This window comes from Triplophysa dalaica, chromosome 13 (genome assembly GCF_015846415.1).
Source record: "Triplophysa dalaica isolate WHDGS20190420 chromosome 13, ASM1584641v1, whole genome shotgun sequence".
Taxonomy (NCBI): domain Eukaryota; kingdom Metazoa; phylum Chordata; class Actinopteri; order Cypriniformes; family Nemacheilidae; genus Triplophysa; species Triplophysa dalaica.
The window spans coordinates 4,030,519-4,174,697 of record NC_079554.1 but is presented as its reverse complement, the minus strand read 5'-3'; the positions used below and the strand labels follow the sequence as shown (position 1 = coordinate 4,174,697).

Below are 144,179 nucleotides of genomic sequence, written 5' to 3'. Positions count from 1 at the left end.
TTTCAAGGATAGTTGTTCAACATATCCTGCAGTGAACGCGACAAGATGATTGAAGCAATCTTCGGTGAAATGACGCGTGCACAGTAAAACCCTGAGGTTATACTCCTCTGGTTTCGTTTGAAAAATTAATTGTAACCATTGTTTCCTTAGATGTTCTTCCTTTGGTAGTTTAAGAAAGACAGACTTAGTTTCACAACGTAGAACACTGTTTCTAGACATGATGCTGACACGACAGTGTTTGGGGGAGGAGAGTGAAGTTTTCGCGGCAGTCTAAGCAAAACGTAGGCGGGGACTATTTCTAGTGATGTAGATATGCAGCGGTTAGAGACTCAGACTAGTTCAAGTTTCAAGTTTATTTATATAGCGCTTTTCACAATGTGTATTGTTTCAAAGCAGCTTTACAGGAGCAAACAGGAAAAACAGAAAAGTTAAAACACAGCACAGTGCATGGTATTTATACAACGAGTAAGTTCATTCTAATAAATAACATCTAATTTCTAAATAAATAAATAAATAAATGAATGAATGCAGTCTCCCGGTGAGCAGGCCAACACTGCCCTGCTGTGGCGAGGAACCCAAACTCCAATGATTGATTAATGGAGAAAAAAACCTCGGGAGAAACCAGGCTCAACCGGGAGGGCCAGATCCCCTCTGACGTGTCATAGCTGCACTCAGACTGCTGACGTGTGGTTTAGGTTTAGCATTTAATACCAAATATTGTAACTTCAGCATTAATAAGACAAATAGTCCATCTTTGCTCTTGGTTGGGGATGTAGTGGTCTGAGCTGGGATGGTGCGATGGTCATATTTCTCTTGGCAGCTGGTGGAATTGCCTTAGATGGAGCTGGGATGGTCAGTCAGTCTGCAGCTGTATCTGGTGTAATCTCAAATTGGGGATGGGCATCTGTCGGTCGTCTGGACATGGTGGAACTTCTTCCTACCTCGGGATGGGCATCCCGAGGCAGAGGCGGAAAGAGAATAAAGAGAATAATTAGCGTAGCTGCTGTTCATTAACTATGCATTAAGTGAAAGCTTGGCTGAAAAGCTGTGTCTTTAATCTAGATTTAAATTGGGAGAGTGTGTCTGACCCTCGAATAGTATCAGGAAGGCTATTCCAGAGTTTAGGTGCTACGTATGAGAAAGCTCGTCCACCTTTGGTGGATTTTGTTATTCTAGGTGTTGTCAAAAGTCCTAAGTTTTGAGATCTCAGCGAGCGTGATGGGTTGTAACGTGATAAAAGCTCGGTTAAGTAAGTAGGTGCTAAACCGTTCAGGGCTTTGTAAGTAATTAAAATAATTTTAAAATCAATGCGATACTTAATGGGTAGCCAGTGAAGCGATGATAAAACTGGGGTTATGTGATCGTATTTTCTTGACCTAGTAAGAACTCTGGCAGCTGCATTCTGAACTAACTGTAGTTTGTTTATCGATGATACAGGACAACCACTAAGTAGAGCATTACAGTAGTCAAGCCGTGAGGTCACAAATGCATGAATAAGCTTTTCTGCATCTGCAACACAAACTATTTCGTAATTTGGCAACATTTCTAAGGTGGAAGAAGGCTGTTTTTGTGATATTTGAGATGTGATTTTTAAATGACAGGTTGCCGTCTAATATAACGCCTAGGTCTTTAACTGTATTTGTTGGAGTAACAGTGCAGCTTTCAATTTGCAGGCTGTAATCGGAGATATTCTGTTTACTTAATTTTGGTGCTATAAGTAATATTTCTGTTTTGCTAGAGTTTAAAAGGAGGAAATTACTAGTCATCCAATGTTTTATGTCCTTGATGCACTCTGCCAGTTTGGATAGCTTAAAGGAATCATCTGGTCTTGATGAGATATATAGCTGAGTATCATCTGCATAACAGTGGAAGCTAATTCCATGTTTTCTAATAATGTTGCCGAGGGGCAGCATGTATATGGAGAAAAGCAAGGGTCCTAAAACCGATCCCTGAGGTAATCCATAATTGACTTGCGTAAGATTTGACGATTTCCCATTTAAATGGACGTATTGATATCGGTCTGTTAAGTAAGATCTGAACCATTGCAGTGCCTGTCCCTGAATACCGATATAATGGTGTAAACGATCTAGTAGTATTTTATGGTCTACAGTATCGAAAGCAGCACTAAGGTCAAGCAGGACTAATAGTGAGATGTTACCTTTATCTGAAGCAATAAGAAGGTCATTTGTAATTCTAACGAGCGCAGTTTCAGTGCTGTGATGCGGTCTAAAGCCAGACTGAAACTTTTCGTGCATGTCATTATTTTGTAGGAAGGTACACAGTTGAGTTGACACTACTTTTTCTAGTATTTTAGACAAGTACGGGAGATTTGAAATCGGTCTATAGCTTCCAAGTTCATTTGGGTCTAAATTTGGTTTTTTGATAAGAGGCTTAATTACAGCCAGCTTAAAGGGTCCTGGGACATGTCCTAGATTAATAGACGAGTTGATTATGTTACAAATGGGCTCAATTACAGCAGGTAGTAACTCTTAATAAAGTAGTCGGAATGGGGTCTAATAAGCATGTCGTCGGATGTTGCAATAATTTTAATTAAATCTTCCTGATTTATAGGAGAAAAACACTCTAGCTTTTCTTTTTGGGTGACGGTTGAAACTAATTCTTCCGACAAACTTGGAGGTTTGGTTTTAGCTATGTTGTCTCGTATTATTTCGATTTTCTCGGTAAAAAAATTCATGAATTCATTGCTACCAAGGTGCGGCGGAATACCCAGGTCAGGTGGAGTCTGTTTGTTTGTTAATTTAGCAATTGTACTAAATAAAAACCTTGGATTGTTTTTGTTATTTTCTATGAGGTTACGGAAGTGCTCGGCTTTTGCTGCTTTTAGTGCCTTTTTGTAACAGCTTGTACTCTCTTTCCATGCAATTTTAAAGACCTCTAATTGGGTTTGTTTCCATTTTCGCTCCAGTTTACGCGTTTCTCTTTTTAGGGCGCTAAAAAGTGTTATTATACCATGGTGCTATGTTCTTTTCATTTATCCTTTTTGACTTCATAGGTGCGACCGCTTCTAATGTATTAGAGAAAATAGTGCCCATGTTGCTGGTCATGTCATCGAGCAATTTTATATTCGTTGGAAAGGTTATTAGAGAAGTCAGATCTGGCAAGTTCTTTACGAAACTATCTTTAGTAGTTGAGGTGATTGTTCTACCTTGTCGATAACGAGATATACAACTGATTTCTGCAGTGCGCAGTGTACATGTTATAAGATGGTGATCGGAAACATCGTCGCTTTGAGGTATAATATCGATATTGGTTAGATCGGCTCCGTGAGATATAATCAAGTCTAGGGTATGATTAAGGCGATGAGTAGGTCTATTGATGTATTGTGTTACACCACAAGAGTCTAGTAGTTCTTTAAACGCCACAGCTAATGGATCGTTAGCACTGTCTACGTGGATATTAAAATCTCCAACAATCAGTACTTTATCGACGTTAACCAATAGATCCGATATGAAGTCTGCGAACTCTATCAGAAAATTAGTGTAAGGCCCAGGGGGTCTATTCACAGTAACCAATGTAAGAGAGACCAATGATTTTTTACTTTTGTTTGGAACTGTTATGTTCAACGCAAGCATTTCAAATGATTTAAATGTATGCATTGTTCTCCGAGTAACGGTAAGAAAGTCTCTAAAGATTGTTGCGACACCACCACCTCGACCAACTGGACGTGGCTCATGAATATAACCGTAGCTTGGAGGAGTAGACTCATTTAGACCAAAATAATCATTTGGCTTAAGCCAGGTTTCAGTGAGGCAAAGTATATCAAAACTGTTGTCTGTGATCATTTCATTTACAATAACTGCTTTTGGATTTAGTGATCTAATATTAAGTAGCCCAAACTTTAGGCGTTGGTTTTGCTCATTAAATATATTGTCTTTTGGTTAAATCATGATAAGATTTTTTCTCTGACTTTTAAATAAATTATTATTTGGTTGTATTATTCGGGGGACAGACACAGTCTCTATGCATTTGAAAGCAGTAACATTCTTAACAGTTGGGTGAGAAGAACACAGACTGTAGTTAAAATTTGTACTTACTAGTCAAATGGTGCGTAGCGTCTTTGAGATGTTGTCAGACAGAATTTCCGCTCCAATGCTGCTGGGGTGCAGCCCGTCGGGGCGGAAAAGCCTAGGTCGCTCCCAGAACAGATCAAAATTATTTACAAAGAGCAGCTTCTGTTCAATACACCATGACATTAACCAATTATTAAGCGTAAATAGTCTACTGAACTTTTCGTTCCCTCGTCGGTAAGTTGGAAGCGGCCCTGATACGATGATCCTCGCCGTGGGCGATGCGTTGCAAACAGTATCGACCAGACTCCTGAAGTCCCTCTTCAGGATCTCCGACTGCCGCATTCTCACATCATTCACCCCCGCGTGCAGAACTACTGCTCCTACTCTTGCATCCTCCTTCAGAATCGCAGTTCCCGTCTCATTTGCGTGATTCAAGTCAACTCCCTTTTTTACAAGCCAATAAGTTTGATATTCATTCACCTTCGGACTTAAAACTTGGCAGACTGCTTACTTTCAAACACGGCAACATAACAGACTGCATGCAATGTAATTTTCATGACCTAATGTTACTTACTCTTTAAAGCCCTTTTACAGACTCAAATCTCGTTGGGTATGATGTGACGAACGGCATTCTGCAATTTTCTACCAATCTTCTCCTCAGATCCTCTCAGGTATGATGGAGATCATCAGTAGACAGACATTTTCAAGATTCTACAGAGATGTTTAGTTGGGTTCAAGCCCAAGCACTAGCTGGGCCACTCAAGCAAATAGACAGAGTTGGCACCCTTGCATTGATTTAGCTGTGTGCTCAATTTCATGTTGGATAATTAACCTGCTGCCCTGTCCAAGGTTCTGAATGTTCTGGGCTTGGTTTTCATGATCATTATCTCTGTATTTTGTGCCGCTGAGCTTTTCTTCTTCTCTGACAAATGCCCTAGTCCCCGCAGCTGAAAAACAACCCCACATCATAATGCTGTTTCCACCACACTTTACTGTTGAGATGGTATTCTACAGGTGTTGAGCAGTGCCTGATTTTTTCTGGACATGGTGCAGACCAGAGAATCTTGTTTCTGACAGTTTGAAAGATTTGTTGAAGTACGTTTATTAATATTTTTTAACATTAATTCATGTGTCTTCACTGATCAAATGCTTGAGTCTGGCCACTCTGCAAAAAAGCCCAGATTGGTGGAGTGTTGCAGTGATGTTTGTCCTTCTGTAAGTTTCTCTTATCTCCTTATTTGATCATTAAGCTCAACCAGAGTGAGCTCTACCACGAGATGTAATACAGCTCTACGCTGTTACCAAGACCCTTCTCCATCGATGGCTCAGTTTGGACTGGAGGTCAGCTCAAGTAAGATATCTGGTGGTTCCAAACTCTTTCATTAAGGATTAACGGAGGCTACATGCTTCTGTGGACCTTCAAAACAGTGGATTTTTTCCAGGCGTGTTTCCCAGATCTGTGTCTTGAAAGAATCCTCTCTCTGAGGCGCTAATGGCAGTTCTTTTAAGCTCATGTATTGGTTTTTACTTTGGTATGCATTTTCAGCTGTTGCACCTTTTATTGATAGGTATGTACCGCTCAAAATCATGCTTTTTCAATTAAATTTACCACATGAGAACTCCACTCGATGTGTAGAAACATCAACAAGCAACAAATGCTTCTGAGCTAAATTTGAAGTGTCCCAGAGTCTGGTAAAATACTTATGCAATGTACTTAAATCAGTTTTTAATTTTTAATAAATATGCAAATATGTCTTAAACCATTTTTTTGTTTTGTCATTATTGTGCATGGAGTGTAGATGAATGTATTTTTTTTAAAAATTTTAAGATAATGCAGTATCATATCAAAATGTGAATGAATTAAAGGGGGATGAATACATTTCTAAGGCACTGCATATTTTCTCTTAAGAACAGTTTTGTGAATCCGCCCCCAGATTTTTTTGTCAAATCGACCTATAGACAGCCTGGCTCCAAAAATTTTAATCCAGGCCTGACAAGGAAGGTGATCGGTAGGGCAGGATCAAGCTAATAAAAAATATAAATGGCGGCCAAAACACCAGTCCGAGTATAGTTTTAATTTTCACTTCCAATCACTTTTGATTGCAATGCCTATTTTTTCATGAAATATTGCAGCACTTATTGTAAATAGTTTATCAATGTGGGTCATTCTCTTTTAAAAATCGTGTGCCCTCAAAATCTTTAGCGTAAATCTGAATATGCACTTCCGTCCTGTTATGACTATCCATCTTCGATGATATTCGAGACGGCTTGGGTGTAGCATACATTAACTGCTCCCCTTCATCTGTCAGTCTACTGCCAGTTACATTTCATTTGCAAGGGTTGTTTTTATATATCCAATAAAGGGAAGAGAAAGATAAAGGCACGCCCACTATTTTTCTCTTCAAAATTCCATTTCAACAGCCAATAGCAAATCCTGTCTTCTTTCATTTGATTGGACAGTAATCCTTGCCTTCATTCACTTGTTTGGCCACCTTAATCAGATTGAGATTGACAAGCGCTGTTAGACAGCTGGACGTCCCAACTACTTATTAAGACCAATGATATTGGACCCACTCACTTTTACGTCTCTAATTTAGCACATATGTCAGTCACTTTACATTCACCGTCAGTCAAATCTATTTCACATGACGAATACATAATAAATCAAACTCCATTCAGCATTTTGGTTACATTTTTGACTTCCACACTACAGCTTCCTCAAATTCATTCCACCTGGCTCATTCAGAATCCATAAAAATAAACTTAATTCTGTTTCGATAAAGCAAGGTTAACAAATTTATATATTACATTATAGCCTAGAGTGTAAATTATTATATTTATTAAAATGATTAAATGGATGCCAACTAATAGGGACAATAAAGACCCCCATACTAACCCTAATTTCTTCCTTTTGTTAAAAAGAAATGGCTGTACAATCTGATATGTAATATGAAATATAGAAGCAGGAGCTAGGCAAAAGGTGGATTCGAACTTCCGACTCCCATGTGTAGACCACATAGGAGATCAGTTATCTTATCATTTTCGATAGTATTTTACGGCCATGAATAAAACTTTGACGGGGGCCCCAATCCCCCACCTGCATACCCAGACGTTACGCCGCTGGTTTTACATGACAAATAAACAGCTCAGCAAATTCTGTGTTTATTGTTAGATGGCTCATGCTTATTCAAGTCTACCTCACTCTGACAATAAAAAACTAAATGGAAATGATAAGAAAATATAATATGTCCTAAAACTGTGCAATTTGATAGGAAATATATTCAGAATTATAATTTTATAATCACATAATCATAGCCAGTGGAAGTTTTTATCCATTTTTAAAAAAAAGATTTTGGACAAATGTAGGGACAATATGAACAAACCTAATTGCTAATTTCCACTGAGTGGTACGGCTCTGGGCGGTTCAGTATGCTATGGTTGGGGACTGCAAACCTTGATCCGTCTTGCGCTTCAACTGCCCACAGTACCCTTACTTAATGGGATGGTGTATGCCGGAAAGTATTGCTTGTATCATGCAAGTGATGATTCTCTGTCAACCAATCAACATTCCACAGTGAGTCTAGATCCACTCTTTCAGTACTGGACTACTTTACAAGGTACCCTAATGAAAGGGTCACAAAAAAGTGGAAGAAGAAATCCAAAATAAGCTTGTGGAAGGTGTGTACTATGGGCCATTACCGAGAGCTGTTTTTGCTTTCCAAGTGTAGGACTGGTCTGTTCAGTGAATGGCAGGAACAAGCAGCACATTCAGTTCAGACCACACTGATGGGTGGATACGTTAAAAGGGTTCAGTCCAGTTCCACCCCTGCTTCATTCTACAAAATGTTGTTCTGCGATAAATGTACTATTTGTACAATGTTTTTATCTATTTTACATATATTTGAACAGTAATGATACTTAAAGAATTACACTTTGAAATGTTCATGCTGTCCTGTTTTGATTGCAATGTGCACGGCCGGTAAGACAAAAAGCCAGGGAAAATAAGAAAACCTCAGATCATCCATTGGCATTATTCCTATAATAAGTGAACTGTAAAGTACTGGACTATATTTGTCGAATATTTACTTAAAATTTGTAAATCTGCTCGTGTTGTTTTTGCTAGGCTTTATGGTCACTGAAGTCTTTTTCCACAGCACTAACTATCTGAAGCACATAGACAGAATACGTCCGTTTACACTGTGAGAACTTCCTGTCCGTCTTTACATAGGAAATATTCTAGTCTATTCTATTAACAGATCTGTGAGTTTATTCATCTGTATCCGAACACCTGGAACATCAGGAAATAACAAATCCATAGCTGAATGTGATACGTAAAGCTTAATATATTGCCAGTAGGTACAGTTTTTAGGACCAAACACACAGACAAGCATAGACCCTGCATGTACATTCGACACTGTTAGTGCTCATAACACAACTGTTGTCTTTATTTGTAATTTCAGATTATATTTATGTGGTCAGAAGGGAAATCTGTAAATGTATTGTGGTGGGTATCTGATTAAAGAGCGTTCTTGGCTCACTTTACACATGTTGAATTTCAACAGACTCAATGAGAATTTTACCAGGCCCAGCAGGGATAGCAGATCACATTTGAGGGGTCAATAAATGTCTTCTAAAACAAAGCAATACGTTTTTGACAACAATCAAACATGTATAGATGAAAACAAAAGCCTGTAGAAAATGGTGCACAGCTTTCCAGATCCTCTTGCTTACATAAAACCAGTGGTTCCCAGTGAACTTGCCGAATGGCATTTGCATGCCAATCTCCGCCCCATGCATAGGGGTACCTTGGTGGGCGTTCTATACCCCCGTGCTAAGGGGTACCTTGGTAGGCCTTCTATACCGAGGGATTTCCGACTCTGTTTGAGATATATCATTGGAAATACGACGTGATCAGCGGATTCTTACCCTACATCAAGTAACATTCCTCTGGGCATTTAGGCAACGAGTCAAATAGCTTTTTCTTACAGCCAAAAAGACGAAGATGTGTTTTCTGTGGCAGCATTCGAGGGCACAGAAGAACTCTTGGAGCTCCTGGCTTATGTCGGTCGAATCCAGGAAGTTGCGGACAGGGAGATCTCAGCAAAGCTTTCCCGGGCCACCGCGAGCATTGGGCTGCAGTGCATGTGACCACCGTCCCCTCAAGGCTCAAGCCTGGACTGGATGTAGCAAGGTGCCAAGCCGTGCACCGCATTGGTGCTGTTTTTCCCGGAGGTGCCCAAGGAGCTCACAAAGACTTGGAATACCCCGTTCTTGTCAGACAAGCTTGAATATGTTGATGGCCCCCAGGTCGGGCATGCGGTCGCACAGGTTAAGGGCCTGACAAGGAAAAGACTGACCCAGCGTGGATGCAGGAACTCAGGACTGCCACCGACCTTGCAGGGTAGTACAATGTCCACGCTTGTCATCCAAGAAAGACATCTGTGGCTCAACCTTGTGCAGATGAGAGATGCTGAGAAACAAGCTGGGCTGTTTGATTGCAGTCCATTTGCCAGACGCTCGCCCAAGTTTCAGGGCTTCCTGCACATCAGGGCTTCCTGCATATCCCAGTTCATCGGGGTTCTACAGCCCGTGCTTTATCATCCCAAAGAAAGGTGGGGGTTTGGTCTCATTCTGGATCTGCGCACCCTGAACAAGGCCGTTCGTAGGTTGCTGTTTAGAATGTTGATGCATAAGCCCATCCTGAGATCGATTCGACTTCAAGATTGGTTCATAGCAATCTACCTGAAGAAGGGTTGGGGATAAGGGGCATTTAGCAATTCTAACGAAGACTCCGCGACCTCACTTCAAAATTTTCCAACATGAGAGTAGAATGTAAGCCTTTATTTTTGGCTTCAATAAGGATTTAAACAACAAATAACCATCTTGTTTATGTTAAATTTAATGCTGTGTTCCGTTTCTTGTCTTGAATACTTAATACATTTAAAAAGTCGCTATATTTTGCTAATGTAATGCAAAACTGATTACACGATAGAATCGCAACATATTCAACTTAAATTAAGATTTGATAAGGGTCCAGGAGCTTTTAATTTTACTGAGAATTGTAATCTAAATCTGAAATGTGCTGAAAATAGAAATGACTCCATGTTAACTTGCTGGCTGTATTAAATCGTTTTTCCTTTTATGTTTTCCATTTGAAATGACAAGAATGTACATATTGTCGACTTAAATTAAAAGAATGTGCGGAATAAAAGACAGAAAGAATCCATAATGCAAAGTAGTTGGTCATTTACATGTCCAACAAGTGAAATAGAATACAGGACAGTGTATTCTGGGCTTGATGTTATGGTCAATGTGCTCATTCTTCTGGAACAGCCAATAGTATTCAAGGTCATAGGTCAGAATAGGCATGAGAATGCAGCTGCTGTCACATACAGTATGTCTACTGTATGTCATAAAATGTCTCACGGAGACTGTGACTCTACAGCAGACCTCCTGAATTGTAGAACTGACGCCAGTCTGCCCCTCTGTGACCTCTCACCTTTAACCCCATATCCGGCTTTAGCAGCAGATATTTTAAACTGTGGTTTAGAATTCACACTTATGAGGACCATACGCTCAAGTAAACATTATAATCATTTTAATCTAGGTTATTTTTGTCATTTATAAAAAGTTGTTTTACTTTTTATAAAAGTAAAACACTGCGAGAATCTTTCACTGCGAGATTCTGAAATAAAATTACTTACTTAAATTAATGATATGAATAAACAGTGCTTATAAACGGTTTTAATAGTCTCCTCCATTGAAATGAGTGAAGGCCTGACCTGTCACATTTTCTGTGGAATAAAGCAGGTTACCTAGAATGAACGAGAACTAGACAAAATATTTAGCTCAGCCTTTTATGCTTAACTTGAACAAGCAAAAATGATTTGTTCAAATATATGAAATCAATGTCACAGGAAGCCTTCAATGTAATTTTTTTTATACATGTTAACACATTATTAAAACAAATTTGAAATCAAATTATAAGTAAACTGTTTGTATTGCTTGAAAAGTATTACTTCAATTACTGCGGTGTTAAATAAAACCTTATAATTACAAACCGAAAGTGATTTTTTTTACTAGAAGGTTCTATCTCTATACATTTGACCTGTTCCTAAAACCCCCATTTACAAATTTTAGAGGATTTTGATAGTGTACATTAAATACATTTGTTACCTATAACATTTTAGCTATCCTGCCAAAACTTTGAATCTCAAAACTGCTCAGAATCCAGATAGAACCTTATAATTCCAAGGTGCAGTGTTATTTTGTTATTGTAAATTCATGGATTTTCCCCTTGAATATATAAGAGCATTGATCGTTTTAAATGAAAAATAAACATTGTATGCGTAATTTGTTAAGGCAGCTAAATTAAATAACAAATTACAGTTGTATTACCTGCAAAAAAAAAATTTCCCCTAGCTGCCACATCTATTACGCTGGCAATTGAAAAATCCCCACTAGGGGGAGTTATTGTTTGACATAAAAAGTCATGAGAAAACAAGAGTGCTTTTGCCCTGTGATGTTTCGTATGGATAGTTCACCCAGAAAGTAAAAGTTCTCTCATCATTTACTTACCTTCAGATTGTTCCAATCCTGTATACATTTCTTCTGCTCTTCTAAACACAAAGGAAGCTATTTGGAAGAATGTTAGTAACCAAACTCATCCCCTATTGTATTTAATTTCAACAACTGGAGGGTGATTAAATGATGACAGAATTATTTCATTATTTTCGGGTGAACTATATCTTTAAGAGACATGCGTCGTGATCTTTCGTTGATGTAACTACACAACACGTGGTAAAAAAAATGCTATATTCACACTCGGGGTCTTCATGCTCCCCAGAACATTTGGACCAAATAAAGGAAATACACAATGGAAGTATGCGGTCAAATGCAATCTGTGGCAGGGCTCTACACAGGAAATACGCATTGGAAATACCGAGGTCCAAAAACTGAATTTGACCCAAACAAAAATAATGACTTTCTTGATCTACATATGTGCATTTTAAAACGTTTGGAGTGCAAATTACATAACAATTGCTAAATACCTGTCTGTCTTTTTATGTTCATCAGTATTGACAGTATACACATGGTCAATTGATATTTTGATACAAATACTACCATATTGAAATACAACCTGCTTTCATAAAGGAAAATAATGCATTTGGGTTTGAAATAACATAAAGGCAAGAGAGTGATAACAGAATTTCCATTTTTGAGTGAACTGTCCCTTTAACGTTTTTGTGCAGCTACAGAAGTTACAGACACTTAGGTTTTTATTAAACAGAGGTCAATTTAAATTATATAGAAACAGAATTAAAGAACGAGAAGTTGTTTAAAAGTGATGCATTTGAATTCTTTGCAAATCATATAGTTGTTTCAATAGACTATCCACAACCTATAAACAAACCTGAATCAAAGCCACGCAGTTTAGCATGAATTAGTGAAGGTCTTGTAATGTTTTTGCCACGTCAAACTGACGTAAACACGTAAAGATATGTTTTCGGCGTTCTGTATTTTGGATTACAGGATTACAATCGGTCGTTTTCTCATGTTCGTTATTTAAATGTTGACGCGCGTCAAGGACGCTCAAAACGAGAATGGAAAGTCCCTGGCGCTTTGAAAAAAGGGATAAAGCGATCCAGTCAGCGTTTTAAATGCATTTTTAGATGCGACATGTGAATGCCCGATAACATTTCTATGATAAACATTAAACAGTTAGCTACTTACATCGAGCTCTATCACAGTAGAACTGAATTCGAGCTTTACTTAGTGACAATAGCAACTCACGCCTTCATTTATTTTATTGGACAGTAATCCTCGCCTTTCTTCATTTGATTGGCCAACTCAATCAGATTGACACTTAAGAGCGCTGTTAACTAGCTGTGGTACATAAAATCTGAGATCAGCTATAGGCGTTTTCTGCCAAATTGGCAATACTAAAAACACCTTTTTCAAAATTCACGAAAAACCTACCGAGGTCTGGACCTCAATGGTGGGTACGGCCATGAGTGTGTGGTTATTTGGATAAAGCTTCTCTCTCTCTTTTGTGTTCAGGTTTTCAGCATTATTTGTTCTGCGGTTAGTTTCAGTCACGTGGTAATGTTAGCTCACCTGCAATCCACGGGCTGATTGGTTTCACCCCAGGGAGCCGTTTTAAAACCAGAACTTGAGGGATTAAAAGCAGGTAGGCTAGGCAAGGCTGTTGTATAGTTTAATTTCAACGTTAATCGTTTAATATTAGTGCTACTGCTAATCCATTGCCTATATAATGCTTTAATGACTTGTATTGGGGTGAAATAAAACCTGAATAAAATCCATCTGCTTGATATAATAGTAAGCAATGTGTATGTCGTTAATATCAGTCTGAAACGATTCATGTTTTATAACTCTTGTTTATTAAAGGCCATTTAAAATTAAACAGTGCAATGTTTATGATGTTTTTAATATCCAGTCACTTTAATGTGCAAATAACCTTGTGTAATTGTTAAAGTTTAGTTATATTCTAATATTGCATATTTGTAGGTTTAGTCACCTAAGTTATGATTCAGTGTGTGTTCCCCTGTGGTTTGTAGACTTTTGTTATTTCCTTCTTCCTGTCACATGTTGTAGTCCTTTGTAGTTCTTTTGTTCTTTGGCCCTCTGTTAATTATCTCGCCTGGTGTTTCGTATTGCTTCATTTCCCTTAAGTATTTAAATCCCAGTGTTTGAGTTTTCTTTTGTCAGATGTTGTACATGTTAGATGGTCATCTATGTAGGGCTGTCCCAAGCATGGGGCGGGGCCCAACCTGGCCGGCTCTTTTTCTGTTTTAATATCAAATCTTGCATATGATATTAAGTGGAGTATTTCATTGGTCAAATACGCAAATAGAATTTCAATGCGAAAAGTCAATAAGACTTGAAAATGTAAATAAGACTAAATCACAGCCATCAGACACAGATTTTCACGTACGTCTCTCGTCCATTTGTTACCAAGATATCACACCGGACAACTCTGGATGCTTCCCTAAACCCTGCAGCACCATTCACACAGTTTAACATTAAATCAATCTCCGATCATGCATCCGGAGTAGACTTTGAATTTGAGCTAGTGTGCATCCAGAATGTACGGGTCTCAGGGTTGCCAAGTTTGCAGTTTTCCGGTGTAATTGGGCTGCTTTCAAAGGGGTCATATGGCACGTTTACTTGTTTTTCTGTGTTTTTGGTGTTTTACAAGTTGCCCATGCATATTTTATTAAAGTGCAAAAATTTAAGTGTCGGAAGAAAAGATGCATTCTATCTAAAAGCGAATGCTCGCGCAGACCTGCCTGAAACATCTCATGTAACCGCACCCTGGGATGAATTACTGACCGGGCCAGGGGCCCTTGACAACCATGAGCCCGAAGGGGCCCTGGGCTTCAAGGCTGTGCCATCCAGTTTCTTATAGAGAACCCAACAACAATGAAAATAAATGTTTATCTATGTACTTTAACTTATTAAATTAAATTTAACTTATTATAAATTGACTTTATAATTAAATTACAGCACATTTAAATTGAACTTCTGAATGTTTTGCTTAATGTGTCAAAGGGTGATTTTATGGTGAGAAATATTTTTTTAATTATGTGATGCATTAAATACGTGTATGTTTTAGAGTTAATTAAAGAAATGTGTTTCACGCTACTTCATTTGATACAGTGCTGATTTTTTGCTGTGTTGATAATATTGGACTTCTATAAACCCTGTACAGATTATTTTTAGCGTAGCGCAGGCATTCGACGCAGAGCGAGAACCGTTTTAATATTCCTTATCATCTTAACTTCACCTTTCATAACTGTGTATGCCCAGCTAAGGGAAAGCACAGAAAAAATGTAGTAGGGGACACTTGGAGGTAACGGGCCCCGGGGCCCTTTGAAGTCATAATCTGTCCCTGACCACACCCCCACAAATCTACATCAGTTAGAGGTATGATTGATTTAGACCGCCCAAATGTATACGCTAGTGAGGTGGGCGTACCTATCAGTACAATTGCTTTGGAACCTGATAATCCAAATATGGTAAGTGGCGTTATATTTCCGATACAAACATGCACAGTGTCTGGAAATACAGCATTTTTTTAACCTTAAATCAAGTATACACATTGCATTACATCTAAAAAAACGATACTATTCGATTGAGCCATGTCATTGACCCCTTTAAGCAGTTGCCGCGTGGTCTTTTTAATCTACAGATTACAGGTATAATGATTTTGTTTATCAGTGGTAATATTTGTATATTTAATAAACTGTTTATGATATCTACTAGGCATATACAGTGATTTTCAAGTGTCGTTTCAAGTTTACACTGTCTGGATCATCCCCTATCTCCCATCTACTGCACAATGCGTCATTCACCATGTAGAACATAATAAATCTCCGAAACAAGAGGCTGATGTGCTTCAGCGGCTTCATAGTGAAGGGGGCGGGACTCTTCTGATTTTAAAGCGTATTTGAATTGAAAAGAACTTTGACAACAGGCTGAAGTGTAGCATGATGTCATAGAATTTCTAGATTTTTTTGAGCGCCTGTGCGAGACTGTCAGGTTTGAATGCATATATCTTTTAAATGCACATTTTATAAGCACTTTGAAACATATCAATTTATTGATGATAACATAATTTTAGTAAAATTATTTCAGTTTGTCTTTAATCCATCACTGTGAAACTGGGCAGTAGTATTGTAAAAAGCACAAGGACAACATTACAGTAATTGACCACTTTGAACTGTTTTGAACCACTTTTGAACTGTTACATTAAATTTTGACCTGTTACGGATTAAGGTGACTAACGTCCTTTTTTTTTGTATAAATGTATAGCCTCGTTAATATCAAATCAATTAATTTTTATTAAAAAAGATTACATGACATATTTTGGGTTTATGGGCTTTCAATCACTTGTCTCATTGTGCGCCTATAAAAATATACTGTGTAAAAACAAACATTTACATAATCAGCAATTTTCCTGAAGAAAGTAAAATAAATAACGAACTATTTCTTATTTTAAGAATATTATGTCATTTTATTAGAAAATAAAACAAACGGTGTTTAGTGCAGAAATTACATGCTTCCTTTTTAAACCCTTGTTTGAAAACTTTTTTGCCCAATAAATATAATATATAAATAGTTTTACACATAATAAGTACACAAACGTTCTGTGTTACCACATAGACAGTCCCAAACCAGGAGATATTCCCAGACACAGAGAAAAGTAAGATATCTGGGCCAGAAACATAGAGGAGATTCACACAATCTAAACGTTTCTGCTCAAACACACACAAACACACACAAAGATTTATAGAATAGGGCAGGATTAGGTTTCTATGTCTGTTGTTGTATGATGAGTATTGAGTTGCTGTTTTATGTTGCTCAATGAACAGGAACTACTTCCATACAATTTAGCTCAAAGAACTCGCCCACCACACCTAAACCTGCATGTTTTTATGTGAGAAAAAAAGCAGAGGAAACATAAAAACAAAACGTCTTAGCCAAGACATCTATTCATAGAGCAAACCAGACCATAGTTTATTAAAACTAGTTTGTACAGTAATGGCACAAGCAAATTATACTGTGAATAAAATTTGAAAGAAAAAAAAAAGTGTAAAAAAATAGTAAGTATAATATCGCAATGCTTTAAAAATAGGCATAATTCTTTGGAGTGCTTTTTAGCAACCCTGATAGCATTTGGTGGAAAATATCTCCTTTGTAAAGACAAAGCACAAAACTTAGCTGTTTCTTTAAACAAAAGTAATCATGCATATCATAAATATACCTGTTTGACATTACTCTGTTCATTTGAATGTTCTTAGCTGAAGGATAAACAAGCACTTTACAAATGAACCAGAGGCATAGCAAGTTAGGCCCATATAAAATAACTTTTAACAGAACTGATTCGTCGATAAGTGACAGCGTAGTGCATTACTGGACATCCTTTGTGTATTTAAGTTTGTTTTTTAAACACTCAAATAGTAACAGCAGACCCAAAGGGAGCACTCAAACTCCCAAGCGCCAAAAACAGGGTGAAAGAGATGCAGTCACACGTGTTCTTACACACGGATTATAACATTTCTTTAATAAAACAGTTGTCAAACATTAAACATTTGGTAACTTACATCATGCTCTTTCACATATAAGGTGGACATCAAGCTTTGCCTCTGTCAATAGCTAATCCTACATTCGTTCATTGGATTGGATAGTAATCCTCGCCCTCCTTCATTTGTTTGGCCCCCTCATTCAGATTATTGACAAGCACAGTTGAGGTAGACGTCTGGGCGTCGGAACCATTGTATGTGTTTGGGAGAGGACCCACCCACTTTTTAAGACAAATTATATTGGACCCACTCACTTTTACATCTCTGATGAAGCGCATATGTCGCTCAATTTTCAGAGCGCCGGCAATTAAAGGAGTGATGATTACAATTACTTTAGTATTATTTAAAAAATGCACAAGCTTTTGTTGTATAAGATTGAATCGTATTGACATCATGTAAGTGTTAGAACTGAAAACACCCTTGTTACTGAGATTACATCTGTTATTAACGCCAGGTTCTGGAATGCACCTATCAATGACGACATTGATAGGTTGAACACCGGCTCCATAGAAAAATAATAACGACTACTTCACTAGCCCCGTCCACTGGTCCGCGCATGACAATTCTGAAGTGACACGGAAGTAGATAGAGCGAGCAATCTTTTGTTAGTAACACATTTTTGTACTATGCGTCACTATTGCTTTGTTAGAGATTGCTTGATGTGCCCTGAGCACTCTCGAAACGAGATTAAATAAATGTTTCAACAAGTTGGTATGATTTATTAGGGTCTTCATGAAATGTCTGGAACTTATTTTGCTTAAAAACTATCAATTCTGTGTCAACAAAACCCTTCTTGCCTCGTCAAAAACAGCTATACTCACAGCAACCCGTTTTGGTGCATGTCTCTTTAAATGATAATGAGTTACATCGCACCCCACACCCCTTCCGCCCGGCTTGTCAACACACGCGTAGTACAGCATGGCAATGGTTTAGCTAAATTTTATTTCCTGGATTCCTCTGCGGTTAGTTTCGTCTTAATGTCTCTGTAGACTAAAAATTCCGTCCCAGCAAACAACGCTTACATTGTGCGTGTATGTTTGCCTAAAATCCACGGATTGCGCACATGCAGAACTTTCATATACAGCGATGTCGCTTGTGAAAACAACAATGGCGAAGCGGGGTGGGTGGAACTGTGTAGAATAAGGGGCGGTAACATTATAATAAAATCTCCTTTGGACATCACAACCGGAGCGAAATTTGAACGGCTCGATTTCTCACATGCTTGCAGGGAAAGGCACACCAAAACAAACTTTCTTTTCTTATTGTTCACATTTTCTGGGTTGCTAGATGCACCGGGGACCGGCTTATAGCACTTAAACACAGAAAGTGGGGTTTTCATATGATGTCACCTTTATCATGTTTCTTCACGCATTTCAGCATGCCTGAGTGACATTTCGCTCTGGATGAAGGACCTGAACTGCTGAACAGCTGAACCTTGAAAAAAAAGAACTGCTTGTAATTCCGTCTGACCCTAAATTCCATCACAACTTCTCCATTCAACTTGGCTCATCAACCATCACATCTTCCAGAACGGCCAGAAACCTGGGAGTGGTGATCGATGATCAGCTAAACTTGAAGATCAGGTTGCCAGCACCACTCGGTCCTGTAGATTCATCCTCTACATACAATATCAGGGGAATTAGACCTTTCACATCAGAGCATGCTAATAAGGTCCTATTCCAGGCTCTTGTTCTGTCCAGACTGGACTATTGCAATGTGCTACTAGCTGGAATTCCAGCTTGCACGACCAAACCTCGACAGCATTGCAAAGGGGAAGCCAATTTCTGGAAAACTGTCCACTGAAAGTTAAGCTGTGAAAATATGTAAATATTCAAATTGGAAACTTAAAAAGTTTACCAAACAATGAATATTCTGTCACTGACTTATCCTTATGTTGGACCTGCATGACTTGCATGACATTTTGATTAGGAGTTAAAGGATATATATTTAAATTCCCTATAACTGTCTGGACCACTTTTAAAACTCTTGTTGTGTTCTTGTTTGCCCTGTGACTAGTTGTCTCAACAATATTTTGTTATAAAACACTCGATGTTGACAACTGGTGGCATTTTTTTATATAAAAATCTAACTCTCTTTAGATGAAGATAGTCAACCATATTTCAGATGGCATGAAAGTGAGTAAATTATGAAAAACTATTCTTTCAAATAGATAATAGTAATAACTTATTGAATATACTTCTTACATCATTTTATAATATTTTCTACAGATGCTATCAATTCACACCATGTGTATCTAGAGATCCCTTTTCTCCACCTCCTATAATCTTTATTTAACTCTATTATTTCCTCAGGCATCACCATGGAACCCCACCTCTTCTGGTCCATCGCTGTTAAAAGGGAAAGGAGAGCTTTATACATTGAGGGAAATAATTATTTGATCCCCTACTGATTTAGTTTGCCTGCTTACAAAAAAATGAAGAGTCTATCATTTTTATGGTAGGTTTATTTTAACTGATAGAAATTGAATATCATCCAAAAAAATCACATATAATTTGATTTGCATTTCAAGTCAGTGAAATAAGTATTTGATCCCCTACCAACAAGCAAGAATTCTGGCTCCACAGATTGGTAATGTGCCTATATGGACCACAGATTACTCCTGTCACTTTAAGAAAGTACTCCTGAATCAGCTTGTTATGTATATAAAAGATGCCTGCCAACAGAATCTGCATCTTCCATTTCCAAATCTCCAACACCATGGTCAAGACCAAATAGATTTCAAATGATGTCAGGGACAAGATTGTAGACCTGCACAAACCTCAAATAGGCTACAGACAGAAGCTTGGTGAGAAGGAGACAACTGTTGGTGCAATTATTTGGAAATAGAAGAAATACTAAATAAGTATGAATTGCACTCGTTCTGGAGTTCCCTTCTAGATTTCCCCAATGGGGTGAAAATGATCATGAGAAAGGTTAAAGATCAGCCCAGAACTTACAATGAAGAAGCTTGTTAATGATTTCAATACAGTTGGGACCACAGTAAGCAAGCAAACCATTGGTAACACGCTATGCCACAATAGATTTAAATCCTGAAGCACCAGAAAGGTCCTCCTTCCCAAGAAGACCCGTCTGGCTCATCTGAAGTTTGACATTTTACATCAAAATGATTCGGAAACGGTTTGGAGAAAGTGATGTGAAACCAAAATTGACTCCTGTTTTTGGAGGGAGAGAAATCCTGAATATGACCCCAAGGACACCATCCCGACAGAGCAGCAGAGTGTTGGAAACATTTTGCTTTAGGGCTTTTTTTCTGCTACGGGCATAGGATGACTTCATCGCATTGAGGGGCTGAGGGACGCTGAATATTCAATGCTGAATAACCCTGTTGCTTTCATTCAAGTTGGTCTGTTTAATGTTATAAGAGAAGCAATACTACACTCCCACCCATCCTAAAGATCTCTTCTAAGACTACTCACACACTATATAAACAGACATAGTAATATTTATCCAAGTTAATTTGTAAGCATCAGCTCTCTGAATATTCTGGATGTTATTTTACAGTTGTTTGGTAATACAATTCTCCAAAGTAAGAGAAAAATATACTAATTCAATCAAATAAACCAAAAAGTATGTATATTTAAAATGTAATGTAACTAAATATGCTATAATAATACGTTTCAAACATTGACTTAAAAATGCAAAAAAAAAGTTTGCGTTAAAGACTATGAAATCCCGGGATTTAATCTATTTACCCAAATGTATCTTTTAACATGACGCTACAGTTTTTTAGATTTACAAACTGCCTGTCTTCATTGTTCATTTCAGATTATTAGGACGCGCCTATTTTCAGAACGCGAGCTTTGATTGGCAGATTTAGATTTGAAGGCGCGCCTTCTCTTGAGGTTCTATTCTGATTGGCCAACTACGTGTATAGGTGACGTCATCGCGCGGAATGTCCATTCATCTTTGCAGTTGGGCGTTGCACACGGCATCTTATTGGCAACAAGGGAAATTTCTTCATTTTCTGCCCTGTCCGTAGCGGCACAGCCATAAATCTGGGCTATTTAATAGCTACATCTACGTTCAAGTGTTTTTATAGCGCTCAGCAAATTTCTTCACTGAGACTGGACTTCGATTGCTTTCTGCGTTAACTTTTGAGAGCGCGTTCAGTCTAGATAGTCTTTCATTTCCAGAAAGAGATTTGTTGGTCTTTGTTCTGAATTGGGATCTGTTGAGTTCTTTGTTGGAGTGAAACATGGGAGCGCAATTCTCTAAGACAGCTGCAAATGGAGAGACTGTGGCAGAAAAACCCGGAGAGGCTGCAGCTTCACCATCTAAAACCAACGGGCAGGTAAAAAACCATGTTTTGTTATAGCGTTGATAACATTTCATTTGTATATTTAGCGCATGCTTTGCGCTAAGTTCTGTTGGACAAATATCCAGCCAATAAAAACGTAAAAAATCCGTTGAACAAACAATCTTATGCATTTCAGTGCAGTAACTTTAGTATTCGAATGAGCTCGAGCAATATTTTAGCGTTCAAGTGTTAAAATGCGTTTACGTCGGCTTTGATAATATGTTTTTCCGTGCTTTAGATTATACTCTCTGTTACCATACAAAATGTTTTTTTGACGTATTGCTTTACGTTGTTTAGTATTCTGTTTTTGGCGGTTTTGCAAAGGAAATATGTTATTGTTAGACTAACAATGACTCGCCACGCCTTTGGTCTCAATTGCGCGGAAGATGCTGCACTATCAATGCAGGTTCTGCGACGACGAAAAATATATAAATGAATAATGAGTGGAAAGTAGACCTTTAACGCTTTTTAGGTTTGTTCGATTAAATATTAAAATGAGTTGATGCACTGTAATAAACACGAGCATCAGCTGGCACAAGATTCTTGTTGGCGCTTCAGATTTTCAGAAGCGGTTTTGATCGGAGACACAGCGCCCTCTGGCGGTTTCGACGTGTCTTAACTGGTATCAGCGGGAAGCTTTGCGTGTTAAGAAAAAACAGCATCGCAGCGTGATGTAGTGGAATAAAGCATATTACAGAAAGGCATAACAAACCCTTGAGCGCAATAATTGTTTGGATCTGTGTTTTTTGCTGCCGTGCAGGATTGGAAATGTGGGGAACGTGGGAGGAACCAGCCCAGGGAAGGGAAAAAAATCGAGGGGGGTGGAGTTCCACCTAAAAATGTAGAAACGCTAGGCACATTTAAATTTTTTGTCATGTTATGCATAGTTGCTTCAAAAATATAAAATTTGTTTGCGGCTTCAGTCCCCTAAATATGAATCATCCGTTTGCACCACTGTAAAGGTATATCAGTTTTTAATATCACAGTGATTGCTGGAAGTTTTCTCACAGTTTACTCCCTTATTGCTATTTATTTGTTAAAACAGCTTCAGTGTTGTCTTTTTAATATAACCTCTGTAGAAATAATATAAAATGTAAAAGTAACCATCTTTTTCAAACTTTCCAAATGCCACAGAACACAGCTAGCCTAAAACTCTAAAGAACCATTATAAATCAATGTATTTTCTACCAAAGTTTTCTGCGCTGGCATATTGTAGTCGAGATACTTTTACATGTAATGTCTGTTTTATTATACTCATATATTCAGCCTCTAATATACAGACAAGTGGTTGTATCTGCACATACAGTGTTGTAAATTTTAACAGGCTGAAGCTAATGTTCATTGTCCATATATTGTATAATGTCTAAATAGTACTCATGTTTAGTGCATGTCAAGCTTCATGTTGGCTATGTAATAATCTCAGTGTTTTGCTTTAGGAAAATGGCCATGTGAAGGTGAATGGGGATGCATCTCCATCAGCTGCTGAGGGCAAAGAGGAGGTTCAAGCCAATGGCAGCACTGAAACCGAAGAGGCACCGAAAGAAGAGAAAGAAAAAGCTGAGGATTCTTCTGCTGAAAAGAGCCCAGATGGAGAAAAAGAAAAAAACGGACCAGTTGCTTCCACTGAAGAGGAGGCTGCAAAAGCTGAGGATGGTGCCACTCCCTCTACAAGCAATGATACACCCAAGAAAAAGAAGAAGCATTTCTCCTTCAAGAAATCCTTCAAGTTAAGTGGTTTTTCTTTCAAAAAAGCCAAAAAGGAAACAGGAGAAGGACAGGGCGGTGAGGAGGGCGCCGTCAGTGACGAGGCAAAAACAGAGGGAGCTGAAGCTGCAGAATGCGATATGTCTAAAGAGACCAAACCAGTAGAGGAGTCGGCGCCTGCCACGGACAGTCCAGTGAACCCAAACCTGAGGTGACGCCAGTGGAGAAGCCAGAAGAGGAGCCCAAGGCTTCTAGTCCTGGCACAGAGGAGCCCAAAGATGAAGTGAACCCATCAGAGCCAGCGATCGCTGAACCCACTCTTTCTCCAACTGAAGCACCTGCACCAGAGGAAACCGCTCCTGCTGCACAGGAAGTGGAATCCAGTCCAGCTCCCCCTGTGGAATCCACTGCCGAGTAACTAACACAATGCACACCAATAGAAAATGGGGAAATTGTTTAGTCAAAAAACATTCCCTGTTGCCCGTTAAAGTGGTACCTGGACAGGAGCCTTTGGAGAACTTTGTTCGCAACCAGGGATATTACATTTTTTGGTAACAATGTTACAATAAGGTTCTATTTGTTTCAGTAAGTGCATTAATTAACATAAACTAATAATGAGCAATATAGCATAACGATTAATTTCAGATCTAAAGATTAATTTCAGCATTTATTCATCTTTTTAATGTTGAACATTGGCAATTGTTCATGTTAGTTCTGGAGCATTTACTAATGTTTAAAGTTAAACATTTGATTTTTAAAATGTATTAGTAAATGCTGAAATCAACATGAACTCACACCGTGTCGACACGGGACGCCACCGATGCGACATGACAACCTGCTTGTTCTTAATGGGTTTCTCGTGCCGCATCCAGTGTGGACAATTTTTTTAATTATGATGGGTTCTAATGCGTTTCTAATGTCTTTTGGTGAAGCGCGTCATGTCCGTTGTAGACAAGTGTAAGATGAATAAATGCTGTAGAAGAATTAGTAGTTAGTTCATGTTAGCTAATAAATTAACTAGCTGTTAACAAATATAAACTTATTGTTACCATTTTGTACTCACCTTCCCTTCTCAATCTCACTTCACCCTTTTCTCAAGTCATTTCTCAAGCTGTGAGTGCGGTGTTTTTTGCATCAGTATTACCTGTTTTTATTTTTGCATTTTTAAATAAATAAAGTTTGGGTATAGACATGCCCATGGATTAAGGGGGCTAGGGAACAGGAGTTTTTATACTTTGGTGCCTCGGAATTATACAACTGGGAACAAACTACCACATAAAGAGTAGTCCAAAAACAAACAACCATCCAACAACCAATTTACATACCACGATTTCTTGAACTCTGAATACATGCTAATATAATTCCCAGTGCTAGGTTTTGAACAACATTTTAGAAAGATCTTAGAAATGTTCCACTTCTCTTTAGCTTAAACTGTCAGTGATTTCCATAGAAAACAGTTGTATAGGTTTCATGGTGTACTGCCATTTCTGAGTTTAATACAGTGTAAGTATGTATAGGAGGGATGTTTTAACTGTGATTATTGTACAAATTAAATCGTGATCTTCAGAAGCACATGCAGCGCTTGTATCACCAAGCTTGTGTTTGTAAGATAAAATCATCCGAAAGACCTTTTTGAAGCGATTTTTGAACTGAAACTGTCACAGTTTCTGTGTCCTGGTTCCTGTTTACACAATGTGGTTTGATTACAATTGATGATGCTTTTTGAGCGGTCCTTGACCAAATTAAGGAATCTATCACATGCAATATTTGTGTAGCTTCTTGATTTTTTTCTTTGTAAATACTGGAAAAGCTTTGACCTTTTTGGTTTAGAGATGGATCGTAACTTGACTTAAAAAATTGCTTTGCTGAAGGTGTTCTAATTTTCTGTGAGCACACTAAACGCAAAAATAAATGTGAATTATCTTTGAAAACTGTTTGTCTTATTTATCAGGAAACTGTCTCATATCCATTTACATTCTGCTACATTCTGCTTTCTCCCAAAGTCTCAAAGAGTAAGAAACTTATAAGCTAAAAGCTACTTTAATAAGAGCCAATTTAAAATTATTTTCAGTTTTTCTGAATATACTATTTTGTGTTTTGGAGTTTTCATTTAATTCTGTCCAACAAAACTGCAAAGTTATAAGTTCTAATGAGTTTTTTTCTTATATAGTGGTGACAATCTGTCTAATTTTCTTCATTATTTCTCTGTGACATGAGAGCATATTATGAACTTGAAAAACATTGTCTCCTCCAGTATCTTTCTGTGAGATATTTATAGACAAAACTTACTGAGACAGGGCAAAATGTTACAGGCCAGAAAAGTTACAGGTCGGTCCACTCTTTCTTTTCCATAAACTGCGTCAATTACAACATGACCTCACTATCTTACATTTTTTTTTAGATTATTATTACTATTATTAATATTAAGACACAAATTAACAAGACAACATTATGACAATTTATGGCTCTTACAAATTACACTCTTTTATCATAATCAGAGGAACAGATAAAACTACATATGCACAAAACTACATAAGTTACATATTGTAACTTAAGGTAACCGAGATGGGTTAAACTCCAATATACAGTAGCCAACCTTACCCGTTCTTGTCTAAGGACAACTTTAATTAACTTTTTTGATCCACTTCAAATGTTGACTACTGTATAATCCAAAAATGAAACGAATGTAAATTCACAATTATTCAGCAAAGTACAATGCAATGTACGTAGAATGCATGTACTGTATCCTCAAGTAAAATACTCAAGAGAATAAATCCAACTTGCTTAGCGAATACCTAACAGTAACAGGATTGATAGTGTAAGACATGTTTTTTGCTTTTGTGTTAAAATTGAGCCCTACACTCAGTTAAACTTGGATAACTTAAAAAATTAAAACTGAAGTACTAACCATAACATTGATGAAAATATGACTAGTTTAATATTTTGACAAAAAAAAGAAAGCATCGATGCCCTCCATCTTCCCTTACTGAAAATCACATGAAATTTTTTTGCTGTTTAACTGAAATCAACGAGCCAACTCAATAAATATCATTAAACGTGATAAACTTTTGAAAATACAACGTTACATTCATTTATTTGCAGACACACATTGCTAGACAATTCAGTTCTGTTTCAGTTCTATTTATTTTTATAACGCTTTTTGCAATGTTGCACTGTTTCAAAGCAGTTTACAGGAAACAAAGAAAAATAGAAAGAGGTAGAACAGAAAACAGTACATAGTATTATAGAAAGAGTAAGACCATTAAAATACAACAATGTTTAAGGAATTTACAGAACCCATAGCTGATCTAATTTTAGCACTCTCTCGGTAAGCATGATGACACGGCACAGTGTCGAGGAACCAAAACTCAATGATGAATACATTAAAAAAAACCTAGCAAGAAACCAGACAGACATGTCTCTTCTGACATGTTACAGTGGCACTCAGAAACTTTGATGAAAAGTTAAAGAGTTAATGTTTAGTCTGATTATGTGACCAAAAACAGACAGCAGAGGACTATGTAGGTATGGATAATAATAAAGATATATTGTTATTGTTGGATATAAGGCTGGGGTTAAGTTGACATGCAGCTGTAAAGTTACTTTTAGTCAGTAGAATGTCTTTGCACATGCCTGATGAAAGGAAAGAATAAGCTTCAGTCACCAGCAAGAGTGCCCTTATGCTCCACAAGAGGGCACTCTCCCTTTATAACCTGGACTTTTACTATACTGTACACTGAACGTCCCATAATCCATTGCTGGACTCATTATGTTGATCACCATCACATGTCTTATTAACCTGCTCCTCTGCTCCAAGAAATAATAGATGTGGAAATCCAGTTAAGCAAGTCAGAAATAACGGTGTTAGTATAGAAAAAAGCGATGGAAGAAGGGCAAGTGATATGGAATAATGATAAAAAGAATGAACAAGAAAGGTTTGATATGATAGAAGAAATGAAGAAGGATGGAGTCCAACAAATAGATTTTGAGAGTCTGATACGATGGGCAAGTGAGAAAAATAGTAGAATTTTCTTTGATTTTTATAAGGTAGACTGTGTTAAAAGATAGGATATAGATTAGAACTCTGCTCCACACCCCAGAGCAGGAGGTAGTTTTAATGTACCTATTACGTTGGATGCCAGCCGCCGTTAAAAACCAAGAAGAAGATAGTCATTGCGAAGTCTTGTTGGTTGTGGTATTTCGGATCTGAGAGCTATTTCATGAAACAAGATAAGAGAATAAGCCTGTTTTATTTTGGTTAGTTAGGCCTATTGTCGGTGGATTTCAGTTTCATAAAGCAAACTTAAAATAGTTTAAACTCCGTTATTATAGCAACTTATGCTGGGAAACTAGCCTGGTCCGGAGCAGGCTAACTGTCAGGGGCGAGTATAGTCCAGCCGGGTGCGTTTACGTGCTGCCCGCATGATGTAATTTTCATCATCAGGAGGGTCTGCAGTCGTCTGCAACAGGGCATGTATGAACAAACAGCCGAGTCCACTCGGTGACGTACTGCGTAGAGTTTGTGAAGTTGACGTCACACCTTATGTTTCATGTTGTAGTGGCTCCACCATCTTGGCAGAATCAAACCCCACTGCTATTATTGTTTTGATATGTACCGATACTTGTCTTGTTTGATATATGGAGAAATCGGAAGTGCGAGAACAAAGGGCTTTTCCTGAACGACCTTGCGTTATGCTATTGTAGTTTTTAACACAACAAGAACATCCTACCATATTTATAATTCCTAACCAAACAGCACTGCATTGAACGCCCTAATAGCGATCCCCCAAGATGGCACAATATTCAACACGCCGTGACGTAGCTTCACATTCTCTATAAAGGGGCCATTCACATTTTGTGTCTTTTGCGCCCGTATATTCGTTATTTCAAATGTAGACGTGCGCATATAGGGAGCAACGTGGTTGCAATGCACAATGCAGTATGACCCTACCATTTTTCATGGCATGCCGGCGCTGCATTGAGGTAAAGATAGTTCAACTTTTCAGATTACTGCATGCACACCGCAGGTCATGTGACAAGAAGCAACCAATATAGTCAAGCTCTGTGACAATGGAGACACCGATGATCAGAGCCTAAATAAATCTTGTTGCAGAATTATTGCAAGTGTTTTTCAGTGCATATAACCCATATATCATTTGTTTACCTCCTCGTCTCATGCAATGACAGATGAAAGGAGAGCGCAAACTCAAAGGCGCTTTGGAGTACTTCAGAACGGTTTAAGATGTGATATGTTAATCATCCCTAAAGCGTCAATCTAGTCTGCATGAAGCACACTTTGTTATCAAGAAATCAGCAAACGATATAAAGTTGTTTTGAGTTATGTTCTTTTCGATATAAATTACACTGATCTCAACACATTTTCTTCAAGTATTGTCTCTGATTCAGCAGTCTTCTCCACAGTTTAAATAAAGTTACCCACATCCCTCTTTACCCTATAAGGCCCAAAGTTGTTATATTAAATATTTACATGTTTCCCGCCAAGGGCACATTTTCAGTATTAGGTCCTATTGTTCACCCTTGCAATGCTATTAGATGATAGATTTTGTTTTATAGGTGTCCTTACCTGGCCATGAACTCACACAACTCGTGAACTTGCCTTGAAGCAAATCATCTTCTTTTACTGGACCACATAATTCAACATTCAAGTAAGTTAAGTGCCCATAGTATTGTTCTCTGTGCTTTGCAACATGTACAGAACATGCAAATATTATTGTACAGCTGAAAGTTTTGATTATATTAGATTTTGAGCTTGTAATTTTACAACATTGGGTCAGAGGGGTAGCAACATTTGCCGGTGCACCTTGCACATTACATGGATGAATTGTACTGCTCTCCTATTCCACAAGAAGCAAATACAAGTATGAACATACTGTTTTTGATTAATCACAATTTAAAATATATGTTTTTGATAGTTTCAATTAAAATGTAATGATTATTAATTAGATTCAAATTGAATTAGAGATTAAATAGTTTGGAAGTATTTGTGTACCAATTTAAAAAAAACTACCAGTGTCTAGTTTTATTTATTTTCATTATTTTTCTGGTCTTTGCTTGTTTGAACAAAATATCCGCTTGCTGCATGAAAGTCAGGTGATAATGTTCAGGAATGTGGGGCTATTAGCAGGGCAATTAGGGCACAATAAAATACCCAGACAGCATTGTGAGAATAATGTGGAATGTGTAAATTTTATGAAATGTGTCAATTGCATTTACAGTGATTGGACTAGAAACTAATTGTTTTTATTTATTTCAGAATGCCACCAGCCAGGAAAGACCATCTTGTTGTCACGGTTGTTCTCTGTTTTGGTTTGTTTTTGCCTTTTGTGACTGAGGTCTTTATTAGTTAATTAGTCTCTATTCTGTTTCCCTTGATTGTGTTTCCCCATGTATTTAAGACCTGCGTGTTCCTCAGTTCCTTGTTTGGAATTGTTTATGTGAACATGTTTCCTGTTCTCCTGCTTCCGTGTTTGTTTTATAGTCATCAATTAACCATCTGGATTTACGTGTTTGTGGTGCATCTTCATTCCTCCTCCGTGTCAACCCGTCACACATGTATACAATGTTTATGGTGTCAATAATGCTTTAGGAATGGCAAGAGAACTGTTTTTGGGACTATCACAACTGAAGATGCCTGCAAAAAGAGCTATATACTCTACATGAAAAAGATGTACAACTAAGTTCACCGGGTTTTGTAAATACAGTGTAAGTATATTCTTTTAATACATTTTTTTTAATAAAATTATGACTTATGATGATCATTCTTTAATGAATATTAATGTGTGGACATATACAGCCCAGTCCCAGCTTCCAATCCTACAAAATGTCCATTAAAACATATAAACTAAAATGTTGAAAATGCAAAAACTGTTTTATTTCTGCATTATAGGACTCCAACAGCAACATTTAAAGGGTGAAACATATTTTCACTCTATAAATATATCTGGGTCATACAAGGTTAATAGACTTGTTTGCTTGGGCCTGTATTTTCTTCACCCAGATGATTTGGATGCAGACTGTATCATCACTAATGTAGAGGCAAAATGGCTTGGCTCAACCCATGACTGCAGAATATTTTGGGCCTCTTCTCTTTCCCAGCAACTGGCACAAGATAGGTAATTCATGCCTAAATTACGTCTTTAAAAACACATTATCAGATTTCTCATTATAGTTTTTAGGGTAACACTTTCTTTTAAGCATGTATGTATAATGCATTATAAAAGTAGTTTTAAAATAATAATTATCACAGTAACTACATTATAATAATTTACACAGGTATGAAATGACTTGAGGGGGAGCAAATGATGACAGAATTATCAATTTTAGTGTACTGTCACTATGAAGGTTCAAGGTGTAAGGATTTACTGACAGAAATTCAATATAATATACATGTCTTCAGAGGTGTAAATCCGTTTAACTGAAATACAACTCAATTCCAACTCAATAAACTTCATGAAATGCAATAGAACTTTTGTTAGGGTGGTTTTTCCGTCCAGGGATTAGACTAGTCCAAGACTAAAATAAATGTAAGAGCTGTCCAAACTGAAAAACACCTTGCACTGACATTTCTTAAAATACATACTTTGTGCCGTCTCAAAATGCACTAATGTTTGGCATGTTTGTTAAAATTTATAATACATATTTATAATATATTTAACAAAATAAACTAAGGCCTAGTCCTGTTTAAAACTAAAACATGTATCCCTAATGTTTAGTTTCTGGCAAATAGTTAACTGCTAGTTGTATAACTAACAAATTTAGCTACAGCATACCCTATGCGTTCAAAAGTTAACATTGTGTGGAAAATAACCTTGTTCCCCAGTCTCTGATTTGGGCATACGTGAGATATTTTTATACACAATCCCAAATCATAATCCACACTAACAAAAGACAGTAGTTTTTTAATCTTATGTGTTATGCAGTGAAATGCAAGCATTTCTGATGGTTGTTTCTGTTCAGTCCGCTGGTTTAATTGTGTTAACAGCTGTCGTCAGTGTTTTTGTTTGGCAATGGCTGCAGGTATGTGTTAAAATATAAAAACGGAGACTGTATTCTGTCGATTGTGGCACTAAACAACACTTCGAGATGATATTTAAAACTCCTTATGTAGCCGAATCCGTGCTGGTTTGTATTGGCCGCCTCCAGTTCTTCCTTTGTTTTGCCTCCAGATAATACCGTGACGTCGGCTGTAAAGGAGTCAATACTGATTCTCGACCTCAGGAGCTAGGGAGCTGATTGAGACAAAGGAAATGTCACGTTTACGTTGCTGATGGTGTAGAAATACACAGAATCATAGCTGAAATGGTTATAGCTGTTTTATCGTGAATAAAGCACAGCTAGTTATCAATCAGAATCTAGGACTGGAACTTACTGTTCCACACTGTTTCATTTAGATTTGAAAGAATGATTTCCAGTACATAGGCGAAAAAATGCCTGTATCAGTATCAGCATATCAGATATTAGCACAAATCCAATCTTAGGAATTTTAATCAAAGTACAAAGCATGTGTACAAAGAATCCTTAGATGCCTTTAGCTCCTCTTGTTTATAATTTGGTCCACTGTCTCCATTTGTCTAACCATTAGTGAAGAACATGGGTGTTGTATTTGATGGCTCTCTTAAATTTGACTAACAGGTTACTTCTGTGGTCAAAACCAGTTTTTTCCATCTTGAGTCCTAGCTAAGGTAAAAACATTCCTTTCTTTTATGGACTTTGAAAAAGTGATTCATGCCTTTGTTTCAACAAGATTGCACAACTGTAACTCCCTTTATATGGGCATCAATCAGTCGCCTTTGGCCCGTCTTCAGATGGTACAAAATGCTGCTGCCAGGCTTCTTACAGGTGTTCGAAGAAGAGAACACATTACTTCACGTTTAATTTCTCTGCACTGGCTTTCAGTCCGTTTCAGAATTGATTTGAAAGTTTTGCTATTGGTTTTTAAATGTTTGAATGGTGTAGCACCTGATTTTTTTGTGATCTACTTTCCATTCACAATCCAGTAAGGTCTCTGAGGTCATCCAACCAGAGACAGCTAAATGTTCCACGGGCTATAGGTTGAAACTGAGAGGTGACCGTGCTTTTTCCATTGCTGCACCGAAGCTCTGGAACAGTTACCTGTTTACATTAGAACTGCTTCTATGGTATATGATTTTAAGGGAAAGCTCAAAACATATCTACTTTCCTCAGAATTTAGCTAATATGTGTATTTAATGATTCCAAGCGTGTGAAATTTGTCATTTTGTCATTGTTTTTATTGAAGGTTTTAGATATTTTTTTCAGCATCTTGGTCAACAATTGTTGTTCTTAATGGTGCTATACAAATAAAGTTGAACTTCCGGTCGGTGTTTGTTTATCAGTCTGGCTTTATATCAATATTCTTTTTTATAATTATTATTTAATTTTATTGTATGCTATTTTATTAAATAAACAGTATGTTAAATGGGTTGTGTAACTTTGTCGCATTTCATTTAAGTCAAGTAATTGCTGTTCTAATGGCAACCCAAAAAAGATTAGCTATACATGCTATACGCCGAAGTTAAGTTTGGGCCACAGAAGTGTGCATTGTTGCTTTGAAACCATCTGTAAAAGGTTTCCATAGTGACAGATATTAAACTATATATTTATATTTTATGTAGTATGGAGACACGCCACAAACATTTAAGAAAAAAATATATATTTTTTTCACCATAAAGAGTGCAAGTTGCAGTAAATAACACTTAATAATCAGTAAAAAATGAACTGGTGTAGTTTGTCATTCAATTGACTTCAATCTCAGCAGAGTTGTATTCTGTGTTTGATGCATGTAAATAATTTGCCCCTGAAAAAGTCCACAATCATGGCATATACAAATGTCAACCAACTTATTAGTTTTAACAGAATAGTTGCAAGCTAAAACATATTGATCCTCACATCCGTATGCATTTCATCAACAAGTGTTAATATTATTGCCTGGTACAACACATTAGCATTAATTCGATACTATTTCTTTAACATATTAAAGTCTAAAAAGAAACTGAATTACAAAGTTTTATAAATGAAGGGGAAACTTGTACAATTCATTTTGCCTAGGGGAGGAATATAAACCCTTACACCGTGTCTACACCGGATGTGGCGCGATTGCGACTCTACAAGAGAACGAATTAGAACCCATTATAATTTAAAATTTTGTCCACACCGGAGGTGGTGCAGTGCGACAATCCCATTAGAACAAGCCATTTGTTGAGTCCATTGTAAACACGGTGTTAACCTAATAGTTCATCCAAAAATGAAAATTCTGTCATCATTTCACACCTGCATGACTTTCTTCTGCAGAACAACATATTTAGAAAAATGTTGGTAACTGAAAAACGGCAGTGCCTATTGGTTTTGTTTCTATACAATAGAAGTGAATGGGTTCCGTCATTGTTCTGTTACCAATATCTTCAGAAAATCTTTTGTGTTTGTAAATAACTACAGATTTTTAGATTTTTGGACAGCCGTCACTTTAAACAGTACATTTTACATACAGGCCCGGTTTCAAAGACAAGGCTAAGGGCTGAATGTTTGTGAATGTTTGACCTGTCTTAATTAATTATAACTTGCCCAGAAATGTCTTAAAATATATCTGTGCCATTGTTTTGTTTCGAGATGCACACAGTACTGTGCATATAAAAGTGACATAAATATCTACATTCAAAGAAGGCATAGTCCTCGCTTAAGCTAAACTGTGTCTGTGAAACCGGGCCACAAGGTTTTAAAATACATTTTTACATTCATCAGAATCGGCACAGTTAGCACAGCAAAAAAAAATATATTCACTTGTTTATGCTTAAAATTCACATGCTTTTTCTTTTTATAGAAAAAACATTCTAAATTTTGAAGTCTGTAATTAGTAAAATGAGTAAAATAGTAAATAAAGCTCTATCAGAATGATCTGATAATCATAGTTTTCATAGCAAATTTCAGTTCAGTCTTTAGGTCTACTGTCATTCTGAGGTGAAGTGTGACTCATTATTTATCTGCTTAAAGCAGGTTAATCAGGCTGCGCTTCTACTAGTTTCCATACGTGACTCTTCAATAGTATCTGCCCAATACATTCCTTACATTCATCTGTAATGATATGATCACAGCTGAGTTTCACAGCATTAAAAACAGTTAAGCATGCTAAATCAAAAATTAAAAGGAATAGTTCAGAATACATATTCGATTTAACTTATGTAGTTTAACGATGTAGTTTACATGCTAGAACGGAATTATTGTTCCATTAAACATCTTTATAGTTTAGTTTAAATTTTAATCTAAACATTTCAAGTGTGATTCCCTTAGTAGCGGTTAGCGTCATCGTAAGAGCTGACATCTACTTCAAAAAAGTCCTCCAGTTTCCATTGCAGTGTTTCAAAGGTGGGTCTTTCCGCTGGGACCTCCTTCCAGCATTCGGTCATGATCTCATACAAATAATTTGGGCAGTTAACGGGGCATGGCATCCTGTAGCCAGTGGACAATTTTTTTATCACCTGATTGTTTGTCATAGCTGTTGATAAAAAAGTAAAAATCAATGTTAGTGTGCGAAAGTAGCTATAGTCTTTTCAAATTGTTCTCATGGTGATATTTTTCTAAATATCTAACAATCTAAAGCTATTATTGGACAAATCTTCCTGAAATTAAATTAAAGGGATAGATTACCTAAAGTATTTAAATTCTGTCATCATTTACCCTTGTTATTTTTAAACCAGTATGACTTTCCAACTTTTGCACAACACAAGAACATATTGAAGAGTGTTGGTGACCAAACAACAGCAGTACCTATTCACTTCTATTGTATGGGCACAAAACCAATGAAAGGTCAAATGGTACTGTCGTTGTTCGGTTACAAACATTCTTCAAAATATCTCTTGTTATGTTCTGCAGAAGATAGAAAGTCATACAAGTCAAACTTACCCTTTAACATTACATGACATGTTTCATGACATATGCAGGTTGATTCACAGACTTATTTTACATCCTGATAAAAGCATATATGCTATGTTAGTACATTTTAATTATACTATAGTTAGTGTTTCAATCCTCAATTAGAAATAAAAAGTATCATTCCTAAAACATCAATGACATACCTGGGTAAGGCATTTGTCCAAAAGTGAAAATTTCATACAGCAAAATACCAAAAGACCAGACATCAGATTTAATGGTAAATTTGCTATCCTGAATGGCCTCAGGTGCAGTCCATTTCACTGGAAACTTGGTTCCAGCTTTGGCCTCATAAATGTTTTCATCACTGTTCTCACTTTCCATCTAAAAAAGCATATGCATTCAAGAATTATTTTTTTGTATTTATTTACACAACATCTTTGCAAACAGAAAATATGAAGCTGTGTCACGCCAGGGGGTTCTGCGATAGAAGGATCACAATCTACTGTGGAATTGTTTTGGTAGCCACCTCTAGAATATGTTTTGTTTGCTTAAAGGAGCCAGTCTTTTACTTTTTTGAGGCTTTGATTATGTTTAACAATGGATGTTCATGTTTCTAATAAAAAAAACGCTTTATATTTTACATATTTCAAGTCTATTGTTCACCGCTGTCCCTCTTCTCATTAAAGAACTGGATTTCTTCCGGTCGTTATAAAGTCCCTCCTTCTGAAATGCTCTGATTGGTAAAGCTGACCCAGTCTGTCGTGATTGGTACCTCACATAGAGTGTGTGTGAAAATGTCCCACCCATACCATATCTGCCTCTCAGTGCCATTTATTCATTAACTTTGGCTTGGAGCAATAAACAGTAACAATGCCGTCAACTTCATCAGTTAAAACATGCAAATCGATCAAAGTGTAATGGAGGTCTGCTAGTGCATCTGCAAATGTCAATCTTTGTAAGAGATCACACATTTCTTTCCTACTATGGCGAGGGAAATGACACCGGACAGAATGGCGTCAGACCGGTTATATTAATTAAAACTATTAACAGAAGCGTTAGTTTTGCCTTTTTATATTGGACCAGAGTTGGATAATAAAACAAGCAGATTGACAAGGAGACATTTGCAAGAATGTCTTCAAAGGATGTTTCATAGAAGTGTTTAAGAGGTAACCGCACACACACACAATATCAGTGTATTACACGGAACAGCTTTCACAGGCGATGTTAGAACTCATGAAGCTGTTATTTGACCATGCGTTATCTTAGAATGTGTGTAGCTGAATTCTTATAACCAGCTATAGGACTGTGATGAAAGTTAAAGTAGTTTAGCGCGTAGCTCAGTCAAATGTTTACGATCTCTGATAACCAAACACCACTCCAGCGGCTCTTCCTCTTCTCTATGGAAGACCTTTTGCGTATTCCTTATGGGCGGAGGTTATTAAAATCACTCGGAATAGTGACATCATGTACCCGGGAAGAAGAGGGCTGTAGTCCGATCCAGCCATTCTTTAAAAGGAGTCCTTGAAAAGTGAATTCTGTTAAAGACAATATCTCGCTTGGCATTGAACTTTGAGCTTTATCATTTTGCAGGTTTTATTAATTCTCAAACAGCAACATTTCACACTTACTAAAGGTTGAAAAATGGGATCGCAGGGAACCTGCTCTTTAAAGCATTTAAATCTTGATGGAGGAAGAATTATATAAAGAAGGAAATTAGCAAGAACATGTGCTTAACTGGGACAAACTGAATGTCAATGCCAAACTATATATAGACAAATTAAAGGTTTCTGGCCAGGGCTTAAAAAAACAAAAAAGTCACTCATTTGAATGTTTCTGTTCTTGTGTTCCTTCTAAAACATGAGCAAAGGACAAAACCAAGATGGACATATGACAGACTTTTTCTGTGGCAGATACACTTTGGTAGGGTTTGTTTGAATTTCGTTTCGTCATACAGGACAGAATTCCTTAAAACACTGCATGCGTATCAATCAAACAGGGGGGGGGGGGGATTCCGAACAACACCACCATAGTACAATGCATCATTTGAGAAACTACCTACCTAGTCACTACCGATTGGTACAGTCACAACTTAACAATAACACAAAGTAACGTTTTGGTTACAAATCCAATAATTTTTTTGGGTTGTCAGATTACGTCGCAGTTACATAACAATCAAATATTACGGTTAGTTGGGATGTTTATCATGACATTTGCGGTTACACATGACTTCCCAATGATTTGTTTTCTATGAGCATGCATTTAGTTGCGTTCACGTAATACCTTAATTATGAGAATCTGCCTTGCAAAGAGCTTTCTCATGCTCCCAGAACTCATCAAGCTGTGAACTCAGAAGTTTCTGAGACCTCCTGCTTGTTGGTTGAGGTGTCAATTAAGAAATTAAACAAATTAAATCAAGTTTTAAACTAAAATCAAGCAAAGCATTCACAGGTAGCTAGAGATCTTACCAGGTCATACATGTTTGACCTAAGAACACCAATTTTCACATCTTTACACTGGTTACCAGTTAAATTCAGTTTTGACTACAAAATACTGCTACGCATGTATAAAGTCTTAAACAGTTTAGCTCCTACAGATTTAACAGAGCTTTTAAAAGGCTACGATCAATCACCTCCTTAAGATCGAAAAACTCTGGACTTTTAGTAGTGCCTAGGATAGCACAATTCCAAAAGTGGATTGTATGTTTTATAGACAAATGATAGGTGTACATATTCTCATGCACAAAAAGTATTTAAGAACAACATCCCGACAGGTATACATGTAAAATCAGTTTAAATGCCATCTAGCAATGAATGTCTTTCGTTAATTTGAACACAGGCATAGGTGCGGGAACGTATTATGAGTAGGGGATGCTGTATCTTTTTTTTGCCAGGGCTTAAGCGGGGTTTGAATTTTAGTGCGGAGTTGCGCATTCTTTATATCATCCCCGTAAATCTAGCTTTAATACAGCGGGAAATTTATGCATCGTTTGTATTTGCAATATCCTGATCAAGTAATGAAATAAACCCACTGACGCAATCAAAATTAAATCAAAACGCGAAACAGTCTGTCTTATTCTAGAATTTAATTCCACAGTCAGTGCTGCACCGGCCCCCTCTGACCATGTCTAAAATACGTTTTCATTTGAACCTTTCGGTCAGCCCTGTTGAGCACCTCCGTATTTCTCACGGTCCTTGTGCCTGTCTCACGCTGACCACGTCACACACCGGAATTTACAGGGAGTTTATTTACTAAACATTCAAAGGCCACGTGTTTTTAAAGCAATACAGAATAAAAAAATAGTACAAAATGGAGCCGACCCTGAACTTCAGCTCTCTCATGCAGAAATTACGTCCGCCGGTGCGCAATACCCGTGATGTGAATTCTAGATGCGACGCGGTGCAATTAAGATACAGTATAAAAAACAAATGCATAAATAAATGTTATATGTATGCCTATAGTCAAAGCACAATCTGCTGTACGAAACTACAAGCTGTGTGGTGGGAACTTAACATCAACCTGTAATAAACCATGGGCAAACCATTCACCTGATTAAACGCAACTGCACACTTCACCATAGCCTAGAAAACAGATTCTTTACTCTTTATTTATATTTACTTGACTTATGGTCTCCTTGCATAGTTGTGCCACATGCTATTCAGTTTAAAGGTGTATTGATAGCCAAAACCTTAATACATTTTGAAGTTTTAAAATTTGCCACACAAATTAAAGAGTAGTGGTGCTGCTGGATTATTAATGATTATCTTAAACCCATAATTTACCTTATTACTAAATGTATTTTATTTTTATTTTATTAAGCCTAGTTGTTCAAGCACTGTTGAGCTTGTGCAGAGGCTGCAGCTTTTGCCAGAGGGGAACTGGAATCCCTTGGTTGGGCCTGGGTTCTACTGAGGTTTTTTTCTCCATTTGGGTTCCTCGCCACCGCTTTATTTATTTTAAAGGAGTGATGTATTAAAATCACAATTTTAATGAGATTTTGTTTTATAAGAGGGAATCGTATTCATGCGAACATCATGTAAGTGTTAGAACTGAAAACGCCCTTGTTTCTGAGATCTGTTATTGACACCAGGCCCAGCGAACGCCAGGTTCTGGATTGCACCTATCTATGATAACAATGATAGGTTGAACACCGCCTCCATAGAAAGCCCCGACCACTGGTTCGTGCATGACAATTCTGAATTGGCATGGAACCAGGTAGAGCGAGCAAGGAACAAACAAACATGCTGTTAAAGATAGCTAAATATTGTGCTATCCTGGTTGTGGAAGAGTACAGTCACTGCATAACCTTCCTTCGGATTCTGATATTAGGAACGTTTTTTTTTAAAGACGTTCAAGCTCATGTGGGAAAAACATGGAGCATTTGTTTGTTTCATTTCTCCGAGGATTCCTTCGTCAACAAGGCAGAGATCGACACTGGATTTGTGGAGAGTTTAAAATTAAAAAGCAGTGCTGTGCCGTCAATATTTGATCCGATAGGAATGGCGAAGCAATCTTCTGTGAGTAAAACAGTTTTTTTACTATGCGTCACTGTGCTTTGTTAGAGATCGCTTGATGTGCCCTGAGCACTATTCACACGAGAATAGTATTACCTGGGGACCTCTAGTCATTTGTAATACTTGCAGAGGTTGTCTGTGATCTTAAGCCTGTTTGAATCGCCATCTCTGTGATTTGCCGGGCTCATATATATAATTTTTCAAGGTTTTATCCACCATTTGCGAATAATGTTGGCTGTTTTGAAGCGTTTTGGTATTATTTCGGGTGCTGGGTGATATCACAAAGTTACTGTGAGCCTCCCGTTTGTTTATTTACCATGGAAACTCTGGTAACAGTTGAGACCTGCGGTCGCGGTGATCTTTTGTCCGAAAAGATGGTCTCAAATGCAGACAGGTACGGTCATTTATCATTAAGCGCAATACAAGTGTAGGCTTTACAAACTACATGCAAAGCCTTGCCATCACATCCGGGAAATAAGTCGGTAAATTTGAGTAAAATCATGCCCTGCGATTGCGTCACATGAAATACTGATGTTTGGAGGTCATTTATAAATCACAGGAGGTCTCCAGATAATACTGATGCCATGAGAAAACTGTTTCACACAAATTCACAGAAGGCTCCAACTACACAAACTGCTATCCAAACAAAGCGGTGGGCGTTTACTTATAAAGTCTTCAATGTGGCATGCCCATTAAAACCGAGTGTTTGCAGAGCTGGCCTCAAAACCCGTGTAGAAAATATCCTATTACTTATTGATTTTTATGTTTTTGAATATAAAAATCACACAAACATCATAAGTACACCTCATACAACAGTATAAAACAATAAACAAGCACAGATCATGAGACCTTTAAAGTTTTACTATATAGTCTGTTTAATATTTGACCTGTGTTTCTCTCTCCCTTATCTTAGATCTGTGCTTTAAATGGTTTGCTTATAGTCAATATTTTTTATGTACAGCAGTCACAATGAAAATTGTAAAAAGCGCTATATAAATAATGTTGACTTGACTTGGTGCCACCCATGCATGAACACCCTAACTTTGCAAGATTTAAATGTAAGCCTTGTGTGTAAACAATAACATTTTCCCATTATTATCTGTTTTCATTCCACATAACGAAGAAAGCTGTTTGCTAGTCGAACCGAGGGGTTAACAGTAAATGTATTCTTAAAAATAAACAAAACAGAAATATTGCTTACCAAAATAACACGTGCCAATCCAAAGTCAGCCACCTTGCACATATTATTATCTCCCACTAGAACATTCCGTGCAGCAAGATCTCTGTGAATGTAGTTCTGCAACTCAAGGTACGCCATGCCAGCAGCCACTTGTGCTCCCATGCTTATCTGATCAGAAAGATGAAGACGGCTGCCTTTGTCTTCTATATAAAAGAAAAGGGAATGTAATGATGTCTATGGGCATGCCGCGCATGGATTTTTGAGTTATAGCTTACTGAAAAAATGGAACTGCACTTTGATATTAATTGAAATGCACAATAAAAAAATAATTGTTAAAAATATATCTGTCTTTGCAAAGTAACTCTTAATATCCCTGTGATATGGCATGGGGTTGAGAAAATGAGGAGATTTTTTCCTAATGTCTCTACTGTTTTTACTGTATTTACTGAAAAGCGTTGTAACAAGGCACAATTGTTAAAAGTGCTATCGAAAATAAGGTTTTTATAGTAAAATAATGTATGCCATATATTTGTTTGTTTTACTCTGGAGATATTCTAGGAGGCTTCCATTGCTCATGAGCTCTGTAATGATGTAGATGGGCTCCTCCATAGTGCAGACGGCGTACAGCTGGATCAGTCTAGGGTGGCGGAGTTTCTTCATAATCTGAGCTTCTAGCAGGAAGTCCTTTGGATCCATTGTTCCTATCACACAGACATAGTATGACCACAAAAAGTCAAAGGCCGCTTGGAAGACTATTTTAATTTTGCATCTATAATCACAGAATATATATTATGAGCAAAATAATAATTAAAAAGTTAAAAACGGTCAAAATGTGTGTATGTCTTTGTTTATTGTTCAAACCCGTCAAGTTTGTGGAAAGAAACGAACCAGCAGCTCTTGTTTGTGAAAGAATGTGTTTTGTGCGGTTTTGGAGGCTCTTCACACACTATAGGAGCAAAACTATGAAATCTTGTATGTTTGATATATTTGGAGTGTGCTTTGGGTCAAAATAATATTGAAATCCTTCTTAATCTTACAAAAGCATTTAGGGCTGGGACAAAATTGACAGGTATATGGAGTTCAAAATCAATCAGATCAAATATTTCATCCATACGGATTAAAGCCCTACTTCCAGGTGAAGAAAAGCACCGTACCGTTTTTGAGTGTTTTGATAGCAACAGCTGTTGTGTCATTCCATATTCCTTCAAAAACTTCCCCAAACTGCCCTGCTCCCAACTTCCTCAATAATTTCACAGAGGTACGTGGGATCTCCCATTGATCCACTGTGTTGTATGAAAGACCATGGGTCTCTGGAACCACTGTCTAATAGGCACACACACACACACACACACACACAAAAAAATTAAACATCTCTGGAGACAATGTCACTTACATTTGAAACAAAACACTTCAAACACCTGATAATTATTCTTAACCTTCTTCTCCCCTCTATGATTTACCATCCCCACCTTATTCATACAGGCTCTGATTACCACAATGTTCATGAAAACATCACTTGCCCCCTCAGCGGTCAGCAACTATAGACCAATCTCACTCATATAATTTTTTCAAAGGCTCTAGAAAGGGTGGTGTTTATCCAAGTATCTGCTTATTTCTCACAGAACAACCTACTGGATAGCCAAAAATTTGATTTTAAGAAAGAATGTTTCATGCAGACTCCCCTCTTGTTTCTCATTGAAAACCTATGGCAGGAAAAAAAAGTGATTATCCAAATCCTGGTCCCCGAGGACCCCCAACACTGCACATTTTTGATTTCCTTCCTATCGAAAACATTCTTCTGAGTTCTTGATGGCTTTACTCATGAGCTGATAAGTTTAAACAGTTACGTTTGTTTTAGGGATGCACAATGAGTTAAAGCATATCTAATTTTTGTAAAGTAGACTTGGTAGATCATTTTCAGGTGAAAAATAGAAAGTTCAGTCTAAGAAAATTTTATATTAACATTTGGGTTAACAACATTAACATACAGTTTTCATACACTGTAAAAATGATTTCGCACGGTAAAATAATGAAGAATATTAGAAGTTGGGATGCAAAACACCGTCAACATTTTGTTTAAATGAGCATTTTTCAGGCTCCTACATTTACTTTCAGGAATACCAGAAATTTCAGACCAGACAGTGAGTGGTATTTAGTTGGTTTTGAAGCAAAATTATTTGAGTAATGTATACTACGTGTGGAGAGCATTCACTCAACATCATAGTCTCACTTTTGACAGTCGTAGAGGGTTTTGCATCTGACCTCTTCAATTCATATGTATATAATATAAACAGACATACATTTACATTTAAGCGCTATTATCCAAAGCCACTTACATTGCATTGTATTATACATTTATTTTTGTTTCTGACTATGTGCAATCCCTTGGGATCAAACCCATGACATATTCTAACCACTGAGCCACAGGAAAGCTCAGGTTTACATATATAGGTTAGATAAATACTGGATGGGGAAAGGGAACTGCATGCTTCTCAAATGAAAGAAAGCCCCAACCTTTAACACAAAGAATTAATAACATTCATAAATATTACATACTTTTCTGCAGGGTTCTCCTAGACGCACGCAAAGGCCATCATCACACGTGGAGTAGTGATCCACTAATTCTCTCAGAGTTGAAAAAGTTCGAGTCTTTGATACAAAGTAGCCACCAGCATCCAACTTTTTGATCTTATAATGCTTCACCTTTCCACTGTCCAACACTGCAATACAGAGAGCATATCCATTCAGTACAATCAGTCATGATTAATAATAACTTTATATGACTTATCATATAATTACTTCTAGTGAATACCACTCCTGTATAACCACAGAAGTCAATGCTAAGCAACATAGTTGAGTAGTTATAGTTATGAGGTGGTCACAAGGTCATCTTGTCGAGTTATATATATATAGATATATTTTTGATGTGGCCACGAATTGAATGCGTAAACAACTTGAACAACCACAGCAACTCAGAAATTAATAAGCCTGTAATAATATTAAGTAATATTAAATTCTCACTAAAGTTCATAAACTTAGCTTACATGTGATGGGGTTCACTAAAATTTTATTAATTCGCATTTTCGTGCATCTACGTAGGACTATGCGAGGTCAATTTATCTGTAATTGTGATCTGAGGTAACAGTTGCTGGTCGTCTAAATTACATCACTAATGTTAGTTAACACACTGTTGCCTTGCAAAACGTTACAAATTATTATGCTTATTTCAATAAATATTCAATTAAAACGTAAAAAACTTGAAAATGAAAGTTGCGAATTACACTCAACGTCTTCAGGGTGGTAAGTGCTCGAGACTCTTCAAATAACCCAGTGGCAGAAACAACCCAGCACATTAACCCAGCGGGTTTAACCCAACACCTTAAACTAAAACTACCCCAAAAGTGTTTAACATGTGGAAAAATAACCCAACAAAACAACCCAACGGACTCAACCCAGCGGTATGGGTTAAAAATAACCCAGCCATTTTTAGAGTGTGCAATTGTTCCCAGCGCGATGGCGCTCCCCAATGTGTTGGTTTGGTTTCACACTCAACTTGATTCTGCAGTTCACTAGGGATGGGCGATACCTCCTTTTTTTGATGCGATACCGATACTTTTTCTTGAAATTTTATCGATACAGATACCGATGATGGAGATCATTTTTTTATATATTTTTTTTAAATAAAAATATAATTACAATTAAAGAGAAATTACATACTTGTACTGGCTATTATTAGCAAATTTACTAAAAAAGTAATTTAAACAAATAAATACAATGTTTTAACAACCTTCTTACAAAAATATTGATTAAATAACATAAATCTTAATAAAATAAACAAAAATACCACCAACAAAAAAATTGCATATTTTCACTGCCGTCTTATTTTTAAACAGGCCATTTTTCTTAAGGTTTAACATTTTGTTTGTACTGTAATATACTGTGTTTTGAAGGAAAAAATATTGATTAACTAACAAAAATCTTAATACAATTAATAAAATTACAAACAATATAAACTGTGCATACATTAACTTAACTTTTACGCTTCCTCTAAGCCATCTTGCAATTCTCTCCTCTGTTTAATGCGGAAGTGTGCAATGCATGTGTGTTGTGTATGTGTACGTTACGGAGCTGAATAGCACGTCCATCTGACCACGCTGCCCAGCCGGAGAACGATCCGTGTGTGACGTCAAACTGTCGCGAGAGCTAGTACTTTCATAACATAGTGTCACTGGTCGGCATGCACAGAGCTAACAACATTTAGTTACGCTGAAACTATTAATGTTATTAACCAGATATCGATACTTTTTGAAAATATTGATACCTAAATAGCATCTTTTGAGTATCGATATATCGATACTGCAGCATCGATGTGCACATCCCTACAGTTCACTATTCCTTCCTCATCCTGTGCGCACTAGGGTCCGTGTTGCTTTAATATTCATGCGAACCTCGCCGCAGTTCGAGAGCAATGTTTTGACCCTTCCACCTATTTATGGTTTATGATCACACTGCAAGTGAAACCTCAACCTTGTCTCTCAAAGCAGTATAGTTACACATACTTTTTACTACATTTATTGGAGGTGGCGTTCGGGCCTGGGGCTGATCCTAGTCAGATGCTTATTTCAATAGTCGTGTGTGAAAACGTGTTGTATGCTGTGTATGTGATTGTTTTATTGTTTTCTATTCTATGGTCTTTTGCTTTTGTAAAGTATGCCTCTATACAGTACAGTACAGTACAGGATCAACTTCACGTTGTGTTTAAAGGCAGGGTGTCCGATTTCCCATAGCCATTGTTGATGTTCAAATCACCAAAACAAACACACCCCTACCCCCATCTTTCGCCTTCGTCAGTGCTCGGCTTGGCTAATGTCCGTCCTGTGCACAGTGCACCTAACTGCTGATTGGCTACAAGGTTGTTTTGGTCCTCGGCCCGACTCAGTTGTCTTAAACGCAATTCGGAAATTGGTTACCCCGCCTTTATTTGTGCTATATAAATTAATTATAAACAAAAACAAAACATACTTAAACAGGTTAGCATTGTGAATAAAAACAATTATGTGAAATAAGAAACTGAAGGCAGAAATTTGTTTTTTATACATTTATCTATGTCAGTTTAGGATGCATTTCAAGTATGCAAGATATTTTTCCATTAGCATGTGTTCCGATCAGATTCAACTGCAACTGACCAATCAGATCAGATTTCTATCTCTTTTCTACTCTTTCTATCAAAACAATATATACTAGTTTTGTATACTGTGGTGGACAATATGAGACCACTTTTATTGCACTTATGCTTTTTGCTGTGCTTATTGTGTTCAAATTGCTTCCATTGTTCACCTCATTTGTAAAATGCTTTGGATGAAAGCATCTGCTAAATGCAAATGTTCCCTTATAATCCGATCCACAACCTTTTTGCTGCTAACATTAAATAGGATAATATACCTGAGAGTGAGAGTTCCCCTGCCTGGCTTTCACAGTTTCTAATGAGAAACGCTCCATTCTGATTGTGATCATCCGTCAACAGCTTCTCTGCATCCAAGCGCTTTGTTTCTGGGAAATACCATCTGCAGAACAAGAACAACATGTGGATTAGCTTTATTTCTCAACAGAATGTGCAGAAGACATCAGGTGAAGTCACTTACACCAGGATGCTTCTCAAACGAATGTTACTAAAATGCTGGATTGATAATGGGTCATGTTTACAGTTTTAAAAAACACATGACGCGTCTGTCCCGTGTATTCACTTATATAAACAATGTGAACGTTGTAAAGAAATGTCGCCTTTGTGCATTCACTCATACACAGCAAATTCAGCAGAGTTAAAATTATGGCGTTGATGGAAAGTTTAGGAGTTTAGAGTTAATTTAACACTAATTAAAGTTAACCCAACACTGTAATTAGTTGAATCAAATGAAGAGTTGGTGTCTTAACAGAGTGTGAAACTTAAATAAAAAAATAAGTCCTACAGTGCTCCGTGACTGGCAGTTGTAAACTCTTAAGAGCGTTAAATAAATTGGATTAACAGGCAGAAAGCCACGTTCACACGTTGATGATATGTTTAAATCGGAGATCATCTCTGTCTGTAAAAGATGAGTCAATAATATTTTTGCAATATGACTTGCCAGTCATGTTATGGTTGAATTCAGCTTTAAGGTAAACGTTTATTCGATCGCTATGAGGGGTTGTTTTAAATTGCAGTCAGTATCAACTTTACCGTTAACGTATTAGCATTGTCAGTTTCTTTAAGGTCAGGTGACTTTAGACCGATTAATTTAAGTGGTAATATAAACTTATTACACATTTGTAAATAACTGTTATGTTTATAATTTGTGGGATTTTTCTACTGTTTTATGATCATGGTGATGATAAAAAAAATTTAATAACAGAATCCCCGCACACAGGTGCTTAGCAAGAGGCATTGATTTAGTGCTGTTCATTACGAATATATTTTTCTCTATAATACGTAACAGTTAAGTTGACGATGATCAAGAATGTTTTTTGATCAATAACATTCAGTCGCTATGATGGGTTGTTTTTGCAGTCAGTATCGTCTTGTTAGCGTATTAATGTTCCGTTGACTCCAAGTTAATTATTTGCAGCATAAACAATAACTCGACGAATTTACCTTATAAAGATTCGCAATATACTTTAATACTTATAGTCTGTGAGATTACGGTAGCGTTTTGTGATTCTGCTATTGATCAAGTTTGTTTAATATCAACTCCTGCTTTGTGAAAGCATTTTTTAACTTGCTGTCGTCAACTCTTAGAGCGTTAAATAAGGAACCCCTCCCCCACCTCGCTCGCATTCAACCGCGCTGAGACACTAACTTTAATCATCAGCCCGAATCATCTCTTTCTCAGTTAAAAGTAACGTTAATGGTTTATTAATTATGTTTTTTGATCAATAAAATTCGGTCGCTATGAGGGGTTGTTTTATATTGCAGTCAGTATCGTCTTTTATCGTTAATGTTAGCGTATGAATGTTCCGTTGACTCCAGATGTAAGTTAATTAATGGGAGCATAAACAATAACTCTACGAATTTACTTCATAAAGATTCGCAATGTAATAATTATACTCTGTTTTGTGATTGTGCTATTGATCAAGTTTGTTTAATATCAACTCCTGCTTTGTGAATGCATTTTTAAATTGCTGTCGTCAACTCTCCATTTTGTAATTTTTTTACTGAAAAAAATGTTACATATTTCTACATTCTGGCTGAAATTAGCACAATTAAAAAAAAAATTCTTCAAGTTAAGTGTTATTGTCTTTGTTTACCATATTTACACTTCATGAAACGCCACAGGAGTTAACAAATTACACTGGGGTGAGCTTATTTGTAACAACCTACATCAATTATTTTACACTGGCTAGAGTTGGCTGCAGTTAGTCTTTTAACTCTATGGGGAGTAAGTTTTTAACTATTTAAGAGTGTCAATGTGCCAACACTTTCAAAAGTGTTAAAATAACTCTATTGGGAGTGGACCCCATGGGACACTTTCAAAGTGTTAAAATTAACTCCTTTAGAGTTATTTTGTGTTTCCATATTTTGCTGTGTAGATAGATCGTTTTTATAGATATGATGCTTTTGTCCTGTGTCTTGTCACTTATAAAAAAAAATGTACTTTGTAAATACATAACACCTTTGTGCATTCACTCATAGAGAGCATATTTGAATTTTATAGATGTGATGTGTGTATTATGTTAACTTTCACTTCTAAGACCAATGTGCCGGATTAACAGATGTAACGCTTGTGTGCATTCACTCCGAACAGCGCGCCCTGTTTTTCAAATGGGTCATATGGGGCCAATACGTGTTTTACTGTTTCTTTGGTGTGTTATAAATTACCCATTAAAAGTTGCAAAAATAAAAGTGTCGGAAAACAAAAGATACATTCTATCTAAAAGCAAATGCTCACCAGGAACTGCCTGAAACCACACCATCACAAATCTAAATCAATGTGTGTTATGATTTGACTAAGACTTGACAGATTTACACACAAGTAAGGTGGCCGTACCTGTCAGTACAATTGCTTTGGAATCTGATGTTCCAAATTCAATTCAATTGTTAAATTTCTATCACACGCTAGTAGGATTTGACCAATCACTACGCACTGGTTAACAGGCCAATCATAGCACACCTCAGTTTTAAAGGGATGAGCTTTTTAGCGGAATTGGTTTTAAAAAAAAACACTTTCTCTCAACAGGTAGTGGTCTAGCTTTAGTTGAAACCAGTAACTTTGTATTGAGATCTAATTTATTATGGCTCCTGTATGACATATCGCTTGTTGCTCCCTCACTCTTTGTAAGTTGCTTTGGATAAAAGCGTCTGCTAAATGACTAAATGTAAATGTACTGTAGGAGCTCTTCCAGTCTCATGTACCACCTAAACGCAAAACATCCCTTAGCTAATGAGGAAGTAAACACAAGTTCATGTTATTGAACATAATTTAATTTTCATCACCAATTATCATAGTAGAACAGCTTTCTCAAGCAGTTTGTGATGCATTTTGGAAACAGGAGATGAGCCCCTGGTCTAATGCGCCACCTGGCTTGAGAAACCCGTTCTCAAAGACTTACTTTTAGTCATTATTTGGGTAGCACACATATTCTAAATGCCTTCGGCAGAATTCAAATGATCCATTTTAATCTAGATTAATCTAGATTAATCTTGGAATTAATCTAGATTAATCTTGGAATTAATCTAGAATAAAAAAAAAAATCTATGCCCACCACTAATATAAAAACACTCTAAAAAGTGCCATGTTCTTTTTGACCCATGGGAAAATATTGGACAAAAGACCCTACTGTGTTAAAATAAACCAATACTAGAATGCTGAAATAAAAATTACATGCGACTCATAGAATTTGGATCCGATAAAATTAAACTTTTATAATGACACAAATAATGATATTAATGCACGCATTAGCCTTATGTTTTTATTGGTTCAAACAAAAGCAGGATAGTGAACATTAGTGGTTGAGCACATTTTCCAATTTTTGTTATGTTTACTGTACTTGTTATTTTTACACTTCTTATGTTTTTATTTTACTGTATTCCAAAAGCCTAACCATGGATTGAGGCTGCAAATTAGCCATTGGCTAGACGTCTGTATGAAGAGCATCTGTAATGTTATCCTGCAATGTTCCTGTTGAATAAACACTTAAATAAACAAAAGTTAACTGAGGCTTTTTTAACTGAGGTGTTTTCAAATGCCAGCGACGGCGTCTTTTTGTGCAGCTCAGAAGATCTTTTGAGGTTGATAAAAGTTCAACGTTTATGAAAAAAAACGTCCTATGTCAAGCTCCTTTTTCACAGCTAACCATTGACTGAGAGCTGTCGTTTCCATGACATCACGGGAGGAGCGTGATGGGTCGAGAAGGCTCAAGCTTGAAAAATAAAATGGTGACCGAAACGCCCGTTGGAGGATAGTTTTGAATAAAATAAGTTTAATCTTCACCTTCAACAACTTCTGGTTGCATTGCTATAGAGATATTCCTACATGAAACACTGTAACGTGTTCAAATGTTAATGAACTCATAGTAACGGGTGTGTCGAGTAAAACATATGCTTTCAAGGGCTGGGAATCGATTCCAAAAATAAGCAATTCCTTGATTCCAAGGCATTGAGAATCGAGAGTGATTCTAAAACGGTAGAGACTTCAGAAAAACTAATGGATGAAATCTAGAGCTGCGGAATGACATAATCTGCATGCATAAAAGCAAAAGCTTTGTTTGCACAGCACACACATATAACTACATTTATCCACACATTGAATAAATAATATACAGCAAGTACGTTTGTCTTTTCAGACGGACTGTAAACAGTCAGTCTCTTACTCTCTTTCGATGAGCTCAGTATGTGCGTGAAAAGAGTTGCATGTAAAGCACTTACTCAACATATTTACTTGGACATCTGTTAAAGCTGGATAGAGCTTTTTCAACACCTGTCTGCAGTAATTGCATTTGACATTAAATTAGAAGATTAAAGAGCAATAGCAAAAAAACATGCGAGGCTATTAATCAGTAAAGAAAACATTATGTTGAGAGACAGACTGGGGTTTTATCTTGAGAACCTATCATCTCCGAGAGGAATTTGAAAACGCCAATGAGCTTGGTGAATGGCACACGGCGGTCATTCATTCACCCTTTGGGCTGAGGAACCTGAGAGGTACCTCCCGGTTGCTGCAGTGGGTCGGCAAAGCGCTGTGGCATGAAGACACAATGTCTCGTTCCCTCCATCAGGGAACGGAGGTTACAATCGTAAACGAGACATTCCCCTTTAGTCGGACTCTCGACGTTGTGTTGAGAGACAGACTGGGGACCCCTCTTTGCACACCACGGCACTGAGCCGTATCACGACCTCAAGCGGACCGACACTGACTAGACTAGCGAGTCACAATCTTCCAGTTGGATCAGTAGTGGTCATACCAAGAAGACTGTACTGACGGTCATCACGGACGGAGGCGTTCGCCTCAAGAAGTGAGCCACCGTCTGGAGCCATAATACTGGAGAAACACTGCTCTCCTCTTGAAGAGTAAGTTACGGAGACCACATCCTACCACTAGGGGAGGTACATGTGGAGACACTAACATGGTCTCACCAGTGGGGAGAACAACATGTGAAAAGATGCGTCAACCCGAGTAGGGGGGACAGAGCCCAGGTGGGACAACCAACTGAGCGGAGATCACAGATTAACCAACATGGGAATCAGGAGTGAGGAATTCAACATATGGGATGACCCTGCAGGGGAGTCACTACGTATGGGGCAATAGTCCTAGTATAGGAGTCCACCTGAGCAGGGTGACTCTACCAATAGTGAGCTCGGTTTCAACAGACCGCTCCGCCCAGTCTGTTTACCAAAAAACTAGATGCCAGTCCTATACGCCAGTAGCGTTTAAAACATGGGGTGACACTGGTTTCACTCGGAGGTTGTAAAACCTTGCGAAAGTACTGGGTGTAGCCCAACCTGCAGCATTATAAATGTCTGCCAGAGGGGCACCCTGAGCCATTGCACACGAGGAGGCCATACCCCGAGTGGAGTGGGCTGTCACTGCCAGCGGGCACAGTCGATACTGGGCTGGTTTGCCAAAGCAAAGACATCCACAATTCAGTGCGCCAATCTCTTTTTGGAGACGGCTCTCCCCTGGTGCTGTCCCCCAAAACAAACAAAGAGCTGCTCAGAGCTTCTAAGGCTCTGCGTGCGGTCCAGATAAAGGCGCAGTGCATGTATTGTACACAACACGTTGGAGATTGGGTCTTCCACCCCAGAGGGGAGCACCTGCAGGTTCACCACCTGGTCCCAGAAGTGAGTGGTGGGAACCTTGGGTATGTAACCGGGCCAGTGTCTCAGGATAACTTTAGAGTTATCGTCTGAATTCTATGCACCCATGGGACACGAAGAATACCTGGAGGTCCCTTGCCCTCTTGATAGAGGCGAGCGCACTCGAGAGCGCGGTCTTCATCATCAGATGAGGAGACTGGTGTCTCTGAGGGGCTCGAAAGGGGCTGTACCAAGGCCCTGTAGGTCCACATTCAGTCCAAAAAGTGTATGGAGAGCGGTGACCAGGTTATGCATACCAAGAGACTTACCCTCCACGAGATCGTGATGAGCGGCAATAGAGGCTACATACACGTGGATGGGGACCCTGTGAGTAAACTAGAGTGAACAGGTACAAACACTTACTTTACAACAGTGTTTTCACAATACTGCAATTTTCAACTACTATTCAGTACCCTAAAAATATTGATATTCAATACCATTTTCGATACCACAGAGAAAAAACTCCAATAACAATAAGGCCCTAAGTGTTTACTTTTATTTAACGTTAAATTGAACAAGACTAGACAATGAGGTATATATTAACATTATTTACTAATTGTTAATCTAATATAAATTTAAGTAATACATTTACAATTAAAGCCAAAGTTGTATTTTTAAGTATTAATGGACCAGATTTTGCATAAATATTTAAGAGATTAATAAAGAGATTAAAGATTTTAATAAATACTTGAACAAATGCATTGCTCATTTATTGCTGATTAATGCCTACATTTGTAATTAAAAATATATATTTGCCTTTATTCAAATAAAATCATTGATCAGCATACACAAAAACAGAAACGCAAGAACGGTTGCAGAGACTCGCATTGGCCATCTTTCTCTTCACAACGTTGAACAGGAGCGAATGAGACGAGTGGATGAAACCATTCATCAGCGCGCACACATGGAGCGTTATTGTAAACACGGAAGTACAAACGTGTATCGCACGCGAGATTGTTGCGGAGACTTTACCCGCACCAGCATCATTTCAAACATTAATTTAATCGGACTGAATGAGACGAGTGGATGAAATCATTGACGAGTCACATAATGACAGAAATACGTGCATTAAACATGAGAACTGTTGCCGAGACTCAGTACTGGCCAACGTTATAACATAAACGACATTTAACCAGGGCGAATGAAACGAGTGGATAAAAGTATTGATCAGAGCACATACATAGAGGGCTATGCTAAACATGAGAAACGTAAACGAGCGTGCACCAAGCGCCAGATGCATCACTGAGACTTTATACTGGCCATCTTTTCTAACATTAACACATTTTAACTGCCGCAAACGAGTCAAGTCTGTGAGGGGAGGCGGGGCTCTGTTGTCACTGCGTTAACGTGAACTGTGTGTCACCGCATTGTCGGAAAAAGAGAGAGAGCGACGGAACGCCCATCTGGTATCGATGGACATGCGTATTGGAACCGTTTCAGATTATTCAGTATCGATACGTATCGAAATATCTATATTTTTGACACCACTACTTTACAAGTTCCCAAATTAAAATCGACATATTCTTCTGCACAGGCTATGTGTGGATGTACAAGGAAGTACAGTATATACCAGCTGATATATTTGTCTTGTCAATCTGAAAGTCACTAATCACCTAAAGTGTAACAATATTTTCCCAACAACAAAATGGTGGCCAGTGAAAACGGTGATTGGCTAGTTACTTTGGAAAGTTATTGTCAAGCCCTAAATAATTAATTGTTCTGGTATTCAATACTTTTTCGAAACCTACGATTGCGGAGGTGTATAAAATGTTTTTTTGACAAGTTGACCATGTTAAGCATTAGAATAGCCACTTTAATTCTATTCGTTCCGCGGTCAAGACGCTACCCACAGTACTCTGCGCCAGCGCGTCACGTGTACTCATCTCACATATGCGGTATAGAGAGAAGACTCTGGGAGAAAGGGAAGCACAATACACAATCTCTGTCTCCATGTGCTTTACAAGCGTCATATTTTCCTTCACATACTTCGCAAACTTGAAACGTGACTGTAGGCAAGTCACCCCGCAACTCATTAAAAAACCGCAGCACAAACGTTTCTAAATGCGAATGTTAATTTATCTTGAAAGGTGAGCTGATGCATAACGTGATATGCCACTTAAAGTAAACCAAAAGAAACCAGCGCTGTTCGAATCAGAGTCGTTCTGTATACCAAAAGATTGAATGACATGATAAAAAAGTATGTGATTTGCATGATTGAAGAAATGTAATACAGGTTATGTAATACGTATTTTTTTTATATTTTTCTCATTCATTACATAGTACCAAGCAAAGACAGCGTAGCTTCAAAGAGACAGGAGCCAATAGCGCTTGAGAGTGAGCTCTGTGAGAGCGTTTCATTGGTTGAATTTACTGAATAAAAAACGCCCTTCACTGAATGAACGAGTCAATTTAGTCAAAATGAGACTGAATGAACTGCTACATTTCGTTCATGGTTTAATATTCTCCGTTACAACAATTCATATCCATAAGTTACTCAACTTTTGTGAAAAATAAAGGTAATGACCTGGTCTTATTTAATTCCAAGGTAAAGTTAATTATGTCGATAAAGTTAAATCTTTGTATGGAACATTTTTAGATTTTAATAGACTAAGTATAATGTAGATTAAGATAGACTAAAGCTATGATAAATTAGGATGACTAAAACTAAATTGCATTTTAGTCAAAAGACTAAAACTAAAACTAAATCTTAATTAAAACTAAAATTTGCTCTAAAAATTGATACTGATCTTAATTCTAATTTCAGTTAGGCCTTAAAATGTTAAAATTATTTATTAAGTTGTATTCGCAACAAAATAAGTTACTGAAATAGTAAGTATTTTGAAAATAAATGTTATTTGAATATTTTGTTCAAAATATCGAGATGTGTATCGTATCCTGAACCCAGCATCGAGATATGTACCGAATCATGAGCTGAGTTTATCGTTACACCTCTACTACAAAACATTGTTGAATTTAACAAAGCATTGTTTACAGTGTAACTAATCTCTTATAACATTTTAGATCAAATAAATATAATAATGGGAATTAGTGATATACATTCTAATATCCCAATTAATGACATTAATCATAGAGATTAATATGATTAATCTTGTTAAATCTATTTTTTTACTTTAAGGTATTTTACAGTTAGCAAAATGTCAGTAGCACTTTTTTCTTTTTCAATAAGCAGAAAATGTTCTGCTTATTGATGCTGTAAACGGTCACGTCTTGTAAAGTATGAACCATGTTGACACATTTAAAACTCACACATACTGTAAGCACGTCACATAGTTGTTGGTGATGGTGACAAAACCAGAAATACTGGAAGTATTGCCAATGCACCGCCCAAGCAAAGTCCATTTGTCAGTAAGAATTCAGATAGCCCTGGAGTATGAAATGACATCAGTGACAATGATTAGGCAACTATCTGTTCCAATAACTAAAATTGCACTATAGGAAATTTGTTTGCAAGTTTGTTTTATTGATTTATGTGAGCCTACCCATAGTGCACAAGGCCTTAAGATTATTAACAGACCAAACACTTCCTTGTCGAAGTAAACATTAACCAGCTTTCCTGTAAAGAACAAGATCCACAACAGAGATTGGCTGGAAAGTGTTTTTAAACATTTTCCAATCAGTAGGCCCTAACTGTAAATCAAGGCTGTAACTATGAATTACTTCTCGTTGCTGCAAAAAATATGGAGTTGTTTAATATTAATAGAAAAAAGAGCTTAAAAAGCTGTATAAACTTCTGAGATGGCCAACCTGTGATTTTTGCTATGGGTGATTGAAAAACAGGGGTTGTTGAATCAACCTAATCACTAACTCACACAGGGAAGTATTTCTCCGCTATAAACCAATAAAGAAAAAACAAATTTCTTTTCATTATTCAGTATCATGGTCTATATAATATTGAAATTAAAAATGATATTTGTCATTCAGTCATTGAAATCAATGCGCTTTACTGGAATTGATACAACTCTGTAACACAGCCTTACCACAAATTCTGACAGAATACTTACATTACTTTTCAAGTCGAATACAGTGTTTAATGACAATAATACTATCTATTTCGTTTTTGACTTAGCTTTAGTCACAACACAGTTTGGGGTATTTTATAAGTTTAGACGACTGGAAAGAAACGTTAACATCTACATAACAAGTTAAAAGATTCTGCCACTCACGGTTCAGCGTCGATACTTTCCACAGGCGCAACGTAATTAGAAGGGATGTAGCCCTGTTTGTTCGCCGAAATCCCGGTGATTCCTATTGCGTACCACCAGTCATCTTTTTTAATCAGTGGCTTAAGTTTATCACCTTTGTGAAAACTCAAATCTTCCCCCGTGCGAGCCGCGTAGTCGTACAGAGCAATGTAAACTGAGCTGGGTTTCGGCGAAAGGACCCTTGGTGGGGGCTCTGTATGAACATTTGTAATCACAACAATGTCCCGTTTTTTCGTGGTAGGTGAGGTGTTAGTCCCGGTGTCTCTAAAACAAGAGAAAGTGTGCTGACAGCATAACATAATCCTCTCTCCGATATCCACCATAGTTAATCCCCGCTGAAAGATGCTGATTTAGTCAAATAAATCAATACCACGCCTTACTGATGATTTAGTGATGTTAATCTTGCTAACTTCTGGAAGTTAAAAAAGCTGATGTTTTATCCATTGTGTAGGTTTCCGAAAATGTTGGAGGGGTGAAATGAAGAGCTCAAAATAAAAGCAAACGATAGCAAGCGTCAGATTTATTGTTTCCAGTCAAGTATCTACTCGCGTTTCCTGGTCACGTTATTTATCTTCAACACCTGTCAAGGCACCTATCTACAAGTATGGCAAGCCAGGCAGATCAGATTTACAGCATTATTGTGTAACGCGTTATAAACGGAGTCATTTTGCAGAAATGTCCACCTTTAGAGTAAGTCTTAAAATGTTTACTTTTGCGATGTTTAAAATGATGCTATAGCATTAGTTTCCTGCATTAGTTAATGCATTATCTTACATGAATAAGAAATACTTTTACAGCATTTATTAATCTTAGTGTGTATGTTAATTTCTGCAGTTGATGATTTCTGTACAAATTAAACACATTAATACATGCTGTAGAAGTACAGTAGCATCTGTGAACAAATAAACATGTGTATTGTAGATCATATAGTGATTTCAATAAAAAAATATAAAGCTTTTCAAAGATAATGGTCCACCATGCTGTCATCCATAATCTTTGGGTTCATCATGCGGTTACATTTTCTCAGAATTTCTCAGGTGGTGCCTATGAAGGGATGTTCATAGAATATTTATATTCTATAATATTATAAAACTGTTTATAATATTTTCATGGTTTAACTTCTAATCTGAGGGGATAAATTAAAAGATACAAGATAAGATATGTACAAAAGAGACACAAAAACCTACCATAAATATAACATTTTTTCACAACTTCTAAAAAGTGAGATCCTTTCACGCACTGTACTTTTTGGCTGTACTTATACTTATGTACCAACAGTTGGCATGTTCATATATAACACACTCTACAAATTAATGAATGTACAAAGTAATTCCAGTCTGTGCAGCTGTATTACTCAAGTCTCCATACTTTTGTCAGACAGCTCCTCCACTACTTTTGTCAGACAGCTTTACTCAATTTAGTGGATACATTTCTTCACAAAATTGCTGTCCAGTAAAAATCATATACATGTATCTTTAAATGTGATCAAATTAAACAGGGCTGTTTTTTGATCTCCATAGACCCCACAAATGTTTGAACAAAATGCAACCAACAGAACATTGATGACATTATTAATTAACATTAATATAAAATTTAATTAAAATAAAATAAATTCTTCAAGATTTAATTATAATAACATATATGGGTCATTCCGTGTCAAATCAGCCAAATTTGAACATTTCTCTGGCTCAAATTGTGACACTTATTTCTGTGTGAGACAGAATGCCATGTAGCCTAATGTTGTGGTTGCCTAGAAAATCGCAGTTGTGTAGCTCAGTGTCCATGCAACCTAGTACGGGCAGTGGTTCCGCTGAGCTACACGGATGGCGAATTTGGTGGAAAAAAGACGGTGGTAGGTTTAAAAGCACGAGCCTCCTTGGGATAGCGCGAGCTTGGCAATTAGTGCGAGTAGATGGTGCAAATGAGATAACGTGAAAAGGCAATTGGGAACTCAATTGATAAGATATTTGAATTGTGTGATGTGTTTTTTAAGGTGACGGGGAAGTCGCTACAGGTGATCTGGCAGTCGGAGGTGACGGGTGAGAGGAGTGAGAAAAGATCTATATCCACACCTGCTAGGATCTGGGTCTGGATGCTGCTGTCGACTGGGAGAGGTTACAGAGCCAGGGTGTTGGGTGGATAGGTTATCATAGATGCGGAAGCCAGCGTGAAAGGGGGGCAGGCTTGGGGCAGAGAGATTGGAGTAAGAAAGGCAGCTGCCGGATCAGTTAGCAGAGGCAACCATGCACTAGGTTCGGCTCCTGGAGCGGAGGCAGAGGAAAAGTCGGGAGGGAAGACAGCCAGGTCCTGTACCGTTAGCAGAGGCAGCCTCTCGCTTGGGTCAGCTCCTGGGGCAAATGTGGAAGAGAAGTTAGGAGGAAGAAAGCCTGGTCCTTTACCCAGGGCGGTAGGGAAGGTGGTGTTGGCGGAGCTGGGCTGACGGAGGCATGCTCGCGTCGCTTGGATGGCTCGTGGACTTCTGAGGTGCCGGGGCTGTCCGCCGGGGAGTCGGGTGGGTAACTTAGTACAGAATGGGTGACTCAGTACAGAATGTAGAGCTTTCCTGTATCTCAGCGGTAAGAGCATTGCGTTAACAATGCAAGTTTGTGGGTTTGATCTCAAGGGATTGCATATGCCTATGTATAAGGTATAGGTACAGGATAATGCAATGGAAGTCGCTTTCAATAAAAGCGTCTGCCAAATGCATAAATGTAAATTTAAATGTACAGCTCCGTGTTTAGCTGCCGTGAGAAGTGGATATCGGCATGTGAAAAGGCCTGCCTGAGGCTTACGACAGTGCACTTCTCGATGGCGGGGACTGGGGGGAAGGACAGAGGTGTAAAAGAGCACCCGAGAAGTAGGGTGGCGCCTTGTAGGTGAGAGAGGCGTATCGCTTTGGCGACTGAGAGTGCAGAAGTGGCGCAGGAGGGCTGGCGGGTTCATGAAGCGGCCGTGGGCTCGGTTGAGCTGGTGAGCTAGACGATGCTTTGGGATGCAGAAGGATCCTGGGCGTCGAGGGAGTCATAGTTGGCAAGGATCTCTTTTTTTTCGACATGTTCGAGAGATTGAAGGCTGATTTACTATTTATAGGGCTGAGAGAAAGAGCGCCATTTGATGACGTCATGTAGCCGAGCCACACTGCCCCCTAATGGCAGGAAAATCTAAGTTTTTTAAATCACTAATACAGTATTTAATTTCATGTCAAACTCTAAATCAATCAATACATTTTCCTTTACTAAAATACTACTAACTGCCAATTTTATACTATAAATAAACTTTTCCATTTTAGTCTCTTTTATATTTACTGTGACATTTTTTCCAATTTATTCTCTTTTATATTTACTCTGTGACATTTTTTCCAGGTTAGTTAAATTCCTTAATTTGTCATCCAAATCGCTGCATTGATCATGTGGGGCAGATGTCGTTTTTTTCCTTGAAGCTTGTTGAGTGTATTCAGTTTTGAGGTCAAGTCTGTCAGAAACTCCAGGTCCAGCAGCCACGCATCATCTGACAGTTCCTCGTTTCTTGCAGACAGAAAAGTCTTTATCTCAGTATAGCGGCAGTAAGTCAACAAACTGCTGCAGTACTTTCCCGCAGCTCAACCACCGCACATCAGCATGAAGTAGTAGGTCTCCGTAGGCGGCTTCGAGCTCATACAGTAACGCCTTGAATAAGTGACGCTGAAGTGCTTTTGCTCCAATTGAGTATCAGTTTGACCACCCATGACATTAAGTGAGAAAATATATGTATTTCCCTGCCATGGCCTGCTGATGAACCACACAATATTAATTCTTGAAGTCTGGAAAATCAGGGTCATTACGGCACAGTGCTATTTAACGAGAGCGACACACCATGCATCGCGGTGCTCTGTCAGTGTAATTGCTACCTGGAATATCATTCTCTATTACATATTTTTTAAACTCACTGTAAATATCTCACCTCGTGTTCTCTCCTTTAGGCGCAAAAGAGCGAGGAAGTCCTCTTTCGTGGTAAAATCCTGGAGAGCCATTCTGAATAAAACAACTAGCTGAGCTGTGTCACTGCATCCAGAGATTCGTCGAACTGTAGTGAAACATTTTTGGTGGCAAAACAAACACACACACAGATCTTTAACTAAGGTAAAAAGAAATCCCTGTTCCCATTCTGGATGGAAATGGTACATTTTTGCCTTTTTTCTTCCTCCACAATAGCTTGACTGTCACTTCGCGGCTGCAGGCTTCTTCCTCTTCTTTGGTTTTATGGCTGGCTATCACCACAAAGAGCCCTTAACTGACTTCTGTGACAGTAAACATATCGGTGCTCATCTCTTATCAAATTGGTCACTTGATTTAAAATAAATAAGAAATAACAGATGCTTGCAAAACAAAACATTAATCGAGCATAATGATTCAAGAGCTACCGGGTCAATGAAGTTTATTAGAATGATTATGGCATGAAAAAATCATCATAATATATAATATAATAACGTAAGCTATTGGTCAAATGTTATAAGCAATTTTATTGTGTTGTAAGTACATATCCCCGTTTTCAAAATCTGATCATGTGATATGTCCTAAATATTTCCCTTTGGGCCATTATGGGCTTAACCCCATTAGAATTGGACTGTGAAACTAGACAAAACTTCGAAATGAGTGACTGAGAAAACCTGGTTTTGATAGGCAGACCAAAGACAGTCAGATGTACCATTCTTTTAAAAACATTTTCAAGGTAACCAAATATATCTTAATAATAACTTTTAATATAACCAAATGACACTATAAAATGTCATTTTATTGCAGATTATCCACCATTTCAAAATCTCTCCCCTCTCAAAAAACCCATGAGGTGAAGATGTTTTAACGCTACTTTTATACTTGTGTGTGCGATTGTGACATATGTTCCCAAACCTGTCAATCAAATGTACATTCAGCAGGTATGTCAAGTTTCGAAACACTTGAGAAACGCCCCGATGCTTTGTTTACAGTAGCTGTTGTCTTGTCTCATGGGTGTTTTGAGTCGCACTTTGGAGCAGTGTTTTGAAACATCTGCGCTTTGGGATCTCCCTGTGCAGTTCTGTGACAGTCATCTTTCGAACATGCTTTCATTTTTTGCAAACCTTTAAAACTGGAGTTGGATGCATGTACAGTACCTACCAGGGCCGGTTACTCCCAGATTCAGAAGGGTGGGCAAGCAGATTGTAACATGTAGCCTATATCTACTTGTAAATCGCACGACAATTGAGTATAATCACATTTAATGGAATCATCAGTTCTATCTACATACAGAGCGAGCCTACATACATGTAATTCGCTTTGTTGCGCCACCATGTTTTGTACAGTATCCCTAAACGGAAAAACAGCTCTAAAGCGCTTTTCATATATATGTTGTTCTTCTTCATGTGTGTTTTTTAGAGGCAGCTTGCATAGGCAGTATTAGTAGGAGGAGACGGAGTTCTAGTAGTTGTCTGGCTTATTCGAAACATAAATCGTTCTTTGTTAGAAGTTTTGATCAAATGGAGGACCATGCGTATTGTACACAAGAGCCGACAGAGCATTAATGTTTAAGTGACTTTCATTATGTGAGCAGTGAGTACAGACACCATCATGAGTGGATATATGGTATTTATTAAAACTAATTACACATGAACAAACAATTATGCCAAGACTATAACAACCACGTTTCAAAGCTTTAAAGCAGGCTCAACTTAAACGTGGCTAAGATGAAATAAAGGATCATTATGACATGACCCAACATTTAGCATTGCCAAACTCTGCAGCAGAAATTCAGAATAAACATAGGTGTAGCTATTCCCAGATGGAAGGTGCGGATGAAACAGAAATGTTTTCAGAACGACGCCTCAATTGCCTGTTTTCTGCTGAACTGGTAAACCAATCCAACTTAAGCGATGTAATTGAAAACTGTTGTTTGATAGCTTTAGCTACAAATAGGCGTAATTGTCATGAAATGTGGAGAGAACCCAGGCACAGGCAGACACAGGATAACAAAAATACTTTTAATTGAATTGATTTTTATTAATCAAAGTATAAAACCAAAAACCCACAATGGGGCAAAACAGGGATTCTTAATAATAAAACAGAAAACTTCCTGCAAGGGGGACAAAACAAACAAGGTCGAAATTCCAAATAATATTCCAAGCACGAACGAGGGAAAGTCAGGACAGGGATACTTTTCTTTACAGGAAACACAAACAAAGGCAACCAGGTAACACACACAATGAACCAACGCGGGACAGAGGGAACTGAGACAAGGTTTAGGGGAACACCAACAAAGGATAATTACACAGGGCTGGTTGACACTACACTAATGGGAACGGGAAGGACAGGTGAAACACATGACACACTAATGGGGACTAACTGATAACAGGGGGCGGGGCTAGAGGACGCGACACCAGAGAGAGAGCATGGCATTACAAAATCAAGACAAGACCTGAAAATCACAACAAGGAAGGCAGAATCATGACATAACCCGCTTGGGGTGTTCTATGAGGGAAACATTTACAAGACAAGACCGACAGACATGAGGACAGACACCGTAAACAGAGGACGGACAAACTAGGGGCAGGGGTGACAAAACAATGAAGCGGTTGGTCAACAAAATTAAAGGGAGGGGGGGCAGTGGAATGGGCGGGACAAACTTGGGGAAATTAAACTTGGGTGGGACAGGGGGTGGGTACCTATGAGGTACAGGGGGCTGCTTCTTAGGGCGGGGGCTTGGGAGGGGCAGGACGGGGAGGGACAGAAATGGCTGGGGAAGGCGTGGACAAAAACAGCTGGACAGGGATGGGCGCAGGCTAAAAGGTCGACTGGACAGGGCTTGGCGCCGGCTGGAAGGGCGGCTGGACAGGGCTTGGTGCCGGCTGGAAGGCCGGCTGGAAGGCCGGCTGGACAGTGCTTGGCGCAGGCAGGAAGACCTGTTGGGACACTGGCTGGATCTCCGGCTGCAATGGGCTGGACACTGGCTGGGGCTGCCTCTTCTTTTTCAGCCGAGCTATCCGCCTGGCGGTCGGCTGAAGAGAAGAGATGAAAGGCAGGGCTGGCTTGTGGTTGGAGGCCTCCGAAGACGACCCCCAAGAGTCAATCCTTCCCTGCTTGTCCCCAAGGCTGGCCGGTGGTGGATAGGCAGTAGGGGGAGAATTAGGACGGCTTGGCGACGCCCACAACCCGATCTGCAGGGAACGACCCTAAGGGATCGCAACCAGCGGAGATGAGTAGGTGGGTTGAACTGAGACCCTGGACTCCGCTTGATCCACGGCATACTAAAACATTCACAACATTCTGTTATGAATTGCGAACAGAACCCAGGCGCAGGCAGACACAGGATAACAAAAATACTTTTATTAATCAAAATATAAAACAGAAACCCATAATGGGGCAAAACAGGGATTCTTAAGAATAAAACAGAAAACTTCCTGCAAGGGGGACAAAACAAACGAGGTCAAAATTCCAAATAATAATCCAAGCACGAATCAGAGAAAGTCAGGACAGGGATACAGTTTTATACAGGAACTTTACATAAACAAAGGCAACCAGGTAATGTGGGGGTTCTTTGATGAAAGAGCAACAGGACACACTGCAAGGACAAATTCCACAGCTGATGCTCTAATGGAGGTGTGGTACTATCTTAAAGAGAGCCACATACAAAGAGCTGAAGACCCACTAAATTTGTGGGAGGGCAAGGCTTCAGTCTACCCATGCCTGGTTAGGGATATGGTAATATAATTCGGCAATGTTGCAACATATGTCCCTTAATAGAGAGTCTTCTCAAAAACAGGACAAATAATCACAGAGAGGAGAAATCTCATCAGCCGATCCAAGCTGAGGCATCTGCCATTTCTGAATACAAACCTGCATTAAAGACTTAAATATCTTAAAAGGATACTCCACCCCCTCCAAAAAAAAATATGAATTACTCACCCTCATGTAGTTCCTAACCAATATCAACCATTTTGAACACAAAGAAAGATATTTCGAAGAATGTAACCAACTGAGATTTTTGGAGTAGTCAAAAAATGGTAGTCAATGGTGCCCCAGAACTGTTTGTTTTCCAAAAGTCTTCAAATGTATTTTGTGTTGAAAAGAACAAAAAATATATATTATATTTTTCTACCAGTCGTGCCCAAAAAATCTCATTTGCGAAAAAATATTTATACAGGTTTGGTACAACTTCATGACTTATTCCTTACAGAGTTTCATCCCTTTTGTTTAGACTTCTTAACAACACACAAACCATTCACAATTGCTCTATTCAAATTTGGCTAAAATAGAAGGCTCTGAGTGATAATAAATGAAGAGCCATTGGGGAGCCGTGAAAGCCTACTCTTCCAAAGGGCTAAGCATTCAAACTCAAATAACGACCGTCTTTGACCTGATTTTGAACAAATCTGGTCCAAACGACAATTCGTTTCATTAGTTCGCCACAGTAACCTACACGGAAGTATATGGTAAGTACCCTCGAGCCACCATTGGTCCATGGTTTTATTTAGCGCCACCCGGTCTGTGGGCGTCAGATAAGGTCTACATTTAAACTTTTGAGCAGCATGAATGCTTTTGAATGTCGCATTGCAGAGATGGGACAGATGTACCCACACCTCTACGATCACTCTGGCAGAGATTTTAAAGATACAGAGAAAGCGTTAAATTTGTGCAAAGAAATAGCATGAAAGGTTGGTGTTGATGATCCGGTGTTTAATTTCAGATGATGTCAAGTACACCACGTAAAGCACCAACAAGTTCATTGTTTTCTGTTTCTCAATCCCCTTCTTTGCCACACTAAAAAGGAAATGGAAAGTGGGGAATGAAGATTATGGTGTTGAACGACTTCTAAATTTCCTAGAAAAAGACATGTCAGACTTGTTTGATAAAGAGGCCGCAGTTTTTGCAGAATTTATGCGCAAAGTCCCACTACAGCACAGTCTCAATTTCAGAAAAAGAGTGCATGATATAATGTTTGACATAGAAACAGAAATACTGAAAGAGCAAGGCAACTGCACACTGTATTGACTTGTCTGTTTCGGCCACGCTTTGCTGAGTGGCTCCACATGGAAGCACACGCAGTGTCAGTGCTAGTCTCTCCATAGGGGAAATAGGAGTTCTGTGCGTTTTAGCATGTTTTTCAAAAAGAAGATACTCTTTTAAGGAGATTGTCACATTCTAAAATAAGAAAAACGCACCTCCTCATCTGTGCTCCGCATTTGCTGAACAAAAAGGGCAAATTCACCATCCTGCCTTCGGCATTTGTTAAATGGACTCATCATCTGCGTTTCCTCATTTGCTTGTCTCTTTCCTTTAGAAATAAACCCCACACACCTATTGCGATTGCCGTAAGACCGTTCATCATTGCAGACATATTTGTTGTTAATACAGCTGGATAAAACAAAACCTGTTTCCATATTAATTTCAAGCTGCAAAGCAACACAACGTGATTACCTTATTTTGAAGGGGGTGATTATTTTTCTATATTCACAGTAAGTACAGAGTTAACATTACATATGACACAATAAATAAATAAATAATTAAATGAAAAGAATAGCTGTTGTTTTATGGTTTAAGCAGTTTTAAAACTCCTCTTAATCCAAAACACATAAAAAAAGGTCCCGTTCAGGTTTCCAATCTGATATAAATCATGTGAATGTGTCCATTATTAATCTTAAAGAAGATTTAGAAGTATGTTTTAGCCAGTAGATTGCAGGAATGAGTGTGTTTCTGATTGTATTTAGCAACGTTTTCTACTGCACAAGTTGTGAAAGAGGCAGAATTTAAACGACTGTGTGAAAATGCTTGTTTGTTTATTTACTTTATATGTTTTTACTTTCTTCATACACACAGTCACACGCAAATCCCTAGTGGGATAGCAGCAGCACATTTTTGGGTGGGCCATGCTTTGGCAGTGATCTTATCCGGCACACTAATGGAAACTGTAAGTGTTTGCAACAAATTTTATTCTTTAGCGGTTTGTGACCACCCACATACAGAGTTATTGATGTTGCCCAAACCCTTAAAGTGAACTAAGGGATATCACTCTGTCTATTATCTTTATTTTTCAGAAATGTTGTCACTTCTGTTTTTTCAATCTATAAAAAAGTTGCATTGCAAAAAATGCTAAAGTTGTGAAAACACTAAAACACATGTGAAGTGCTACAGGAATCAATTTTAATCGAATTGAAACAAGAATATTCAGGTTAAGTAAAGCTGAGATGGCATGAATGAATATTTCAATATACATATTTTTTATAGGGTGAACTATGATATAGAACCACTTTCCATGACTGAATCATGTTGAGACAAAGTTTCAAGTGAATGGCATTTCGCTTTAATATATTGCACGCCATTTATTATAGTGATTGAACAATTGTCTCACCAAAAAAAATCCACTTTAAAAGTACACCACTTTAAAGCTATTTTATACATAGTCTTTGAAGATGTAACAATCCTAACCACGCAGGGAACGGATCCAAATTCAATTTAGTACAATAAAACTAACCTACTATCGAAAACTTGAACCAACGTTATACATGCAATTACTTGCAATTGTTTTGCTTTATGCAAAAGCTCTCTGCACCCCTCGCCCCTTCTTTTCGATACGGTGGCATCTAAAAAAACTGTAGGAGAATTATTTTTTCAGTCCTAATAAAAATGTGTTTCTAAACGTTGGCTATTGTTATTTAGATACTATATTTGTTTATTTAAAATGTAATTTAAATGATGTTAATGGATGACTATAGATTAACAAAGTTCGGGAGAAGCCAGAGCATATAATTAAGACCGGCTGGTTCGCAATCAGCAATCATAGACCCTACCCTATCAGCTTAAGCGAACCAGCACATAAGTAGAGAAAGATTCTTACCTGAAGCCATCTCTAAAGGAGAACACATCACAGGACGGACGTAAGGTATTCAAGGGATCATACGGGTTTGCAATCGATGCAGTCACGCAGCAGGGCCGATCCGTGAGGCAACATTTCCAATTACATCTTCCCGCAGATTAGGGAAGCGTTTCCGTATCCCCACTTGTTTACGTCGCGCAAGTCACCTCGTTCGTTCCCACGTGCAATTGCTGCCGGCACGCTAGCTCGGTGCTAAACGCCAGCTCATTGCAAACGCTAGCTCGCTCCTAAACGCCTGCTCATTGCAACGCGAGCTCGCTGCTACACGCCGGCTAATTGCAAACGCTAGCTCCCAGCCAGCGTTTGCTCACTGCTAACGGGGAACGAGCGTGAAGACGCCGGTACCAGCAAACATATGCTAGCACGTATCACAAGATCGCCGTGATTCGACCCAATCCAATAAAGATACGCTCAATGACAACACGTCAACGTTACAGCCGATCTCGCTGTCACGCAAGAAGCTGGGTGAGTATAATCTTTTAATACATTTATATTTATCCACTGTCATTCCGCGGCGCCACTGCACTCAAGATTGGCATATCGCTGGCCAGCACGGAACCGTGCCGTTCAGCGAACGTCAGTCATACTATTGTAAACTTCCGGAGATTAGTAACATAATCGGCACTTCCGAAAGGGATTGCTGGTTAACAAATGTGTCCGTATCCAACGGGATACGTTTCTACACAGGGTGTCATTCCCATTTACATCTTGCCCAAATAACGCACGCACCCGTTACAGTTAAAGGTGCAGTTTGTAACAATTTCGCAGTAAACTATCACTAAACCACAAGCAAGTGTTTCATATAGTAAATACTCCGTTGAACACAATATATATCTCAAATTATTCTTTCTACTTGTAAATCGTGTTTGTCACCGCCTTGCGACGTAGAAACCGCATGACCACTGTGTTTTGGACAAAGGTGGAAGTAGTGTCCAGCGTCTAGTTAGCCACAAGCTTGTTACAAGCAGTAACTTTTATATATGGACCACAAATATATGCAATATAACCATAAACTTCATTGCTCTACTCAATACGCTAACATGATTTTGCGTTCCCGTCTGATCGATGGCAGTCAGTGGTGAAGACAACAGATCCCATCATTCCACCCGCCTTCACAGCGTCAAGCTACGGCCTGTTGTTTAGATCGTGCACCATGTAGTGGCGGTTGTTACAAACTGCAGGGTTAAGCTACACAAGGGCACGCACCAGTATATTTACCAGTTGCTTAAACGCAAGATCTCTATGGTATCTCGTCTGCTAACCTGAACACAACCGCATCTTGGAATCGCAACGCAGTCACAATGTTACCTCTGAAATAATTCATTGTTTTTTTACCCACAGTGCGCACATCAACTTAAAGATACATGAGCATTCCACAAGTCGGCTAGCCTAGGCTGCGCTCCAGGTTAGCCATTGTCGATGCCAGTTGGGGGCAGACGGGACATTTCCCGCTCCCTCGCACAGCAACCGCCAGCACAGCTTGAGCTGGCCTGCAACAGCACTGTCCGGTCCGTTTACCCGCTAAACATCACTCCAGTTGGCCGATCCAGCGGAAGCCACAACTACCCTCATCTCTGCGACTCAGGCAACGTCTCAGCATTCTTTGGGGACTGCTGTCCCCTCTCCGATGCCTTTAAACGCTCTGGTTATGGAACCTCCTCCAGTCTCCAAAAGCATCAGGGCGCAGATTTTAGCCGAAATTCATGCTGCTTGCACCAGAGGCAGATCAATCACCAACTCCGCTCCCTCCCCTTTCGGCCTTAATATTCAACTAAATCATCCTCTAAATACCTTGCTAACAGCCTCCAGAAACTCAATCATCCATGCCGTTTCTCACAGGACCCAACGGACATACCTCACGCCTTGGAGGAACTTCAAAACGTTTCACCTCTCATACAACATCCCCTTCCCGGATTCTTCCCTCCTCTCCATCATGTCATTCATATCCTTCCTCAACACGAAGCGTCTCCAAGCCAGCTCAATCAAAGGTTACTTGAGTGGGATCCAATTTTTCACAATTGATGTTCAAAGCACCTTCCCCAGCCATAGAAAGTCTTCAAACATCCCTGCTCCTCAAGTACATCCAAAGAACCCAACCTTTTCCTCGAGACGCCAGGCAACCCATCACATTAGAGATCCTAACAAAATGCATCTCCACTCTTCGCAGAGGCTACCACACAAAGCACACCGCACGCACCCTCGATGCCATGTTCATCCTGGCGTTCTTCGGTTTTCTCAGAGGTTCAGTATTCACCACTACATCTCACTTCAATCCTTCAGCTCACCCTTCCATCGCTGATTTGTCCATAATCGATCATGAAACCATCTCATACTTCATCAAGCAGAGCAAGACAGACCAGGCCGGACTTGGGCAATTAATTTACATCTCAACTCCCTTCACCGATCCAGCCGTTCCAAACATTAACAGCATACCTCCACTCCAGGACATCACAGGCCTCATCTCCATCAGACCGTCTCTTCGTGGACGATTCAAATCACCCTGCATCACGTTTTTGGTTCCAAAAACATCTCAAACTGGTTTTACTACAATCGGCATTCCGGCGGATCTATTTTCCACCCATTCTTTCCGCATCGGCGATGCAACCACGGCCGCCCAAAAAGGCCTTACTAAAACCCAGATCCAAACACTCGGCCGTTGGTCGTCAGATGCATTCAAGAGCTACATCAGGACCGACCGTGCCCTCATCAGGAAAGCACACCGGACTCTCCTCACCCACCTTGTTCAGCATCAGCCTTCATCCACCCACCAAGCAGGTCCTTCCAGATAAAGCATCATCACTGCGCCTCCCCTCACCAGAGGCACCTTCACTCCATGCCACTTGCTCCTGCATGTTCTGCCGCAGCAGAGCCAACCTTCCCCCCAGTAATTTGTTACCTCGCATGCTCCCCTTCCCCCATCCCATTCCCCTGAAGCAGACCGCTTCATCCCTCACTCTGCCGCAGCAGAATGTCTTTCCTCCCCCTAGATGAATCCCTGTTTGTCTCCCTTACCCCTTCTCGGAAGTATTGTGCTTCCTCCCTCACTCTGCCGAAGTAGAATATCTTCCCTTCCCCAAAATTCCCTCGCATGCTTCCCTTACCCCTTCCTCTACCCCTTCCAGTATCGCACCACGCGACAGCCCCCGCAGGGGCCCGTGCTTCATCCCTCACTCTGCCGCAGCAGAACGTCTTTCCTACCCCCAGCTGACCCCTCCCTGCATGTTTCCTTCCCCTTCTCCCCCGAAGCCAGTATCGTATTGTGCGACCGCCCCGCAGGGGCCCGTGCTTCATTCCTCACTCTGCCGCCGCAGAACGTCTTTCCTCCCCCCTGACAGAATCCCTCGCATGTTTTCTTACCTTGTCTCGGAAGTATTGTGCTTCCTCCCTCACTCTGCCGCAGCAGAATGTCTTCCCTTCCCCAAAATTCCCTCGCATGCTTCCCTTACCCCTTCCTCTTCCCCAGAAGCCAGTATCGCACCACGCGACAGCCCCCGCAGGGGCCCGTGCTTCATCCCTCACTCTGCCGCAGCGGAACGTCTTTCCTACCCCCAGCTGACCCCTCCCTGCATGTTTCCTTCCCCTTCTCCCCCGAAGCCAGTATCGTATTGTGCGACCGCCCCCGCAGGGGCCCTGTGCTTCATCCCTCACTCTGCCGCAGCAGAATGTCTTTCCTCTGATAGAATCCCTCGCATGCTTCCCTTCCCCCGAAGTATTGTGCTTCTCCCCTCCCTCATCATACCCGAAGCCAGTATCGCCGCAGCGACCGCTCCACCAGGGGCCCGAGCTTCATACTTCTCTCTGCCGCAGCAGAACGTGTTTCTTATAAGAAAATACCGACATTGGGATTGCCAACCAATCTAAAAACAGCCGCTATGACTTGACCCCAGAATTTTGGAGACTTTTCCTGTGCATTCTAAACAGATGGAGATCTTGACTAAACCTTGCTAGCCAGCAATAACAACCGTTTTCAGAGCAACTCCAAAGGAATAATGAAGGCTGCTGCCTCCTCCTTGTTGCCCGGATAAGATGCATTTGGCCAGATGTAAATGTTACAGGTACCGAGCAAGCACTATAAACCTGGAGTTGAAGGACCTGAACCTACAGTATTTGTAAAACTGCTCAAACGTGTCGGCTCATGTGATAACGACATTTCCCCCAACATGAACAGTTTACTGCTGCTTTTTTTGATGTTACAATTTGTTCTCTGCAGCTCTTGTTTTCAGCTCTGCATTTTGACATTTCGCAACAGAAACTGGTGATGTTAGCATCAAAATTCTAAATAAAAACCCTTACCGTTAATTAGGGTGACCGTCCATCCCGCTTTGCGTTGTGCCGCACAGCATTTTTACTCTTGTCCCACATGTCACATATAGAAAATGTACCACATTTTTATCAGTCTGTTGATTTTTAGTTGTCACATTAAGAAAACGCGTTATTTTACCTGAAATGCACATAAGGCGCATGTATACAATTTTAAGAGACACATAACCTTCAATTGAAATGTTATATACCATTTCATCTATATTCCTTGATTAAGATGTAGTTTTAAATGACTAAATAACAAATTATTTTTACAAGCTGTTTTCATTCTGTTATTATATCACAGTTTTACACTACCTTACATAGGAGTTCCACATTGTCCCACACAATCATATCAAGAACATATTACCTATCCCACATTTGGTTTGTTGGGAGGTTGTCACCCTAATTCGCAAAAAAGTTTCACGCTCGAAATTGGTGGGTTTAATGTTCGCCACTTCATAATTACTGGGCAAATGCGTTTCCATCTCAGGAGAGTCTGAGTATACTTTTACACATCAGTTTTACACCCAGTCTGTAACTTTAGGGATATGCAGAGTCAGGATTTTCGCACATTTATCTGTTAATAAGTGAGGCACACCCAATCTCTTTTCTGGGTATGTATTGGGCTGACACAGGATTAAGATGTCATCAAGTTGATAACATATTTTCAAATGATATTTCAATTATCCCTTTACTTTCAGCTGTTTTTGATGTCTCAAAAACGGAAGTGCAGGAATCCAAGAGGGGATATACCATCTTGGTTTATGCTTCATTTGTATCAGGGGTGTGAAAAACATGGATCCAATAACGGTTAATCAGACGTTTATTGAAACATCACACAGAGAAGTAACACAGTGGGTGTAGATCTGAAAAAAGTTTGACCTAGATCTGGTGGCGTGGAACACAAGAGGCCAGAGGTCTGTGAGGAGGGAATGTGGTCGGCCAAGGGTGGATGAGCTGGCGGCCAGTGATACGGAGCTGAAAAGACGACACAGCCGATTGAGAGCAGCGCTGAAGAAATCTCATGGGCAGGCAGTAATAAAAATAAAACAAAGGAACCAAAATCCCTGGAGCCTGGGCAAAACAAAAAATGTCCAAAATCGACAATAGCAGTCTTAACACAAAAACACAAGGTAGAATCCAAAAGGAAGAAAGCATAATCCAAAAGAACATCCACTCGACGAGACAAGAGTAATTCCAAGACAAGATTAAAACTAAGAAACGACTAGAAGGCAGTAAGCCAGGGTGGTGATCAACGTCTAACTATGATGATTGCGCGCAGACTCTGAGGCGGCAGGAAATTAACTAGGGGAAAAGTAATGAAAAACACCAGGTGAACACACTGAGCACTAACGGGAGAATAATTTGAAGAGGTGGGCGGGGCACACACAAACACACACACGGACAATGAGCATGTGGAGCGGTCAAAACAATCCAACTCGCTCGGGACAGACATATACACAGCGGTAGAAGGGAGACAGATAGGTTTCTATACCAGAGACCTGACAGTACCCCCCGAATGTCAGACAGCGGAGGATTCTGCCGAGGTCCTGGTTGGCCCAGTCGCATTGCCCGTTGGTCTGGGGGTGGAAGCGGAAAGACAGACTCGCTTAGGCCCAGATCTGTCTTCATAATTCTTTCCAAAAACAGGAGGTGAACTTCGGACCCATATCAGAGAACAAGTCGAACAGCAAGCCGTGGGGCAGACGTGATCAATGAGCAGTTGTGGGGTCTCCTGTGAAGAGGGAAGTTTGGGTAGGGGAACAAAATGAGCCCACTTGGAGAAGTGATCGACCACAGTGAGAACCACCGTGTTGCCACCTGAGGGGGGGAGCCCAGTGACGAAATCAAGGGGCAATGTGTGACCATGAACTGGAGGGAATGGGGAGGTGGTGAAGCAGAGGAGCGGCAGGACGATTACTAGGCTTGGATTGAGCACAGTTCAGGCAGGCCAACAATAACTGTCTGACATCGCTGATCCATGACTGGCACCAGTTCCCACTGGAGGACTTCAGGGCGCAGCACAGCCGGCATAAACAATCTAGCCTGCTCCCTCCAGCCAGTAACGCTACTAACCCAGCGCCAACTGCTCCCTATTGCCGATGTCGTAATTGCATTCCGCCAGGGTAAACCGATGGGAGAGGAAGGCACAGGGATGAATCTTCCCATCGTGTGCAGACTGCTGAAATAAGACCGTGCCCACTCCGACATCCGAAGCGTCGACCCCAACAATGAACTACCGATCAGGATCTTGAACAGACAAGACAGGAGCAGAGATAAAATGGGACTTTAATTTATCAAAGGCATCCTGAGCATTCTGATTCCACCTGAATGCCATTTTGGTGGAGGTTAATGGTGTGAGGGATGCAGCAACCTGACCAAAGTTCCTGATGAAGCGCCGGTAAATGTTGGCGAACCCCATGAAACGTTACGGAGGACTAACTTGGTGAAGACCCTGGCTCCCTGCAATAGTTCAAATGCAGAAGATATTACAGGGAGGGCATACCTATTCTTTACTGTAATGTCGTTCAAACATCGATAATCAATACATGGGCGTAGGAAGCCATCCTTCTTCTGTACAAAGAAGAAGCCTGCGCCAGCGGGGGAGGAGGAGTGACGAATGAGCCCAGACTGAAGAGAATTACGAATATACTGGGCCATGGCCTCTTACGGCCGGGTAGAGAGAATAACTGACCCCAGGGTGGAGAAGTGCCTGGTAGGAGATTGATGGCGCATTCTTAGGGGCGTTGTGGACGAAGAATAGGGGCCCGAGACTTGCAGAAGACCACGTCAAAATCATGGTATTCCTCCGGAACTCCAGCCAGGTCTACAGGTTCCACCTGAGCAGGACAAAAACGAGACAGGAGAGAGAGCAGGACCAAGACAAGCCACGTGACAAGATGAAATCCAGACAAGAACTGTGTTATTAACCCAATCAACGTGAGAACCGTGCCCGAGGATAATAGTATTGTTGCGGGACCCGAGAATGTACTGCACAATGCTCTCACGATGATTCCCAGAAACAAACAAACCTACGCTAGGGTGAGGAGGAGGGAGCCTCCTGGGGACCAGGCCGAGACAGGACTAGAGAGAGGGATGAAAGCAAGCTTCCATTGCCGAGCCATAGCAGAGTCTATAGGGCGAATCCAACAGGGCAAGAGTCGAGTGCGTGGTCCCCCGAAACACGACTTGGAAGGAGAGCTGGGTGCGAGACGAACTGGAGAGAGGATAGATGGTCTGTGATGGAAGCTAGACCATGCATAGGTGAGAGAGTTTGGTGGCCGCTCGGACCGAGCGGTGGAATAGCCGCTACATCTCCTTGCAAAACTCTGCACACGAGACACAGTGTCCCAGACCGCCATATCTCACTCTCTGGCTCCCCCCGACAGGAGTGTGAGGACAAATCTCAAATTTGGACGCTTCAGAAGCGTGGCGGCGGGGGTTGCAGACTGAAGACCAGCGAGCACCATCTTTGACCTCATAACGCTACTGGTATTATATCAATTTTCAAACAGTCTTTAGGCTAGCTTAAATTCCTGAGCTTATTTTATCGATCAACCACGCCCCCTGTATCAGACCGCACCCCAAGTTTCCCATGCTCTCACCCACCAGACTCTTGAACATACATTTGGAGCACACACTCCATTATCCTCTGAACCACAACAGCCATTGTTGACTCTGTATATGCTCACATCCCGTTCTTTATGCTAGTTTTGACCTTGTTATACCTGTAAGATACCTGCCTGTGTTATGCTCACCTGTTGAATTTTACCTGTTGCGTGTATTACCTGTTGGATTCCTAAATGTTGGATGCTTACCAATGGATAATTTGTTATCTGTGAAACATTTCTTCATTAAACCGTGCGTGCACTTCAGTCTCTCCATGGTTCAGTGTGACACCTACATATACACTTACTGTTCCATACGTATATTTGTATAGGGATGCAGTGACCTTATTTGATCTAATCTCTTTTCTTTGCACACATTTTATTTCCCTAGTTTAAAAAAATGACAGCTATCATTTCTTAGTAGTGAGGCCACTAATAAACACATGTGTCCCATTTAGCGTTTTATTCAGCTTCAAAAATATCAGAAATTGCCTACTGTAAAATCCCACAGGATCCCTCTAAGAGGGGATGGAGCGTGATCAAGAAGAGTTCATCCTACTGGTGCCCCTCAGAAACCTGAGGCTCACCTTCAACAGTGGTATGATGGGCAGCGATGGTGGTCAAATACACTTATTAAACTTTGTCATTATGTGGAGCATGGGTGGCCTGCCACATCTAAAACAATGCCGCCTTACATGACTACATACTTTCTGATGAGTATATGCTGAGAGGCCCAAACAGACTGATTGTGCCACTTAGTTTACGTTCCCGCTTGGTCACTCTAGCTCAGTATCCAGCAGGTCAGTGGCAAAAATGGGCATGGATGTGGTGGGTCCTTTCCACGTAGGTCCTGTTAATTGTAGATATGTTATCACATTAATTGACTATCACACAAAACGGCCGGAGGTTGTTTTGCACCTCATGTCACTGCGTCTACCTTTACTTGTTTTCTACACAGTCTGATTTATCTACGATGGGCGTTACCCATGGCAAAGCATCAACTCTTTCAATAATATATGCAGCTAGCAGGCTGTTCAACTCCGCAGACACAGCATCCCTTATAGAAAAGGTAGTCTGCACTGCTTCTGTTGCACAGGAATTATATTTTCATGCAATTTCACTTCATGTATAAAGTTCAGTAAACCATAGCTTGGCATGGCAGGATGAGACACTTGTTGCACTGACTGTTTTGAGGCAAGTACTTTATATCCTTTGTTTCACAAGTTTAATGAACATATTAAGTCCATGCCCATGAGTGGGTTTCCACTTTTCACAATGTAGAATGTAACAGGTAATGATTGTTGAGCAGATGTTTTAATACATCCCAGTACAGGAAGGTTATATTTTGAATATGTTACAAGATGCACATCAGATTTAAATATTTGTTCTGGCAGCAAAGATACAGAGGACCCAGTATCCACAATTAGTTCTTGCATTGTAGTACAGGAAAATGTGCCATTTCAACATTGCACGCAATATTGTTTGCAGCAACAGATGTTTTAGATATCTACAAAATCGTCAATTCAGAGATTTCAATCTCTCTGATGTCCTGTATCCGTGCACAGCAACACACATTTTCAAAATGTCCTATTTTGCCACATGTTTACAGGTATTGTTTAAAGCCGGGCACTGCTTGGAATGCGCCAAATGACTGCTGGAATCACAAGGGTAACATCTGCATTCAGAATGTACTTTAGTTTTGGTTAGTCGTTGGCCGTGGCATTTTCCACTTGAACTGCAACTTGTATTGGTCTGTCTTACGTTAAGTCCGCTTCAAGCAGTAAACGTTCACAAATTTTTTAGCTTTAAAGACCATGAGACGTGAATATCAAAATATAATTTATTTGAATCAATAATTTGGGAAAACCCAATAGTCATTTAAAACTGTAATACTTTTAATTACTGCAAATAGCAACATGGGTCAGAAAACAGTAATGAGGTTAGGATAGATCTGCCAACCAGAGTCTGGGGATCGCCAGCAGGGAAGCAGGCTAGGTGTCCGGCTTCCAACGGAGCCACACGTGCTTCAACTAAATCAAGTAAAAATGTGAAATTCACGGCAAAAACAACCTACAGCACAAAGGAAAACCACACAACGTAATTAAGGAACTCCAGTATATGGCCGCACCAGCCTGAAACCCCGCCCAGGTCCTCCCCAACTCCTAGAAGCAAACTCACCAAAAACAACAATTTCTTGTAACGAAAAAGACAGGATAAAGATACAATAATATTTCAAAACCACATAAAATAAAAATGAAAAAAAAAAACCGACACCCACAGGTTTACATGCGCTTATAAGCAAGCAGGCAGGCAGCTAGCCAGGCAGAGCAAGCTTGCAACGCAAGCAACACAGCGGTCTAAACAAACAAAAACCAAATCAAAACAACATAATACGTATGGTATCGTAACCAAAACGTAACAAAGAAATCAATAAAAAAAACAAAGCAAGACAAAACAGCAGCGTTGGAGCGTCACGACATGCAGCAGCAACACACCACAAAATGTGCTAACGCCTCGCTGTACATCTGAAAGCCATATGCGGCAGACGCATCATCCAGTCGTCAGACCAGCACCCGAACGCTACACCACATACACAACAACTCGTATCACAGCACCCGAACGCAGCCAGGAAGACAACACCCACAAATGCGGTAATGCGACAAGAGGTAGAGGTAAGGAGCTTTACCGCCACGAAACGGCGGTTTTTAACGCGGCCGATAGAATAGGCACCCACCAAACAGACACCAGCCCTCAACACCAGGCAGCGGAACACCAGTCCACACAGGAAGTTTAGCTGAAACAGTGACGCCACATCCCCTGACCTGAGCAACCCCTTTATATAGCACCAGTCCAGAAACACCAATAATGGGCGTGGCATCAATGCAGTGATTCCATTTCACCACATTATAAACACGTTTTAACTCCATATCCAGAACATAAAGCCATTTTCTCAAGAGGAGCGTGCATGGCGCTCCAGCTTCCAGAAACAACTCGTGGGTACACTTTGATTTAAGGATGTCATGATTCTGCCTCTTTTTGTCTGATATTTCTCGGTTTTGAGGCTGAATCAGAACGGAACTCCCTGTTATATCTGAAGAAAGAAGTTGTTTCCCTTTGTCCCTTTGTACCTGTTTTTTGTTAGTCTTGCTCACCTGTTTGTAGTCTTGTCTCGTAAAGGACGTAATATCCTTTCAAGTCTTGTAAGTTTTGTCAAAGTAAGTAATATTCAGTGTTGTTTTTGTCAAGTGTTATCCAGTCTAGTTTATTTTAGTTTAGTGTCACTGTCTAGTCTTGATCGCTGTATTTCCCCTGTTTTACTGTTCTTACCCCCTCGCGGGCTTTTATTTTTGTCTTTTGTTTAATAAATCCTTGTTCTCCTTGGCTGCCTGTATTTGGATTCTCCCCCCCCACCCGAGATTCCTGTCAAAGGATGCAAGTTTAGAGAGCACATGAAATGTGTTTGTGGTGAGGAAGTTGTGACGAGAGCCGTGAGGTGGGGCTGGTGGTGTGATTGGTAGTTGGAATCAGCTGTGCGCACAACGGTCCCGCATATCTCACGGAGCAAATCGGGAGCATAAGAGAACGAGCGATGGAACTGCTGACGAGAGAGGACTGGGCCCGGACATATGTTTTAATTTTGTATGTATGTTCTTTTTGCCGGCAGTTGACCGTGAGGTGGCTTCCGGCATTTTAATTCCGTGTTTTTGTTTGTTTACTTTTATTAAAGTGCCTTATAACACTGGTGCCGAAACCCGGGAGGAAGGAGAGACATGCTGTCTGAGAGCCCTCGCTGCTGAGGGGCATCGCGGTGCTGAGGAGTTCGGGCAGCGCAGACGAGGGACCGCAATTCTGTTAACTGTTGCATTGTTGATAAACAGTATTGTAGAGTTGCTAAAGTATGCTAAATGTTTATTCTGTAGAAAACCCCAACCAATGGCTCCTGGCTTGGTTCTCTAGATCTGGCTCCATCTCAAGTTTGATTTTATTTTCTGCCATTTAATTATCTGTCAGACAGAAATCGTTGTTTAGAAAAAAAGGGTTTTTACAAAACTAACAGCAAACCACTCTACAACTGTGCAAGACAAGTTACCACACTAGGGGAGAGGGATTTAGAACAAAGACCAGTTTTTAAGCTTGGGTTTGGAAGAGTTGAAAAAGTGTAAAACGTCTTGGTTACGTCTGTAACATCAGTTCCCTGGTGGAGGGAACGAGACGTTGTGTCGAGCCGACAGATGGGGTTTGCCCTTGAGAACCTATCAACTCTACTATAGAAGAGGCCAATGAAATTTGGCTAATGAAATTTGCCAAATTTCAAGGACTGAGCATTCTCCAGCGTGGTGTGTCCCAGCAGGTTGGGTCAGTGTGCTATCTACCTCTCTTCTTACCCAACCACATGGTTAAGAATAGGCCTCCCATCCACCTCCCTTCTTACCCAATCACATGGTTAAGAACAGGCATTCCATCCTCACTAAGCAAGCACCCCCTGGGGGTCGCCTGTGCAGAGCAGTCTTCCCCCTTAGGCCGGGAGAACATATAAAACTATCACCGGACCTAGTGCTCCCTGACATCTGTAACACCCCCTCCGTGGGCTGTTCCGTCTGATGTAGCCTCATGAGATGGTTCCCACTCCTGGTAACCCATGGCTTACCTCAGATGGACCTCCACCTCGCGGTTAACTACTCAGTCCGCACGTTCCATGCGATCTCCCCTAAGGGCGATACCATATCTATATCCACTGTATTCCTCCCCCCGGTAGGAAGTGGCCTCTGCAGCACATTCCTAATCAAGGAAGTCACGCTCACCCGGTGTTAACTCGATCCAGACGCCTTTTTGCCAGTTGAGAGCTAATGCCTCCGTCCATGAAAGGTTACCGATCAGGGTGTACCCATCTTTCTCCAAGAATATCCTTGAACATCACACTGGAAGGTTACAGTTTCGCGATAGCCTCGTGCTGACACGCCCAGGCCTGCTACCGTTGCTTCGCTAGAGATTGTGACACGATACAGCGGTGTGGCGTCTTCCATAGGAACCCCATCTGTCGTCTCGACACAACATCGAGAGACCGACAGAAAGGGAACGTCTTGGTTACATCTGTAACCTCAGTTCCCTGATGGAGAGAACAAGATGTTGTGTCCCTTATGCCACAACACGTATCGTCCTCTGCTGTAGTCGTGAGAGGCTCTTCTGAACAAAAGGTAAATGAATGCTGCACGCTGTCTTACTTTTATGCCGGATATCCGGGGGCGGAGACCGGCATGCAAATTTCATTAGCCAAATTTCATTGGCCTCTTCTATTGTATTCAGAGTTGATAGGTTCTCAAGGCCGAACCCCATCTGTCGGCTCAACACAACGTCGAGAGACCGAAAGAAAGGGAAGTTTAATTTTGATACGTGATGTTAAATTATCATGTTTTATCATCAAACAAAAGCAGTACAGATTCTCCACCTCAATTACTTTACCTCCATTTATAGTACAGGTTAAAATCTTTTAATCTGAAGTTGAACTGAATATTTAACAAAGCCAAAGTACAAGGAAAATTGTGATGTGTATCCTAGTTAATAGTATCCTTAACTATTTAATCTTTAAAACTATTTAGTGACATTTGAAAGATAACATGTCTATAGTGAACCTATTGTCCAATTACATGTTTAACTGAATTTGTGTGAGAACAAAGATTTAATGCATCATAATTATTCTGCAGGTGTGTTATTCTGGGTATAGGTTTAGATGTAACATAATAGGCGTACACAAAATATAAAGTGCTACAGTACTTGGTATGATAATTAGTAAATTACAGTTAAGCTTTAAGACAGACACTTGACTTTAATCAAACTACTGAAGTTTAAAGTGAGGCCACCACTTCTGCTCTCTGCTTTTCCAATGAAGAATAACCACACATTTCATCTCAATTTAGAGACTGATCCTCAGATGCATCAAACTTATCAGCCCAGAGGGAAAAAATAGTAAGTGAATCATTTTCTCATTATTTGTGAAATGTGCATATTCCTAGCAAAACAAGAAAAACTATTACACGAAAATGAACCTAAATGTAGACTCCTTTTCTAAAGAATGACCCTAGATTTAAATGATAGGCGTTGCCAAATGATGGTAAACACTTGTGCATTCCCAAGGCACACCATGCCCTTCATCAAGTAGGAGGAGGCAGAATCTGGGTGCTGCTAGAGAAGCCAAATTTGTATAAATAGAGGAAACTCTGAACAATAAAAGAACAGCTTGGAAAGTTATACAGATTTAATACAGAATTCACAGATTGATTGAGACTGCAGCCTGATTTCTGGATCTCCAGTGTGCTGGTAGGTAGATTTTATTTGAAAGGTTTCTGATTGTCTACACATTAATTTATATTTATTAAACTGACAATAACTGCTTTCAAATAATGATAGTAATTGTAATAATGATTGAACAGTAATTATAATAATGATGATAATGATTTGAGTGGTACGAGACATGATATGTCCTATTGCAATTGTAGAAATATGGACCTCAGTGTAGCAAGCCTTCTTCTACTTGTGGTACTGGCTGAGACCACCCCTGAGAGATACTATCATGTTAAGAAACACACTTTTCCTACAAAATCCCAAAGTGAGTATACAATGTATGCTTAACACCTTTTCATAGCACTATCGATAGAATGTATTTGTTCAGTCCTATGCTGTGCAATGTAAAACATGTCAGAATGTCTCTAAAGCATAACATCTGTTTACAGGTGCACATTTCACAAGGGAGTGTAGAGTAAATAGAACTTAAATTAAATAGTAAAAAGAGTAAAATGAAGCTCTTTTAATTCAAAAAAGTTGTCCAATCCAAAAGTGTTTTATAGTAATCTGGTTACACATTACATGTTGGATTTCTAAAGCTACACTCTGCTACAGCTACAATACTTAAAATCACCTGGGTGCAAACGACAGCAAAGGTTTATTGTTGACACACAGACATTGTTTAAATGCTATAAACTCACAACTGTACAATTGAGCAAGTAGAATGGATAGAATTGACCACATTTTCTTGCTTATAGGCTAGAAAAATATATAACCAGACAAACATTTTATTTATTCTCATAATACTGCATATTATGTCATATATTTTTATTCATGACTGTTCCATGGCTGCTCATGTAACCAAAATATCTAGCCCCAATTCTAATAGTTTTGAGTATTGAGTTAAGTTGCACAAGATAGAAGTGGTAACTAAACAATAATACAACTGCCGGAAACTAAGCACTGTTAGAAACAAACATTAATGCACATGCTTATCTTAAATGGCAGTAAGTTAAACGCCATAAAAGTGGAAACGCACAAAATTAGCCATTTTAACTGTAAATACAGTAACACTTATTGAACATCCTTAATAAACCATGACATTTAATTTGGAGAAAAATATAGTTCTGTCATGATATGTCACATAGTGTGTTAAAAATGATGTTGTAATGTTTTGCCACAAACATCTTTTATTGTTATTTTTTATTTTTAGCTGTTGCTAGTCAACCTGGTATTCCAGGATCCCCTGGTGAACCTGGTCCGCCTGGTCCCCCTGGCCCAGCAGGAATACCTGGAAAAAATGGTTTTGGACAGACTGGACCTATTGGCCCACCTGGACAACCAGGTCCAGCAGGTTACTCCTCACCAGGAAAACCTGGAAGCCCAGGAATACCAGGAAAACAAGGGGGATTAGGATTGCCAGGTGAGAAGGGACATCAAGGGCCTCCAGGACCACAAGGGCCAAGAGGAGCATCAGGACCACCTGGAACCCATGGGCCTGCTGGCGTATCCACTCCTGGAAAACCTGGACCACATGGTCTTCCTGGTGGAATGGGTCCACGTGGAGAACAAGGCCTAATAGGGCAGCCTGGAATTCCCGGTGTGCCAGGCCAGAAAGGAGAAACCGGCCATGGTATTCCAGGTAGACCTGGTGGCCAAGGTCCATTGGGTCTTCAGGGGCCTCCTGGTCAGCCAGGAATTGGAAAACCTGGACCAGCTGGATTTTCTGGAGAGCCTGGAAAGCCAGGAATGCCAGGAAGGGATGGAATACCAGGACCTATGGGTATGCAGGGCCAAAAGGGTTACACAGGAGCACCTGGTGTAGGAGCACTAGGAAAACCAGGCCCGAATGGTGCTCCAGGTTTGCCTGGGCCAGTGGGGCAAAAGGGTCCTCAGGGGCCAGCAGGACAACCAGGAGTTCCAGGTCTGACTGGTACTGGAAAGCCTGGAATACATGGACTTCGAGGAGACAGAGGAGAACCAGGAATCCCAGGTCCCACAGGCCAAAAAGGAGAGTCAGGCCCTAAAGGTTATACAGGTCAGCCAGGTGGTACTGGGCCAAAAGGTTTACCAGGTCCGCAGGGTGTTATTGGTTTCCCAGGAGAGAGAGGAGCACAGGGACCTAAAGGTGATAATGGAATGGGTGGAGTACCAGGCCCTATAGGATCAAAGGGTGAACAAGGCGCACCAGGTTTCCAAGGAAAGCAAGGTATTCTAGGTGCAGCAGGTCCCCCAGGCCAGATGGGTTTTATGGGACCCCAGGGTCCAAAGGGTGAACCAGGATTGACTGGTGCTCCAGGTATCCCTGGCAGAATGGGATCACCAGGAGATAAAGGACATCCGGGGCTTCCAGGCCCGCGGGGTGAAAATGGCGAAAACGGCATCCCTGGAGCAAGAGGACCAGCAGGCCAAGTGGGACCGGGCGGTCCATCGGGGGTTAAGGGCCATCCAGGACTCCCAGGACCCCCTGGCCCAGCAGGTTTCACAGCGAAGGGAAGTTCTGGACCTCAGGGTCCTCATGGTATACCTGGTGCCAGAGGTCAGAATGGTCTCCCAGGCCCTCAAGGTCCTCCTGGACCACCTGGTCCCCCAGGCCAGATTATGTACTATCATGACAAAAGCATGCCTATCAAGTCTCATAAAATGGCAATGTCTGTTAGTCATGAACAGATTAAGGTGCCCATGTCAGCATTTACAGCACTTCTTACCACTGCATATCCCAATCCTGGAACACCAATCATATTCAACCAAATAGTGTACAATGGAGAGAACCACTATAATCCAAACACCGGCATGTTTACCTGTCAAGTTCCAGGACTGTACTACTTTTCCTTCCATATACATGTCAATGGAGCAAATGCATTAGTAGCACTTTATAAAAATAGAGAACCAGTCGTGTTCTCTTATGACGAGTACAACAAGGGTTTTCTTGATCAGATGTCTGGTAGTGCCATCCTTATGCTACATGCCTATGACACTGTGTACATTCAGGTTTCAGATGATCAGTCAAATGGCATTTATGCTGATGAAAATGTTCACTGCTCTTTTTCTGGTTTCTTGATTGCTTCAACATAATAAGCATGCAAATACAAATCTAAAACTTTCTTATTCAACAGATGTCTGCTTTTATATTAAAATGTTGCTGTTGTCAAAAGAAGATAAAAGGATGATTTTAAGACATATGCCATATGCAGGTTGAAATACTGCCCTGTGCATCTACCTGTTTTAAGAAATTCAAATACACAGACAAAGCATCAATCAATAAATCTGCCTATAAATTTGTGAAATGGTCCTGCTAGTTTCCATGTGTAATCCTAAAGCTTTTCTGTTATGCTTTCCGTTTCAATAAAATAAGTTTTGTTTTATTAATTTACATTTTCTTTAGTGTATAATATAGGTGTTTGTGTGTCTGCTTTAATATTTTCTCTGTGATGCAGCTACTTGTCACACATGTGCATAATGCCTACTTATGTTGTTCCAATGTATTTTCAACTAGTTAATTCTCAATAAACGTAAAAAATATATGTTTATAATCAATAACAATATCACTTTTCAACATTTATTGTTACATATCGTCCAGCACAAAGCAGACTATAGATGATAGTCAGATGTGTCTACACCAGATGGGATCACCCGCAAAACAATGTAGAACACATTATAATCACTGATGCATACATTTTTATGGGTTCTATTGTCTTAAGTAAAGATGTGCCATATATGTACAGTGGAGAACAAAGATATTTAGTGTACATGTCATGCTTGGTGAACGTTGTCCTTGTCATGTAGAGTCAAGTTTATGAGGCTTTGTTTGACTTTGCCTAACACGAACTACTGGAATGAATATGGGATTTTCATAATAATATAAATTTTAGTAAATATCAAACATTTTAGAAAGGATTTTCACCTCATCAAGCTGAACATTGAATTGTTACTATGATGTTTTCTTTTACTTGGCTCTACCCAACAGTCTGAAATGGATTTTCATTTCTTTTTCTATTTCTTTTTTGTGGTCCGCTTACGAATTGTATTTGTAATTACAATTGCATTGTAATTCACTGAAACTCTATTGTATTAATCCAATGTAAACGTTGAAATAAAGATGTGTTTTAAAATCTTTTAAAATTTGTTCAAATAATTATCTTAATGGCAATATGGCACAATAAATATTAAAGGATAACAATCTTCTATGTCTTAATGATGGAAGTGTTACAAGGATATATGTAGAGGAATACACTACTTTAACTTTAACAGTTCTTTCGAGTAATTTAGCCAGACAATGTGAATGGCAAGTATTAAAATATAGTAGAATGGCTAGTGATCTTATTACTTTCTTATTAGGACTAGTATAGGAATAGATATGGAGGACTGTCAAGAAGAGAAATGTCCTACACTCTTAGAAATGAAGGTGCTTAAAAGGCACAGCAATGTCATAAAATGACCATTTTTGGTTCCACAAAGAACCTTACAGAGCTATAGTAAAGACACATGTAACACAGGATGTTTGACTCAGAATATAAGTATTAAAGTTTACATCAATGACAACAGCTTTATACAGTGGTTCAAGTTCAGAAATAAGTAAAGAATTTCAATTTACAAACAGCTGTCTAATCAGCATCTTGATATGCCACACCGTGTGCACATAAATCGGCAAAGGAGAAGTGCTCACTAACAGATTTAGACAGATTTTCGAACAATATTTGATCGTAGTAGGCCTATGCAGTGATGAAGTGCTGGGGACAGGAGTAGTATCAACAGCATCTGTTATCAGTTTATATATGTTTTTTTTAAAGACTTTCCACAGTTAGCTAAGGTAATACTTGTTTGTTTTCTAATTTTAATTATAAAATTTTGCATAGTCACGTCACTGTATCGACTTTACAAATAGGCAAAAAAAAAACACATATGACAGCATTTAAAGTGAAACAATATTTAGAATAGTTGTAAGGTAGAAATTTAAAAACATACTGAAAAATCTCCATTTCAATTTAAATGCCAGTGATGTCGACAGGGGGAGGACCCTCAACATCGTTCCCACACCTATGCAAGTATCAGTAAAACTGTGAAAAATTCTGAGACTCTGCAGACCTGTCTGTGATAAACCTTTCGCCAGGATTCTAGAAACAGTGTCAAGTAGGTATAACTGCAAGAAACAGTGGAATTGGATCAGGCCATACAAAAAGGCATCATATTGTCCATATGGGGGCACACTTGTCACACGTTTAAATTTTGAATTTGCACTGATTGTCTCTCTGTGTGTGTCAGAAGAGTATCACAGATATCCAATACTATGAACCTGTATGATGGACATCCCACCCAGTAGGGATGTATCAAAGACAAAAAGTAAAGCATTTCAAGCAGTCGGAATTAAGCAATTACAAGAGTTACGTTAGTGTTCCTCTAAATGTTTAATAAATGTATTATTATACTGCAATGTGAAGCGTTTATAAGAGTGACTCTCAAACTTGTAATGGCAGTATATATGTGTTTATTCTGTTTGTGATTATATGATCAGTAGCATTTAATTTGTATTTAAAAACATTTAACATTGTAATTTATGGGCCCCAATAATTCATCCAAATTGAGAACTAAGATAGATACGTATCATATGTACATACTGTAGTACAACTGTTTAACTTGTGATGGGCAAATGTAGATTATAGATGTGAAACTAAAAACTAGAAATATTTACTATTATCTAAGCGAATGTACTTATTTCAATATATTGAACCATTTGTTTATTTTCCTAAACCCCTGGTGATAGAGTCCAGGCATCAGAAAAACTGAGAGAAGTGATAAATCTTACATTTGAATGTGCCAATTTATGAGAATATGTAACATTCTCGATGTGACATTTCTGAAAGCAGCCCATTAACTGACTATGGAAAATCATAGTTTAAAATAATAAAATATTCTTTAAAAACATCAAGACCTCACATGGGTATATAAATCATTATGGCTGTGCTATGACTATGGTCAATTCAATCTGGTTCTGCATTTGTTTAGAAACTAAAGTTTCTAACATAATAATAAATCAATTTTTGGGAATAACTAATGGCTAAAAGCGAACCACTGTATATGCCTTGCATTGTGTTTTATTTATCTGTAAAAGTACATTTGCAATAAAGGACCTAAAAACACATTAAGCAATATTATGTTTATTGATAAAATTGGTCTGTTTTCTCTTTGTACAACTTTTTTCTTTACGTGTTTGCCATAAAATACCAGCCTCATCTCTCCCGACTTGTGCAGGAATCTGCAGACATGCTTCCCCTATTAACACTGAAGACAACATAAACCTTAACACACAATAAAACACAGGGTAGAGGGTACAGGCAGCATACGCTTCAAATAAAACCTCATGCGCAAAAGAGGCAGCACATGCCAAATAAAATCACCCAAAAATCATGGCTTTGTTTTCTGACTGTTTCTCACGAGAAAGGGCACTTTATCTGGAGGATTTTGATTGCAGCTTTTCATTAAGAACATTAGCATCTTGTTTTTGTGTAAGGTGGGGTCAAATCAAACGCGTGCATGAATCAAAACAATTCTGATGTGATATATATTAGACATTGTTTTGACACTGTTTGGAAAATTAAGCAAGAAAAGAGGGATCTTAGTATGCTTTTATGTAAGTTTAACTGTAAAATAGTCATGCGTTACATTAATGACATGAACAGACGAAATATGCTTCCTTTTTCACTTTCATAAACACAAAGGCAGAATTTGTGAATGATGGTCTTTCAATCAATGTGTTGCTCTGACAATTTTTGTCTTTTATCCCGTTTACAGCCGCTGCTTTTTGCAATGTTTTCCATGTAGAGGTCACTTGTGTGCTCAAGCGCTGTCGCAAATCACGTGAGTTCATTTCTGTCCATATCTTAAGTGTGACTGGCAGCAGGTTAATAAAAATGGATGTCACAGGCTGTTCTTAAGCAATTATAATCAAGGACATATCTAAAGAAGTGCTGGACAAGACAGATGTATTGTGTCAAGCCGTATTACGTTGTACGCGTGTCAATTCCCCAGACCTGAGAGACGTGATTGTCGAGCCTGCGCTGCACACAGTTTTAAAATTTGACATCTTTAACTTACAAAAACAGCTTTTGGTAGAGAGAGCTTGTCAACGTTTCTACATACAGAAAATCACAGAGAACATATCTAAAGTTGTGCTGCAAAAATTCTGGCGCTGTTAAGAAAACCCCAATCGTCGTTCAAGTAGCATACCTAAAAATCAGCCACTACAAAACAAGTAAAAACACCTATAAAGACATAATAACATAATAATAAAGTGATTGATGCTTTTCATACATATCTTACAGTGTGATTCAGAGTCATTTGGGTAATATTACTGCTGTACAGGAGAAAAGAGCACAATGGAGTGAAGGGTTCAGATAATGCCCACTTTGTTGTGAAAGAAGTTCAGTGAAATCTTCCAGAAGGTTGGAAGGACAAAGACATGAGTTTTCACATCACTGTTTTGCAAATAAGTAACGAAGCAAGTCGACTAAATATGACTAGCTGCCGGTTATGAACATTTTATGAGCTCGGTCTCGAATGGCGCCCTCAGGGTCCCTCTTGCAAGTCTATTGGTGATAATCCAAATGGGTAAATCAAGGGCACATTTGGGGCGGGGCCATGGATTGAACTAAGTATCCACTATAATAGAAAATAACGTATATGATGGATTTTATGCTCATTATTGCTCTGGGTGACACTGAATGTACTACATCTGAACACTGTTGTGTAATGATCCCGTGTTAACGTGAGACTACAAATGATGATTCGGGAAAGTATATGTTGTCAGTTCATTGCGGTAACAGTTGCTCAGTTTGGCCCTGCTGGAGTCTGATGGGTGAGGATCAGAAGGAAGAACGTTCATCCTCATTGGAGCTGCTATGGAGGACCTTTGAACTGGTTTCCAGAGAGCTGCTGTCGAATGGATGGCTTTGATCCCGCCGCGTCGCCAAGCTTACGCCAAACAACCTGATAACACACAAAACAGTTTAATAAACATTCTTGCATTTTGTTCTTTAGCATTTCAAAACCACATATCAAGTATTTGGCACTATTGGTAGAACGATAAATCTCTGTGGCTGATACATCTGCCGATATTTAAAATTGTAATTATTGTTAATAGTTTCACAAATTATCTATGTTTACTGTTATTAATAGACATGCACCGATATTCAATTTCTCCTCTGATTCTTCAGAGTGATTAAATTCATATTTCTTAACTTTATGAATGTTATTAATTCATATAATGATGTTAATATTAAACATCAAACTGGTGATGTTTCTTACCATTTTCTTTATACAGAGCACAAATTCATTGCATTTTTCTATCCTTGTTTGATTGACAGGATATATCAGCCCTGATCATCGGCTGTTTTTAAACTATGGGCCGGTAGACGATTATTGCTTTTATAGATCAATACTTATTATTGGCCGATATATCGGTGCATCTCTAGTAATTTATACAGTTTCATCCTCACATCAGCCACACTTTTTTCTTTGCATCATCATTGACTGAAATACCACTTCCTTCCTTTCTAAATTAGGCTTATTACAGAATGCACATAATATGCACATCTTGTGCTTTTAGAACCCACAGAGACCAGCGGGTTTATTGTGTTTAAAACAGATGCTTGTGTACATTCACTAGAAATCAGAAATCACTGTTCTTAGTGAATTTCCTCCCAAAATGCTCCACAAGAATCCCAAACATCCTTGAAGATAAGAAGTCTATCAACAGTGTTCACAATAGTGTTGAACAAGCCGAGGAGCTCCAGGTGAGCTGGACAGAGGTGTTATTGTGCAGTCAGTAGGATTCCTCTGTTTCTACATTCAATCGAGGGGCCCGACAAACACATTAAAACCCTCTCCCTATATCACGACTTCAGAGCTCTGTAACACTACGTTTCATGCTTCCTTAGATCTGTCCCCCTTGGATTCAATTGATTGGATACATATCGCTTGTTGCTCCCTAACTCTTTGTATAAAAGCGTCTGCTAATTGACTAAATGTAAATGTAAAATGATTCATGTATGAATACGATCACAATGAAAAGTGCAATTTACAATAACACTTTACAATAAGGTTTCATTTCTTATCATTAGTTAACTATATTAGCCAACACAAACTAGCAATTAGAATAGTTTTATAGTTCAATATAACTCATGCACGCTAACTAATCGCAATGAATGGATCCCTATTGTAGGGTGTTATCAATATGATGCTTAGTGAACCAATAACATTGTAACTAACGAAAATAAAAGATCACAGAGAAGAATTACTCACATTGCACATCTCTCGTACTATGGCCTTTTCTTTTTCACTCAGGTCTTCCTCATTTTCTTCTGGGAGCTTCTTGTCGAGATTATCATGGACCTCCAGAACCTGTTATAACACGGCCAAGAGCATTTGTTTATTAGGAAAGCTTTTCATACCATTTCCTATCGACTATTTTAGCACCTACTACAAACATTTTTAATCTTTTAAAATAACAATCACAATATACTGGTTGTATACTTAACAATACTTTATCTTAAACAGCGTTGTATATCTATTGTAGGGATGTTCAACGAATAATCATGATTAATTACATCCAGAACAAATGCTTGTCTTTACATAATATATGTCTGTGCACTCTGCATATTTATTTTGTATTTATAAATATTTGGAAACACTACTGCATTTACATGTATATAATAATATTTATGAATTATTAAAGTGATATATGAACATTAATTCATGATTATATGTTTCTTATATATACACATGTATGTTTATGTACAAATTGAATACAAAATGAACATGCACTGTGCAAATCGCGATTCATTTTTGAACAGCCCTAATATACAGTATTGTTTTACATTATTTAGGATTAGCAAAAAAACAAAATTTTAGTATAAAAATGTTCTGCTTGAAGTGCTTCTGTGCGATTTTTTCTACTCATCTAATGCAATGACATTCATACACTTAAGTGCTTAAATGTCCAAACACTTTTTGGGGTCAAGTATATTAACAGCAATGTCCTTTATGAAAGCACAAAACTAATCCTGTTGCAGCAGAAAAAGATTCAATTTTGGATCCAATTGTAAGCCTCCATCATTTAAAAGACTGCCATGTGATCATATCACTATAAAAAAGACACTAATGAAATTATAGGGGCCTGTGTGTTTGTGTATGTGTGGAGTGTCAAGCGATGATGGTTTGTGTACCTTCATGGCATGGACCACAGCCTCAGGTTTCTGTACAGATGAGAGAAACCCTGTGGATGGTGAAGATTCACTGGTTGGGAGTCTTCCTGTCCCCTGGAGAACAGAACATATAAGATGGTCAGTTTATCATCTACACTGGAAAAAAGAGCTTTTTGTTCCAACATTTAGGGGATTATTGTAAAGGCTGCAACTGGTAAATATTTTGGGGTACAAATGGCAAAAAAATATTTTATTGAGAAAGTGAACAAAAAGATCATTGTTAAAAACTTTTCTCAAAAAATATTTTAGGATGAAAACAACTATCCACCACATAATTCATTAAACAGCAAAAAAGGTACTGTCTAACAATCCATTGATTATTCCAACAGAATAATTCATATAAAATTAAGATGTCCTGCTACACCTATTCAGTAAATCAGATTTTTTGATCTGCTGTTGCAAAACAACATTTACAAGGATAACCATTTAGGACCGTTAAACTAACATAACCATAATAACTATGGGAAAAGCAACCATTTGTGTAACTGTCCCACCTAAATATTCATCCACGTGCATACAGATAATTCTATTCAAACTAAATCACATTATAAGACAGACAAATCACAGATAGCTCTTTAATATCTCATATTTTATTAATATTAATAATTCTTGTTGACAAGATTAAATGTAGAGCAAATGGAAACTTGGTTGGAAACTTTGCTCCTGCGTCTCAGATATTTCCCCTCAGAAAGAGCCAGAAATCTCACAAATGTGAGTTTCAGAAGAGATCTCAACCATATCACACACAGATCTCAGATTTCTTAAGTCTGCTATCAAAAGTCAATATTATTGAAAGAACAAGATTTTTGGAGATGTTTCTATTTTTATTTTCAAGCGATTTTAAAAGAGAAACATCTGAGACTAAGTTGATACTTAAATGAAACAAAAGAGATTTAAAATTATTCAAAGCGCCACCTCTCACTCACAAAAACGATACCCGATGAAATACTTCCGAGCTTGGCATTCCCTGGAAATGCTCTTATTCATTTTATCAGCGGTTCTCAAACTTTTTCGTTGAAAGGCCCCCTTTGTGAAGAGTGCATTGCTTTGCGCAAATAAAAACAAATGATCTTGAATTTTTCTGATATTTGATTGCATAAAAATTATGAAAAATTTCATATAATGCCACAAAATCTGTGCCCCCCCTGGATCCCTCTTGCTGCCCCCCAGGCCCCCATGGCTCACAGTTTGAGAACCACTGCATTATACAAATGGTCAATTATGAAGAAATATCAATATTAAATCAAATGTATTGCAATAATAATTTTGTCTAATTTAAAATTATTATCATCTATTATCATCCGAGACCCCTTGAAAAAAATCTGGGGCCCCTTGAGAACCACCGTTCTAGTGTCGTCTAGAGTTTAAATTTAATTCATTAGTTTAAGTATCGAAATATGAAAATTTAGCATATGTCTGGGCAGACAGTATGTAATAATCGCAGTAGAAGAGACAAAACTCAAAAGCACTCCTTATGTACTTATGGTATGTCATTCAAAATAAGCGTGTCACCCTTGATTTTTACAAAAGAACACTTGACCTCTCCAAAAAAGGATATCTGCAAGTTTTCAGTACATACAATGAAAAACAACAGCTATAGCGGTTCATTAGAGCCAAGTTAGACCCAAGAATCTGCCACACTACACGGACGCCAGCCACTACTGGTAATTGGGCTTTGAACTCAAAGCCTTTTAGTTGGTGAGATATATTCATTATGACAACTGGCCAGTCTTGAAAATGTAAATTTCTTCTCTAAATCAAAGAGTGTACGGGCCATATGTTATGATCGCTGTTCAGTTGACCCACCACAGCAGCAGTGTTTTGTAATGAGGCATCCAGCTTGGCTGAAAATCCAGCTAACCACTAAACGTTGATGGTTTCCAGGCGGTCTTTGGCTGGTCAACCACCTTAAGCAAGCTGGTCCAACCAAACTATAGAGATAGTATGAGACATAATCTTAGCCTTCCGTTTTGAAAATGTCTGTCTTTCCAAATTAAAGTAACAAAAGCTGGTTCTAACACACACACACATACGCGCACACACACACATGATAATTGTGTTCTCATTGGAGATGTCCTGATTCATCAGTTATCCGTCTTAACTCAGCAGGGTTGAGCTCAGAGGCTCATTCATAATGAAAACTACATCCCCTTTAAAACATTAATTGTGACACTAAACACATCAGGCCCAGGCAGCTGTTAAGGACAAAAAGTGCCTAGTATCATTTAATCATTCATGCTTGAAGAAAAGAGCCGGATATGATCTGCATATTAACTCCGAAGAGGCCTGAAAATATCCTTTTAAAGCGAAGCACGACAGACATCTGTGTGTTGTGTGCAGTGTTCAGGAAAACACTGCAAGACTGTGATGTCTTATGTGATGTGCTTCACATGAGAGCTTATCCATCAAAACCACCAGGAAGGAACTCTGCACATTATGAAGTGGTTACCATGGAAACACTAGAACACAATTTTAAATGACTCAAGTTATGCTTAAAGATCCATGACAAACTTGGACCGGAGAGAGCAAAAGTAAGGCTGAAGCTAATTTGTGTAGTTATAAAAAGTATGTACTTTAAAGGATGCAGTATGCATCATTCAAGGTACAGTACCGCATCCATTTTTATATTATTGGCTATGTATTCGATGAATAAAATCCTTATTTATATCTTGTGTTAAGACGGAGTGCCTCTGTAAAGCAAATTTATGAAATCATAAAATTAAAATGCCGCTGCTAACAAAATACTGCTGTAGTTCAATATTGTGTGATGTGTGAAGCGCACCATGTGTTTAAAGTGACACCAAAAATCAATAAAACATTAAAGGTCAAATTTAATAAAATGGTATCTTGACCTCACACGAGGTAACGGGTAAAAAGAAATGAATAAATATCCGAAAACCGAATTGACTTTTTTCCAAGATCTTTCAGAAGATCTCTAGGCAACCATACAGAACACAGCACAAAATACAGTAGCGAAACATTCTTCATGTGCGCGCCTGAAGGCTAAACATTCAAAGGTACTGTTGTTTTCCATTCATTATTTGCTTTTCTTTAAAACAAAGTGTGCTCCAATTGTTTCCAAGACAGAAACAGGATTTTAAAGTTCCATTTCTCTAAAAGAAAGACCTATGGCAATACACAAGAGATTAAAGATCAATATCAGATCTCTTTCTTCCACACAGTTGCTTTATAGCGCCCAATCTGGTGAAGCTGAGCTTTTATTTTGAAAAATTCTATATTTCTGCTTTATCTCATAATTTATTTGGCTTCTTTACATATATGACTTAAAAATTTGATTTAGATTCATTGTTTTGATTTTGGTTCTTTACCAAATTTGCTAACCATTTCTTTAATCATTTTTCAGGCACGTTTTTTTGTTCCTCTAACCCTCATCCAACCTCTTCAGATTGATTTCTTTGTACATTGACTCACATTGAGCAGGGCTTCTTGACGCTGGGGCAGAGAGGTCAGCTGTGATTCTGAATGGTAGAGGGTCATGTTCTTCCTCAAAGCTCTCAGGTCCCCCGGAGTACACTGTCACATGACACGCAAAGAAAAGAAAGACTTAACAAACTACATGACACTGGGTACACCAACTACTTTAACTTTAAAATGTACTTTTTAAACGTTTGAAATAACAGAAGTGACTTGAAAAGCAGGAAGAAGGAGGAGGATGTGTAGTTTAGTCACTCAAGGCAGGAGAAAGGAAGTGAGGAAACAGACTATTATAAAAACACCTTTCACTTCAAAGAGCCAATAACCCTTTTTTCATAATCTAAAGACTATTTATGTCAATAACACTATTAAAAATAAAGGGGCAAGAAAGTATTCAGTCAAAGGTTCTTTAAAGAATCATCACTTTTTTATATTTTTACAGAACCTTTTTTCACCACAGAGAACCTTTTGTAAAACAGGAAGGTTCTTTGGATGTTAAAGGTTGTTTATGGAGCCATTTAGACAAAAAAATATTCTATGGCATCGCGAAGCACCGTTTTTTAAGAGTGCACATGTAGTTTCCTGGTCTCCCAGTCTTCTCATGCTGGTTAGACTGGGCACTTAACACTTAAATGTCGGCTTAGCTTTGCTGGTTTATACAGGTCTCCCAGCTAAATCTGGTTTAAGCAGTATCGGTCATTTCCTCTTAAAAATGCACATTAACATCTAAACAGTTTATGATACCATGTATGGGGTATTTTTACACTTTCGGGTATTTTCGTCTATTACAAGGATGTAGCCACTACCTGTACATGTGTTCCTAGTGTCTAGAGAAAATAGTAAATGGAGTTGTGGAGATGTGGTTTGTCTGTACTCGTGATTTTCTTTTAGACATTTTAGACATTTGACCATGAAATGATTCCATTGCCAATAACAGCATTAAGGCCCATTCACACCGACAACAATAACTAAAAATATAACTATAACTACATACAGTAGTGGTGTCACACCATACAAGTACTGTCAATAACCGTGATATTAAAACGGATACTTTCAATACCGTTCTAACTATATCCATATTTTAAATTCAATTCATTGGCCAAAAAGAGAAGAAATCTGACGAATGGTTTTGGTTATTTCGTAAAGAATGTCCAATAAATATCCAATAAATTTGTGTCTGCATATTTTTGTCCACGATAACAGTGAAGTGAATATATACCATCGTGAGAGACCTACTTCACACAATAGGATGATAACATTTTGTTAATTCTAGAGATGCACTGACATATCAGCCAATAATAGCATGCAGAGAGGACAGGAAAATGAATTTGTGCTCTGTATGTAGAAAATGTTAAGAAACATGACTAGCTCAATATTCATAGTCATTATATGACTTAATAACATTAAAAACGTAAGAAATATTAGTCTTATCTTCAGAAACTGTCTCGGCAGATATCACCATGTACGTCTACTGATATCGGTGGAGAAATTTAGTATTGGTGCATCTCTAGTTTATTCTAATCTTGTGTGCTGCAGTTTCACATTTTAAATGCACAACCCCTTGAATTTGAATGGATTTTGATTAGCTGTCAATCACTCTAGCTGGGAAAAATCCCCTTGAAAGTGATTGCAGCAATATCGTTCCTCTGTATCTTTATTGGTCTCATTGTGGTGTGAAAACCACTATTCTCTTAAATGTAGATTTTTTTTTAAAACGTTATAGTTATAGCAAGCTATCTTTGTCATCAAGCCAGAACAACCCCTAATACAGCTTCCAGTCCTTTTTCCTGTCGTTTTCTCGTCTAAAGAGAGTACCCTTATGTTTGGTCATGCTGCTATAATAGAGACACCCACAGGCTCTGGCTGGCATCATCTCTAATCACCGCTGATGCTCATGACATTTTCAATGTCTTGCTCTCATGTTCAAAATAAACGTGATCCATTGAAAAAAGGATCTATAAATAAACCTGTCTCTCTCCCTTAGAAGAACATGTGTGTTTTGAGTGGCTGCGAGTAAGAGCTGAACTTTACATTAAGCCTACAACCACAACAATACTGTGTCACCTCAAAACTATCCTTGGCATCCAGTATCTCAGAGATGACGTATTCTTAGGCTATCCCCGAAGTAAGTACCGTGCTGGTTCCCTCAACAGAAAGCCTGTATATTTTTGGAAGATCGCAAAAAATAAGTGGAAGATAAATAATTAATACAGTCCGAGGTTTTCATATGCGTTTCTTCGTATTTAGCACTCGGTTGTATGTTGTCTCTGAATTGTTAAAACGCCTCTCAAAATGCTTGCTATGTATGCGAAAAAAACGCAGAAAATCAAACCCAGTCCAAATTTTTTAGAGACGGACAAAAATAACGGAGTGTGTTAATGTGATCGACACAACGTGAGGTCGTATTTATTTTTTAACGTGCAGAAATTTCGGACACAAATTTCAGACTCAATGTGCAATGGGCTTTAAGGTCGACCAGCAAGCCTCAGACAACTCTTTCAAACTTTACAAAAAATGTGTTCCCTAGTAAGAAATTATTGAATGAATCAGCATCTACTTTTTAAGTTTTGTGCCCATGTTGCAGTATTTGTGAGCTTTATATGCACAATGACGTCTAATGTACCCGCCAAAGATCACTTTTAGCAAACGCTGTTTTTTTGGAAAAACAATAGTGCTTCAAAAATCACAAGCGGGTTATAATTGGTGTGTTTTATGTCATAGATTAAAACGGGTTTTCCATACAAAAAATACATTCACCTCTGAGCCTCCCTTTTGCGAAACAACTCATGATTCCTTTACTCATCATACCAAAGACAGTGGTGTTCAAAACTCTGAAAAGTTGAAATATAAATTTCAATCGAGACCTAGAGTTTTCTTTTTTAACACAAATGAAAAACTGGTTTAGTCAATGTATGAAGTCTTAACTTCTCACAGATGTTCTGACAGGTGTGGTTCATCACTTTAACCATATGTTCCACTAATGCTCGACAACCAGAAAGTTGCAGATTTTGTTTAGGCAAGAATTCCACATGAACCAACATGCTTGGCCAGGGATATTGCCTGAGGAAAAGATCGCTACTAGTGGTAACACATGTGTCTTCATTTTAGCAGTCTTACACGTATAAATCTTCACACTGTGACAAAATTAAAGCACAATCCTAAGAGGGTCTTTTCATAAATCATCATAAATCAGCTCAGGACTGCAGAATATTCATCCTCTCGTCATTGCTGTGAGTTGAGAAGTGACCACAATGCAGTTTGTCCCACAGTTCTCTTACAGTACTGCTGACAGCATTTTTTGAAGGGGGCAAAGACACGATTCACAGAGGGTGTAAATCTCTGTGGGGCAGAGCAGTGTTTCTGCACAGCAAATATTTGAAGGTTAAAAACAGTGTTGTGTGGGGTCCATTTGATAAGATTTAACAACTTTACAGTGTTAACTACAATAGAGGTTTTCAAACATTAAGGACCCCCAAATATGATGAACCTTTTGTGAGGGACCCCCCTTTTCCAAAATACATATCAATCTATAGTTTTTGTGTGCTTAAAGAAACATTTAACATTTGTTAGATAAATAGCAAATAAGATAAAATAAAGACAACACATTGTTTCTAAACCTAAATAGTCGGCAACAATTTCACTTCGAGTCCAAAAAAAGAACTATACAGTGAGCAAAACTCACTAGAAAGATACAAATATAAACAATTCTGGAAACTATGCATAGCAACAACAACAAAAAACAGATTAACACTGTTGACTTGAATTATTTTTGCTTTATCTTTTTCTCCTCTCTGGGGGACCCCTTGCAACCTTCTGGCGAACCCCAGTTTGAAAACCCCTGAACTACACGGTGTTTTCTGTGGGAGCTATAATCATATCTTGCATATTTTCTGTTTATTTTATCTAAACTTTTTAAGTTAATTTTATCATCATATAAAACACAGGTCTCATTAACTAACAAAAAACACTCTAAATATGCTGTCCTGTTTTCAACATAGGATTTGGATCAAAAAGTGACGAATACAACTGTTGGGTTCAAAATTGATGTTTTTTCCCTTTTTGGGTTGCTAACTACTTAAGATGAATGACTGGATACATTATGCCCATTTGAACTATTCAACAGGCTATATTCAGGACAAACCTGAATGCACTCAGGGAGTGTCAAAGTTGTAATGAAATGGTTTTTCTCTTGTCACTTGCAACACAGAATGAATCTCACGTGAGCTGGTGGAATGTAACCTGTTTGAGAGGACTTCAATGACTGCATTGTTCCTGTCATGACTCTGCCTCTTCATGTCATGTCTTTCTTGGTCTTGTGGCAGAGTCATGGCAAAGTCTTAGGTTTTGTGTGGAGAGAAACCGTCTTGGTTACGTCTGTAACCTCAGTTCCCTGATGGAGGGAACGAGACGTTGTGCCGAGAACGACTGTGTGGGGGAGGAGTCACCACTCTCCGCGAGGCGTATACTGAGGAGAAAGTGCGTTGGCTGTCTGGTTCAGTTTGCCCGGGATGTGTGTGGCCCGCAGGGAACGAGTCACCTGTTGACTCCAACGGAGGAGGCGTCGAGCAAGACGTGTTAGCTGGCGTGAGCGTACACCACCCTGACAATTTGATGTACACCACAGCTGTAGTGCTGTCATCGGACTAGCATGTGCTTGTCCTGCATGAGAGGCCGCAGCCTGCTCAGTGCAAGTAGCACAGCCCACAACTCTTGGCAATTGATATGCCAGCGCAGACGGGGGTTCGTCCAACGCCCCGCTACTGCGTGCTTGTTACACACTGTACCACACCCTTGCAGGGAGATGTCCGTCGTCACCACGACTTACCTCATGACCTGACCAGAGGGACCTTAGTCCGGAAACTTTGGAAGACCAGGGGATTATGGTGCGTTGGCAGCAGGGCAACATCACCATGCGCCTGCTGCCGGTGTGCAACGCTCTCCTCGGAACTCGACTCTTAAGCCAGTGTTGGAGCAGTCTCATGAGCATCAACCCGAGGGGTATTACCCCAGCGAGGACGCCATGTGTCCCAGGAGCCTCTGAATTGTTTCAGGGGGACCGCTGTTTGCCTGAAGTGTTCCAGGCAGTTCAACACCGACTGGGCGCGTATTGCGGACAGTCGCGCCAACATGGTTACAGAGTCATACCGAGTTCCATACCGAGAAAGAGGATGCTCTGCACTGGGGAGAGCTTGCCCTTCTCTCGGTTGACCTGTAGTCCCAATCGATCTAGGTGCCGGACCACGAGGTCCCTTTGTATACACAACAGATCTCGCAAGTGTGCCAAGATAAGCCAGTCGTTGAGATATTTAGTACCCGCACACCTTCCTCCCCTCAGGGACAATCTTTGTGAAGAGCGTGGAGACAGGGACAGACCGAAAGGGAGAACAGGTCGATTGCCACGAAACCAATCCTGACACCTCATGGATGTCAGGATGCGCCTCTGCGTGAGCATCCTGAATGGCAGCTTGTAAAGGTGCTTTGTTCAGGGTACGCAGACCTGTGGGGCGCGACCCGCTGTCTTTCTTGGGAACGATGAAGTGTGGGTTGTAACCCACTGAACATCTTGGTTTTGCGGGACAAACTCGATGCCTGTTTCGCCAGAAGGGTGGTGACGGAGATGTCCCTACCTCTGACAGAGGGAGAGAGGATGCCCCGAAACTTGGGAGAGTCTCTGGCGAACTGGATCGAGTAACCAAGACGGATTGTCCTCATTAGCCACTCTGCTTCACCATTCCCACGGGGGGTGGTTCGTCGGCTGGCGGAGCTAACCTCGCCAGGGCGTGAGGTCGGGTTGCCGGGCACAGTCCATTCGAGTGCGCGATCGGGTGCAAGTACACCCGGGGAGAACGGAAAAACTCTGTGAGTAAGTGAGCGCCAGGCCCTGAAAAGGGTCTGGCCTTGGTGACGAGGCAGGTGCTGTCCCGTACCGACCGATCAGAGCCGTGGCTGTGAAGGTCGGGCCCGATGTTGTTCTCCCTGGGGTCTCCCCGTCAGTGTCACTTCTTCTGACCCCAGGAACCATGTATCCCCAAGGTTACCATGGCTGACATCACTTCTGCTTCCTCCTGAGCTCGACCCCCCTCGGATTCGTCAGAGTCGGATGCCAGTCTCCCTCCGATGCTGCGAGCGACATCTCATCTACGTCACGCATCGTTTCCGAGTGCGTGCCTGAGGATCCGGACGGTATGCCACCGCCGGTTGGGGAACGTTCAGAAGAGCGAATCGGGGTGAGATCGGCCCGTGAGCACTTGACTGGCGGGTTCACGTTCGCAGATGTCCCCACATCACTAATGCTGCTAACACTGGCGGGCATCGGGGCCTTAGCCACCGACGTCATGGCCCAGGTAGCAACGAAATGGTGGCTGGTTCCTGTAGGAAGACAGCCACCCGTAACCGCAACTTCTATATGACCATCTGCCCGCAGTGCAGGCAAGATGTGTCAACGTAAGCTGCCTTAGTGTGCTGGACGCCCAGACACTCGACGCAGCTATGGTGTCCATCCCCCTCCTCGATGAGAGTACCGCATCCAAGAGAACAGCGGGACATGACGCACTGGAGAATGCCGAGTTCTGAAAAGGACCTTTTTAGAAAAAATCTCTAGCACCTCCGGAACCGCCGAGACGCCCAGGGGAAGGTCGCTGCAGGTAGGGACGATCCGCTGCTCTACGTCGTAGATCCGGCAATGTAGAAGAAGAATTTTTTTTATTTGTTTTGTTCGTAGTCATGAGCGAAGGCTCTGAAGAACAAAAGGTAAATGAATGCTGCACGCCGGCTTCCTTTTACACCGGACATCCGGGGGCGGAGAACGGTATGCAAATTGAATTCGCCAAATTTCATTGGCCTTTTCTATAGTAGTCAGAGTTGATTGGTTCTCAAGGGCGAAAACCATCTGTCGTTCTCTACACAACGTCGAGAGACCGACAGAAAGGGAAATATTATTGTTGATCATGACTTAATATGCATTCTCCGGTCTCGTCTTTGGCCCCGCCCTCTGGTTCCTCGTATAGCTTTCCACCTTAGTTGCATTACCCACACGTGGCCATTGTTATCTTCCTTTGTTTGGCTTACTCTATAATGCCCTTGTGTTTGCTGTCCTGTGCTTGTTCGTTTTGCTTGTACCCCGTATATGACGTTGTGTCATTTCTTGCTTTGTTGATAATCAAGCCAAATCAATCTTCGTAAATGTTTAGTTATAGTTAATGTCAAGTATGTTCTAGTTTAGTCTCTTGTATTACCCCCCACCGTGGGTCTTTGTTTTGTGTTTAATAAATTATTATTTCATTAAAACCCCTTCCCTGCTGCCAGCAATTGGATTCTTCCCCTTTGTGATTCACGACAGTTCCTCTAGCACTATCCAAATAATAAAGTAATAAATCAACCATCTGATTATATGCCTACATTCAAGTAAGAAAATATCAATGGCAGTTAATTCTTGATAAACAGGTATACTTTTTGATTTTTTTTTTTTAATGTTACGTGACTTTGAACAGCTTGTTAATAACTTCATAGTAGGGTTGGGCAGGATGTTTGTGATTAAAAGATTATCACGATTCATTTGTTTATCTAGATAAAGATTTTTCGATAGCTTCAACATAGCAACAGTACTTTGCTATGTTGTACTTTGCTATAGTAATCAATAACTGTAGTGACACATTCAGCATTTAGCAATCTTTAAAGCACCACTGCTATCTTTAAAAACAATGGTTGAATGATACAATTAAATGCTTTCAACAAGTTAATTCATTTCTAATTTTTTAGGGGTTTTGTTATCACTAAATGGCCAAAGGTTAATGAAATCTAGCCTATTCATTTTTTTATGTCTGCCAATTATCCTGAGTTACTGAGCAGTGTAACCATTGGTTACCAATGACTGGTTTTGAAAATATGTTTTGCAGTTTCACACATTTGTAGTTTAAACACGCTGTGCTAAGGCACGAAGCAGTGCATTTTCATTGAATGAATACGGACGATGCCCAAGATAGACAAGTGAACATTTATGAAAAATGCAATGATGTTCACGTTGATCTTAACATCCATAAGTTTGTCTGGCATTAAAAATTGACACGTCACTTGAATAAATGATGAGGACGTAAAGACATCTCAATATGAAAGGACAAACATTTGAGCTCTTGAACCAGAAGCCCTGGAGCACTCCGTAGCATGTAAGAACAAGCATTTAGCCTAGCATGCCATTTAACACAGCAAATTTCTAACCGTAGAATGAGAGGCAGGTAAGAAGAAAGCGAGAAAAAAAGAGCCACCACCACGGAGCGAAAATGTGATAAAATTACCTTCATAGGTATCTGTGACAAGCTATAACGGCCACATGGCTGGAGGAAACAAGAGACAATTTAGACGGCAATCAAAAAAGTTTACATCACATAACCCTGCGCATAAAAATGCCTGCCCTGTGTTAAACTTGAAAGTCCAGTATATTAAGTGTTTTGAGGATGGTTCACTCAAAAATGAAAATTCTGTCATCATTAACACACCCTAAGGTTGTTCAAAGCCTGTTCAGATTTCGTTGTTCTGCTGAACACAGACATGATGTGTGGAAGAAGGTTTGTAGCCAAACAGTTTCTGTGGCACAATCGACTACCATAGTAGGAAAAAATGTATTTGAAGAACTGTTTTGCACATTCTTAAAAATTGCTTACACACAATCTGTAACAAAGAAATGTAAAAAGGTTCACAACTTGAGGGTGAGGGATGACAGAATTGTTATTTTATACCCTCAAAACTGCAGTACATTTCAATGACAACTAAACCAAACAAAAGGTAAAAACATCCTCAGCTCAATAAAGCAAAATATAATAGCTTACTCTAAACACAGACCTTTAAAATCAGGGGTCACATGAGTTAGGAAAACAACATCTCTCAAAACAGCTGAAGTGGCTTTTAGAAAAAGCTTTGTAAGTATCCTGGGAATTTAGGGGTTCAGCTAGGTTCATGTACAGTCTTCTGTAAGATGGACGTCTCTTCTGAATTAATCATGCTTCAAGTGAATCAACTCGCTCTCAGAGGACTGCCGCGTTGGGCTGCAAACCGTTTTCTTATTTGACCAGAGGGAGAAAGTAACTCTTGCATTTTAATCATAGTCTTACAAAGTGCCTTCCATCCCGGGGGAATAAAGTGCATTTAGACATTCAAAGGTCCATGTTTCACATGTTCAAATAGGGACTCAAATAGCTGTGCCTCAAAAAGATGCAACAATTGAATTGTCCTGCCACATGGTTTTTTCCAACCTAGAGATGTTTCTTTAATTATGGGCGATTTTGTCTCAAGAGCATTGGTTTAAAAATGTAGGATTTAATTTATTTTTCTTCAATTTCTTCAACTTCAATTGTTAAAAATATTTTTACGGTGCTTTTATTTATTAAATGTCCATGATAATCATTTTATTTATGTTTTATAATATTTCAAGTATTAATCTGTAGTATAAATCAGTATTTATTATAGTAGACTTTCGGATTTTGTACATTCATAAACAGTAGTGTTAAAACAACACATTTTGTGCGTTGTCCTCAACTGAACACATCTCTGTGTGATTTCTGGGACGACACATTCAGTGCCACTATGAACACAACTTGTGTTGTCCATTTCATTAAAGTAATACAAAATAAAAACACGAAATATGTTAAAGCATAAAAAACTGTGTGTTTTTTAATAACACATCCGTTTTGAGAGTGTAGTATACAGTTATATATTGCAATAATTACACAGTAGTAGTATTCAGTAGTGTATTACAATATTTTATATAATATAATATATACAATAGTATAATATAATTACTAATATTTACTATTGAATTATGTCACACTTTATTTTAAGGCCCAATTCGCTGTATTAATAAACCATTAACTAGGACATTTGCCTCCCTAAACTAATTTGTTGCTTATTAATAGTAAGTAAGGTTATTTTTTAGGTTTAGGTAATTGGTAGGATTAAGGAGGTATATGGTCATGTTGAATATGTGCTTTATTAGTACTAATAAACAGCCAATATGCTAATAATAGACATGCTAATAAGCAACTAGTTAATAGTTAGAATTGGTCCCTATACTGAAGTGTTACCCCAAAATTCTATATTATTAACTGTGTAAATTGAACTAAAATAGTATAATTAATATAATTTCAAAAGGAAAAGTTCAAAGGAATTTTAGTTTACTATAGTAAATATTAAAGTACACAACCATATTTTTTATGTTGGACCTATTTAAATATGTATTATGTGAAAATGATTTATAACACTAGTTTAGGATCAATTGTACAGAAAAATTCTCACACATAATTTCACTTTGAAAGACATTTATTAACCCACTGGAGTCATTTAGACTTTTAAGGTGGTTTTTATAAGCATGTATGAGCTTCAACATGTTGGCACCCATATGTGGTCATTTACAGTGAGTGCATATTTCATTACAATTTTATTTTGTGTAGAAGAATAAAAAGTCATACATCTGAGATGATCTGCCAGTTAGTTAATTAAAAGAGGATTCATTTATGAAAACTGTGTATGTTTATTCACATGAATGTAATTTTTATTTATTTATACATACATACACTCACCTAAAGGATTATTAGGAACACCATACTAATACTGTGTTTGACCCCCTTTTGCCTTCAGAACTGCCTTATTCTACGTGGCATTGATTCAACAAGGTGCTGAAAGCATTCTTTAGAAATGTTGGCCCATATTGATAGGATAGCATCTTGCAGTTGATGGAGATTTGTGGGATGCACAAAGCTCACGTTCCACCACATCCCAAAGATGCTCTATTGGGTTGAGATCTGGTGACTGTGGGGGCCACTTTACATGTTCTAGAAACCAATTTGAAATGATTTGAGCTTTGTGACATGGTGCATTATCCTGCTGGAAGTAGCCATCAGTGGATGGGTACATGGTGGTCATAAAGGGATGGACATGATCAGAAACAATGCTCAGGTAGGCCATGGCATTTAAACAATGCCCAATTGGCACTAAGGGGCCTTAAGTATGCCAAGAAACATCCCCCACACCATTACACCACCACCATAATTGCATTAATGAGAAATAGAACAGGTGTTCCTAATAATCCTTTAGGTGAGTGTATAACTGTATATTCAATGTTTAAAATTGTTACGGACAAACTAAACTAGTAAGAGTGTAAAACGCGGTGTTTAAGAAGGGCTTATTTTTCTAAGTCACGCGTAGCATAAGAAACATCTGTAATATAATAGCCTAAGGGTAAAAGAACAAGCAAAAAACACATTCAAGTGAAGGATAGTGTTCTGCTGGATGTGTCTGTGCCTAGTGATTTATTGTCGAGAGTCAGTGTCGTTGTGTAGCAGGTGAATGAATTTGTGACATTTGGCGATAGTCGGGTTGGTTGTGATGCCCTCTGGATAAACAGGTGATCTCAAAATGCTCTTTCAGCAAGTAAAACCCATTCGCCCTTATTAAGAAAAGATGAAATTGAGGTCACAGAAGCTGAGGGATGCCAACGCAACCATGGCGTGGCGATAGCTGCTCTGTCTTTGTGCTGAAAGGGATACTACGTGGCAATTTAAAACAGCATATGGTATTCAAGATTGCTGGATGCTTATTTAACCCTAAGTACTAACACTGGCTCCCAATTCCATATATAGGGCAAACTTATTTATTTACACACAATAACATATTTGAAAAGAAAACATGTTAACTTGCTCAATACCTGTGACAGCAGTTTGTTGTTATTGTCTTCTAGAATACGGACTTTGTTTTCCAACAGCCGAATGTAGTTGGAGGATGGATCTGAAAGAGACAGGAACACAGAGGAATCAAAAAGGTCGTCTGGAATAAATGAACCATTAGCATTCCCATTTACTGCAATAGCATATGCTCTGCTGCCATACTGTATATTTCTTTTGTAAATGGGTGGGGGTCACTCAGTTCCGCATGGATTGAACCAATCATCTGAGCCGTAAATGTCATGTGACTTGCTTCACTTGAGCCACAAATTACATGGAAAAACATGACTGGTAGATGCTGTCACTACAATATTATGAAGGCATTACGTTTTTTTTCTACTGACAATAGTTTTTTCATATTCAATGTATGAGTACAGTATATTTTTCATTCTCTGAAGGGCTCTTGAGCTGATTACATTACACTTAAAACAGAACTTTGCATGCATTTGGACGTTTTTGCACTAAAACTATTTGTTTTTTTAACAACAATACTGCTTTTTATATACACCCATGCAATCTTAATTGTTTGTTTTGACAGCTCTGAATAGAATTTGGACTGTATGTGCACAGATGTGTAGTATTTCAACGTGACATGACATGACATCATCTCCCTGGGGCTTCAGATTGAATTGATTCAGCATAATTTATAATTCATAGGTTTTTTTTGTAATGCTTTGGCGTTTTTTTTTTCTTTACTGAGCTTTAAGCCTAAAATTTACTGATTTCTGATAAACCTCTGCTGAATTTGTTATTAGTTTACTCAAAACACTGTGGATTCAGGGCCAAAAGCAAGAACATGCGGTGTCCTAGTTTTATAAAAATGACCAAAGCAATAGCTCAAGAGGAAAGCATATAAAGAGTAATTACGATCTTCGGATGTAGTTCAGGAGTGGCATCAAAGTGATATAAGAAATGATTCACCTCAACATAAAAGTTATAAAAACTAAAAATTAAGTAATAATTAAAGCAATATCGAGAATAAACTGGTAGTTGTTGTGGCGAAATCTGATGTTAAAGAACTTTACAACTATATGCTATCCAGTGCCTTTACCTTACCTTTAAAAGCTTATTTTACACGCAGGACTAAAACAGCATTTTCACTTCAAAAGATGGGCAGCATTTGTTATCAGCCTAACCCGTAAACCCATGTCCATCTGGGTAAAAGCACTGGGTGGTGGACAGTAAGGCAGCGCTGGACGGTTGTAAATCCACTGTGACACTAATCTAACTTCATCTGGTTCACTGAACCAAAGGCATGAGCCAAGCCGATTAAGAATGAACTTGGATCCATAAAACCCATGATGCAGCATCCTAGTACAGAGTTCCAACTACAACCAAAAATTGTTCCAAACAGAAGCCACGGCTAGAAATATGACTCCACTCCCTCAAAGCAATTTTGAAAATTCACTTTCCGTCAGTCTAGGCAGCTAAATGCTCTTGTCAGCATAAGTCACCGTGCACGAGAGACCCAGACTCAGCTGTAGTTTGTTGAACTGGGCCTATGGGAGAAAAGGAACTGTCCTTTTTTACTTTGTCATATGTCCTTTTGACAAAAATACTAAAGTATGCTACTATAGTATTTACTACCGACCATTTTGCAAGACGTAAGCAATAGGTACAGAAGCATTTCCTGATTCAGTCTTTGAAGACAACCAGGGTTTTTCCTGCATGCTTCAGATTCTCTCCAAAACAATGTCGGGTGTCTTCACTAGAAACGATGTGTTTAACAGACTTAAATTTGTAACTGCAGTTGCATCAGTAACTGCGATTTGGTTAATCGACTTAAATGTATAGTAGACCGACGTGTGTTTGTACAAGATCAGGATTTCACCACCTCTGCCTCATGTTGAGCCAGGAAAAACTAAATAGAACAAAATATGTAAAACTGAATATAGATGTAAAATCAACATCTATGTCAAATAAAAAACTAAATTAAACTAAAACAGGATGCGCTTCAGGACCAGAGTTGTTTATGTCTTGTGAAATGATCCATAGTGACTTATCAGAAAATTACTGTAATATAAATGAGTGCTGGGCAGCGATACAAATTTTAATCACATTAATCACATGACTTTTCTGTGATTAATCACAGACGTTCATGTGTTAAAGTTTTATATAGTTAGTATCACGTATGTAGTTTCACATCCGCGTTATGTTTTTACCCCTGGATAACTAAGATTTGAATACTTGAATGCTTTTTAAATGTGTTTTTTTTGTGTGACAGCAGTTTCTGTAATTCAGCAGTTTCACAAATTCTGTAGAATGCCTCATATAGAAAAGAGGTTGGTGGGATGCTATCCTAAAATTTGTCAGAGGTTTCTGATAAGTTGACTACCAGTAGGAAAAAATATACAAAAAAATAACGATTTCTCATCTACCCCAGATTCAAACCTGTTCGACCTGAACGCATCTAAGTATACTGTGCTCACTTTGGTTCATACAGAAAAATATTAAATGCTCCCTAATTTGTTGTTTACTTTGAACAAAAAATATCTGATGAATAAATAAATGTAAATGCTTTAAAAGTATTTTTCAAATTCAACCTTGTTTTGGTGCCAATGTATCCGTCACTTGGAGCTAACAAAACTAGGCAGATGTCAACACAAATAAGTTGCATGACATGCCCTCATTCTCAAAAAACATGAACAAAACTACACAAGCTAAAAGAAAATGTGACCTTGAATACGATAAATATGGGCTCACTTGCAAAGAGAATAAACATGGTTTGTGTCGACCACAATCTGTTTCTGTCACAAGGACAAAACTTTAGAGATTTATAAACAAAAACTCAAAGCCGAGTGCTGTGTTCGGTTGCCACTTGCCATTCAATATAAATCTGGGTCCTGCAGTAAAACTAGTTCAATGCAATACAGCTGAAGGCACCAACAGAAAATACAGTTACTGTTTAGAGGTTTTTCTCTCACTATTTCTCCTAGACATAAATTACATTTAAATCGCATGGAAACATTTGGTTAGATCTTGTGTTTTTCAGATATTTCTCCTGTGAAAGGGATAAAAAAATCCTAACAGCGGAGCTCAGATTCGGCAAGTCTCTCAAAAGACAATATTTCATTATGAGCAAATAATTAAACATAAAATCAAATGGTGATCAGCAATTTGTGCATGTTAGCTCAGAGTGAAGTGACACGATTGTGTTTACGAGTTGCGCCGTGACACCGGGTGAGCGAGTGGGGGAGAGAGTCGTTCCCTCTCGCTTTGTCGCTTCCAATCACATCAGCAGTGCCATGACCCACTTCCATATACCCGCGACTGCGGCACAAAAATCACAAGGGAATTTACAGGATAGGCCACATGGGCACCAACTGTTAACTTGTCATCCTAACATTATGAACACTCCTTTCCAACATGAGTCACACCCAAAGCTCAAAAGAAGCTAGCTTTGAGTAACACTTGTGTTGAACACAAATTTAAGACTCAATACACTGATTAGTCCGCTGGAATGCAGTCGTTCAACTTCCTTGTAACATCTGTTGCAACACTAGGCGTTCCTCGCTGCGTGCGTGCATGCGTTTTAAATAGGAGGGAAATGCAGTGTTTGTGTCGTCACAAACGATTGTGTAGGTCGAGGAAAAGCTCCAAGAGAAACCTTGAAATGGGCGTGTGCAGGATTTGCTGGATCAATTGCTGCAAGATGTGGCAGTCCGAGCAGAAACAAGAGTCTCTACAATAATTCATTCCATGCTGCCTGACCTCATTCTGTTCGAAAATACAGCACGGTAGACAATGCAACTTAATTTAAAGAGCGGGCGGAAAGCTACAGACCAGAGGGAGAAAAACTTCTCGGAATCTACCGTTTGTCTGAAACTCAGCTAAGAAGTAGACAAAAGAAATTAAATATTTTGTTTAAAGGCTGAAAGAAGCTTTCGTTATGTCACTGAGGGAATAAGCTAAATCCACAGGAATGTTACAGAAAGTAAGAAAAGATAGAAAGACATGATTTTCCCATCTTCATGTTTAGATATGTGTTACTGATTTAGACTGGGATCCATCAGGAGAACTTTGGCCAGGAAATCCCATAAGAAATTTCTCAGAAAAATTACCCAAATCCTGATTATTTTAACTCGATATTTTACACCTCCATAGTTCTCAACACTAGCTTTTGTTAGATTGCATTCGTTAAACATTTTCTATGAGTTATTAGATTTACTTTATGCATTTGGCAGACGCTTTTATCCAAAGCGACTTACATTGCATTATTCTATACATTTTTGTTTCTAAGTATGTGCAATCCCCTGGGATCGAACCCACAAATTTCCATAGTTAATGCAATGCTCTTACCACTGAGCTACCGGAAAAATGTTTTTATTAAACTCTACAAATGAAGTAAGTGATAGTGTATAGGCAGGAGGTTGTTTTTGCAGAATAAACCCAGACAGTCTGATCAGGTGCCTTGTTTAATACTGAAGGGGTTCCCACTTATTACATGGCTACTTACCTCATAAGTAAGTTACGAAAAATGAAATATTGATTCAAAATTGATTAGCTCATTATTAACGGATGCAGACCTTCCGCGAGGAAAACTCGTTTACTCTCAGTTTAATCATTTGTAAATATAATTATAATTGTTAATATATAGTTATTAAAATACATATTTATATTAATTTTTTGTGTAATACTGTATTTAACTGTGCCTGTTAAAGTGATTTGCGGCATCCAGGTTACTGTGTGTTATTAGTTTTGAGCGGTTGTTATCTGGAAATATCAGGCCTTTGAATGTCACGATTGGACAATCAAGTATTCCAGACCACTGTGTAATAATATTAAATCTATAAAAATTATTATGCTAGCACAATGACAATAAAGTTCTTTTAAATTCTAAGAAATGTTATATAGAAAAAACAAATACTGATACTAAAGTAAATGACGCAAAGGTATTAATGTCTCAAACACAAATAAATGGCCTTGTTTACACCTGGTTTCAAGCTACGTTTTTGATTAAGGACCACCATAGAGGGCAGAGCAGTGAAGCATGAGAACAGCACAGAAGCTCAATCTGACAAGGCCTAGCATTGAGTGAAAGGTCACGTTAGTAGTTAGTGTTCAGTCAGGGATGAGCGTTATCTTCCCCGCCACAACACAGGGTCACCTGCCCACCTCTATGTTTGGTATTGTGAATGAATATCAGCATATTGCTAAGTGCTTGCTAAGTATTACCAAACATTCTTCAGGGTGGTCTCTCAAAAGATTCCAGCTGTCCAAGGTCAAAAGGCTGTCCTGACATTTTCATGAGCTAATGCTCCTATAGTCTGAGTCTCTTAAATGTACGTCAATGGGATTTTCTCACTTCTTTTTGTCCCACACTAATATGACTGTACTGTAAAATGAAAAGCACACTTTACTTAAAGTTCATAAACAAGCTAACACCCAAAGTGAAATGACTCTACACCCACAATCATAACCTTAGTTCTTTGGTTTAATCATTGACTTTGACAGTGACCTTGTGAGCACACAAGTACACAGTCACGAATGAATGCTGAATCACCTACTCATGGAGATAAGTGCCGGTTATTTATCTACTCTGTAATAATGGAAAAGGCTTCCAATGTTGATGTTTTGAAAAGGTGAAGGAACGTATAAAAACATTTGCCTTTCCCAGTTAAACATGCAGTGTCAACAACAAAGTAAGCCATTGGTAGGTGGATTCCCCAGAGAAGAATCTTTGTAGTGCTATCAAAATATTATCCTCTATGTCTGAGTATCCCAAACTGCCAATGGCATAAGTTTCGGGGAGGACTATTTGTTTGTTTAACCAATGACAGAGATGATAAAACAGTTGGGAAATTAGTTTGAAACAGTTGTAATTGAATAGTGATTAATTCGACTCCTATGGCCATGAGGGCTATGTGTCTTCATATTGTGCAATAGCGCTATTAGGTGACCCAAGTTCGAGTCCTGGCTTATGGTCCTTTTCTTGATGCCTGTCCTCTCTCACGCCATATAACCTTATGTTCTTTTTATACTGTCCTATTGAAAAAAGGTAACAAAAATAAGATATACTTATTTAGCAAAATGAATGGTGTAGAAATGACACACTATAAAAGGTATTCTTATTAATCAAAATAATTCACTTGTATGTTTCGAATTCACCTGGAAATTTTAAGATTGTTTGGAGGGAAAAACTGTAGAAGTGGTGAACCAACAATATAAAAAACAACATAGCCCTGCCCAAAGAACCCCAGCTGAATAAAACCATAGAAATCACCAAAGAAATTCTAATGATTTCCATTAGAATACCATTACAACCCAGTAGCTTTTTGCATTGGTAGTGGGTTTTGGGCATTATTCCAGCAGGATTTAATATCCCACCAGAAGAATCCATCACATACCAATAGACACTATTTTTCATAAAAAACTATATAAATCCCCTTAAAACCATTCCAATTTCTGCAATGGTTTCTATGTTTTTTCCAGCAGGGACCCCTGCTGAAAAAAAATAATAGAACCCCAAAAGAAACCATTATAGAAATTATAATGGCTTACAATAAATGCCAAAATGAACTAAAAGATTTTTCCATAAAAACCATAACAAAATGCCTTTTTGTTGTGTGTTTTTGGCCAATATTCCAGTATGATTTAAAATCCTACCAAAAGAATCAATCACATAACAGTAGAACCATTACAGTTTCCAATAAAACCATTATAACTTCTTTAATGGTTTCTGTTTTTTGTTTCCGCAGGGACAATAGACTTAATGGATTTAATGCTTATAATGGAAACTGTATTGGATGTAATGGAAACTGTAATGGTGTCTACTGGTATTTGATGGATTTTATTGAAGGGGTGTTATCTGGCAGATGGGGAACAATACAACACCATTAAATTCTATTGGAATTATGCCCAAAACACTAGTGGGTTTCAGCAGGAAAGCCTAGAACTATCCTAAGAATGCTGAACAATATATGACTGAACCAAGAAAAACATGACCATCTGACCAAACTGGAATCAGAAAATATGTTCACTACGTTCAAGTTGGAATTTTAACTTTTGTCAGAAAGGGCAGAAGCTAAATGAAGTGAATGAAACTTAAACTTCAAAAGGAATACACTGGTGGCGTAATCAGAATTCAAGTTCATGCAGCAGTTGTGCAGTCCATCATTGTTGGTCCACGAGTAATTTAACCAAGTGAAAACATTCTCCGATGCTACAATAAAATAGTAAGAGACATAAAATTATATACGTTTTACACCTAAAATACACCCCCGTAATCCCTTCAGAACTACTAGCACTGTAAAGTAAATGTTGGTCACATGAGACCACGGCAGGAAAACCAACAACATTTCCTCAGGGAACAAAAGACACATCCCATTTTCAGGCATAGCTGAGCACATCACAGCTACTAGAATACTCAATAAATATTTTCAGACTCCGAGATCAACAAGGGCGATGAGATTCCTCTCAGTTAAGCTAACATGAAATTACTGCCGATATGTACAAAAGGTTCTTACCACAATACCACATGAAAATAAATGAATATTGGATAACTTTCAAACTTTCTTTTAGTCGTCTGGTTGAATTTTTGTTTGTAAAACATTCATTGCTAATACCAAGTTTCCACATTTGGTTATTATTAAAAATAATTATTGCAAACTCTGTCTGCCATGTTGTCCTAATGGAGGCATTGGTCACACATAAATTAAAATTCTATCATAATTGACTCATGTGATTTTAAACCTGTATGACATTCTTTCTTCTTCATACCACAAAATATATGTTTTTAGGAAAGTTACTAACCAAACAAAATTGGCCCCCATTGACTTCTAATGTATGGACACTTTTAAAATTTCACTTTTGTGTTCAAAGGAGAAGGAGTCATATACATGTTTTCAACGACATGAGGGAGGGTGAATGAATGGTGACAGAATTTGTATTTTTGTAGAACTATCCCTTTAATAACAGGTATGATCAACCTCTCTTTTGCTGAACACCGTAATTATGAAAACTGATTTTCCAAGCAATCACATGCTAATATACTATGCATATAATTCACGTGTAGCCACTTGTAATTCTCGTAGGATCAGACAAGCTCACACAGGGCAGGCTGTCGTGTTTGTCTGTATATTAAGACGTCTATTGACTGGTGGGTGGTAAAGAGTCTGTAATATCGTTCAGGAAGATTCCCAAGAGTGCGTTTTAAGTAATGCTGACACCACACACCGCAGAAGTTCAATGGATCCTCATGGTCACGGGTACGAGTGTGAGCTCACCGCTGGCATCTGCAACACTTATGTAACCCAAGACGCCAATGTGTTTATCTGGGAAGACTTGCAGTTCAATTATCTGTGTTGCTCCAGGGCAAATGCAAAACATATACCACGAACAGAGAAAAAAGGATAAGATATTTTACTGTATATTTCTACTCCTGCTTTTATTAATTTTATGGAAGATTGGTCAAAAATGACTAAAATAGGCAGTGAATGTACCCTTAAAGGGATACTGCACCAAAAAAAATCTGTCATGAATTAGCAACCCTCTAGTTGTTCCAAATCTGCATACATTTCTTTGTTTGGTTAAACACAAAGATATTTTCAGGCATAATGTTAGTCAGAAGAATGTTAGTCAGTGGTTCCCCAGCACGGTTAGTTAACATTCTTCCAAATATCTTTCTTTGTGTTCAACAGAACAAATAAAATCATACAGGTTTAGAACAACTTGAGGGTCAAAGTAAATTAAAAGTAATTCATGACAGAATTTTCATTTTTTTTGGTAGTTCACCAAAAATGAAAATAGTTTCACTACACAAATTCACTCATAACAAAAAAGTCCTTCAGAGCTGAAGCTTAAGTTTATTCAATGACAATTCCCCCATTTACAACCTAAGCAGACAGACAGCTTAAAATAAGAGAACTATTCAAGACAAAAAAAACAAGAGATAATGTCTTGGTGGCTCCGAAGAATTTCAGTGGAAATGTGTTCAGAACAACATGCATCAGCATGTACAAATATGTCTTTTACAGTTTCATTCTTGTGCTTGGTCACAACACTGGCACAATTCAGTATACCATTTATGTAACTGTTTTAATTGCATAATTAACAACAAAATTATGCAGGATCTGTAGTGCAATGAAAATGTGCCTCACACAAGGCCAATACATCTCTTTTAGAAACAGGCTTGAGGTACCCCGCTTTCTCGAGTTTGACATAGTTCACATTCTGAATGGGAAAACCCAGAGTTTCTCTCAATTCAGGGTTAATATACTCAGAGTTTTCACTAAAATTCCTTTCCGAAACGGGCCCCAGGTCAGAGAAAGATATTTCGGAGAGTGTGTGTGCGAGGATTACTTTAACTTTCATCTCAGCTTTCTGAGTCTCTTTTTGGCCTTGTGGGACATTGGAGGTGTGAATATAAATGCATGGCTGCATGCCGCCTCCTCATCTACTCTCCAGGCTTTGGCTTTTAGATCATAGTGACATACCAAGACTCCATGGTGTTCTGTTAAAAACCTATTGTTGTTTTCAAAAGTACATCTCTGCTTTCAAAGTCTAAGGAACACCAGAAATATTGCTTATCTTGTGAAAAAGATCAACATCTGCAAGCGTCCTGTATAATCTCCGGGCTCCAGGAGTTCACACGTCCCACTGGGCAGCAATGAGACGCACTGGTGGAGCCGAGGCTGAGACTGCAATGCAGAGACCTCAGATGGGCTCTGACTTCATCTGATGGAAATGGGCTTCTGCTGAGTTTTTACAGAGCCCTGACTGACGCATCTGTGGTCTTTCTTTGCCTTCACCAGATTTCCAGTTAGTGTGGGTTACGTAAGACCCTTCTTCTTTTTCTTCAGCACCACAAGCACAGTGAACAATTTCTATCTTTGTCACTCCATTTTACAGATTTTAAGACTGTTTCTAGGTAAGACATGTACTTTATTTTGAGACTCAATGCTTTCTCCATATTCATATGATGGTAGGTTTTCCAACAAGCTCTGAACTGCTTTGAAGTTAAAAAAACAGAAAAATGACAATGGCATGGGCGAAGATAGCGCAGACTCCAAAAACTGGCATCCTAGCAACAGTCTCTTGCTTGCGCTGCAATATCGACGGATTTAGAGACTCAACCCAAAAAAATATCATCTTAACATCCTAACATCTTTTACAACCATGTGAATCCCTCGCAAGAATGTTTTCTTAACCTTTGTTCGCGTTCTGTGTACAGAACCATTTGCAAGGGAGGATGAAAGATATCTGATATAAAACAGTGAGCTGAATGATATGTCCTTATGTGACACACATCTCTGTTTCACTTCATCTTAGTGATTCAGAACATGATCTCCTCAAATCTTTTATGAACTGTAAGCTACTTGACTAAAGCTGGTAAAAACGAGTTCTGATTACTCGCTAGATTTTTTATTATCAGGCTCTCTATAGCATATATGCCTACAGCATTGCACTTCAAAAACGATTTAATTTCGCTGCATAAAAAGAACGTCGTAACTAGACAATTAAAATGTTTGTGGGTTGTTTTAAGACATTAGCTAAGGTCTACTTTAGGGTTGAGGTGCAACTTCATACAAAGCGAGCTGCGCAGACACGCGTTGTCTTTATACAGTTATAAATTGTGCGTCCTCTTTATACAGCGCAACTTCACAATTATAAAGTCAGGCCAGTCTGTAAAGCGCGAGCTTACACGTGACAAGAGTCACGTTATGAAAGTGAAACATTTGTTGGACGTTGGCATCGTCTATCGACCCAACACTACTAAAACACTACTCTACTTAATAAAGAAAATAAAGAAATAAGTATAACAAAGATTTATTAAAATTAGCACCTTGTGCACTTTATAGACATTTTTCCAAGTAAATTCTAACTTCTTGGTAAACAGTTACTTCAAAACATACTTCCATTACATTGTTTCACAACTGTAAACTCATTCAAATGTTTTACAATTTGAGTGTTGGCAAATATTTTATTGGTCATGACAGTTCAAGGTTATTTGACTTCAACACACATAGACATAGTAAACAAGTAAAGCAACCCACAATTGTTATATTTTTTCAGATATTTTTACTTTTTACTTTTAAAGTAAAAAAGAAAATATTTTAATGGTAAAATTAATTATAAAATATATTAAACAATAAATTTTAATATTTTCTATAGTGCCTGCATTTAAAGTCCCAGTGAAATAAAATTACAATACCTATTTTTTCATGAAATTCCGCATTCAGCATTTATTGTAAACAGTTTTATAATGTGGTTTATTTTCTTTTAAAAAATCGTATGCCCTCATAAACATTAGTTAAAATCTGAAAATGCAATCCTGTCATGTAATGACTATCCATCTTAGATGACATATTAGACGGCTATGGCGGAGCATCCCTTAACTCCTCCCCTTCAGCTGTCAGTCTGCTCCAAGTTCCATTTCAAAATATTGGCTGTTTTTATACATCCAATCAAATCGCAGAGAAAGATGAAAGCCACGCATACTATTTTTATCTTCAAAATTCCCTTCCACTCAGAAATGCGTCAAAACACGGAAGTATAAACGATCTCAACGTCCAGTTCACGGGGACTTTAATGCATCTTTTTCTGCCACACAAAAGTATATTCCAAAATGATTCCAGCAATTTATGCGAAAATGCAGAAGACTGAATTGTCTTTTATTAACGTTTTATTTTTTAGATGTTTGCTTTTAAATATGCTTCTATGTTCTTGTATGGTTGAGCAAAAAAGGGCTTAAGTACACTATATAAATGTGTCCTAATTTGAACTCCAAATGTCAAAATGAAACAAACATTATCTTGACACACAGTAGTCATCTAACCCCCACCACCTAAATGAAAAGTGTCTAGCCAGGCATTTTCTCAGCTCATGGGTTTTAGTATTGCCTGCAGATATTTCTAGTGCATTCAAACTATTTTTTGAAGGCCTCATTTTTGTCTGGGAGACAAAACCAATGGGCGGATGGTCCAATGTTTTCTGAGTAGACATGTAAGATGTGAACATGTAGATGCAGCCAGACACTTTCTCAGAAAGCAGGGGAAATATAAAGAGCATATTTTGGGGTGGATTTCAAAGGGAGAAAATTAGAAACGCTTTCAGTGGCAGGGATGAACAAAAAGGGGAAACACTTAATTTAAGACAGATTTCATGAAGCCTTAATAGAGAATTTACAAGTGAAGAGTTTAATTTCTGGTTAAAATACTTTATTCTTGCTTAAAGCTACAATCTGTAACATTGGCCTTGCTAACCTATTCTCTTGTTTGACAAAAAAACTACAGATTATTTCACGTCAAACCTACAAAACTACACTCAGCAATATACTTTGGCTCAAGAAGACATTAGAGATGTTCAGAAAATATTATTTCACCTTTTTTCTTAATTACTGTAATGTTTTGTATGCTGAATAATGTTATTTCTGTGTTGGACTCTGAAGTTGGACTCTGAAGCAAAACAAGTTTAGGACCACAGCTTTAGACACTTTTATTAGCATTACTTTTGAAATATCCAAATGTTAAAGGTGAAAGACAAAGACGAAATACTTTGAATAAGTTTAAAAAAATGCCCTCTGTGCAAAGTGTGGAAAAAAGCTGACAGTCACTACCCTCTCAAAATTGGATTTCAGTGACATTGGGGACACTGTGGTTAACTTTTGCCCGACACAATGAAGGTCACGTTTCATGTCGACAGAATTGGATTGCTGAATGTGTGTTTTGAAGCCACCAGTGGCCTGCCAATGTGCCACCTGGCCACTTCATCAAAGCAGCATAATAACGCTGCATTTCAGTCAGCAATAAATAAATAGACAAACAAACACAAAAATCGATGCATCCGTGTGAGTTAGGCTAATAGTTTTAAGGTATCACACCTTATTTGTTAAGAAAATAGGTAAAAACCAAGCAAATAATTAGACAATACGATTTCCCTGTACTTTGGCCCCATAATAATTTTGTTATGTACATCAAAAAGACTCTGAATGTCTTCAACAATGTCCCCTATCATCTCTCTAATAACTGACACAATTTCAAAAGCTTGTATCTTACTTTTCATTCAGGTAATCGACCACATTTACATGCACACCAATAATGCGATTATTTCCAATAATCAGAGTTAGGACTTAATCACAATAACATGTTTAAATGAGAACATCTCCTTGCTTCCGTTTACACAAACGTTTTATTAGTCCGATTATATTCAATAACACTGCACAAACGATGATCTCACATCCAATAGGTACAGTATGTGTTACTGGCTGTGTAATTTTAATACATTCCCGTCAAATGCAAAAAACCTTTAAGTGGGCATATTTTATGGTTATTCGGGGTCGTGATGAATAAAAAAATATATGATGGAAAATACCTTTGCAACGGTGGGGTATGCCGTGCCATCGCGTTCGCATTGTATTTGTGTGAAGATAAGGAGCAGAGACTGCTGACAGCAAGTTGTGTTGACGGTAAAACTTTAGACGGTCACGTTCACCATAAATTTGTGCTTAAGATGCATGACAGAAGCACATGCGCACATTGGTCAGAGCAGCATAAATGCGATTAAGGTGTTTAAGCCTTCTTATTGCCAAATATCTTACTTCGATTACGCTTACTGCGATTATGAGCTTAATCACTATATAAATCAAATTGTTGCGTTTACCTGAGGTAAAGTCGTAATACTGCCTGTTATAATCGCATTATGAGGGTGTATGTGCATAGTGATTGTGTGAGAACTCACTATTGTTTGTTAAGGAATGTGGGAATACCTGACTGGCAGAATTTTTATATGACATCAGGAAGTTGAGTGGGGTCTAAGGAGCATTACTTCTGTGATTTATTCAGCGTTGGAAGAATAAGTGTCTTTATCGGTCTGACAGCACACAGGTTATTAGTTAAATTATAAAGTCTTGTGCATGCTTAAAAGGCAAGTTTTGATAGTCACACAATAGTGACACACCCTTTAAACAAGAAGAATTATATTTAGTATGAGAAACATGCTTGACTAAAGATCATTGCAGCTATATGACATCACAATATTTGAACTGCTTACTATTTCAAGCTGACTGATTTCCATTAACGCTTGTTCTTACTCCACCATTGTTACGACACAATCTGCTGTCTTTGCAAATGATTGACATACATGTCAAGAACCAGCTTAGCTGGTTTCGTTTTTACTTTGACCTCTTCCTTTGGGTCACTGACCTCATTGGCACATCAGGATCATAGATTTTAAAACCCTTTGACTCAACCTCCCGTATATACCATTGACTGGCCTGGAGCAGTTAAAACAATGAATCTATAAATTATTTCATGAATGAAAGAAAAATCAATCTTAAAATCAGCCTGAAAATCTCACTATATATTTTTACTGTTTGGGTGCTCAGCTTTGACGACAGACAGACAAATATTCGAAAATATTTTTCTAAAATCAGTACATGAAATGATAGTACTTTTTTCCCGAAACAGATCTCTTCCAAATGACGTTAAATCGAATCTATTAGGATTCAATTTAATCTATCAGGATAAACCAACACACCAAGTGTCACTCACAACAAGGATCAGATACTCGTTGTATTATTGTTGAAACAGTTATGACAATAGTATGAACTATGCCCCATGAGCTTCCAAACCTGATTTTTACAACAATTCAAGTTACCTTGATAACACACAATGCTCTTTAACCTTGCTGGTGTCTCAACCGAGAAAACAACCCTTTACTTTACCATTGCCACTGCCATAAGCCAATAGTGATTGCAGAGATAATGGAAGGAAAGAACCGTATGAAGTAACCGTGGTTTCCCACAAGTGCTAAAAATCAATTCATAAATCACAAAATACATTGTATGGCATCAGATTTATATCACCAGTACTTGAATTTGAAAAAGCTAGAGAATTTATTACCACAAACTTCATAGTCCATAATTTTAATTATTTGAAAAACGTTTTGTATGAATTCACCATCCTAAAACTTTGGGTTGTGAAATTCGGGTTTTCTGTCTTCAAGTTCACGCTCTCGGGTCGTAAAATTCAGGACATCAAATTCGACTTAAGAATTTAATTTGGCTATAACAAATTGTAATATCTGGGAATGCAAGGAAGAGAAATCGACTGTCGACAAAGAGAATAGAACCCAAGAGGTAAACTCTGATGCTTTTTTGGTAACAGCCATTAGGTGCGCTCCGGTAGCGCGACTTAAAGCATAATTAATGTTTTCACAGGTGGTAGTTTTAAAGAAGAACCCCATTTGCTAATTCAAGTTGTATTTTTTAACTTTTTCGATAAAAACAATTCAGCAAAATTTGAATAAATTTCCTGTAAAATTACGCATTTTGGCCACAATAAAATATATCTCTGCAAAATCCTGTTGGGGCTAATTTTTCAAATTCAAGTCCTGGTGATATAAATCTGACGCCATAACATTGTCCTGAACACAGATATATCATCACATTGCTCAGAAAGTAGCATTCTAGCAATATGGCTCACTTTTTGTGTACAATTTATTTACTTTTTATAAAAGTTATCACATCGGCACCTGTGGTCAAGTGGACTGAGCCGTCATGCTCTTCGGCGGCATATAAGGTGAGCCTGGATTGTGTCCGTCTCGTTTTCGAAATCTTACGATCAAAATCTAAACCATCTCAAGAATTTCACAGAAACCAGTCTAAGATATGTCAGCTATGTAGCACTACATCCTGTATGTGTCAGGTCTTCAACTTTAGAAACTTTGTGAGCATTAGGCAATTTCCATGAATGGCCAATAGTTACTTTGGAATCATTCATTTCCATTACCTTCTAAGTATTTGAAATGCAAATGTAATATTTTGTATATATCCCTTGCAAAAAGTGATTCCCGAGCAACGACATAACTTGCTGGTTAACCACCATAGTACGAAGCATCGTTATGGAAATTACCGATGTAGTTACGACTGTTTCCTTTAACCGTAATAACTTTGTCAGAGGTCAATTCTTTAAACCAACAATTAGTTGATTACGCCACACAGGTGGTGGAGGCATGATGTCATCTACTTATTTCGTTAGAAATAATGTCTAATTGCGTTTGAAGGCCACTTTTGTTATCCTGTTTTTTCTTATCTGTATCATGATATTTAGTTCATTCATAAGTTTCATCCTATGTCACTCCGCCCAGGGATTCCCCAATGTCCTAGAGCACGTAGGAACAAGGCTACTTACCACAGCTCTAGACCTGTAGTTCCAACAACGCAACTTTGCTATGCTGCTTGCGACTGATTGTTGGAACGATGGTTTCGGGAAACACTTGAATTGTTGAACTATGCTGGAACGACAGACCTTGCGACCATAGTTGGCTAATGAAGCTTTTGGGAAACACAACCCAGATCGTTGCAAATTACTTTGTTTTTAATACATTTTGTCAATTTGATTTAGATTTGAATGACCAGACCAAAAATGTACTTAAAGCTTTTAGTTATAACTTTCCATTTGTTGAAAAATAAAAAAAGCCTGTTTGTGGTAAGTACCAGTAATGGATCCCATTTTGTAAATGAACTTCATGATGAAATATGAAGCTGTCTCTGGTGATTACTACACCACCATCTGTGTATCAGGACATCCAATGACTCAACTTACTGATGGAACCCCTACAAGAGGAACAGAGTGCATGCACACTTTCAATCCTATTCACTCTCTGTTGGCCTTAAACCACACCAATATCTCCAGCGATTCCCTCCACGCGTCGCACCTCACTCGTTTATCACTTTTCAGCTTTTAGCGTGTCTGAGGAATCCCTGTGGAATGCAGATACACACTCTGAACATGTGCGCGCTCAAGCTGACAGTCTTATTATATGACAAGGCACACCATACGCTGAACTCAGGCCAAACACGGACTCCAACCATTAAAAGCATATTTCATTGTTCAGATGAGATATAATATAGACAGTTCACAAGATCAAAGGAGACTATGACGAGTTTCTCAGGGTTGAAAATGAGTGAATCCGGCACATAAGCGGTATATTAAAAGGAGTGTCCAGTTATTTTCAGACGGTCCCTAGAAAACAGACGGCCTGTGTCTTACAAAAACTGATATCATGGTACTGCTGGAGTGCAGATAATGTCAGGCTTAAAATGCCTTTTCTTTAAAGTTATTCTGCTCTGCTCCTACAACACTCAAGGCCAAGCTCACATGATTCGATACCTTTGTTATATTCAAGGTGGTTGGTGTGGGAAGTTAAGAATTGGTGATCTGATCATTTTGTTACCTGTTCAGTATATTATTAACATAAGTAAGTACGCTTGGAGTAAAGCCTCTATTTTATATCCAGAAAATCCTGTTTTTGGATCTTGGGTCAAAGACTATTTGCGTCATTCTCATCCTAAAACACAGACCGTCCAAGAAACAGAGACATTCTGAGACGATTAAACTGTACTAGTCATTGATTCGTTGTGGGAACTCAAAATACAATTTAAATAACCATTTCCATATACAGTATATCACCATCTTGACAATTTGTTATGAAATAATAATAATTAATTATATTCCAACTTCATCCATAAAATAACTACGCATTCCATTCCTTATCTAATTACTTTACAATTTCATCTCATAATGGCATGGCATTTTTATATCTGTGACTTCTGTGCGTGGGAACTGTATCTTTGTTTCAACTTTTTTTAAGCTTATTTGATTCTAAAATTGTAGAGAAACACTACAACTGTCAGGCTGATTATCAATGTAGTCTAAAAAAGTGGGTTCTTTTCAACCCAGCACTGGGTCAAAAAGGGACATTGGGATAAATTAACCAAGAAAATGTTTACAGTTTGTCCCACAAAAGTAGAAGACAAATTATAAGTAAGAACAATTTTTGAACTTGGGCAAAAAAAGGAATGTAACCATTCAGCTGGGCTACAGTATCTTTAAAATAAGCTTTCTTCCGATTGCATACATGCAACATAAACTTTCAATACATCAACCGTCCACAACAATATTCTGAAGTAATGTATGGAGTTATAGTGTGGAGACTTTGAAAATGCTATTCGCACATTTCTCAGTCCAGCGTTTTTACAGCAAGTGATTAAATGTAAATTGATGCTACGAATTTACTAGCTTCTTTAATCGTTTATTCTAAGCAGGATTTTTCTGTCACATACACACTAGGTGACAAACACATGTGAGGGTTGACATAGTGATAGTAACTAAATCATCATAACAAAAAAACACATGAATGCCAACAGTTGGGCGTTAGCTACGTTCATAATTAAATAACTATTAGTCTGATATGGCATAGTCTAAAATATCACATGGCTTTCTTGTTTCACCTAGATTCCTAGAAATAAAAAATCTGAAAATATCAGAATAAATTCAAATAACTAAAAGGCCTGTACAGTTTTTACAAGCCAAAGATCTTTAGATTGTTCATTGCTGTTAACTATGATTTACAATGGTAATACGGAGGCAGACGACATTTATAACGTAGATGGAGAGGCTTTAAAAACAGCATATTATTGGACAAAAATTTGCCCCAAATCCCTTTTATTTTCCACGTTTAGTGTGGAATCCAAGCAGACACATTGCAGTATTGTACATGTTTCTCTTTTAATCTCATTTGGTTTAATTCTGCTAAATTTGGATTTAGATTAGAAACAATTGAGTGTGTGTTGATGGCATCCCTTCTTACAAACTTCTGAATAATGTAACTTTTTGCTTTTTTATGTAATTGGAATCGCATTATCAGCAATTTCACAAAACTTCCCCTGATGTATACATCTAATTTATTTAGTCAACTGTTGGAAGATGATTAGCAGACACATGCTCCATACATTTACCAAAAAACGCAAAGACGGTCAATTATACTCACCATTGACTCCATTGGGGATAGTCCTGTGAAGATGTTGAGTGGACAGATCGTCCATCGATCGTCTTATGGTGCCGATCTTGTTCTCTACTGCCTTATGTATATGGTTATGATGATGGTCTGGGCTGCCTGCACTCCCACCGCTGGACGTACTGCTCCCATCACCAACATCTCGTACATTTCCAGAACCACCATTCAGGTTGCCGAGGCTGGACTGGCTGTCTATAGAGCTTCTAGATCCAGCTCCATTTCTATCTTCATCCAACATGAGTATGATCTCCTTCAGTTCCGCATTCTCCCGCAAAACGCTCTCCTGGTTGACCTCCAGCTCCTTAAGTTTCAGCTGATAGGCGCTAACCTCCTTCCACACGGCGCCCGCCGTATACCTCCCAAACCTCTGCCATTCCCGTGACAGCTTCTTACCTTTCTGCCTATCATCGTCCAGAAAGCAGCACAGTTCCCTAATCTCCTGGTTGTCGTCCTGCAGTTTCTGGTTGATCTCCTTTAGGTTACGGATCTCGTGGAGGTGCACCTGCAGTCTACGGTTGATGTCCTTCATCATGTTCCCGTGTTCCAGCATCAGGTTCATCTTCTCGCCGTCGACCCGTCTCAGTCTCTTGATCAAGTCCTCTTTGCTCCATCTTAGCAGTTCATCATCAGAGACCTTGCTTAGGTCATCATTAGGACAATGCTTTGCCATCATCATGATTCTTTCTCAAGGAGAGACAGTTTCACAGTGAAATGTTCAACACTGATCTATCATAGTGCAGTGTTTCGATAACACCACTGAATTAAAACGTTTTTTTGTAAAAATCGAAGCATTAGAGTATAATTATTATAAGATTATGTTAAGGAATCTATCTGAGAAAATGAAAGGCTGGGCACGAACTGATTTGTATTCCGGACAAATGTTTGCAAATCAAAAGCTTTATAAAAACGCCTCACTTGCAATATCCAATCGTACGTGCATGTTTTATAAATACGAGAATATACGCGATATATAAATCCAGGGTCCTCGTTTTAAACGAACATTTTCGCATAAGCAGAAACCCTCGAGACACACGCTTGATCGTACAGGTTTCAGGAGCAATATTAAAATAAAACTATATAACGCGTATATTTAAAAACATAAACGCATTCATTTTAACCGGCAGCGGACCCTCTGGACGATTTTAAGCGGTTGTTATGAATCCTCTCATGTGTAAATGCACACATGCTCTTCCTGTGGCCTGGTGTGAAATAATCCGAGCGCGAGCGGACCCGGGCAGGTACAGAGAGAGATGAGAGTCAGAACAGCAGGCGCAGCCTTCTTAAAGACACAGAGCCCACATTCTTCAATTCTTCAACATGGGAACATTTTGTCCAATTTCATGATTAAAATAAATTTGTTTTGTATCTATGTTTTGTATGATATTTTTTAAAACAATAAAATGATAAAGTAGTTTATTACCAACCGTTTATGTTTGGTTAAAATTAGATTTTACAATTATACTCGTACCTTTGAAATATATATATATATATTTTTTTAAGTAATGAGCTAAGAGTAGGTTTATGACATGTACATATGAATGCCAAGTGTAGCGTTAACTGTACATCTGATATGGCCTACTACAAATAACTAAGTCAAATTAAATCTTACAAAGAAAATAACAAAGAAAGAAAAAAAAGCTGTTGTTGTGGCATTTATTTATTCAATGTATCGGTATATTATAAGGATAATAGGATCGTTTAAAGAAGTGTTATTGCTAAAACTCCGTCTGACCATAATTACCATTGCCTTTTAGCCTATCCAAACTCTGCTTATATAGACATTTGGTCGGACATCGCCCTCTGCTGGACACAACATATATTTTTACCCTAGTCGTTATTGTTCGTTACGTACACATCGAGTAAGTAAATCGAAAAACAATTCACAAACATTGTAGTACATTATTTTTTCTGGGTAAACAAATATAGTTTTAGAAATATATTATGTAGAAAGAAAAACAGTTTTCTAACAGTTACTTGTGAGAGTTAAAACTAAAAAAAAAATCGCTGTCGCGAATAAAATGAAAGTCTTAACAATTGTATGCGCACAGCCAAAACGTAAAGACGTAATAAATCATACAAAATACACACAAATGAAACTTGTATAGTTAAATACCATACTTTGACTATCTAAATTCAGTCGGCTCCATAGCTCAGTGGTTAGAGCACTGGTCTTGTAAACCAGGGGTCGCGAGTTCGATCCTCGCTGGGGCCTACGCGAAAGGTTTTCGATTTCTCAGTAAACATGGATTTGATTATGAGCATTTATTTTGACATTCAATTGGCGATTTAATTTTAAACAAAGTTATTTTGTTTCTTTTTATTGTACTACAGCATTTATTCTATCAAATGAAAAGAATCATCATTGTCAAAACCACTTAGACATATTATATGCTCCCGCATTAAAATCTATCTGCTAAATCGCTAAATGTAAATGAATACATTTAATGTACATGCAATATAATCATGAAGAAAAACTATTGTATTATTTAACTTCTGTATATTAACATAAAAAATGGCATGTGGAGTTGTTAAAACTTTATGCAGGTTAATCGTTTTTACTGATTGTTAGATTGTTAAATACACAGTAAGTCCTGGGCCTCGGATAGAGGTGGACAAAAAGTACGAACATTTTGGATTTTATTTTATACAATATAAAAATCAACCAGATTGCACAAGTAATGTATATAAAATCAAAGTTGTTTCTTACTATGACATCTGTTCTATAAATTACACATCTGGTTTCACATTTTTAAATATAAGTGTTTTAATAAAAAAGCAACTGCATCTGAAATATAGTAGTTATTGTCAGTCGGTTTTATAATGTAGTAATTCTGTTTGATCGATTAGTATGTGTATGACCTCATTTAATATCATGTTCAAACTAAGGTTTAGATAGTAAAATATTGGTAAATTTGTTGTTACTATGGTTTTATGGTTATACAATGGACAATGTCTTTAAGAGAAACATGTGGTAGTTATACTTAAAGCTACACTGTAATTAAGTCCATGAAAACTAATTTTTTTAACAGAATTAGATTCTTTAAAAAATCCCTGTTTTATCCTGTGGCCCCCTTTGGAAAATAATTGATCACCATAGGCCCAGAATATAATCTATGTGCTATGTTTAATGGTACAGATAACTCCACTTTTGGGACGCAGAGTTCCTGTGTCTTTAATGTCAAAAGACTGTCCAGGAACCAGACTGAACTCAAACCTCTGAAGCAGTTTGGCTAGCACAACTTTCGCCTCCATCTAAAACACAACAAATCACTATTATACAGATCTGAATGCTGCAAATTATGTAATTGAGTACAAAGTTCAATTGTGAGCTTTTGTGTTTTATCACCTGTGAGAAGCCCTGCCCAAGACAAGAACGCGGTCCAAGTGCAAATGGGTAGTAGCAGTAATAAGGCCTTATAAAAATTGAGATAAACATTTATGTTTCATCAAGAAGCATATTTTAGCTGTTAAGAGTTTGTAATCTATAACAAAACATATGAATGCTGTTGAAGGAAGTTCTTTAAAATGAAATAAATGAAATTATATTAAACAAATAAATATAATAATAAACAGACTATTTATAGGAACAGTGCTCCAAGTGATGATGATGACTTACTTTGGGGCATTCACATCAAATCTCTCTGGATCAAACTTCAGCGAATCTTTGAAAAAGTTTTCCAGTCGTCCGCAGACATAAGAACTAAACTGTTAAAGAATAAAGTCGCATTTACTCCAAAATGCAATTGCCAAGTTATTTAAAGCACTCAATACCATAAAATGCAAGTGTAAAGAATACCATGGAATACTTACAACAGCAACACATCCTCCTGGCACTTTCAGTCCATTTATAAACATGTCATCAGAAAGCCAGCGAGATGTTGCTGGAGCAGGGGGGTAGAGACGCAGCGTTTCCTTTAACACCTGCAAGGAGTCATTAACCACATGAGCAATCAACAGTGTTCTTGACTGATCATGTCATGATTTTGCCTCTTCATGTCATGTCCTTCTTGGTCTTGTGGGAGAATCATGGCAGGATTCCCAGTTTTATGTGGAGATAGGCATTTTTGTCCCAATTGGCATTCCATATGCTCTCTCCGGTCGTGTCTCTGTTTCCGCCCTCTCGTTCCTCGTTTAGCTCTCCATCAGTGTTTCATCCCGACACCTGTCCCCTGTTAATTATCCTTTTTTTATCTCCCATAAAACGTCCTCGTGTCTATTGTCCTGTGCTCATTCGTTTTGCCTAACATTGTCTTTCCAGCCGTGTTCCTGATTCCTTGTCTAGTTTCAAAAAGTACCTTGTTATGGCTGGATTGTACCTTTTTGATGCCTTGTTTCCCTAGTCCTTTGTAATTTGTGTGAGTTTAGTTACTTACTGTCTCTATTGTTTTTGCGCCCTTGTGGGAAGTCTTTGTTTTTGCATTTTGTCTTAGTTCGTTTTCCCCATTGTGTGTTTTTGTTTGTATTTTATTAAAAGTCTTGCTTGTTAACCCATACTGCTACCTGCATCTGGGTTCTTTCCCTGCAAATCATGACAGATCATCAAGTGTTTACTAAAGTACTGTAGGTGTCAATAGACCGACCTGGGACAGGTAACTGAGTTTTCCAAGGTCTTCATATAAAATATCATGTTTAGTCCCGAGCACTTCATCCACCTCTGCTTTAGCTCTGGAAAATAAAATAAATGCAACCGATATAACACAGCAATAAAAGAATGATGGAATAACAGTACTACAAATAATTTTGTGTTTTACCGTTTATATATCTCAGGGTGTCGGCCTAATTCCATGATTGCAAACGAGAGCTGATTGGCTGTTGTCTCTTGCCCTACAGAGAAAGTTGATTGTAACTGCTGAAGTTCATGAACACATAACATGGTAACTCACCCGCAATGAAGAAAGTGACAAAATTGTCCAGCATCAGCTCATGATCTTCAGAGTTGTTTGCTTGTTCCTCCTCTGAAGCAAAAATAAAAACGGTAGATGTCTATGTAATATGGACTTTAAGGAGTTGTATGTCTTAGTCAAAAAGACCCAAAAAATACCTGCTGTCTTGAGAATTTGAGTGAGGATGTCTTTGGGGACGTCTTCACCATTTTCCACTGCTGTCTTCCTGTTTTGTATCCATTTTTCTCCTGTTGCACGCAAGAGTTCAGCTGCATCTTTTATTTGTTTTACCATCTTCCAGTTCTTGGGGTTAAGCTGAAGTTTCACAAAGGTTAAATACTGTAATAATTGTAACGATAGATGACGAACAGTATGTGTCTTGGGAATAAAAAAATCCAACCTTGAAAAAAGGGTCTCTGAGATAATATACCATGCCTTTTAAACACAGCTCTATAGCAGTCTGGAAGGGGGAATCAGTATTCTTTAACAAGTTTAAATCAACACCAAAAGCCACCTGTGGATAAAACACACTTAAATAATAAACCCAGCAATAGATGATCTGACTTTTTTTTTCTGGAATACAATGAAAGGGAATTACAGAGAAAATTCGTTTTTTTTCTTTTCAGTAGATTCTTGATGATCTGATTAAAATCAAACAGGAGTTAAAGGAAATGAGTTTGAAACCTTGGCAATGACGTCGAGTGTGACACAGTTGACCAAATCGTGCATGATGACAGGTGTTTTCGTGTCTGCCGTTTCCTCCAGTTTGTCCATGAGGCGTTCTGACATCTCATTAAACGTGCCCATAAGGCCTCGCAGGTATCTGTTGAATAAAATATCATCAACTTTCAGGTTTTCAGTGTCCTATTCCATACATGTTGTGTATTTGACTCACGAGCTGCTAAAGGCTGGATCCATAATGCGCCGTTGCCTGTACCAGACATCATGATCTATAGCCGTCACAAGTCCATTTCCCAGGAACCTGAGAAGATTGGAATGATGTGCCTTATTTCATTACTGGAAAACCAACTCCCTTAGTACATTCACATTCAAAATGTATCCACTTTAAACATATGATTTGCAAGTCATTTCATCATACTTTTTAATATTTTTTAGATGCTTTTACATTCAATTCAACCACAAGTTAAATGACTGTAAGCTGAAAATGTAAACGAACCTGTATAAATGTCACTGATATGTATAACACAAAAGAAGATACTTTAAAGAATGTGAAAACTGGTCTGGGGCGCTATTGACTACAATAGTAGGAAAAAATCTACTTTAATCTGTTTAGTTACAAATATTATGCAAATATTTTCTTTGTGTACAGCAGAACAATGAAATGTATACTGGCTTGGAACAAAGTGAGGGTGAGTAAATGATGATCAACATTTTTTTTCAGGGTGAATTATCGTAAAGAAATGCTCTGAAAGGAAATACACTTTTAACATGTTTCTGAAATTTATTTAGCTTTATTTAGGCTGAATTGAATTCAAACACACAACAAATCTGGTTCTTCAAACACAAGAAAAGTGTTTCCTTTCATCCTAAAAATAGCGACACTGCTCTGACGATTGTGTAGGAACCCGTGAATAGCACATCATCAAGCTACTGTTTGCTTCATATCACAATTTGATATTTCACAAACAGAGAACCATCCAAATTCAATTGAACATTCTGTCAGCTATAATATAATAGGGTCATCATTAGAAATAGGACTGAAAAGAGTAAAACATTGAAATGGGTAAAAAGCGATGACAGCAATTCATTATAGTTTGGATGAAGGTACAGTGAAATTCTCACCGTTTTCCAAACAAGTAAAAGAGTTGCTTGTAGACAGTGGGATCTTTGGGGTACTTCGGTGACATCAATACTGTCTTATATAAGCAGAAAGAGATTTGATTAGTTATTTGACTTATTATGTGTGTAAATGAGGTTAAAATATTCACCTTTGTAGTCTCCGGGCAATAGATCACGACCACAACTAAATGCAAGCTGTTAATTCTGTAGACAGGACCATATTTTTCTGCCCTTCAAAACATGAACACAAACATATTGTTTAGACGACCTATCAGTTCTTACCTTGACCACTTATAAACATTTGTATCGGTCTAACTACCTATCAACTGATATTTACTGTATTTTGTAATTTGTAATGTCATTTTTTTGAGGATCTATTGACAGAAATGCAATATTATATAACTATGTGTTCAAAGGTGTAAAGACCTTACATAATGAAGCGTTGTTTTGATTACCTTAGAATGAGCTATTTACATACACCGCAGGACCCCTTAAATGGAATTCGCCATGTTGTTTCTACAGTAGCCCTAAACGGACAGACTGCTCTAAACAAAACGCTTCGTAGGTTTGTTATTTCATTGATAAATAACAAAATAGCGAAAATCTGACGACATCTTAGTCCCTTCTCAACCGCCATAATGCTTCGAAAGGGAGGGGTGCAGTGAGCCATTGGTTGCAGTTCACAACCTCACCTCTAGATGCCGCACAATTTCACACACTGGACCTTTGCGTGTGTATATGTGCGAGAGAGGTGAGAGAACTATAAACAACTTACACACCACTACATATACTTTAACCGCACACAGTAGAACAAAATGACAAACATCATGCATTCAAGAAACCAAGCAATTCAAAGAAAGAATAATTTTGATCAATTATTTACTAAAAATAAAAAATATTGTGCACTATCCAATACCCTTTCTAGGCTTGGCAGAGACAGGACATAAAATTACTAAAATCTGTCCGGCTGACAAATTAAACACCTAGGATTGAAAGAGACATTAAAATTAATTCTGGGCCAAACTATTCCTTTGAACCTGACTGCAAGGTCCACCATGACAAAAGGTCATCCAGCAGTACTATGACCAAAAAATAACCAAAATGATTTGCAACATATAATAAAAGGACAGTAGAATATTTTAAATCAACCCCTGATTTATCCAAAATAATGCATGTACACATTCAAATAATTACAGTAGTCTTGTTTTATATTAAACAAAATCCCAAGTGTTTTTAAACCTTACTGGTGTAGCCTAAATCCTATACCACATGTTTTATCTATATCCAACACTACACACACTATTCTATAATATGCCATTTACTATAATACTCCATACTACTATTTACAATAATAAATAAAACAGTAGGCTATGTTATTCTTCATGTTGGGGTCACTGTATGTTAGTCATACATATTAACTGAAAGTAAATATTACTTTTATGCTTCATTGAAAGCATTTTTCGATTTGCCAATAAATTTAGAAAGAGAACACATGCCAAACACGTAAAATAGTTACGCATAAGGTGCATTTTCTTTCAATTAACAAAGTCCCACAAATAATGCAGGCGCAAAGACAACGAGAAGTTTTCAACTCTTACCATTTCAGAAATAATTCGTGTATGACGTTTTCCGATGTCGTTCCTCTTATAAAAGTCGGTATATGTCCCAGTAAAAAACTAGAAGAAATGCATTTCTCATGTTAGTCTATCTTAGCTTATATTTTATATACGTATTATCGCCATATTTGTATTGCTGTGTTTTTATATACTCGTATATCCCCGTTACAATACCCTTACGAAAATGAACCATGGTTTAAAACAAAACAAAAAAAACATGGTTTTACTACAGTTAACACCAAAAAGCATGGTTACTGTAGTAAAAAACATGGTTACCACAAACTACACTTTTACCACAAACAACATGGTTAATTTTCGTAAGGGAATTCATGAGGTTTCTTACTTGTCCCTTGGAGGTCCAGGTATATGATCGTATTTCTGATGTATATATCTAACATACAGACAATACGCAACAAAAGCGATTAAAGCAACACAGAGCACGTAAAACATTATATATGAGAGCCATCCTGTGATCTCCTGAAGGACTGTCATTGTTATGAGTACAACGTGTGTGAAACTCCAGAACACTTTAAACAACATGTTTGTCTGACAAGTCTCACGTATTTCCGGGTCTCAGGGCATTCTGCTATTTGGACGACAGAGGGTAGTCAAGTCTTCTTTTATTTACATAGTTATAGATTATGTGATGTTAATCGCTAAACCTTGAAGGAATATAGCCTATTACCCAAAATAAATAACCATTAGTCACACTCATTTCATTCCACACCCCTGTAGAACTCTTCTGTAGAACCAAATGTTTTATGAAAATGTCTCAGTTTTGTGTCCATGCAATGGAAGTCAAGTGGGCCATTGTTCAGCATAGTTCTTCTAAAAATATATAATTTTTTGTTCTGCTGAAGAAAGAAAGTCATGCATGTTTTAATGACATGAGGGTGAAAAAATAACCCTGCTGGAAAAAACAATAAAACCCCTCTTAAAATATCATTATGAACAACTAGGGGTTTTCATTAAAACCATTGCAAAATTCCTTTTGAAGTGTGTTTGGGCCCTATTTCAACACCCCACCAATAGTATGGATCGTATATCAGAAAATACCATTATAGTTTCCATTAAGACCCAATACAAATCTCATTAAATCTATTACATCTTCTATCATGTTTTGGACAGGGCTTATTTTAAGCAGGGAAAAAAACTTTTTGTGGCCAACAATGGATGTAAATGCAGCCTTTAACAATATTAAATAAAGAGTTTCAGATGATCCTTTTATGTTATTGTTTATACAGCTCTAGGTTAAGACTACACGAGGGACATACAGAAATAGCTTGTATCACTTTCCCTTTTTGCCAATAGACTCTTCTACATCAGGAACTAACATGAGTTATTGTATTGACATTAACTAACATTAACAAGACTTAAATCATGCTGAAAAACTATATTATGTATTGTTAGTACATGTTAGTTACCGCATTCTTAACAAATAACAGCTTATTGCAGTGTTACAATTATTTATTTATCTTTACTGTTGTTATGGCTACAGGCTTAACTTCACACTAGTATCATAACTTCCATTGCATTGGACACCTGCGTAAGTATATCTGGACCATCTTTATGCATTGATGGACTTGACACACATGGACAAAGGACATAGGAAAGGTCACAATATCTGCACAAAAACAATTTAATTATGTGGCAAACATTATTCAATCAATAGGAAAGTGCATTTGGAATATTAAACATGTAGTACACAACAACAGACTGATCAGTACAAAATACAAAAAAGTCTAGAAATCAAGAGTCTAGAACACGTCCTGTCTGCAGTGTTTAATGGTACAGATAACTCCACTTTGCGGCCGCAGAGTTCCGGTGTCTTTAATGTCAAAAGACTGTCCAGGAACCAGGCTGAACTCAAACCTCTGAAGCAGTTTGGCGAGCACAACTTTTGCCTCCATCTGAAACACAACAGAAGACCATTACAATGATGTGAAAGTTGACAAATTATGTCACTGCGAACAAAGTTCAATTGTCTGTTTATGTTTTATCACCTGTGCGAGGCCCTGCCCAAGACAAGAACGCGGTCCAAGAGCAAATGGGTAGTAGCAGTAATAAGGCCTTATAAAAAAAAAGGAAGAAAACATATGATAAACATTAGTTGACTAAACAGTGCTCACAGCAGATGATTTGAGTTGGCAAATGGCAAAGAACATAAAGGATCTTGTTGGTTAAATGACTTACTTTGGGGCATTCACATCAAATCTCTCTGGATCAAACTTCAGCGGATCTTTGAAAAACTTTTCCAATCTTCCGGAGACATAAGAACTGAACTGTTTGAAAAAAGTCAGCAGTAGTTAACAATTTTGGAGATAAAGGCCACATTTACATATATTTAACTCTCCAAACTTGATAGTGTGGAACATATTGAGAAAACTGAATTACTCAAACTGAGGCCATTGCACATTGAGTCCGAAATTTGCGTATACATTTCTGCAAGTTAAAAAAATAAATGACCTCACGTTGTTGACATTTACACATTGCCTCCGATTTTTGCATCCGTCATAAAAAATTAAACTGGGTTTGACAATTCAGGGACACTGTACAAACGAGCACCAAATACGAAAATGTCTGACTGTATGTGTAAAGACCTTTACTCTATGTGGAGAATACTCACAAGAGCAGCACATCCTCCTGGCACTTTCAGTCCATTTATAATGATGTCATCAGGCAGCCAGCGAGATGTTCCAGGAGCAGTGGGGTACAAACGCAGTGTTTCCTTCAACACCTGCAAAGAGTCAATAACACCATGAGCAATCAACAGTCTTCTTGACTGAAGTGTTTACTAAAGTACTGTAGGTGTCAATAGACCGACCTGAGACAGGTAACTGAATTTTCCCAGGTCTTCATATACAATTTCACGTTTCGTTCCGAGCACTTCATCCACTTCTGCTTTAGCTCTGGGAAATAAAAGAAATGCAACACGGTAATAACAGACTGGTAGAACCACACATTCATTTAACATGAAAAATGTATGTGTTTTACCGTTTATATATCTCAGGGTGTCGTCCTAATTCCATAATTGCAAACGAGAGCTGATTGGCTGTTGTCTCTTGCCCTGCAGAGAAAGTTGGTTGTAACTGCTGAAGTTTATGAACACAACACAGACATCACAGTAACTCACCCGCTATAAAGAAAGTGACAAAATTGTCCAGCATCAGCTCATGATCTTCCGAGTTGTTTGCTTTTTCCTCCTCTTCAGCAAAAATAAAAACTGTTAGATGTTGACTTTAATGACGTTTAAAGTCACAGTCAAATACGACCTGCATACCTGCTGTCTTGAGAATTTGAGTGAGGATGTCTTTGGGACGTCTTCACCATTTTCCACTGCTGTCTTCCTGTTTTGTATCCATTTCTCTCCTGTTGCACGCAAGAGTTCAGCTGCATCTTTTATTTGTTGTACCGTCTTCCAGTTCTTGGGGTTAAGCTGAAGTTTCACAAATGTTAAAGACTGTAATAACTGTAATAATAGATGACGAACAGTATGTGTCTTGAGAATAAAAAAATCCAACCTTGAAAAAAGGGTCTCTGAGATAATATACCATGCCTTTTAAACACAGCTCTATAGCAGTCTGGAAGGGGGAGTCAGTATTCTTTAACAAGTTTAAATCAACACCAAAAGCCACCTGTGGATAAAAACACACTTAAATAATAAACCAAGCAATAGATGATCAGACTTTTTTTTATTTCTGGAATACAATTAAAGGGAATTACAGAGAAAATTGTTTTTTTTTTCTTTTCAATAGATGCTTGATGATCTGATTAAAATCAACAGGAATTAAAGGAAAGGAGTTTGAAACCATGGCAATGACGTCGAGTGTGACACAGTTGACCAAATCGTGCATGATGACAGGTGTTTTCGTGTCTGCCGTTTCCTGCAGTTTGTCCATGAGGCGTTCTGACATCTCATTAAACGTGCCCATAAGGCCTCGCAGGTATCTGTTGAATAAAATATCATCAACTTTCAGGTTTTCAGTGTCCTATTCCATACATGTTGTGTATTTGACTCACGAGCTGCTAAAGGCTGGATCCATAATGCGCCGTTGCCTGTACCAGACATCATGATCTACACACGTCACAAGTCCATTTCCCAGGAACCTGAGAAGATTTGGAATGATGTGCCTTATTTCATTACTGGAAAACCAAATCCCTTAGTACATTCACATTCAAAATGTATCCACTTTAAACATATGATTTGCAAGTCATTTCATCATACTTTTTAATATTTTTTACATGCTTTTACATACAATTCAACCAGCTTTAAAATGTGGCTGAATTGAATACAAACACAAAACAAATTTGGTTCTTCAAACACAAGAAAAGGAAATCCTTTCATCCTAAAAATAGCGACACTGCTCTGATGATTGTGTAGGAACCCGTGAATAGCACATCATCAAGCTACTGTTTGCTTCATATCACAATTTGATATTTCACAAACAGAGAACCCTCCAAATCCAATTGAACATTCTGTCAGCTATAATATAATAGGGTCATCATTAGAAATAGGACTGAAAAGAGTAAAACATTGAAATGGGTAAAAAGCGATGACACAAATTCATTACAGTTTGGATGAAGGTACAGTGAAATTCTCACCTTTTTCCAAACAAGTAAAAGAGTTGATCGTAGACAGTGGGATCTTTGGGGTACTTCGGTGACATCAATACTGTCTTATATAAGCAGAAAGAGATTTGATTAGTTATTTGGCCTGATTATGTGTGTAAATGAGATTAAAATATTCACCTTTGTAGTCTCCGGGCAATAGATCACGACCACAACTAAATGCAAGCTGTTAATTCTGTAGACAGGACCATATTTTTCTGCCCTTCAAAACATGAACACAAACATATTGTTAGACGACCTATCAGTTCTTACCTTGACCACTTATAAACATTTGTGTCGGTCTATCTACCTATCAACTGATATTTACTGTATTTTGTAATGTCATTTTTTTGAGGATCTATTGACAGAAATGCAATATTATATAACTATGTGTTCAAAGGTGTAAAGACCTTACATAATGAAGCATTGTTTTGATTACCTTAGAATGAGCTATTTACATACACCGCAGGACCCCTTAAATGGAATTCGCCATGTTGTAACTACAGTAGCCCTAAACGGACAGACTGCTCTAAACAAAATGCTTCGTAGGTTTGTTATTTCCTTGATAAATAGCAAAATAGCGAAAATGTGACGACATCTTAGTCCCTTCTCAACCGCCATAATGCTTCGAAAGGGAGGGGTGCAGTGAGCCATTGGTTGCAGTTCACAACCTCACCTCTAGATGGCGCACAATTTCACACACTGCACCTTTAAGTGTGTATATGTGCGAGAGAGGTGAGAGAACTATAAACAACTTACACACCACTACATATACTTTAACCGCACACAGTAGAACAAAATGACAAACATTCATGCATTCAACAAACCCAGCAGTCTAAAAAGAATAATTTTGATCAATTATTTACTAAAAATAAAAAATATTGTGCACTATCCAATACCCTTTCTAGGCTTGGCAGAGACAGGACATAAAATTACTCAAAATCTGTCCGGCTGACAAATTAAACACCTAGGATGGAAAGAGACATTAAAATTAATTCTGGGCCAAACTATTCCTTTGAACCTGACTGCAAAGTCCACCATGACAAAAGGTCATCCAGCAGTACTATGACCAAAAATATAACCAAAATGTTGTGCAACATAAAATAAAATGACAGTAGAATATTTTAAATCAACCCCTGATTTATCCAAATTAATGCATGTACACATTCAAATAATTACAGTAGTCTTGTTTGTTAGTAAACAAAATCCCAAGTGTTTTTAAACCTTACTGGTGTAGCCTAAATCCTATACCACATGTTTTATCTATATCCAACACTACAAATACTATTCTATAATATACCATTTACTATAATACTCTATACTACTATTTACAATAATAAATAAAACAGTAGGCTATGTTATTCTTCATGTGGGGGTCACTGTATGTTAGTCATACATATTAACTGAAAGTAAATATTACTTTTATGCTTCATTGAAAGCATTTTTCGATTTGCCAATAAATTTAGAAAGAGAACACATGCCAAACACGTAAAATAGTTACGCATAAGGTGCATTTTCTTTCAATTAACAAAGTCCCACAAATAATGCAGGCGCAAAGACAACGAGAAGTTTTCAACTCTTACCATTTCAGAAATAATTCGTGTATGACGTTTTCCGATGTCGTTCCTCTTATAAAAGTCGGTATATGTCCCAGTAAAAAACTAGAAGAAATGCATTTCTCATGTTAGTCTATCTTAGCTTATATTTTATATACGTATTATCGCCATATTTGTATTGCTGTGTTTTTATATACTCGTATATCCCCGTTACAATACCCTTACGAAAATGAACCATGGTTTAAAACAAAACAAAAAAACATGGTTTTACTACAGTTAACACCAAAAAACATGGTTACTGTAGTAAAAAACATGGTTACCACAAACTACACTTTTACCACAAACAACATGGTTAATTTTCGTAAGGGAATTCATGAGGTTTCTTACTTGTCCCTTGGAGGTCCAGGTATATGATCGTATTTCTGATGTATATATCTAACATACAGACAATACGCAACAAAAGCGATTAAAGCAACACAGAGCACGTAAAACATTATATATGAGAGCCATCCTGTGATCTCCTGAAGGACTGTCATTGTTATGAGTACAACGTGTGTGAAACTCCAGAACACTTTAAACAACATGTTTGTCTGACAAGTCTCACGTATTTCCGGGTCTCAGGGCATTCTGCTATTTGGACGACAGAGGGTAGTCAAGTCTTCTTTTATTTACATAGTTATAGATTATGTGATGTTAATCGCTAAACCTTGAAGGAATATAGCCTATTACCCAAAATAAATAACCATTAGTCACACTCATTTCATTCCACACCCCTGTAGAACTCTTCTGTAGAACCAAATGTTTTATGAAAATGTCTCAGTTTTGTGTCCATGCAATGGAAGTCAAGTGGGCCATTGTTCAGCAAAGTTCTTCTAAAAATATATAATTTTTTGTTCTGCTGAAGAAAGAAAGTCATGCATGTTTTAATGACATGAGGGTGAAAAAATAACCCTGCTGGAAACAACAATAAAACCCCTCTTAAAATATCATTATGAACAACTAGGGGTTTTCATTAAAACCATTGCAAAATTCCTTTTGAAGTGTGTTTGGGCCCTATTTCAACACCCCACCAATAGTATGGATCGTATATCAGAAAATACCATATAGTTTCCATTAAAACCCAATACAAATCTCATTAAATCCATTACATCTTCTATCATATTTTGCACAGGGCTTATTTTCAGCAGGGAAAATACTTTTTTGGGGCCAACAATGGATGTTAATGCAGCCTTTAACAATATTAAATAAAGAGTTTCAGATGATCCTTTTATGTTATTGTTTATACAGCTCTAGGTTAAGACTACACGAGGGACATACAGAAATAGCTTGTATCACTTTCCCTTTTTGCCAATAGACTCTTCTACATCATGAACTAACATGAGTTATTGTATTGACATTAACTAACATTAACAAGACTTAAATCATGCTGAAAAACTATATTATGTATTGTTAGTAAATGTTAGTTACATTGTTAGTTACAGTTCTTAACAAATAACAGCTTATTGCAGTGTTACAATTATTTATTTATCTTTACTGTTGTTATGGCCACAGGCTTAACTTCACACTAGTATCATAACTTCCATTGCATTGGACACCTGCGTAAGTATATCTGGACCATCTTTATGCATTGATGGACTTGACACACATGGACAAAGGACATAGGAAAGGTCACAATATCTGCACAAAAACAATTTAATTATGTGGCAAACATTATTCAATCAATAGGAAAGTGCATTTGGAATATTAAACATGTAGTACACAACAACAGACTGATCAGTACAAAATACAAAAAAGTCTAGAAATCAAGAGTCTAGAACACGTCCTGTCTGCAGTGTTTAATAGTACAGATTACTACACTTTGCGGCCGCAGAGTTCCTGTGTCTTTAATGTCAAAAGACTGTCCAGGAACCAGGCTGAACTCAAACCTCTGAAGCAGTTTGGGGAGCACAACTTTCGCCTCCATCTGAAACACAACAGAAGACCATTACAATGATGTGAAAGTTGACAAATTATGTCACTGCGAACAAAGTTCAATTGTCTGTTTATGTTTTATCACCTGTGCGAGGCCCTGCCCACGACAAGAGCAAATGGGTAGTAGCAGTAATAAGGCCTTATAAAAAAAAGGAAGAAAACATATGATAAACATTAGTTGACTAAACAGTGCTCACAGCAGATGATTTGAGTTGGCAAATGGCAAAGAACATAAAGGATCTTGTTGGTTAAATGACTTACTTTGGGGCATTCACATCAAATCTCTCTGGATCAAACTTCAGCGGATCTTTGAAAAACATTTCCAATCTTCCGGAGACATATGAACTGAACTGTTTGAAAAAAGACAGCAGTAGTAAACAATTTTGGAGATAAAGGCCACATTTACATATATTTTTATATATTTACATATCCAAACTTGATAGTGTGGAACATATTGAGGAAACTGAATTACTCAAAAAGAGGCCATTGCACATTGAGTCCGAAATTTGCGTATACATTTCTGCAAGTTAAAAAAATAAATGACCTCACGTTGTTGACATTTACACATTGCCACCGATTTTTGCGTCCGTCATCAAAAAATTTAAACTGGGTTCAACAATTCAGAGACACTGTACAAACGAGCACCAAATACGAAAATGTGACTGTATGTGTAAAGACCTTTACTCTATGTGGAGAATACTCACAAGAGCAGCACATCCTCCTGGCACTTTCAGTCCATTTATAATGATGTCATCAGGCAGCCAGCGAGATGTTCCAGGAGCAGTGGGGTACAAACGCAGTGTTTCCTTCAACACCTGCAAAGAGTCAATAACACCATGAGCAATCAACAGTCTTCTTGACTGAAGTGTTTACTAAAGTACTGTAGGTGTCAATAGACCGACCTGAGACAGGTAACTGAATTTTCCCAGGTCTTCATATACAATTTCACGTTTCGTTCCGAGCACTTCATCCACTTCTGCTTTAGCTCTGGGAAATAAAAGAAATGCAACACGGTAATAACAGACTGCTAGAATTACACATTCATTTAACATGAAAAATGTATGTGTTTTACCGTTTATATATCTCAGGGTGTCGTCCTAATTCCATAATTGCAAACGAGAGCTGATTGGCTGTTGTCTCTTGCCCTGCAGAGAAAGTTGGTTGTAACTGCTGAAGTTTATGAACACAACACACACATCACGGTAACTCACCCGCTATAAAGAAAGTGACAAAATTGTCCAGCATCAGCTCATGATCTTCCGAGTTGTTTGCTTTTTCCTCCTCTTCAGCAAAAATAAAAACTGTTAGATGTTGACTTTAATGATGTTTAAAGTCACAGTCAAATATGACCTATAATACCTGCTGTCTTGAGAATTTGAGTGAGGATGTCTTTGGGGACGTCTTCACCATTTTCCACTGCTGTCTTCCTGTTTTGTATCCATTTCTCTCCTGTTGCACGCAAGAGTTCAGCTGCATCTCTTATTTGTTGTACCGTCTTCCAGTTCTTGGGGTTAATCTGAAGTTTTGTTTCACAAATATAAAACACTGTAACAACCGTAATAATTGAATACATATTAGTCTTGATAATAAAAAAATTCTCCGACCTTGAAAAAAGGGTCTCTGAGATAATACACCATGCCCTGTAAACACATCTCTATGGCATATTGCAGGGGGGAGCCATTATCCTTTGTCAAATTTAAATCAACTCCAAAAGCCACCTGTGGATAAAAACACACTTAAATAATAAACCCAGCAACAGATGATCTGACTTTTTTCTGGAACACAATTAAAGTAAATTACAGTGAATTTTTTTTTTTAAATATAATTTTTCTTTTCAGATGCTTGACGGTCTGAATAAAATCAAACAGGAGTTAAAGGAAAGGAGTGTGAAACCTTGGCAATGACGTCGAGTGTGACACAGTTGACCAAATTGTGCATGACGACAGGTGTTTTCGTGTCTGCCGTTTCCTCCAGTTTGTCCATGAGGCGTTCTGACATCTCATTAAACGTGCCCATAAGGCCTCGCAGGTATCTGATGAATAAAATATCATCAACTTTCAGGTTTTCAGTGTCCTATTCCATACATGTTGTGTATTTGACTCACGAGCTGCTAAAGGCTGGATCCATAATGCGCCGTTGCCTGTACCAGACATCATGATCTATAGCCGTCACAAG

At 38.4% G+C, this 144,179-nt stretch overlaps 7 protein-coding genes and 1 non-coding gene across 10 annotated transcripts in view; 3 read left to right on the top strand and 5 right to left on the bottom strand.

Annotated features, from left to right (window-relative positions):
• The first annotated feature begins 20,910 nt into the window (after positions 1-20,910).
• On the top strand, positions 20,911-25,084 carry marcksa (myristoylated alanine-rich protein kinase C substrate a). Its single transcript, XM_056763672.1, has 3 exons — positions 20,911-21,449; positions 22,892-23,353; positions 23,389-25,084. The coding sequence occupies exons 1-3, from the start codon at positions 21,354-21,356 to the stop codon at positions 23,575-23,577; spliced, it is 747 nt and encodes a 248-aa protein (XP_056619650.1). The 5' UTR covers positions 20,911-21,353; the 3' UTR covers positions 23,578-25,084.
• Positions 25,085-32,833: 7,749 nt separating this feature from the next.
• Positions 32,834-56,841, bottom strand: frk (fyn-related Src family tyrosine kinase). The gene is made up of 8 exons (XM_056764271.1): positions 56,262-56,841; positions 46,197-46,318; positions 43,311-43,474; positions 41,909-42,077; positions 41,297-41,455; positions 40,776-40,957; positions 35,267-35,444; positions 32,834-34,686 (listed from the first exon to the last, which is right to left on the bottom strand). Exons 1-8 carry the CDS (start codon positions 56,621-56,623, stop codon positions 34,478-34,480), a joined length of 1,545 nt encoding a protein of 514 aa, XP_056620249.1. The 5' UTR covers positions 56,624-56,841; the 3' UTR covers positions 32,834-34,477.
• A 24,420-nt stretch (positions 56,842-81,261) lies between these two features.
• col10a1b (collagen, type X, alpha 1b) lies at positions 81,262-84,743 on the top strand. The gene is made up of 3 exons (XM_056764570.1): positions 81,262-81,406; positions 81,586-81,695; positions 82,584-84,743. Exons 2-3 carry the CDS (start codon positions 81,590-81,592, stop codon positions 84,443-84,445), a joined length of 1,968 nt encoding a protein of 655 aa, XP_056620548.1. The 5' UTR covers positions 81,262-81,406; positions 81,586-81,589; the 3' UTR covers positions 84,446-84,743.
• Positions 84,744-87,509: 2,766 nt separating this feature from the next.
• ccdc85cb (coiled-coil domain containing 85C, b) lies at positions 87,510-127,037 on the bottom strand. 3 transcript variants are annotated; one of them, XM_056763867.1, is made up of 7 exons: positions 125,544-127,032; positions 106,757-106,836; positions 103,356-103,394; positions 95,062-95,163; positions 91,591-91,683; positions 90,668-90,766; positions 87,510-89,353 (listed from the first exon to the last, which is right to left on the bottom strand). In XM_056763867.1, the coding sequence occupies exons 1-7, from the start codon at positions 126,244-126,246 to the stop codon at positions 89,264-89,266; spliced, it is 1,206 nt and encodes a 401-aa protein (XP_056619845.1). In that variant the 5' UTR covers positions 126,247-127,032; the 3' UTR covers positions 87,510-89,263. The 3 variants fall into 3 exon arrangements, with proteins under 3 accessions (XP_056619845.1, XP_056619846.1, XP_056619847.1); XM_056763868.1 differs by lacking the exon at positions 103,356-103,394 and having other exon boundaries at positions 125,544-127,036; XM_056763869.1 differs by lacking the exons at positions 95,062-95,163; positions 103,356-103,394 and having other exon boundaries at positions 125,544-127,037.
• A 672-nt stretch (positions 127,038-127,709) lies between these two features.
• trnat-ugu (transfer RNA threonine (anticodon UGU)) lies at positions 127,710-127,782 on the top strand. The gene has a single exon. It is a non-coding gene; the product is annotated as a tRNA-Thr (tRNA).
• Positions 127,783-127,872: 90 nt separating this feature from the next.
• LOC130434024 (cholesterol 24-hydroxylase-like) lies at positions 127,873-134,430 on the bottom strand. Its single transcript, XM_056763866.1, has 15 exons — positions 134,213-134,430; positions 133,852-133,929; positions 132,403-132,484; positions 132,257-132,330; positions 131,349-131,435; positions 131,138-131,276; positions 130,854-130,967; positions 130,612-130,768; positions 130,454-130,525; positions 130,322-130,394; positions 130,151-130,235; positions 129,381-129,491; positions 129,187-129,275; positions 128,917-128,983; positions 127,873-128,822 (listed from the first exon to the last, which is right to left on the bottom strand). Exons 1-15 carry the CDS (start codon positions 134,407-134,409, stop codon positions 128,682-128,684), a joined length of 1,566 nt encoding a protein of 521 aa, XP_056619844.1. The 5' UTR covers positions 134,410-134,430; the 3' UTR covers positions 127,873-128,681.
• A 1,062-nt stretch (positions 134,431-135,492) lies between these two features.
• Positions 135,493-140,636, bottom strand: LOC130434833 (cholesterol 24-hydroxylase). Its single transcript, XM_056765193.1, is given in 16 exon segments — positions 135,493-135,779; positions 135,873-135,939; positions 136,063-136,151; positions 136,496-136,606; positions 136,694-136,778; positions 136,864-136,936; positions 137,003-137,074; positions 137,150-137,188; positions 137,191-137,305; positions 137,391-137,504; positions 137,679-137,817; positions 137,890-137,976; positions 138,472-138,545; positions 138,619-138,700; positions 140,061-140,138; positions 140,421-140,636. Coding segments are annotated over 16 exon segments (1,575 nt in total). The 5' UTR covers positions 140,618-140,636; the 3' UTR covers positions 135,493-135,626.
• A 956-nt stretch (positions 140,637-141,592) lies between these two features.
• The window catches only part of LOC130434519 (cholesterol 24-hydroxylase-like), an 8,595-nt gene continuing 6,008 nt past the window's right edge, over positions 141,593-144,179 (bottom strand). Inside the window, 12 exon segments of the mRNA XM_056764717.1 lie at positions 141,593-141,996; positions 142,090-142,115; positions 142,118-142,143; positions 142,266-142,354; positions 142,709-142,819; positions 142,907-142,991; positions 143,077-143,149; positions 143,216-143,287; positions 143,364-143,520; positions 143,609-143,722; positions 143,898-144,036; positions 144,109-144,179. The exon segment at positions 144,109-144,179 is cut by the window's right edge and continues 16 nt beyond it. Coding sequence (XP_056620695.1) covers positions 141,844-141,996; positions 142,090-142,115; positions 142,118-142,143; positions 142,266-142,354; positions 142,709-142,819; positions 142,907-142,991; positions 143,077-143,149; positions 143,216-143,287; positions 143,364-143,520; positions 143,609-143,722; positions 143,898-144,036; positions 144,109-144,179 — 1,116 coding nt within the window. The 3' untranslated portion in view covers positions 141,593-141,843.

Bases quoted from the DNA above. Each gene is read 5' to 3' on its own strand.
- marcksa (XM_056763672.1), top strand. From the start codon at position 21,354: ATGGGAGCGCAATTCTCTAAGACAGCTGCAAATGGAGAGACTGTGGCA. The intron at 21,450-22,891 runs GTAAAAAACCAT...GTTTTGCTTTAG, and splicing joins CATCTAAAACCAACGGGCAG to GAAAATGGCCATGTGAAGGT. The intron at 23,354-23,388 runs GTGAACCCAAAC...CCAGTGGAGAAG, and splicing joins CGCCTGCCACGGACAGTCCA to CCAGAAGAGGAGCCCAAGGC.
- frk (XM_056764271.1), bottom strand. From the start codon at position 56,623: ATGGTGGATATCGGAGAGAGGATTATGTTATGCTGTCAGCACACTTTC. The intron at 43,475-46,196 runs GTATATTATCCT...TCTGTATTGCAG, and splicing joins AGGGGAACTCTCACTCTCAG to TGTTGGACAGTGGAAAGGTG. The intron at 42,078-43,310 runs GTATGTAATATT...TGTGCCTATTAG, and splicing joins TAGGAGAACCCTGCAGAAAA to ACAGTGGTTCCAGAGACCCA.
- col10a1b (XM_056764570.1), top strand. From the start codon at position 81,590: ATGGACCTCAGTGTAGCAAGCCTTCTTCTACTTGTGGTACTGGCTGAG. The intron at 81,696-82,583 runs GTGAGTATACAA...TTTTATTTTTAG, and splicing joins TTTTCCTACAAAATCCCAAA to CTGTTGCTAGTCAACCTGGT.
- ccdc85cb (XM_056763867.1), bottom strand. From the start codon at position 126,246: ATGATGATGGCAAAGCATTGTCCTAATGATGACCTAAGCAAGGTCTCT. The intron at 91,684-95,061 runs GTGAGTCAATGT...TCTGTTCTCCAG, and splicing joins GTCAAGAAGCCCTGCTCAAT to GGGACAGGAAGACTCCCAAC. The intron at 90,767-91,590 runs GTACACAAACCA...GTGTTATAACAG, and splicing joins CTGTGGTCCATGCCATGAAG to GTTCTGGAGGTCCATGATAA.
- LOC130434024 (XM_056763866.1), bottom strand. From the start codon at position 134,409: ATGTTGTTTAAAGTGTTCTGGAGTTTCACACACGTTGTACTCATAACA. The intron at 130,395-130,453 runs GTGAGTTACCAT...CTTTCTCTGTAG, and splicing joins TGTCACTTTCTTCATTGCGG to GGCAAGAGACAACAGCCAAT. The intron at 129,276-129,380 runs GTAAGTATTCCA...ATTCTTTAACAG, and splicing joins CAGGAGGATGTGTTGCTGTT to TTTAGTTCTTATGTCTGCGG.